We start from the raw sequence: 144,179 nt of genomic DNA, 5'->3' as shown, positions 1-144,179 counted from the left end.
GTGATCTCACAAAATTATTACTACCATCCGCCAGCTTCTTACTCCACCTCTCCTTGTTCTTTTCTAGATCATCTGCTTCTTCTACCATTAAAGTAGGGTACATTGACCTAATAGTTATGCTGGGCTTAGCCAGAATATCATTCAACAGTTGATTACTTTTAAATCCCTGGACCCCCCCTGTTTTTTTCGCTAAAAAGTTCCTTATCTGTAGATATTTGAAAAAGTCCCTTTTCTGTAAACCATATTGCTCCTGAAGATCTCGAAACGTCTTGACCCCCGAGTTGTCGAAAAGGTTTCCTAGCCTGGTAATACCTGATGTACACCACTTTGCCATATATCTATCATGAAATATTTCAGGAAGTAATGGATTCTTCTCGATCATGGTATTATAGTTGTATCTACCAAATCCTTTCTTTTTATACCATAATCGCCAACACTTGTGAGCCGCTCCTAGGACTTTATATCTAGTTTTCTTATAATATCCCGGCTCATGGAATGTTACCAAACACCCATTGGCTGCAGCTCCTATCTGCAGCTCATATATATTGGGGCTATCTGCCTTTAAAGCGCCTTCTGTGTCAGATCCCAGTAGCGGACGCATATGCTGAAAGGCTGCTGCCATTTGATATAGTTTTACATTCGGCAGGGACCACCCACCCCTTTCACGGGGAAGAGACATAAATTTGCTCGATCTCCTACACTTGCCATACGCCCATATAAATCTCATAATTATTCTATCAATCTCTTTGAATTTTACGTTAGCAAAGTTCAATGGTATAGCACGAAATAGATACAACAACTTTGGAAGGAAGATCATCTTTATCATATTACATCGCCCTACAATGGTTAAATGTAGATTATTCCATCTGCATTTATCTTCTCTAAATTTGGCGAGTATAGGATCTATATTTAGATTTACCACTTCGTCTACATTTGGTGTAATATTAATGCCTAAATATACTGCATGGTCCACCCTCCGTGGATCTTTAATATTTGTATATTGATTAGCCAACAGCTGTGTCTTAGCTCCATTTAACTGATACCCGGAAAACCTTCCGAATTTTTTCGTCACCACTTCAATCTCTCTCAGTGCTGAATCAGGAGAGGGTGTTAGTATGGCTATATCATCTGCATATGCTAAGACTTTGGTGTCCCATCCCTGCCTATGGATTGGTGGAATCTTACTATTTTCTTCCAGTTGTCTCAGCAGAGGATCTATATACAAAGCAAACAGAAGAGGAGGGCAAGGGCACCCCTGCCTGGTGCCTCTCCTAATTAGTATAGTCTCAGATTGTCCTCCCATTAGTTGTATTTGCGCAATCGGGGATCTATATAAAGCCCTTACTGCTGTAATAAATTTCTTCCCTAGCCCATAATATTCCATAACATGCCATAAATACTTCCAATTCACCCGATCAAATGCCTTCTCTGCATCCAAGAAAACAGCCGCCATAGGCTCTTTTGCTACTTCCGTAGAATCAAAGAGTGCTAGTACTCTCTGTATATGATTGGTTGTATCTCTTCCTGGGATAAACCCATGTTGCCGTGAAGAGACCAGCTTTTTAATCACCAATGCCAATCGAACTGCCAAGATCTTTGAATATATCTTGGCATCACTATTTATTAATGTGATCGGGCGATATGAGGCTGGATTTAACGGGGGTTTTCCCTTCTTATGAAATATAACTATATTAGCTAGATCCCAAGATGGGGGAATTTTCCCTCCATTTTGTACCTGAATATACAATTCCAACATAACCGGAAGCAGAGGTAGTTTGAAAACTTTATAAAATTCTAGAGGGATCAAATCAGGACCAGTAGCCTTCGCTGTGGGCAGATTGCTTATTGCCGTTTCTATTACTGAGACATCTATCTGTTCTCCCAGGCGTGCCTTATCTTCCTTATCTAGCTTTCCCAACTTAATGGGATATAAGAATTCTAAAACATCTTCATCCGAATATACTGATGTTTCATCATAAAGTTCCTGATAATATCCATGGAACACCTTTCTGATCCCGCCCACTTCTGACGTTACCCGTCCTTGCCGATCTATGATCTCCCTAATTACTCCTTCCGCTGTTTTCTGGGTTGCCCGGATCGCTAGCAGCCGTCCAACTTTTTCTCCAAACTCAAACCCTTGCGCGCGCTGCGTTAAATATTTCTCTGCTATTTTTTGGGCTATTACCTCATTTGCTGTTGCTTTTATTATGGCAACCTCTTCCTGTGCTTTCATTATATCTACTCCGGTTTCTATAGCTATAGCCAGCTGTCTTTCTGCAGACCGCAACTTCGCTTGAGACTCTATTATTTTCCCTTGAGCCTCCTTCTGTCTTTTAATACTAAAGCTTAATGTTTCACCACGAATACCAGCTTTCAGAGTATCCCAGACAATCTCTACTGGGGCTGAACCCTGATTAAACCCCAAAAATTCCGTTATCCACTTACTCATATGCTCACAATATTCTGGATTTTTTAAAAGTCCCCTTTCAAATGTCCATCTGCTGACTTTTGGTTCTAACCCATCCAATTCCACTTCAAGTACTAAAGGATTATGATCTGACACCATCCGTGAGTATAACTCGATCCTGGCTTGTTTTAAGAATACAGGGGAGATTAGAAAATAATCAAACCGTGCTAATTTCACGTGTGGAGCCGAGTAATAAGTATATCCGGGATTGGGTTTGCGCAGCTTAACCCAAGCATCCACTAGCCCTAATTCTTGCTGAATAGCACCCATTGCCTTGTACACCCGAGGTTTACGCCCTTGATACTTCTCAGTTGTGGGTGCTAATAAATCCTGTAGTCCCTCCCACGAGCCATTAAAGTTAAAATCACCACAAATGATATAGGGAGGGGCCCATCCTGTAAGCTCAATAGCGAGGGTGTCAATTACAATCGGGTCATCCGTAACTACCCCATATATGGAACATAATGTAAAGCGATTATGGCCATATCTACATTCTACTATTACCCATCTTCCACCGGTATCGGCCTTTTGCAGAGTAAATTCTAGTTTACCTGTCTGGTCTAAAATCGCCACTCCTTTAGTTCTAGCTTCTTGTTTAGACCAGGCAATTGCCTTCAAACCAAGTGAGCCGAAGATCCCGGAATTTTTATATTCCACGTGAGTTTCCTGCAGGCAGAAAATATCTGCCTTAAAAGTTTTAAGTTCTTCGGCCACTCTCCTTCTTTTATGAGGATCGTTCAGACCACATATATTGATTGACACAATTCTGAGTCTAGCCATACCCCTTCCTTTTTGTAAATTCAAATCTTTTCTCTTTGCGAACCCTCAAGTTACCTTTTCTAACTACACCATCGCTTGTGTTCCCTTTCCTTCCTTTTCTACTTCTTTGCCCCCTATCTCTCACCTCCATTGATCGTTTCCTTTCCATTTTCTCCCCCTGATTTATCCCTATCGCTCCTCCCCCAACCCCTCCTACTTTCCCCTTCCCATTCACACCCCCCCTTCCCTCCCCCAGGGCCAGTCGCCCCTTACCCGCTCCCTGGTCCCCTCCCTCCCCCCCTAATACTGGCCCCCCATTTTGTTGAGCAATCAGACCCCAAATGGCCTGAATGTTGGTGTTGTGCATGCATCGACCTACCCCACCCCCGGTGCCCCGAGTGCCTATATCTTCACGAGTTCTTCTATACTCTATATATTCACCCCCATTAAGTATTCTTTTGCCTTAATTTCTGATGTAAAGATTCTTACTTTTCCACTCATTACTGTTTTTAGCCTAGCGGGGGCCAACAAATAAGCCTCTCCTCCTTTCTCAAAGAACGGTTTAATAAGCTGCCGAAGCCGCCATCTCCGCTCAACTGTAGCATGACAGAAGTCGGGGCGGGTAAAGAAGGTAACCCCATTGCAGGAGCGTGGGGTATTGGGAGGAGTCTTATTGGCTACCTCTTGACGTACCAGATAGCTCCCGAAATATACCAAAATCGCTCTTGGGTATTTAGAGTCTGCCCGATGTCCCCCCTCCCGCCGGTTTATCGGGAACCTGTGAGCCCTCTGCACCTCATTGTCCCAATCCCGATTCCCCAGTTCTGGAAAGGCCCCACGCAAAAGAACAACCATATATGCCTGTATATTGTCCCCTTCTAGTCCTTCTGGTATAACCAGAAATCGTAGATTATTCCTTCTTTGTCTGTTTTCCAAATCTTCTATCTTCCACATCACGTCCGTCAGTTGTCCTTCTCGGCAGTGTTCTGCTCTTTAAGAGTATCAATATCATCCTCGACTGCCACTATCCGATCTTCCATAGAGCATAGTTTGGCTTCAATTTCCATTCATGATTTCACTACCTTACGAACAGATCCTTGCAGCCGCTTTGTGGCGACCCTAGCCCGACGGCTTTCGATCCTAGTCTCCGTTTGTAGCTCTTTGATTGAACTATAAATTGACTGTAGGATCCCCGCCTCGGTGCCCATCGCGTGAGCATCACCAGTGTTACCAATACTCCCGGCTGCGGCTCCTGGATCGGTATTCTCTTTGATGGGGCTTTGGTTGCCACCGGTAAAGGTATCTGCCAGGCTTATCCCCGAATAGTCTCATCTTAAAGTCCTACCACTCATGGGTGCCGTAGTTTCTGAGCCCTCTTGTAAACCAGAACGTGATTTAACAGATTTCCGCTGACGAGCCTTACGTACTGTGTGTTCCCCACTTGGGGATTTGTTGCCCGTTTCAGAGGTCTCACTCTCATCAGTTTCACTGAAACTGCAGTCGGCGCTGCCAGGATCAGACTCCTCTGTCAGAGAGTAAAACTTGTCACTGCTTTCTCTGCCCCAGTCAGTTAATTGGGGATTTTTCCCCCCCATAGTATTATCCCGTTTTTTAGGGCTGCCTAAGGGGTTAGTATAGTTGTTCTCCTCCAGTGTATATCCTGATGGACTTCCAATTCTCCCCTCATTCTGAAGATCCAGCTGTTCGCCTTGCACCATTTGTTGGGTTTGCAGCTGTTCATTTCCGGGGGGACTGACCACTTTTCCGATTGCTTCCCGGCTGTTGTCTTGATTGCCTGATGGGCTTATTATGGGTTTATCACATTGATCTTGGTTTCCCATACTTGAGTCTAGAGGAGCTGATCCTATTCCCGGCCGGTTATGTTTCAGGGGGGGGGTTGCATTTGCAGCAGAGGCATCTTGTACTCCACTGGCCAGAAAAGCCATTATAGTTGATTGATTTTTATCTTTCAATTTGTTTTCCAACAGGGAGATAGTGCTGTCGCTTATCTTAGCACTCATATTGGAGTCTTTCATCGATCCTGGGGCAGAAGTATTTCCCCCCCCCACTTTACCGGTTGTAGACATTAAGCGCTTATTTACTCCTGCTGACTCTCCTTTTCCCCTGCCAGAGCGTGCGCACTTAGCGCCTTCGCTTTTATTCCCCAGATACCTATTGACTTTGGGTGCCATATTTATTGTTATAGTCTGAGATAATAATCGAATAAGTCTTGTTATGCCCACCGCTGCCGACAATACCTCTGCTATTGTTTGTTTAATCACGCTCCTTAATGGCCGTGCAGGGGTAGACATATACCATAATATATTATTATGCGTGATCGGAAGCATTAACACTTCCTAGGGTTCTTCCTCTTCCTTCCCCTAAAAATAGAATCTTTCAACACTTTGCCAAATCATTTCTCGTCTATTTTCCTTCCACGTCCTTAATCGCTGTCATGTTATGACAAAAAAAAAAAAAAATGGCAGCTAAAACGGGTGCAGGTAAGCGCAGAGCCCTTAACAGTGGCTATTGCGGCGTGAGAAAGCGTGACTACTTAGTGAATAACAGACAATTGTCACTGAAACGCTGGTGTCCGGAGGGGATACAGTCAGCGCTGCTTGTAGCCATCTTAATGTATACTGCAGCTATAACAGCAGTCAGACACGGCGCGAGGCTCCAACAAACACAAGCTGTAGTCCTTGCATTTTGCGCCTTCACCTTATTGCAAAAAAACTAACCCCCTCGTGTTGTGTCTTCATTGTTGGGCCCGGCCGTTAGTTAGTAAAGTTTCAGCCCACGATCAGGCTTGAGCCGCCCTGCTCCGTAACGGCTCGTTAATTCGCGCTGTTACCTGCGAATGCCGTTGTTGAAAAACCACCGCCTCTGCCTCTGCCGCATCTCTCTCCTCCGTCCACGACAAAATCCCTTGGGACGCCGGAGGTTTGCCGGCAATTCTTCTCCGCTCCCGATCCTACCCGGCCGCAAACGCGGCACCAACTGCTGCGGCTTCGGGATCCCAAGTGGGCGGGGCAGGAAGCCTCGCAGTTACACTTCCACCATGTTGCTCCAACTCCGGGAATGCTTTCATGCATTTGTTGTCCCATGGAATCAGATCAGTAATGTCCTTATGAGTCATCCTCAGTAAAGGTTTTGCCACCAGAGAAAAGTTGGGTATTCACTGTCTACAGTAGCCAATGATTCCAAGGAACATTCTGACTTCCTTCTGTGTTTTCAAAGTGCTCTTTTCTAAAACCTTTTCAAACCCGTTTGGACACTTTCCTTGTTCCTTTTTCAAGTATGTATCCCAAGAATTGTACTTCCTTCTGAAAATATTGCAGTTTCTGTGGTAACACTTTGTGCCGATTTCCAGCTAGATGGTTTGGCAGTGCTATTGAATCTTCCTGACATTATTCTTCAGTACTGGATGTGATCAGTAGATTGTCAATGTACTAGATCAAAATGGAATCTCATGGCAATTTCAAAGGTTTTAGACTTTGCTTTAAAATCTGATTGAAGAATTACAGGCTCTCAGTATACCCGTGTGGGACACGACACCAAATGATTACATTCTCTTGGAACACAAAGGAGAATAAGAGCTGACTGTCTTTGTGAAAAGGTATGCAGAAAAATGCACGGCAGAGGTCAATTATAGTGAACCATTCAGCTGTGCAGAGTATCTGATAAAATATGGTAGCTGGATTTGGTACCATGAGACAATTTGGGATTACGATTTCATTAATTGTTCTCAAATCCTGCACTATTCTGTATTTGCCATTTGGTTTACGTAATCCCATGACTGGCGAGCTGCATGGACTCCCAATCAGTCATTTTAATATTCCCTTTTCAGACATTTCGTTAATGAGGGTGTAATTCCTGCTGTTTTTTGTGGTGTAATTGGGTAAGGGGGTTGTTAGAAATGGGGTTTCTGGTTGGCTAGGGTAGGCACCTAAGCCAGGCATAACACACCCACTCTAGTCGGGGCAAGGTAGGTACACATCCAAGATAACACCTGCTCACCCCCTTGGTAGCTTGGCACAAGCAGACCGGCCTACCCCAGAAGCAATGTATAAAGTATTTGCACAACACACACAACAAATGTGATGTACTATCCCCACCACAAAAGAAACATAACACCAGGTTATATAAAAATAAACTGTATTGAACACAACATCACTAGACCACACACAACATGTCAGTAATACCCTGCTACCTAAGCAGTTGTTAGAACATTAGATAATACTGTTACCCTGCAGAAATCAGCATTAGTCACACATAACACACAGGTTACTCATTATTCTGCAACATAAGCAGTAGTCAGGATAAACATTGCTATAGAAATTCACTTGTGATAAAAGTATAATCAATGCCCATACCAGGAACATTAGAAAACACATGGCAAATCATGAAAACATATTAGCAAAGAATGCCCCTAAAAGAAACATTAGGCAATATATGGCATATCATAAAAGAAACAGGTTAACATACCAGATCCAGCATGCCCATAAAAAAAACATTAGCATGGCATATGTGCATTAAAAAGTACCTGTTAACAAGATGAAGGTACCTGTAGTGCCATGAAGAATGACAAGAGGGCCCCTGGCGCTCCTCTGTGCTCAAACGGGGACAGTTTGGGGATTGGGGGTGGGGGCTGGCATGCACCCCCTCTGTTTTCATACAGGAGCCCCTCCGAACTAGGGTGCCCACGACCTCTGCAAATCCCCCCAGGCCACGACCAGCCCTCCCAAGGGGGTGGGGGAGGCAGAGCAATAGAGGAAGGGACCAAGCGGCACAGGGGTCCTCCGATAAAGCTCCCTTCCCACCCCCAAACTCCTAAAATAAATAAGGGGCCCAGTGGGACGGGGAGCCTCTAATGAGGCCTCCTTCCCCACCCATCCGTAAGAAACAACAGAAGAGTCCGGTTGGGTGGGGAGCCTCTGATGAGGCATCCTCCCCACCCGTCTTGCCAACATCGACTTGCCTGCACATGAGCTGGTGTGCTAGTCTAGGGCCGTCCGCCTGGGATGCAGTGGTGATCTGTCAACAGTGGGAGCCGGTTGGTGCCCCGCTGGCATTCCTCAAAGCATGCTTTGCCCCAGGGACACCGCTAGGAGCACGCTCGCTCCAACTTTGATCCCTTTTAGTGCCCCAGGAGCATTGAGCCGAAAAGCACACCGCATGTTTCAGACACGCTCCACACAGGGCTGCACACAGGTCGTGACAGTGATCTTCCTCCCCCTGCATGCACAGGAGACCACTTTCCAAGCGCAAGTGGCCAATAACAGAAGTGCTTCCAGGGTGCTATCAGCCAGGGGCCAAAGTGCTCTTAAAGCACTAAACTCGGCCAGAAATGAAGCACTCTGGCAGCGCTTAGATTCAAAACATGAGGCTTCCTACACAGTGCTGTCCTTGTGGTGGGAAGCTCAGAGCTGCAGAGGGCAAGGGTCACAGCACCCAGTCTCTGGGGACACCAAGGTGGAGCACAGGGTGCCAGGGCCCAGCTACAGGCCAGCACAAAGGGGATGCAGACAGTGGCAGTTCCTCCAAGTGTCCCTGCAGGTTACAGACCAGCACAGCAGCAGCAGTCCAAGGCGGTTCCTAGTGAGTCCGTCCAGCAGCATTAGCATTCTGTGTCCAGTTCCAGGTATGTTTCAGTGCACACTGTGTGGGGAAAAGTTCCCCGTACTTATACTCAGATTCACAAAGGCTTAACAAAGAGGGGGAGAGGAGGTTCCAACCGGTTACAACTGTTTCTGGGAGTGCCCCCTCTCTCCTCCAGCACAGGCTCCAAACAGCAGTTGGGGGTAAACAAGCCCTTTGTGTGAGGCCAGGGCACAGACTTTACAGATGCAAGTGTGCCCCACCTCCCCTTCTCTCAGCCCAGGAAGACCATTCAATATGCAGTTGTACCTCTGTGACACCTCCACCCTCCCTGTGCACAGGCTGTTTGAAAATGATGCACAAATCCCAACTGTCACTCTTCCCAGACATTGCTTGGAATCAAGCTGTAAAACACCAGAGTCATAAGCTCAGAGAAAGGCTCACTTTCTAGAAGTGGCATTTCTGTAATGATAATAAAAAATCCACCTACACCAGTAACAGCATTTCTCACTACCATTGCAACCATACCAAACGTGCCTATACTACCACTCATAAATCAGACAATACCCCTTAGACATAAGACAGGGCATTTCCAATGCAATCCTATGAGAAGGCAGCACTCACAGCAGTGAGAAATGAAATAGGCTGTTTGTCACTACCAGGACAGGCCATGCAACCAGGTACATGTCCTGCCTTCTACATACATAGCACCCTGCCCATAGGGTTAGTTAGGGTCTACCTTAGGGTGACCTACATGTAGTAGAAGTGGAGACCTGGGCCTGGCAAGTAAATTTAGATGTCAGGTCCCTGTGGCTGAAAACTGTGCACGCAGGCCCTGTGCTAGCAGGCCTGAGACAGGTTTGAAAGGTTACTTCTGTGGGTGGTGCAAGCAGTGCTGCAAGCCCACTAGTAGCATTTAATTTAGAAGCACTGGTTATATGGATAGCACTGTACAAGCAACTTACATGTAAATTAAATATGCCAATTAGGTATAAGCCAAGGATACCAACTTTAAAAGGGAGAACACCTGCACTTTAGCACTGATCAGCAGTGGTAAAGTGCTCAGAGTCCTAGAGCCAACAGCAAGCGGTCAGCAAAAATAGGAGGAATGAGGAAAAAAGTCTGGTCCAACACAACCTCCCCCCCAGCCTAAAGCAAGGGGAGACCACAAAATCAATCGATGGGCTTCCCTGGTTGGGGCGATAGAACATGGACCCTGGCCCGCAAGTGCAGGTGCACGCTCCAGTTCTATGCCACTCTGTTCCCAGTTGGGTCCCTCTGTCAATGCTTCCCAGGCTAGCTAGGATAACTCACGGGAGCTCCCTAGCTGTCATAGGCCAGAATCAGGCCCCAGGCCATCCATGGGCCTCCGGTCTCTGAAACCACAATAAGTGGGGGGCAGTAGCCGTAGGTGCATAGCAGCCTGTCTCCACTCCACTTCCAATCTGTTCAGGGAGTCTACTCTGCCACTGATCCACCAAACTAGGGTCCGCACCCATAGGTTCCACAGGGGTTAGAGGTGAGGCTCTCCTCCTCCTACCCCTCCTTCTAGGGTCCTGCCTCCTTCTCCTAGGAGTTGTACCACCAGAATCCAGGACTGTCAGGGCACTGGGTACAGACGTCCTGCACAATTCTTCCACCAGCCCAGGATCACCACCCAGCAACTGGCCTCCCAACCCAGGGTCAGCACCCATGGATTACACAGGGGTCCGGGATGAGTGTCTCCCTCCCTGAACCCAACTCCCAGAGCTCCGTACCTCCCCACCTCGGGAAGTGCCTCTAGAAGTCACACATGGGGGGTGAGCACACCAACCGCCCCCCCAACCAGATCAGAGTTTACCCTCTGAACCTGACTACCCAGTCCAGAGTCATCACCTTCAGATTGGACCATTGCTCGGTGAACCAGGACTTTCTGGAGAGCACAAGTACCCCTTCAGGTCAGAGCTTAACCCCTGAACCTGACCATCTAATCCAGAGTCACCACCCTGTGGCTGAACCACAGCCTGGCGCACCAGGACTTCCTGGTGGCCACACCTACCTCCCACCAAGGGAAACACCTTCCCCAAGGGTTCACTACAGGAGATGGTACATTTATGACAACTTACCTTTGAGTCTCTGAGGTTGGCCATTGAACAGCTGCCTTACATTCAGCCCACAAATCACTCAGCACCACAATGTTGAAAAAGGTATCTAAATCAACCCAACCAACTTTTGACAATTTTACAAACCTTTCATCCTGGGCATACCATTGTATTGGAATACTTCTTAATTTGGGGCAATTGTTAATAAATGATAAAAGATCCCCTCTGCTCCATGGCACATGAATGTCTGTCCTGCTTAGTGTTTCTCTCAAGGGATACGTGGTAGTGGTTTCCTTCTTTGTTGACTGCTATTTCTTTTTCTTTTTCTCCTCGGCTTCCTCTGCTAGCGTCTTTTTGTTTCCATGTTTTGTGCCCACTTATTTCTGTACTTCTCCATCTCACTCCATTTGAGTACACATGTCATCACTTCAGTAAGATGTATTCACAACCTTGGGATACACATGTTTTCAATAGATTTGTTATCTAGCTGCACCCTAAAGCTTCTCTGAAGAGGTACGCTCTTTGAAATGTCTATATTGTATGTATTTGCTAATTTAGTTTGCTAATTTAGTTAACTGGTCATGCACCACTGCTGCGTTTCTGTTAAATTCTTTACATAAATACTGGTAATGTCTTTACATAAATAGACCAACTCTTTTTCTTGGTATTGTTCAATGTGCTCAATATTTAAACACTCTCTTCAGATTTCCTCAAATTCTCCTTTCAATTGTGGAATATTTATGAGTCTTTCATTTTGGGTTTCTGGACTGGTCTCAGCACTAACTACACTAGCGCTCGATTTCTCTGCATCTTTCATCTTTCCATGCTTATTAATGGCTTACTGTATCCATTCTGGTACCCATCCTTCTCTTGCTGATTTCTCTGTCTGTGCAGGTTTTGTCATAAAGACAAACCAAATTCCCTCTCCCAAAGTCATAACATTTTGCGGTGGTGTTGAAACCACAATTTGTGAATTCTGCGAAGTTGGGACGAACCTGTTCACTGGAGTGTCCACTGAAGCTTGCCGAGCCTTTGCAGCCAGTATAACCTGTGCAGATTCTGTCTGCTGTGTCATTAGTCCAGTAATTTGAGTAACTGTGACCTGTCCAGCTGGCAGTCCTGCTGGAGATATAAATTTGGAGGTTTGAGTAGGAGTAGCAACAATGGCTTGCTGTGTTAAGGGTTGCGTGACAACAGGCTGTGGATTAATAAATAGGGCTATTATTACTTGCAACAGCATTGGTTGTTTCATTACAGATGGTATATTTACAGGCATCAGTTTTTTGCATTTGGCTAGTAAGCTGTGAGACTGCAGGATCTATAGGAGCAGTGGCATTTGCCAAACTACTTCCATCATTATTAGTTGAGGATTCAACATCAGGTGGAGGATGCGTCAATAACATTTCCTCCAGTATTTCATCTCCTGAATCAGTGTCAGTGTCTGTCTTATATTCTTTCTGTACTTTGCTTTCCCCTTTAAACTTCTTCCTTGGTGGTCTTTCATCGTCTTTTGGTCTTTTATGTATTTCCTTTATAGTCATAGGGTATAGTCTCGTCCCTTCAGAAATGCTCTTCCCCCACACTTGTGACCTTTGATCCCAAAATGCATCTGCATAATTCCTAACTGCTCTTTTAGTTCGTCTCACATATCCCTCCCTTTCTTGCTTTAAAGTCATTCTCTCCCATTCACATAATGCTTCAAACTGGGTAGGTTTAGCGGGTAGCTTCAAATCACACAGCATGTCCCTTCATTGTCTGATTACTGCCAAATTAAATGTCGCCCATCTTGGAAAACTCAAATCACCCTCCTTTTCTGTAAACCCACCCCATTTTCAAAGCCATGTATGTAATCCTTGCTTCCCCATCATATGATAAACTGGGGCCCCTTCTGGAGGAGCATCTTCTCCCTATCTAACTGGAATCACCACATCCCCTCTTATCAACCTTCTTATTGCATTTAAAATCTTCGTTATTATCAAAACTCGGGTTAATTACAATTACCAGAAATGAAACGCCTTCCTTGCCGAACTTCCACCAATCACAGTGAGAACCTTCATCAACCAACCAATAACAGGGCAGCACCCTATTACATCACAACTTACTCTCTGCAGCAGATGCCCTTCTTTTACAATTCTCTTTCTTCTTAACAGAAAATGTCAAAAAATGCAAAGTTTACTAAATCTTTGTCTGCTTCGTCTAAAGAACTCCAAAAAAGTATCACAACCTGTCAGATTAAAATCCTTTCTAAAGGAGCTACTGAATTTTAAATACACAATGTATTTGAGTGACTTCTCAGCCTGTGGGAAATCACCCAATTAGCGCAGTCTCCTTTGTGCATCAGGTTCTCCCATCAGCAATTTCTGTTAGTACTGTCATACAAAGAGATTAATTCTCTAATTTTGTGTAATCAACGATGTCTCATGATTTACACTTCACCTTAGCAGACAAAACAATCTATTATCTATCCCGGGATCCTGGCCTACTTCTTAGTCCGGTAACCTTTATTCATTCTTTTCAAAGTTAGAAATACGAAAATATTCATTAATTTCCATGTAAGGCAACATAACAGCCCTATTAATACTCATATCTGTAAAAAGTATTTTTTGAGTCAGCAGCTGCCACTTGTGACCACCTATTAGACAGCTCTCTGTCCACAAACTGCAGATGAGCTCAAGTATTAGACATTTTTATTCTATCTTTCTCCTAGCTTCTAATGTATTTTTTTATCTTTTGCAGCTTGATTTCTACCTAGTGCTCAATCATCCTCTGCTACCAGATAAACTGCTGGGTGCACGGCTCCCTCACCAAACACACCATCACAGTTTTGATTAATCAATTATACTTTTTCCCTACTACCACTTACTCTTTTTCTGGGCCCTTGGTATGTATCTTTATCAGAGAGTGGCTGTATGAAATTTAGTACACTGCAAACAACAATTTCAAAATATAAACATATTTAATATGTTAGTTTTTTAGAGACAATAAAGAGAGTTTTAGTAGTTTTAAAGTATTTTCTTTAGATGAATTAATATAAAATGTATTAATCAAGCTTAAAGTTAGAGAAGCATTCTTGAAGTGTGTCCTGAATCTGTCCCAACTCCGTCTGTCTCTGTTAGAAAGTTAGAAAAGGACATTCAGGGCCTCATTCTGACCCTGGCGGATGGCGGAGGCACCGCGGCCATTCAGACATTTCCTCTGGGCCGGCGGGCACTCTCCAAAAGAGCGCCCGCCGGCCCAGAGGAAATGCCCCTGCAACGAGGACGCCGGCTCAGAATTGAGCCGGCGTAGTTGCAGGGGTGCGACGGGTGCAGTTGCACCCGTCGCGTATTTCAGTGTCTGCTTAGCCCCTACCGCCATCCTGTTCCTGGCGGGCGAACCGCCATGGGGGATTCTAAGGGCAGCGGTAAACCGGCGGGAGACCGCCGGTTTGCCTCTTCTGACCGCGGCCGAACCGCCGCGGTCAGAATGCCCTGCGGGGCACCGCCGGCCTGTCGGCGGTGCTCCCGCCGACCCTGGCCCCGGCGGTCTTAGACCGCCGGGGTCAGAATGACCCCCCCAGTCTGTTACATTAAATATGATTCTCACAGGTATCTGTCTTGTGTTCTTACGGTTATTACACTGTTCTGAAACAATTTATCCACTATCTCTTAGGCGCAATACAATATCTGCAGCAGAATGAATAACTCTTTTATCTTCTAGCTCTGTAGCCGGACAGTTCTCACAAGGTTCTCTACATTCAAAACTACTCTCCTTAGCTAATGCAGTCAACTCAGTGCAGTCACTCTAGAATACCATCTCAATCTTTTTATACCTCAGTTGCTGTATAATGCTCTTTGGTCATCTGTGGCACTCAGCTCTGACAGCAGCAGTGGCAGAAAAAGGGGTGATCCAAATCAAATGCCATTGCGGTCATCTATCGCTCTCTATACTCCCACACTCCTCTCTGTTCTTTCCCCGGGACACTTTTTATAATGATTTTGATTGTTACATTTATTAACAAAGATATGCATTTCTTGAGATGTTGCAGAATTGAACAATGCTTCTCTTGACAAGTAGCAGGGATTGGATACTCATACTTCCTTTCACATGCATTCCTTCACCTCTGCAAGAACAACCTTTACAGACATAAGCGTAACGCCAACTCAATTCCCATTATTCATGTAATGTTAATGTTTCTATGCCACAAGCAGCTGTTATTTTCTAAATACATGTCAGCGCATACCAAAGCAGTTTAGTAGGTAGGTCAAGATGTAACTCATACTGGTTTTATAGTTTTAAGATGTTGGAAAGTGGACAAAACAAGATAAAAATCAAACACTAATTCATGAAATTAGATTATATTTTTATCTTTAAAATGACTCCAACATGATTAAAACCGGACAAGGGGAATGAGAGATATGAATTTGTAAAGAATTAATGTTTTCTGGCACATAGAAGCAACTAGAGCTCAAAAGGACACATTGGAAAGGAACAAATCCAGCGTTCAGGCTACCCATGAGGTAATACTGTTACACTTGCTTTCAAAAGTGTTTCTTGATTCAGGAAAGTGGTCCACAGCACCAGCCAAAGGGTAAGAGGTTCTGGTTTGCCTCTTGGGGTCTGGGACTACAATTCCGACAGTCCACCGCGGCAAGTTATGGAGTTGCTCCAAACATCTCCAAACTTCTGGATCTTCTTCCAGAGGTCCTTTTTGGGTCCTTGAAGTGTCCACAACTTGGTCCAAGGTTCCAGAAGCTATGAGTTGATTCTTGGGAGTTGGGACTACAATTCCCAGAATGCACCTCTTCAGAATCCTCAAATGGGCACCAGGTACTGATCAGTTGGGCTCTAACTGCAGGACTTGTTCCAAGGGACTCTGGGCAGCTCCTTTGTACCTGTAGCAAAGAGGGAGTCTCTTCTCGAAGCAGTAGGAGACAGGAAAAGTCCTTTTAGTGGTGAAGCCCAAGTATGCTACTGGCGCAGTCCTTCAGAGTACAGTGTCCCGGTGCAGCTCAGGGGTCTAGCATGGCAGTCCTTTCTTCTTTGTCTTGGTCCATATAGGGATCTGAGGTGTGGGTGCAGCTCTGCCATATTATCCTTGGTCCTGGGTGTAAAGGAGGGGGGTCTTGGGTATTCTCCCTTTAATTACCACTTCCTGGGAAGTGTGGCAAAAAATAATCTCAGGCAGCAACATTCTTCAAAAATCCAACCTGGCTGAAAGTGATTTTTGGAGGTTAGATCTGGCTGAGCCCACCCACTGATGCGGCTAAAAATCCTAAACACACCCCTCTCCTAATCTAATCAAGAGGGCACCTTATTGTCTGGGGTTGCAGGATGTGTGGGAGGTCCTGAGCTGCTCCAAATGTCCTTCCCTGCCTTTGAAGACCTGTTTGGAAGCTCTCCCCCCATCCTGCTTCACTTTCTGCTGAGGCAGATCTCCGCCATCAGGCACCTCCTTTGTGTCCAGCCTAGGCCACTTCACACCTCTTCAAGGTAGCCTTGCCAGGCTGCCAGAGGCTGGCCAATCAGTGTAGGGTACAACAGAGCTGAAGTTGGCAACTTTCAGGTATAGCAATTTTATAAGGTCCCTGCTTATAGTTACATGACACCCAACCATAGGGGCATATAGGGCACGCCTTAAGGGTGACTTATATGTAACAGTAAGGTCGTTTGAGACTTTGGAAGTACTTCTAATTCCAAAAGTCGAATTTGCATATAACTTTAGTTTAGAAGCAGCCAGCAAGGCAGTTTCACCTTTAAAATGACACTGGGCATATCAGCAGTGCACTTATGAGTGTACTACCTATGCTGGAGTCCCTAAACCTATGTGCCATACCATTTGCTAGGGACTTATAGGTAGGTTGACATAGCCAATTATAATTAGCCTAATTTGCATACTCATTTACACAGAGCAAAGGCCCTGGGACTGGTTAGCAGTACCCAGGGCACCATCAGAGTCAGGGAAAAACCTGTAAAAAGTGAAAAATAGGGGCAAAACGTTAGGAGGCCTCTGCAATCAGCCCTGTTTTCTCTCATAAGACAAGTTTGTAGCATCCTCCAAGTCAAGAAGAGGGTATAGAAGAAATGTTTAATAAAAATATGTGCCAGACTAGCTAGGTCTGCAAATCATGCAGCATGGGTTATATAAAGTTCAGAGCATGCTTTTAAACGTTAAAGCAACAATAGTTTCTGGGCCTAGCATTCCAATCTTTTTAAAGTAATTAGTACTTAAATTGTAATTTTCTATTGGAATCCTTATCACTGCTAGGAAACACAAGACCCATTTACATTACTGGGTATAAATAATATTTTACTGTGGCCTTCCTGAGCTGGCCACATATCAATTGTTTGGATGGGGAATTTCATCATCAAACTGCGCTATTTTTCTAGCGGTATATCATGTGAGAGCTTGGATTAGTTGGGTGAACACAATTTGGGCACATCAATTATGGCAAAGTTTTAAAATTACTTTTAATTAAATATCACCTAGTATTTACTTCACGCTTTTCTCCAAATCCATCTGCATTAAGGCCAACCTTCACTGGCAGGGATTATTCTTACTCCATTGATTTCATGTTGTTCTCATCAGCGATTCAGGGTGCTTTTCAGTTTTCCAAATCCTTGACAACAGCTTCAGTCATCACAACCTACTATTGATTACCTTATGTGCATGTTTTCATTCAATGCACCCCACTTCCTTTGGTGGTTGATAAATATAGAGGAGTTTTGATGAGTTGGGAACAAACTTGCTGACTGATCTTTTGCCATCCCAAACATTTTTTAAGTTGTTTGGATGAGGATGCAGATGCAAAAGACATTGTTATCTGTTAGAGGACCTTTATGGGGATGTATTGGGGTTTCATATCTTACCTCCAGGATAGCAAAAGCCTACGGAAGTTAGGTGGTTTGATTTACATTGTTCTAAGATGCATAAATATTTGTTGAACACACTCAAAACATTGCCTAGACACATGGACATCTTACGCTCCAGTAGAATAGCCTATAAAAGGGTGTTAGAGAACAGGAAGAAGGCCACAGGAGAGGATGGTTGCGACTCATTATTAACAGCTAGTGCACTAAAAACAGTTGGGCATTCTGGTGGGTGGTAAATCTTCCTTATTATAGGGATGCTGCAGAACCTAGCGGTAATGCTAATATCCCCCTTGAAGTGTGGATGAGTCACTTTACTGTCATATATCACGATTCATTGGCTAACAATGAGCAGGGAACTGAGATTATGAGGCCAAAACATGAAGCACTTTGTAGCCATAGATGTAGAACATGCTGAAGTGGTAGCTGCCAGTAAAAGATGCCTTTAGGTAAGTCCCTGGGACTGATGGAATGCCAGTAGACCTATTTAAAGAGAATATCTCTCTATGGATGCCCCTAGTTACTACAGTGCTGTAGAGCGTAAATGTGGAACACCACAATCCTGGTCCCATGCCATCATTGTGCCAATTTTCGAGAAGGGTAGCAAAAGTGACCCCAAATGTTACCATCCGATATCACTATCAATTCTATAGTGAAAATAAGTGGTAGGATACTTTTAGATGGCCTGGAGGTGGGGGCCTAAGAAAACCGCATCCTCTCAGATCCCCAATTTGGATTCCAAGCCGGGCTTGAAGCAACTGCTTTATGTACCAGTCTCTACTTCCTAGTAAATAAGTACTTTGTGGCCGAACAGAACAGTCTCTACCTGGCATATATGGACCTAAGTTCTGCATTTGACCTCGTAAATTATTCTAAATTGTGGAGGATTATGTCCTATATGGGTGTGGAAGAAAATATTATTTGTCTTCATTGACAATTATGCAACGAGAAGACATCTAGTGTAAAATACGGCCCAAAAGGTGAAATGTCTGTCATTGAAAATTGCGAGGGGGGTGCAGCAGTGTTGTATGCTAACCCTATTCTTGTTCTCATTATATATTAACAGGCTTGAAAATCACCCGGTTAGCCTGAATTTAGATCTGCCCTGGTATCTGTGATATTTCATGCTGACCAACACTGCTTAGGCAAGAACCCCGTTTGGCCTTCAGCGATTGCAGGACCAGACTTCAAGGTGATTTAGATTTGTCCATATACTAGATGAGAATGCACATTATGGCACAAATGCCAAAAAAGGATGATATCTAGGACAGGTACTGTGACCAATTTTACAGTTGAACCAGTTCCTACTTTTCTTTACTAGAGGGTTTTACTGGACGCAGCACATTGGACCGCAAGCAAAGGTTACTGAATACACTCGGAATGTGTGGTGTCTAGTGATATGTTCTGGAACCTCCTCTGGGTTCTAGAGAAGAATGTGGGAGAGAGAACTGAGAGAGAACTTAGAGAGAAGGAAGGTGACGGTTGGGAGTGTTGGTGGATGGGGTCTTCTCTACAAAGTACTTGTGAAATAAACTCCAGTTAAAAGAAATGGATGCCTCTGTGTGAATCCACTACTTACTACACGTGGCGACGAAGGACTGACAAACTCCTTAACAAATCCGTTATTACAGGAGTCTGTTAGAGAATAGACCCTAACGCCAAGAAGCCTTACTTTGGAGCTTCCTTGCTGATGCAATTCAACTTCAAGGGCAGTAAGTGACTTTCTTAATTCTGTAAATTCCCTGGAAATCAAGATAAGGATAAGGGAAAACATTTTAAACTGCCTTGTTCTGCCTCACGCGTACCCTCGAGCCGTGTTTTTAAAGCCTGCTCGAGGGAAGCCTCATGCTCAAAACCTGCTCAAGGGAGGCCCGTGCTCAGCCCACACGTCACTTGATTGTTACAGCTATTGAAGACGGGCACTCATTTCCTGGTAACTACAGCGCATATGTCACCTGGTTACCGAAGCCTTCTGTGAAGCTGATCCCTGTGCGAGGATACATGTTGCTGTTCCTGAGTGCGCTCCTTATCCTGGTCTCACAGAGCACAATCTTGGGGATGCGGCGCGGAGTGTTGAAATCAACGAAGGAATGTACTAATGTACTATTAAGTAGTTAGTACATTGGCTCCAAGTGCTTTTCTCAATATTTGGTCGGCCATATTGGATGGACTCATTTACACTTGTGTTCCAATCTAGACAATTTCAGGAGGCAAAATTATAATAATAATAACACATATATATATTCCTATTTTATTGAATTATTTTTTTCTCGCTCAAGATGCAGAATGTACCAGCGCCAGCATTCTTTTTGTCTTCTACAGGAGAACCACTCATTCCCTGGGTGAAGTGGAAGAAGGTTTTTTCACATTATGCTAGGGTTTGTGCAACATCATTGAGTGCAGAAAGAAAAACCTCTCTTTTAATGCATTGTCTGGGATCAGAAGGACAGGAAATATTTGAACATCTTCCGGATCTTCCAAATCAAGAAGCCACAAACTTGAATGAGTTTGGATTTTGAATAAAGAAGTTGGACTCACACTATATTCCAAAAGTTAGTACAGTACTCTAAAGGTTTCATTTTGGTCGACGTATACAACGTTCAGGAGAATCAGTTGAACAGTATATTACGGAGTTGCGCAAATTGGCCTCCACATGTAATTTTGGATCACCCTTGGAGGAAAGATTAAGAGATCAGTTAATGCTGGGAAGTAGTACTGAGAAAGCCTGGGAGGACATGTGGCACAAGGATGATCCATCCTTGCAAGAGGTGTTAATTGCCGCAAAGAATTCTGAACATTCGAAAGCTTGTACTGAGGTTTTAAAAAAGGAAACGCCTATGGCCACTAATAGTCTTGAGAGTAAGAAAGGAGATTTTGTACAAATTGTACAAACGGCTAAATCTAGTAACAAAGGGGCTGATGCTAATAAAGCCAACTTGAGGTTCTTGCAAGGAAAATGTTTTAGATGTGGCAATGAAGGTCACTTTGCAAATAATAAAGGATGTCCTGGATGGAAAGCTATTTGTATATCCTGTGGAAGGAAAGGTCATTTTATGAAATGTTGCAGATCTGTGAAAGATTTGAAGAAGTTGCAAGAAATAGATCTGTGTGAAAATGAAGAGGACTCAGAGGAGAAGAATTATATTTTTCAAGTAAAAGAGTTTTCTTCAAATGGACCTTTGGAAAAAGTCAAAGTGAATGAATGTGTGGTCAAGATGCTTTTTGGCTCTGGAGCTAAGATAACTTTGATTCAAAAAGTATTTTATGAGCAGAAGTTGGCTGGATGTGTTCAACTATTTAAACCAGACATCAAACCAAGAGGTTATGGGGGTGTTCCAATATGACTTTTTGGATATTTTTGGGGCACCATTGAGTTCGGAGACATGATTATTCCAGGGAAAATATACGTATCCATGAAGGGTGATTTGTTGATAATCTGGTTAAACCAGCGTGATCTCAATGTATATTTAGACCCAAATGCTGATCCTCCGGTATGCAGTGGAAGGGATGCTGTTAGAAATGTGTGTGTTGGTTCTGTTACTATACAAAAAGAAGATGGGTCAGTTTCTGGTTTGGAAAGGAATGGGAGATGGACGAAAGAGTTTCCAGAAGTGTTTACTGAGAAAATTGGCTGTCTTAAGAATTACTTTCACCTCATAAAATTGAAATCTAATGCAAGTCCAAAAGTAACTAAAGTAAGAGGTGTTCCGTTGTCATTATGAGATAGCATGAAGATAGAGTTGGATAGGTTGGTTTGTGAGGGAATTATACAGGAGGTGGAGGCTACAGTGTGCTTGTCTCCGGTTGTTATGGCACGTAAGGCTAATAGAGTGGGGAGACTGTGTGTGGACTTTAGAGAGCTTAACAAAATGGTGATTGCGGATCCCTATCCATGTCCTAATATTTGTGAGTTGTTATGTTCTCTTGATGGTGCTAAACACTTCTCGTCCTTAGATTTGGCTTGAGCAGACTGTCAAGAATTAACTGCTTTTGTCACGCCGTTTGGCACATTTAAATATGTGAGAATGCCATTTGGTCTGATTTCTGCTGCTGCAGTCTTTCAAAGAGTTATGGAACACATTCTTGAAGGTTGGGAAGGTGTAAGAGTGTACCAGGATCATGTGTTGATTGTGGGTTCTAATGTGAGAGAACATGATGATCGTTTGTGCGCCAGGTCAAGGCTGAGAGATGTGGGTTTGACGTTGAAGGCAGAGAAATGTAAATTCAATGTAGAATAGATTGAGTATTAGGGTCATGTTGTAAATAGAACAGGTATACAACCTAAAGCTGAACTGGTCAATACAATTAATAGGCTGAAAGCTCCTCAGAGTAAGGGGGAGGTATTGAAATATTTGGGCATGGCAGAGTTTTATAGTAAATTCATACCTAATATGACTCAAAAAACTATGGCTATGAGGGAACTGTTACAGAAAGGGAAATAATCTTTTTGGTCAGAAAGATGTGAAGAAGAGTTTTGTTCTTTGAAACAATGTTTGAACGCTGCCCCCAATCTTGGCAGTTTTGATACAAGGGATGAAACCTGGGTGGTGACTGATGCGAGCGCCAACGGATAAGGAGCGGTGCTTATGCAAAGGAAAAATGTTGTTGAGTGGACGATATTGTTAGTGCCACATGCATTGAGGGGTGCGGAGTGTAATTATTCTGTGGTGGAAAAAGAAGCTCTTGCGGTGTATTGGTCAGTACGTAAGTTAAAAAGGTTTTTGTGGGGAAGGAAATTTCGGGTTAAAATGGACCACAAACTGCTTAAAGAGGTTTTCTGCAAGAAAGGTATTGATTTGCTATCACACAGGATACGAAAATGGGTTGTGGCACTGCAAGAATTTAATTTTGAGGTAATTTATATTCCAGGTGTGGATAATGTATTGGCAGATTATCTTTCAAGAATGGTGAATGTGGAAAGTTATACCAGTGAGGGTGTTGAGGACTCTGAAGAAGAAGTTAAAGTTTCTGAGATTTCTGAAGGGATTGTGTCTGAAGAGAGATGGAGAGATGAATTGAAGAAGTATCAGGTTTTAATGTGAGTTATTTCTAGAGTACATAATGGTTGGTGCGAGAAGAGTGGATGTGAGGAAGTGATGAAAGGATTTTGACAAGTTACAAATGAATTATCGGTAATGGATGGGTTACTCATGAGGGGTACGAAATTGATTCCACCTGTTTTTATAAGGGAAGTGTTGATGAGGCATGCTCATGTTAGCCATATGGGTATAGCCAAAACAAAGGAAAGAGTGAGAGAAGGATATTGGTGGCCTGTCATGGATGTAGAGATTGAAAGGTTGGTTATGAATTGTATTGAATGTTCTGAGTGTGACAGAGGTTTGAAGTGCAGGACGCAACCTATGGTTTTGAGGGAGCAAGCAAGTGGTCTGTGGTCAGACATAGCGATTAACATCTTGGGGCCTATAAGAGTTAATTCTTTTCATTGGTATATTTAGTTTGTCTTGACTTGTATTCACGTTGGCCAGAGGTGAAAAGTTTGAGTTCTGTAGAGTCTAGGGTAGTCATTGAATTTTTGGAAGGTTTATTTGAAAGGGAAGGTTTTCCTGCGTCTGTTCTTTCAGACAATGGTGTACAATTTGTTTTAAAAGAGGTGGAGAAGTTTTTGCAGGAAAGAGGTGTGAAACATAAAAGGGCTGCTCTGTACCATCCGGAAAGCAATGGTGTTGTGGAAAGATTTAATAAAGTTTTGAAAGAAAGTGTGCGGTTGGCTTTAACTTCAAGTAGTAATTGGGAGGTTGCTGTTAAAAGGAAGGTGAGAGAGTATCGTTTAACTCCGCATTGCTCTACTGGGATCTCTCTGTTTCAATTATTCAGAGGAAGGGGACCTAATACTCAAATTCTGCCGTTGTGGGTATCAGAAAAAAGATTAATGGTGGACAGCCAGGTTAATGAAAGTAGTGATTGGAAAGAGAGAAAGAGAGAAAAAATGGTATGCAGAAAGATGTTGTATGATGAGAGAAAGGTGGTTAATGAGACAGTAGTGAAGGTTGGGGATTGGGTGAAGGTAAGGTCACCTAGGAAAATGGGCTTTTCTAAATTCAGTCAACCTTTTAAGGTGATTAAAGTATTTAGGAATGCGGTGAAGCTGGATGATCACAGAGTGTGGAATCTTAATAGAGTTGCAAAATTTGTTCCTGTGAGGGAGAATGGTTCGAATGTGAGGACGTCAAGGAGTGACTCTGTGCAAGGACGTAGACCTCAAAGTGTAAGAAAAAGTCCTGCTCATATGAAGGATTATGTGTTATAAAGGTATTAAGGCATATGGGTGATGATGTGTATACTTTTGTATACCTCTCTACAATATGTGTGTCTTATTACTATGTTAGGTTGGTTTTATCATTTTAAATGTTAAGTTAAGTTTGATGGAAAGTAGTGTTCTTATGGTGAAGTGAGGGAGGTGGGGTGGTGTCTAGTGATATGTTCTGGACCCTCCTCTGAGTTCTGGAGAAGAATGTGGGTGAGTGAACTGGGAGAGAACTTAGAGAGAAGGAAGGTGAGGGTTGGGAGTGTTGGTGGTTGGGGTCTTCTCTACGATGTACTCATGAAATAAACTCCAGATAAATGAACTAGATGCCTCCGTGTGATTCCACTACTTACTACAGAGTGCTAAGGCATTATTTAGTTTCCCCTCCAAACTGGGGATAAAACTACACAAGGTGCTGGTGGCAGTATAGAAATCAAAATGGCTTTCGATTGCCATTTACAAAGGAGGGCTGTGGGGGAGTGCAGGATTATCCACGGCTACAGAAAATCAAGAATGGGTAACTGAGGAGGTTGCTTGGAGTACCTCTTAGCACTTTGACTCATGTGTTATACAGAAGTGGGTTAGATTCCATCTCTTATTGCTTCACGTTGCGTCCCATATACTATGGATATATGTGTGGGTTAAGCATTGAACCAGTTTTAATCAAACCGTTCTGGTTGAATGTATTACACTAGACAGGGCCCCCTGCCTTCATTACATAGAAAAGGTCTGTTCCATTTTGGACATGCCAGAGGTGTACATTACTCCATCGGCTCTTACTTCCTCCTTCAAGGACACTGTAAAGACTTGCTTTTGTGCACTGTGTGGCAATACCAGGGCACTGAAGGAATTCTCGAAACACACAGCGCCTGACTATCTGGTGATTGAGACCACTCTGGGCATTGAATCTTATTTATTATGGGTTTTAAATACACATAGCAGATACATGCTCACGTGTTTCAGCCTCAAAGTGATGCATTATTTTAGTCACCTTCCTGGCCCATATTTGATATCTGTTTACCTGCATGCCCTTGCAACTCCTGCCTTCCTTAGACAACCCTGCATTTTTTTGTTTTTTATACATTTTATACTTGACTTAGGAAATATTACCTGAAATCTCACCTTTAGACAGGCTAATTTTAAAAAGTGTAGACTTACAATGTTTTTTGTTGACTATACTCAGTTCCTATCTGCCTGGTTATGTCCAAGATCATACGGTGTGCGATCAATTAGAGGAAACTGTTAGCGCTTGATGATAAATAATTTTGCCTGGTCTTTTATGAATTGTGCCGTTTGTAATAATATCTTATTCTTGTATCATTAGAGGTAATTTTTAGTATTGCTGCAATTGAGCTGATGTGGACGTTTTAGATCTTAATTTGTAATGATGAGATGTATTCTATTTGTATCATATATTTAGTGTATATTTCATGATACATTTTTTTAATGGAATAAAAATATGTGATGATGATTACTCAGGACATAAGAAACAGGTGGTAGGTCGGTTTCACTAGGACAGGAGGAATCCTCGTGTGACAAAACAAACACTTTGATAATTTTTTCCACATCCACCAACTACAACGAGTTTCTGGGAGGTGGTTTTAGGAAGAAGTTGGCGCGGGCCAGCAATTTTACCATGAACTAAGACAGCCTATTGGGGATGCCCACCCACTTGTGCAGCATGAACCCTAGCTCAAACGTACATCAGCTTTCATCCAAAATCAATAAACCACACATGCTAAGCTTTCATACATAATGAGGGCCAATCTCCCCCAGCAACATAGACGACACGTCTTGCACCCATACAATATTAATCTGCTGCTGCTAGGAGCTGCCATAATCTGCTGCTACTTGATCCTATCACCATATAGCTTGGGTTGATGGACCGGCGCTAATCTCAGTCTGAATGTGTATAATTTGAATATCCCTTTGCAGTCAACACACCACTGCCAAACAAAACAGCAAACCGATGGAGCACTAGCAGAGGACACCTACGATTGTTCAGTTCACCTGGTATAGCGTTTCCAAACAATGCAGAGGGTTTTATCCAATTAATTTAGTTACCATTTTCTGATATTGGGAGCGCAATAAAAAAAAACAGTGAAATAATCACACTCTTTTACTTCTTCCACCTCTGCCTCTCATGATGATTATTCTGAGAGCATTTCAAACGTTTCTGTAAATTTCCCTAACACACTCTTTGTTAATACGACAAGTACTACAACACCAGTGTAACAATATAAAATCTTTTCATTGTTGGTGTGTGGGACACAGAAATTGGCATGTTATACGACTGAACGCATTTTATTTATATGCGGAATATATAACAGGTGTTGAGACTCAACCCCAATGCACCTATGTGGCTACACTTGTTGACACTGAGTATACGTATTAGCTGTACATAATCAATGCTATGGTATTTGTTAAAACACTATAAAGTATTTAACAAGAGAATAATCGGTACCCATGCGTTTGGAACATTAATTGTGTCAACCGTCTACAAAAGGCAGTGCATAGAGGGCTTCCTTCAAGAATCACATATCTGGAAATAGGATTCTGCAGGTTGCATCCTTGAGCCACTGTTCCGTACACTTTTTTTTAAAGGAGCTAGGCTGAAGGACGATATCAGTTAGTCATATTTATTATTTAATTGCCAATTTTAGCTACGAACAACTCTGACAAAAACATTAACTGTTATTTGGCTAGCTGAAGGAAGTTGGCTCTGTATACACTATTTCAAAGTAAGAAATAGTGTGCACAGAGTCCAAGGGTTCCCCTTAGAGGTAAGATAGTGGCAAAAGTAGATAATTCTAATGCTTTATTTAGTGGTAGTGTGGTCGAGTCGTAGGCTTATCAGAGGGTAGTGTTAAGCAATTGTTGTACACACACAGGCAATAAATGAGGAACACACACTCAAGGACTTACTCCAGGCCAATAGGTTTTTATTTTGAAAAATATATTTTCTTAGTTTATTTTGAGAACCACAGGTTCAAGATTTACAATTAATACTTTAAATGTAAGGTACTTCACTTATATACTTTAGGAACTTTGAATGAAAGCAATATCACATATAGTCTTTGTAAAAATGGCAATAAGCTATTTTCAAAGTGGACACTGCAAAAATCAACAGTTCCTGGGGGAGGTAAGTAAAGGTTAGATTAGGAGGTAAGTAAAACACTTACAAGTCTCAGTCCTGGGGCATAGGCAGCCCACTGTTGGGGGTTCAAGGCAACCCCAAAGTTACCACACCAGCAGCTCAGGGCCGGTCAGGTGCAGAGGTCAAAGAGGTGCCCAAAACACATAGGTGCCTATGGAGAACAGGGGTGCTTCGGTTCCAGTCTGCCAGCAGGTAAGTACCTGTGTCCTCGGGGGGCAGACCGGGGGGGTTTTGTAGAGCACTGGGGGGACACAAGTAGGCACACAAAACACACCCTCAGCGGCAGAGGGGCGGCCGGGTGCAGTGTGTAAAGCAGGCATTGGGTTTTGTATAGGTTTCAAAGGAGGGACCCGGGTGTCACTCTAGCGGTGCAGGCGGGCACGGGGGGCTTCATGGGACAGCCACCACCTGGGCAAGGCAGAGGGTCGCCTGGGGGTCACTCCTGCATTGAAGTTTGGTTCCTTCAGGTCCTGGGGGCTGCGGGTGCAGTGTTGGTTCCAGGCGTCGGGTCCCTTGTTACAGGCAGTCGCAGTCAGGGAGAGCCTCTGGATTCTCTCTGCAGGTGTCGCTGTGGGGGCTCAGGGGGATTGCCTCTGGTTACTCACGGGCTCGCAGTCGCGGGGAGTCCTCCCTGAAGTGCTGGTTTTCTGCAGGTCAAGCCAGGGGCGTCGGGTGCAGAGTGTAGAGTCTCACGCTTCCGGCAGGAAATTAAAGTCCTTGGAAGTTGCTTCTTTGTTGCAAAGAAGTTGCAGGTTTTGAACAGGGCCGCTGTTCACGGGAGTTTCTTGGTCCTGTAGTCCAGGGCAGTCCTCTGAGGCTTCAGCGGTCACTGCTCCCTGTCAGATACGTCGCTGGAACAGGTTTTCAAAGTTAGAGACAGGCCGGTAGGGCTAGGGCCAAATCAGTTGTAGTTTTCCTCCTTCTCTGCAGGCTTGTAGGTCAGCAGTCCTTCTTTCTTCAGGTTGCAGGAATCTGCATTCCTGGGATCTGGGCAGCCCCTAAATACTGAATTTAGGGGTGTGTTTAGGTCTGGGAGGGCAGTAGCCAATGGCTACTATCCTTGAGGGTGGCTACACCCTCTTTGTGACTCCTCCCTGTGGGGAGGAGGGCACATCCCTAATCCTATTGGGGGAATTCTCCAAACTCAAGATGGAGGATTTTTCAAGGTAGGGGTCACCTCAGCTCAGGACACCTTAGGGGTTGTCCTGACTGGTGGGTGACTCTTCCTTGTTTTTCTCATTATCTCTTCCCACCTTGCCGGCAAAAGTGGGGGCAGTGGCCGGAGGGGCGGGCATCTCAACTAGCTGGGATGCCCTGGGGCGCTGTAACAAAAGGGGTGAGCCTTTAAGGCTCACCGCTTACAGTTCCTGCAGGGAGAGGTAAGAAGCACCTCCACCCAGTACAGGCTTTGTTTCTGGCCACAGAGTGACAAAGGCACTCTCCCCATGTGGCCAGCAACATGTCTGGTGTGTGGCAGGTTGGCAGGAACTAGTCAGCCTACACTAGAAGTCGGGTAGGTATTTAGGTGGCATCTCTAAGATGCCCTCTGGGTGTGTTTTACAATAAATTTCACACTGGCATCACTGTGCATTTATTGTGCTGAGAAGTTTGATACCAAAGTTCCCAGTTTTCAGTGTAGCCATTATGGAACTGGGGAGTTTGTGTTTGACAAACTCCCAGACCATATACTCTTATGGCTACCCTGCACTTACAATGTCTAAGGCTTTGCTTAGACACTGTAGGGGCATAGTGCTCATGCACATATGCCCTCACCCGTGGTATAGTGCACCCTGCCTTAGGGCTGCAAGGCCTGCTAAAGGGGTGACTTACCTATGTCACAGGCAGTGTGAGGTTGGCATGGTACTCTGAGGGGAGTGCCATGTTGACTTAGTCATTTTCTCCCCACTAACACACACAAGCTGTGAGGCAGTGTGCATGTGCTGAGTGAGGGGTCCCTAGGGTGGCATAATACATGTTGCAGCCCTTAGAGACCTTCCCTGGCATCAGGGCCCTTGGTACCAGGGGTACCAGTTACAAGGGACTTACCTGAGTGCCAGGGTTGTGCCAATTGTGGAGACAAAGGTACAGTTTAGGGAAAGAATAGTGGTGCTGGGGCCTGGTTACCAGGGTCCCAGCACACTTTCAAATCATAACTTAGCATCAGCAAAGGCAAAAAGTTAGGGGGTAACCATGCCAAGGAGGCATTTCCTTACACTAGCTATATATGATACTTTGTATACACAGCATTTTGTCATTCTGTCTTGAGATAATAATGAAGCCTCTCTATTATACTACATTTGTCATTTGCATAAGAAGCCCTAAGCAATTATGTTTATTTAGAATAGATCACCACAAATAGATGGTGCCATGTCAGTGGGATACATTTTTTCCCTCTCTTGCATTTCCTTTTAATTAATCATTTTTTTTTCAGAAGTTTAAGTCTGATTTGTTTAATTGAACAGAACCACAATTACTAATTCCACAATGCACTGATTTGTTGCATGAAAATGCAAAGCAAAACAAAGCTGTGTGCTAACATGATAAAATGGAGTCTTTGGTAATTCTAAATCTTGCCATGGTATATTCCTGTGACGTTGTGAGTACCAGCAAAAATATAGATGTAAAAGAGAGAACAGCGTCACTTAGTCTTGCATGGGACCTAATCGTTCTTATCATTAGCCACCTCTTTGGTAAGCTTAAAGAAGCAGGCGAACTTGTGGAGTAAGTGACAGCTCTATAATGGCCCTCCCAAGTCACTGTGTCTTAGCCCTAGGTATAATGGAGTGGCATTCTGTGTCATGTCTTCAAATTTAACCTGGAAATATTTAAACATTTTCGTTATGGCTATTTTTTTTTTTTTTAACACTGAGCTAGTGCTGTTAGGGAACAAATTGCATTTAATGCAGTTTAGTACTGACTTGCATAAGGAAATGGGTGCCAATTGTGTTCAATCATCATTGTTTGCATTTCTGGTGGTTCGCACTTGCCAGTTGATAGCTAGGCTAGGCATAATAATACATCATTTGAGTTGTTTAGACTGCAGCTGAATACATAGTAATGTTTCTCTGCTATTTGCACTGGTACTGTCCAAATCGCTCATACTGACTTCTATTTAGACAGCCATCGAATGAATAATGATGTTCCTTTGCTATTTGCATGGCGGCTGGCCAAACAGTACATAACATCTGCTACTTAGTAAGTGGGCAGGTAAATAATGAAGTTTATTTTCTGTGTGCAAGGCTGCCATCTGCATAACATATAATTTGTACTATTTGGCTAGTGGCCAGGTGAATATGGAAGTTGATTTGCAAGGCCACTGGACAAATTATACATACTGTCTGCTACTTTTACAGCAGGTGGGTAACAAGTGAAGTTTCTTGAAAACTTTCTCATATGCTGGACACATAGGGGCATATTTATGAGCCCCTTGCACAACATCAGCATCATTTTTTTACACTAATGTGGTGTTAGGTTGGCAAAAATGCTGTGCCATATTTACAAAGCGGCACAATGCACGCTTTGCCCCACTTTGTAAACCCTTGCGCCACATTATGTCTGTACGCGGCATAATGTATGCAAGGGGGCATTCTGGCATTAGGAAGCCAAGGAAAATGGCACAGTGGAATCTCCCAGATTCCACTGTGCCATTTTTAGCATCATTTTAAAGGCAGGTGTTCAGAAAATGACCCTCCCATTGTTTTCAATGGGCCTCCTTTCACTTTGCAGGATTAGCGTCAAAGATTATCACGCTAATCCTGCAAAGCGCTAAACTAGAGTAAAAAATGTTTATGCTAGTTCCCTAAGATGCCCCATGGTGTACCGTATTATAAATACAGGGCACACATGGTGGCGTTAGGGGGGCACAATAGGGCGTAAGGAAAGTGCACATTATTTCATGATGTGCCACTTTTCATAAATGTGGCTCATAGTGCGCAATGTTTGCTACTTAGCCATTGGCTGGGTGAATAGTGGCTGCAGCCCTACAGTACATGTCTGTTATTTAGCCACAGGCCAGGTAAATAGTAAAGATTCTTAGCTATTTACATGACTGCCCGTCAAACAGTTGAGAATATTTACTATTTAGCCAGTGACTCGGTAAATAGCGAAGTTTCTTTACTATTTGCACAACCACCAACTAAACAGTGTAGAACTTCTACTATTTAGCTAGTGGCTGGGTAAATAGTGAAATTTCTCTGCTATTTTAAAGGCCTCCAGCCAAAGAGTAAACACTCTTTGCTATTTTGCCTGCAGCCTGGTCGATAGCAGAAAAAATTCAATAACTCCCTTTTGGCCGACCAAATAGCTGCCACCATTTAAAAAATGGATTAGGGCTTGTGTATCATTTAGACAGGTTTAACTTTGCTTCAAGTCGGAGTCCCTCTGGCAGTGAAAATATGCATCTTAAAGAAAATGCCAATGCAACAAGTTTGTGGTAATACACAGGCACACATAGCAGGAATTAAGCAGTTTGGCCTCCTGCCCTGCAACATGATTATGAAGGACAGATCTGTAAGGAAAATACCAGAATTGGATGTCACAAGGAGACTTGAGTGTCCACTCGACTAAAGCAGCACTGATAGTGTTTTTGTATGCCTAAACCTTTCTGACTTTCTCTCAGCAGTAAGATGTTTCCTTCATAAGTATTGAGGCTTCATGAGGAGAAGAGAAAGGCAGATCCTGTTTTGTTCTTCATCTACAAGCTCTTCGCAAATTAGATCCATTACTCCACGACAGAGAAAGAATGGTTTCCAATTAAGCATCACCAATCACACTACCACTACCATCTGGGATACCATTAATATATTTTATTTAATATTTTTATTAGACAACTCAAAACAGCTATTGCTTTGTATAACCATTGACAGCAATTGATTCAACATATACATATCTTTCTTAAAACCAGGTTACAGTAAGTGTCAGACCAGCGAAGGTACAACCTCACTATTAAAATCACACTAGGAAGGTGCTATGATGGATCAAGCCCTAAATTTCCCATTCCACCCTTGTGCTCCCACCTGATGGATCAATCATCCTCCCTGTATGTAACCCGTCCTCCTCAAATTTAATCCCACTTTTTAGGGCATCCCCTACTTTAGTAGATTACTCTTTCCACCCCATGACACTAGTCCAGATTTGACTTCCTTTCTTGTAAACTGGGGGGGTCTCTACTCCCCAAGCGCATGCTATATTGCATTTGGCTACCATTACTGCCAGTGCCAGGCATAGTCTCTGATATTTCAGCCAGGTTTCCTCCCCCATTATATTCGGGAATAGCAGTGTAGGATCCAAGGGAACCTCTTTTTCAATCACTCGGGTTGTCACCCCTGAAACTTTCCGCCAAAAACCCTGCACTGCAGGGCAGACCCAAAACATATGGTAGAAGGTGCCCTCCTGTACACACTGCCTCAGGCAAAGCAAGGTGTTTGCCCTGCCCATCTTGCACAGGGCAATTACCAAATAGTATGCCCCATGTAGAATCTGCAGCTACGCCAGCCTGAACTGGGCCCTCATCGCAACCACCCTAGGGCTCTGCTTCGCCTCCACCCAGTCCTCTGGTACAGCCTTCCCACATCTGCCTCTCATGCAGTGCGAAGGGCTGTTACTGGGCCATTACCATCTTGTTACGGAACATGTCTTGCTTACCTGGCTCCATTGAAACTAGTACCATTGATCCTTAGATAGTTTCCAGGTCTACAGCCATTGATCTTTGAGATTGGCAGGCTATGTCCCATTCTTTCCAGATCCTAAGTAACTTGTAGTTGTCTATAAGGATAGTAAATAGAGAGATTTATTGAACATACATCTGCTTCCTTCACAGAGCAAGTCTACACCTGTCTGGTCCCACACAGATCCTACTTGTTGGGAAGACACATGGGGATGTCTTTCAATGTGAGGGACCTTGTGTTCAAGGTCTGCCATTCCATTCTCTACATAACCAGGAGCTGAGCAGTCTCTTCCAGTGAGATTTTAGGGTCTAGAAAGTTTTTATGATTGTGTTACCATTTCACACAAGAAGTGTCATGAGTCAAAACTGTATATTCTCATCTTTACCACAAAGTGGTAATTGTATTGAGCTGCACCTTGACTCATACTCCAAAACTACTTTGACCTAGGCCTTCACTCCTTGACCAAGTGATATGAAGAGCTAAGGTACCTTTGGAGGTCAACTTTCTCTGCATACCAATACATATTGTTATGCTTTGTGGAGAACTCCTGAAATCTCACCTTTGATATTGCAATATCATCCAGGTGGCCACAACAGTCCCTGAAAATAAATCCTAACTCAGTGACTGTAAAATTAAGTTGGACCCAGACAAATTCTACATTTCCAATCCATCACCCTCAAACAGGGACATCTGTTAGGCCAATGGCTCAGTCAGCCCGAAGAATCACCGAAAGGATGTATATCTGAACAGAGAAACAAAATGAGACATTGACGTCCTAGCTCTCCATCCAGTGAATCTATGCAGTGTACCAATTACCATGCAAGTGGCCACATGTTACTGGGCCATATTGTATAGAACACTGAGGGGGAGAAAATATGAGTCTGATCACCTCAGGTTTCTTTTATTGTACTTCCCCTCAATTCAATGAAAGCAAAAACATGGTGATATCTGCCATTGCTTGTCAGGTAGTCTCAATAGAGGGGATCGGTATTTCACCCTTAAGACCCTCCACCCCAAAAGTAAAAACTAAAGGCCAGATGTACAATGCCTTTTGCATTTCTTAATGGGCCACATCACTATTTGGGTCCATTAAGAAATGCAAAACAGCCTTTTCCCATGTACAAAGGCCTTTAGGGAATCGTCAAATGGGAGTTCTACTCTGCAGAAATCGCATTTTACGATTCCCTAAATATGATATTGCAAATAGGGATTTCTTGGCACATATACAAAGCATTTCCTAAATGCAAAATTAGCAATTCGGAAATGCAATTACCATAGACTTCAAGTCAATGGTAACCATGTGCAATTTAAAAAAAGCACCCCAATATGCTTTTTTTTTAAAGTGCAATAGAGCACACACTTGCCCCTTGGGCATAAGTGTGCTCTACAATTGCACCACTATTTTTAGAATGCACCAAGGGGGTCCTCTTGCCCATAGCCATCCTTGGTTTTGAGTTTCCCAAACAGGGATTTCCAATTAGGAAATCGCTATTTAGGACATGCAAAACGGGCCCATTGTCTCAAATGGTATGGGATTTCTTATTTGTGATTTCCTAATAGAGATTCCTACTTTGTAAGAACTACTATTAGGAAGTTAGTATCTTTGTACATAGTATTTTGCACTTCCTAAATAGCGATTTTTATGAAGTCGCTAATTAGGAAACGCAAAGTTGCATTTTAGTACATCTGGCCCTAAAAGAAGAATTTTTAAGACTAAGGGGGTCATTACAACCCTGGCGGACGGTGTTAAAGCGGCGGTAAGACCGCCAACAGGCCAGCGGTAAAAAAATTGAAAATACGACTGTGGCGGAAACCGCCAACAAAGACAGCCACTTTAACACTCCGACCGCCACGGCGGTACAAACAAACAGCTTGGCGGTCACCGCCAACAGACAGGCGGGAGACAATGTACCGCCCACACTATTATGACAGGCCAGTCCACCACCTTTTCCGGGGCGGATTCACAGCGGATAAAAACACGGCGGAAACAGGAATTCTGAAGGGAAAACGCTCACCTCTACACACCCCACGAGGAACGAGGACACCATGGAACCTCAACTCCAAATTCTACCTGTGATAGTCTTCCTGCTCCTCTACCACGAGCACGAACGCCGGCGCAGAAGACCACGGTGAGTACTGCACCTACGACACAAGGGAGGGGGGAGGCAAAAAACAGGGACAAACACACACAACACCCCCACCCTCACCCATCACAACACACGCACTAATACATGTTGATACATTACGGTTACATCCCTCAAGCCCCCTGGAAGAATGCAAAGACAAAAGGAAATGATTGTAACGATTGTAATCCATTAAAATCCAGTACTCCAAAATATATATACACTATAAACAAATATATACACCAATATTACAAGTCCAGGTATTGCATCATTTATAGTCCGTGGACCACTGGGCCCAAAATGCATGGGTGAGGCCCACACTCGATATCCGATCAAAACAGAGAGAACACTGCAGGGGCATCAGATAGAAATATAACAGGCACCTCAGGGGGAAGGGAAGTGGGGGGCACCTCAACCAGATGAGTGCGCAACACCAGATCCACGAGGGGGCTCAATGCCCACTGTTCAATCCTGGGGAGTGCAAAGCCACAGTCTCTCATGTCTCTACAGTGGGTGGTTTGCCCACTGCCATATCCTGGGGAGTGCAAAGCCACAGTCTCTCAAGTCTCTACAGTGGGTGGTTTGCCCACTGCCATATCCTGGGGAGTGCAAAGCCACAGTCTCTCAAGTCTCTCCAGTGGGTGGGTTACCCACTGTTCAATCCTGGGGAGTGCAAAGCCACAGTCTCTCAAGTCTCTACAGTGGGTGGTTTTCCCACTGCCATATCATGGGGAGTGCAAAGCCACAGTCTCTCAAGTCTCTCAGGTGGGTGGTTTGCCCACTGCCATATCCTGGGGAGTGCAAAGCTACAGTCTCTCAAGTGGATAACAGTCTCCAATGGTTCTGGAGGGGGAGTGGTGCCCAGAGTGCTTCATCCTGTGAAGGACAGAGGTAGTGGATGGATCTCTCCACTGGTTCTGGTGGGGGACTGGTGCCCAGAGTGCTTCATCCTGTGAAGGACAGAGGTAGTGGATGATAGTCTCCACTGGTTCTGGAGGGGGACTGGTGCCCAGATTGCATCACTCACCCCGTGACGGACCCAGTTGCGTCAGTGCCCCTGCTGCTCATGGGCTAGCGGTGCTTCAGATGGCGCTGCCCTGTTCAGCGGTGCTTGTGATGGCGGTGCCCTGTTCAGCGGTGCTTGTGATGGCTGTGCCCTGTTCAGCGGTGCTTGAGTTGACGGTGCCCTGTTCAGCGGTGCTTGTGATGGCGGTGCCCTGTTCAGCGGTGCTTGAGTTGGCGGTGCCCTGTCCAGCGGTGCTTGATTTGGCGGTGCCCTGTTCAGCGGTGCTTGATTTGGCGGTGCCCGGCCCAGCGGTGCCTGTGCTGGTGATCCTTCATGGCCCAGCGGTGCTTGTGCTGGCGGTCCTTCATGGCCCAGCAGTGCCTGTGCCGGTGGTCCTTCATGGCCCAGCGGTGCCTGTGCCGGCGGTCCTTCATGGCCCAGCGGTGCCTGTGCCGGCCGTCCTTCATGGCCCAGCGGGGCTTTTGCTGGCGGTCCTTCATGGCACAGCCGTGCTTGTACTGGTGGTTCTTCATGGCCCAGCAGGGCTTGTGCTGGCGGTGGCCTCCTGGGCAGCTGGGATGGGGCTGGCGGTAGCCTCCTGGGCAGCAGGGCTTGTGCTGGCGGTGGCCTCCTGGGCAGCTGGGCTGGGGCTGGCAGTGGCCTCCTGGGCAGCTGGGCTGGGGCTGGCGGTGGCCTCCTGGGCAGCTGGGCTGAGGCCGGCGGGGCCCTCCTGGGCAGCTGGGCTGGGGCTGGTGGGGCCCTCCTTGGCAGCTGGGATGATGGCGGTCTTCTCCACCGTGCAGCTCTTCCCAGACTTGCCGGGTTTCTTGTGGCCCTTCCCCACCTTGGGAGGTGTAACAGCTGACTCCACACTCCCACCGGGTCCCCTAGGAGCGGCTTTGGTGGCTGGAGTCTTCCCCCTCTCCCGCCGGGCACTGGCCAACTTCTGATGCTTCACAGGGGGGGAATGGCTGTGCTGTGGCTCCGTGCCACACTGGCTGTCCTGGTGGCCGGTGCACTCCACATACCTGTGACAACAGGCACCACTGGTCCCGTAGATGTTGTGGCTGAGGTGCTACTTCGGGACCTATGAGATGGACGGGGTGGGGGAGGTGTGGGAAAAAGGTCAAGGCTGGACAGGAAAATTCTTTTGGACACACTGGGACGGGTAGCTGGAGGGGGTTTGGGAGTGGAGGAAGAGGTGGTGGTAGTAGGAGGTGTACGTTTGCTGACTTTGGGTGCAGGTGCATGCGCTGGAGGCTGTCGTGAGGTGGATGGCTGTTGGGTGGGTGTGTGCCTGCATTTGTGTATCTTCGGGGGGCTTCACAGACACACTGGGAGAGGACACAGGGGACGTGTGAATGGTAATGGGGTGGTGACTGCACGTGAGCGGGGTGTGCTGTTGGGTGTGCTGGTGAGGGACGTAGTGGCTGTAGAGGTAGTGCATGCAGGTGTGAGTGTAGACGAGACTGGAAGGGAGGAGGGAGATAACGAGGAGGGGGACACAGTGGAGGCAGTGGATGTTGGTGTGTCTGCATGTGTGTGATGCTTGCGTGAGTGCCTGTGGGATGTGTGGTGCTTATGTTTGCCTGAGCTTCCCTTGTGTGGTGAGGTGTGATCAGGCTGGTCTGATGGTGTTCTTGGGATAGGCAGAGGTACAGGGGATTGGGTCTGGGTGGAGGAAGTTGGAGGGGGAGGCTAGAGACGGGGACAATGGCTGCCATCAGTGCTCAGGCCAGAGTTTGAAAAGCTCGGTGAAGGGCCGCCTGACCAGAATGAATGCCCTCCAGGAATGCATTAGTTTGTTGCAACTGCCTTTCTACACCCTGGATGGCATTCAAAATGGTAGACTGCCCAACAGTGAGTGACCTGAGGAGGTCAATGGCCTCCTCACTGAGAGCAGCAGGGGTGACTGGGGCAGGGCCTGAGGTGCCTGGGGCAAAGGTGATGTCCACCTTCCTGGGTGAGCGGGCACGGGGCGAAGGCTAAGGGGCTGCTGGGAGGGCAGTGCTGGTAGGGGGGGTGGCGGCTGTACCTGTAGATGCGGGGGCACACATGTTGCCACCACCACAAGGGATCTCCCATCAGAGGATGAATCCGTGTCGCTGGTGTCAGCTCCTGTCCCCGCCGTGGAGCTCCCCTCGCCCTCCGTCCCACTGGTGAATTCCAAGTCCGTAGTCTCGCCCTCCAGGGCCATGTGGGATGCAGCTCCCTCGTGCTCCGGTGCCACTGCTACTCTGCCTGATGATGCTAATGCACACAAGAACAGGAAGACCACAAAAAGGGGGAGGGGGAGACAGAAGAAAGACATGTTCAGTGCATGGATTACCGCTACCGTTGGCGGACAAGATAAACACAGAGGCCCGCTGCACTACGCCGGGCTCTTGGGCTCCACAGTGCAATTCGTGGGAAATGGCCTACAAGGCTATGGACGACATCTGCACACATAGATGACACAGGGGCATGAATAGCTGTACTTGTCACTCTACAGAGGTGGGGTGGGGGGCCACAGGGCCATGCCTTACGGAGGGGCCTAGCCTACGGAACTCGCCCTGGCCTAGGGAAACCCACATCCCTCCTCCCCCACCCAGACAACTCCACTGCGCGCAAAGTCAGCAGAATGAGAGTGTACTCACCCCCTTGTGTCTGCTGTGATGCCCTCAAGCGCCCATCCAACTCCGGGTAGGCCACCGCCAGGATCCTGAACATCAGCGGGGTCATGGTTCGACGGGCACCCCTCCCACGTTGGGAGACCATCCCCAGATGAGCCTCTGCCGTCTTCTAGCTCCAGCGGCGAATGTCCTCCCATCTTTTCCGGCAGTGGGTGCTCCGTCTGTGGTAGACCCTCAGGGTCCGGACGTCCTTGGCGATGGCACGCCAAATATCTTTCTTCTGGTGGGCACTGACCTACATGAAATGTACAGGGGAAGAAGAGAAGTCATTACCAACTGCACTGTCAAAGTGAGTGGCCCCCATTCCTACCCTTGCCATGTGGCACATGCACTCACCGTCTTACATGCATGCAGCACTCTGCCCCCTTCCTTCTTATATCCAGCCCTCTCCACACAGGCATAGCCCATACAACATGCTCCCTGTGTACTTACCTGTTTGTCTGGAGGACCGTAGAGTAGCGTGTACTGGGGGAGGACCCCATCAACGAGCTTCTCCAACTCCTCCGATGTGAAGGCAGCGGCCCTTTCCCCAGAAGCACGAGCCATTGTCTCTTCCAGACTGAGGTCACAGCAGCACTTGCAGTGTAGGTCCTCTCCTGTCGAAGATCAGGTATTGAGTGATTGAAGTGATAGAAAATGGCGGTCAAGTCCGCAGCGGTCATGTCCGCGGCGGTGCGTACCATCACCGCCGGCGTACATCGTCATTGGCTCCTGGGACCCATAGGGCCCAATGTTAACCAATGCAGCATTGCGCCGCGGTCTCCGACCGCCTACCGCAACGGTGTACAACGCCAGCGCAGTTACCTCACATCCCATTGTCCCACTTTAGGCCGCCATTTCAGGGGCCCACATGGCCTCATTTTCAACTGCGTCACACATACCTAGGCCTAGTCTTAACACACATACAGGCCACCTTTTGTGTATGATTGGTGTTCTGTGTAAACTGTGGGTACGTACCTCTGAGTTGTTTGACTCTGTGGTCGCTGTTGTCCTTCATAGGCACCGTCCACTGGGACATGTGAGGAGATGGCGTCATCCTCCGGTGTACCGACCGTTGGTGGACCTGTCGACAATGAAGGAGCGACATTTGATAATCACCTACAGGTTTGACCGTGCCACAATCCAGGAACTGTGTACCCAGTTGGAGCCAGACCTGATGTCAGCAATCCGCCATCCCACAGGAATCCCTCCTCCAGTGCAGGTGCTGTCAGTGCTCCATTTCCTTGCAAGTGGGTCTTTTCAAACAACTGTGGCCATGGCATCAGGGATGTCCCAGCCTATGTTTTCCAACGTATTGTCCAGAGTGTTGTCTGCCCTTCTGAAACACATGCGGAGCTACATCGTTTTCCCTCGGGTGGAGGTTTTGCCTACAGTGAAAGGTGATTTCTATGCCCTGGGACATATCCCCAACATCATAGGTGCCATTGATGGGACCCATGCGGCTTTGGTCCCCCCCCCACAGGAGTGAACAGGCGTACAGAAACCGGAAGAGTTATCATTCTATGAATGTACAGATGGTATGTTTGGCCGACCAGTACATCTCCCATGTGAATGCCATGTTCACTGGCTCAGTGCATGACGCCTACATCCTGCGTAATAGCAGCATCCCTTATGTGATGGGTCAACTCCAGAGGCACCGTGTGTGGCTCTTAGGTGAGCCCCTGGAAGCAAGACAGTGGGAATGGTTGTCTGGGGTTATCCCTACAGGTTAGTGTGTGTCTAACAGTTGTCCCTCGCCATTTGCAGGTGACTCTGGTTACCCCAACCTGTCATGGCTACTGACCCCAGTGAGGAATCCCAGGACAAGGGCAGAGGAATGCTACAATGAGGCCCATGGGCGAACTAGGAGGGTGATCGAGCGGACCTTCGGCCTCCTGAAGGCCAGCTTTAGGTGCCTCCACATGACAGGTGGATCCCTATTCTACTCACCAAAGAAGGTGTGCCAGATCATCGTGGCCTGCTGTATGCTTCACAACTTGGCTTTGTGATGATAGGTGCCTTTTCTGCAGGAGGCTGGTCCAGATGGTGGTGTTGTGGCAGCTGTGGAGCCTGTGGACAGTGATGAGGATGAAGCAGAGGAAGAAGACATGCAGAACAGGGACTCAGTGATCCAGCAATATTTCCAGTGAAACACAGGTGAGAATACAATCCTGCCTACTACATGTACTTTTACACTACTACCTCTATCCTGTCTGTCGTTTTCACCCAGTGTGTGGTCACTGAGTTGTCACTTTCCCTTACAGTTTCACAGATGTGGGTCCCACTGTGTGTCATCTGCTTAAATGCCTCATGGACTAGAGCTGTGTGACATAGGTATGTTGACATTACTATTTCAAAAACATTTTGTCACTGTAATTGCAAATACATTATTTCAAAATCACAGACAGGCTCCAGATCATTTTGTGCTTTAGGTGTGTTTATTTAAATGCAAAATATTGGAGGGGGAAGTTAAATGGTGAGGGGTGATGGTGGAGGAGTGTCCATGGCAGAGTCCAGTCTATTAGTCTCACAGGTGCATTGCCCATATGGGCATAGGAAGTGGAGCTGGGGCAGTTTAATTATGGACAGGGTGACAAAGTGGGACAGTAGAATGACAATCAGGGTGGTCTCATTTCTTGGCGGGGATCTTGGCATCATTCTCTGTCTTGTTCCTGGATCTCAGGGACCGTTTGTGAGGTGGTTCTCCATCTGCAGGGGGTGGGGTGCTGGTGTGGTGGTCCTGTGGCAGGGCATCCTGTCCACTAGTGCCGGCGGAGGTGGTGGGCAGTTCATCGTCCATGCTAGTGTCAGGGGCCCCTTGTATTGCCACAGTGTCCCTCCTGGTGTTGAGTACTTCCTTCAGCACCCCTACGATGGTACCCAGGGTGGAGCTGATCGTTCTGAGTTCCTCCCTGAAGCCCAAATACTGTTCCTCCTGCATGCGCTGGGTCTCCTGAAACTTGGCCAGTACCGTTGCCATCGTCTCCTGGGAGTGGTGGTATGCTCACATGATGGAGGAGAGGGCCTCGTGGAGAGTGGGTTCCCTTGGCCTGTCCGCCCCCTGTTGCATGACAGCCCTCCCAGTTCCCCTGTGTTCCTGGGCCTCCATCCCCTGGACCGTGTGCCCACTGCCCCCAGGTGCCTGTTGTTGTTGGGGTGGTGGGTTATCCTGGGTTCCCTGTAGTGGTGGACACACAGCTGATTGACGTGTCCTGGGGACGGAGGTATGGGCCCGCTGGGTGGGTGCTGTGCTGATGTTTCCAGAGGTGGAAAGGTCTGTGGTGGCCTGTGCCTGTGTGAGGGGAACCGACTGTCCAGAGGTCCCCGATGGTCCAGGCTGGTCATCTAGATCCAGTTGGACAGAGCTGCTGTCATCACAGTGGGCCTCTTCTGTGGGTGGAGTGGACATGTCTGGACCCTCCTGTCTGGTGACGTTGGGTAGGGGTCCTGCAGGGGTGGAAAGGCATGATTATTGCATCTGTGTGTGCCATGTTGTGCAATGGGTGGTTGACCGTGTACCCCAGTGCTGACATTCCTGTGTGGGAGCTTGTGTGATGATGGTTTAGGGGGGTGCATGGCTATGTGCAGTGTGCATGCTTTGGTGATGGGTGTCCATGCTTTGGTGTTGCATGCAGGGCTTGGTGTTGTGATGGGTTGGTTTGTGATTTTGGTACATTTGTGAGGAGTTTGTGTGATGGGGGTGAGGGCGAGGGTGGGGGTATGTGATAGGATGCAGGTAGGATGGGGGATGTAATAGTAAAGTTTTGACTTACCAGAGTCCATTCCTCCAGCTACTCCTGCAAGGCCCTCAAAATGCAGAATCGCCAAGACCTGCTCCTCCCATGTTGTTAGTTGTGGGGGAGGAGGTGTGGGTCCGCCGCCAGTCCGCTGAACCGCCAGGTGGTGTCTTGAGACCACGGAACGCAACTTCCCCCGTAGATCGTTCCACCTTTTCCTGATGTCCTCCCGATTTCTTGGGTGTTGTCCCACTGCGTTGACCCTGTCCACTATTCTTCGCCATAGCTCCATCTTCCTTGCAATTGAGGTGTGCTGCATCTGTGCTCCAAATAGCTGTGGCTCTACCCGGACGATTTCCTCCACCATGACCCTGAGCTCCTCCTCCAAGAACCTGGGGTGTCTTTGCCGTGCAATGGGGTGGTGTAGGTGATGTGTGGGGTGGAGTGTGTGGTGATAAGTGTGGTGATATGTAGTGGTGTGTTGTGTGAGGTGCGTGGAAGTTGTGTGGGTGATGGTGTTATGTGCCTGTGGATGCTGTTGTACTTGCTGGTGGTGTCTCTCTCTGGCCTTCTTTCTGTATTTTTTGTCGTGGGGTTTGTGGGTGATGTGGGTGTGTGTTTTATATTGTAATGGGTGTGTGGGAGTGGTGTGTGTATGTGTGTCAGGTGTGTGTATTTTGAATTGTCCAATGTGGGGATGTTTTGTAAGAGTGTGTGTATTTTGAGCGTGGCGGTGTGTACCGCCAATGCAATACCGCGGTTGAAAGACCGCCGCGTGGATTCGTGTGTCGTGATACTGTGGGCGTATTTCTGTTGGCATGACGGTGGAGGTTTTGTTTTTGCTAGTTTATCACTGACCTTTGGTGTGGCGGACTTGTGTCGGTGTCTGAATTTTGGCGGATTCCGAGATGTGGGTCATAATAGCTGTGGCGGAATTCCCCGGCCACGGCGGTGTGTTGGCGGTCTTCTGTACGGCGGTAAGCGGCTTTTACTGCCAATGTTGTAATGAGGGCCTAAGAGTCTACTAGAAACTCAAAGAGTGGGAGAAGGGGGAACATTGACTAATAACAAGCCCAGGAGGCACTTATCCTCCATTTTCTTTTCAATGATTTTGCACCTGGAAGGGATACTCTCCTAATATATACAAAAGAATTAGCTTCCAAGGCAGCCTAAGTCACGGTGAGCAAAGATCCAGTCTAGGAAATTAATTGTATATTACAAGCCTGGACAGTCACAAAAGAAGTGCCACTGAGCACAAATCAGTGTGTACTCCTGTGTTCATTGACTGAACTGACAAGCAAAATCTAGACATTTTCAACAACATTCACATGTCTGGGACTTAGTCATCATGAAGAAAATTGAAATAGAGAAAAAAAGAGACTTACTTGGATGATGGCATCCACATATTGGAAAGAAGTAGGAGGCTGTGTTACCATCATTGCGATTCATGGAGGTTTACTCCATTGGATTTCCTCTTGAGATTAATTTGTGTGACTACATCACACTTTGGTGTATTACCTGGTATTTTAAAAGCCTTGTATTTTAAAACCTAACTGGGGAGCAGAATATGATTTTACATATCAATAATGAGAACCAACTGTATGAGGACAATTTGAAATTATGGAGGAGGAAGGGGATTTATGTTTCAGAACCATTCATGATGGTTGTGACCAGGGCCCGCATGGTCATTCTGAAGCCAGCTTTAAGAAGTTAGGTATTTACCCTTGAACTTGTCTTGAAGAAGATATTTTGTAGCTCCACTTTTCAGAATCTTCAGAAGGCCCAGAAGACCCTTCCGGTTATGCAGACTCTCCCTGAGCCCTCTTTTTCTTTAAGAATTGTCTTCCAGTTTTATAGCTATGCAAGGCCAACAAAAGTGAATAGAGAGTTTCGTACCATATTCCAACAGTCCAGTACAGGGAATCTCCGAGAGAACTGCCACATAGCTTTCATATTGGCAATGCAGTAATGACAGACTTTTAAGACTTATAAAAATATGAATGTTGTTAGAACTAGAATACTTCACTGGAATGGGATTAATTGTATAACTATTTTAAATAGGTAAACAATTAAATTAGTAATCTTGAAACTACAGCATAGGGTGCTATGACGGTCAAAATCTTCAAAATAGAGTCACTTGAAGGGTATGTTTTTAGCTTTCTTCTGGCTTCTAGTCCGAATTTCTTATTGATAGGGCATCTTTCTTTCTTGGGGCTGTATTGCATAAGGTTCTGCAATAGTACAACAGGTGTGTGCACCCTTTGTTATTACAGAGGAGCTGTAAATAGTTGCACAGACCCTTCTGCAATACAGATCATACCTGCATATTTCTATCTCTGGCAGGGTTCTAAGAAGGCCTTCCATGACTGTTAAGGCACCATGCCCCCATGTTAATTAGGATAAACCTTTGCCTTTGCACCCGTGGTATATTGTGGACATAGATGCAGAGGAAAAGAGACTATGAGGCAACCCCCTGCAAGGGAGAAATGGGTCCCATGGACCCTCCCACAAATATCCCCCTACAAGTGGCTATAGTTACAGACTGTAAAGGACTGCAAGAGAATCTCTGTCTCCTTCCAAAGTGCAGGCTGAGTGCCCCCTGCACTGTGAAAAACTGAGAGGTTCCCTCCAACATCCTCTCTGTCTTTCAAAAATGGGCTGCTCCCAAGGCAGCTGAGAGTCTGCGGCTGCTTTGGGGGCAGCACATTGATTATTGTAATGAGATATTGTCCTAGTCTGTGCATGGTGTACCGTGTTAAAGTTGTACTGTGGCCCAACCAGGGCATTGTGTCCTTCCTGCACAGGCTTATGTCACTGTGCACATGGGAGTTTGAGGAGCACAGTAGGTGCGTGGTTTACTGAGCACCATGGAAGCCAGGCGTTTGGACGGGGTGGAATTGTAATAAAGAATCTCCTACACTAAGGAAAGATGATACACCAGCTTTTGTGGTGATTTTCGAAATGTAAATGTATCTTCATTATGAGCTTATTTAATAAAGCATATAGTTATAGAAAATACTTCATGGTGTGACACAGGCCCTCATTCTGACCTTGGCGGGCGGCGGAGGCCGCCCGCCAAAGTCCCGCCGTCAGGTTACCGTTCCGCGGTCGAAAGACCGCGGCGGTAATTCTGACTTTCCCGCTGGGCTGGCGGGCGGTCGCCTTCAGACCGCCAGCCAGCCCAGCGGGAAAGAGGCTTCCACGATGAAGCCGGCTCGGAATCGAGCCGGCGGAGTGGAAGCTGTGCGACGGGTGCAGTTGCACCCGTCGCGTATTTCACTGTCTGCACAGCAGACAGTGAAATACATGTAGGGGCCCTCTTACGGGGGCCCCTGCAATGCCCATGCCAGTGGCATGGGCACTGCAGGGGCCCCCAGGGGCCCCGCGACCCCCCCTACCGCCATCCGGATCTCGGCAGTCCGACCGCCGGGATCTGGATGGCGGTAGGGGGGGTCGGAATCCCCGCGGCGGTGCAGCAAGCTGCGCCGCCGCGGAGGATTCAATGGGGCCGCGGTACACTGGCGGGACCCCGCCAGTGGTGCCGGTCCGACCGCGGCTTTACCGCCGCGGTCGGAATCCCCATTGGAGCACCGCCGGCCTGTCGGCGGTGCTCCCGCGGTCCTCCGCCCTGGCGGTCAAAGACCGCCAGGGTCAGAATGACCACCACAATCTTTTTCTAGGCTGGCTGATTATAGTGCTACAGGATCCAACCAAACAGTCAAGAATGACCTTATTATCACAATATATAAGGCTGCTGAAATTAAGGACCTCATTTAGAGTTTGGCAGACTGGACGTACTGTCAAAATGTGATGGACATTCTGTTTGACATATTAGAAGTGTCATAAGCTATCATGCACTTGTTAAACAGCGGAAACGACATCTGCCACATCTGTGGGAGTGTCCCATCAGCTACATTCTAAATGAAGCCCTTACTGCCACAAAAATACAGCCATGGGGGCAAGCTAGAGAGAACAATACGCATTATAGTCAATAATAGTTTTTAACTTATCAATAAATGTTCTCAGGTTTCAATGTTCTTGACCCACTACTTAAGTAGAGGTAGCCAATGTGCTGAACCTTGATAGGCTACCAGACTGTAGTGCCTTGTGAGTTAGAGATGATGGGACTTTTTTAGTTCCTGGCGGACTCCGTAAAACTGCTGCGTAAGTGTTTTGGGTGTGGTTAATAGAATTCATGACTTATAATGTTGAGTTAGAGGTTACATGCTGAGAAATAAAGATGTTTAATACCAAGCTATGTATGTGGGGTAATCCTTTACATGTACCGAGGATGGGGAGGATGCTACAGTTGGTGACGAGGTGAGGGATATGTAACCCGAAGAACCAACAGTGCTTGCCTAAAGAGTTTGCTGTTGTCAAGCAAACTGCTCCTGCTTGCCTTAGGTGAAGTGAAGATAAACATTTGGTGCATGAGGAGTAAAAGGGACACTCCAGCTAGTGCCAAGCTTTTGAAGCAGACGAAGGCCTTAGAGAGTTTGTATATTATTGGCCGTGAACTTGCTGGTGAAGCAATGAAAGAGGAACTGTGCCACATCGCAACACAGATCTATAAGATATATAGAATAATAATGCTAAAGACAGTGACAATCAGGTACAGAAAAGCACTGAAGGCAGTGATAGCCGAGTACAGGGAGCAAAATCAATAAAGAAGGCGATGACCAAGTACAAAGAAACACTAACAGAAAGAATGTTCAAAACATAAAATATATAATTGTACTTACTGAATCATGAGAAGCAACCCAAGTGAAAGCATGGGGGTTGTGCTTATAGAGCTGTCAATCTTTGAAGCAGCACACCACCGAAGCTGCTCGGTGGAGCTCAGAGCAACTCACAAAGACTTCAAGAAGTTTAAGAGTTTCAGTGACCTATAAGAAAGAGGCCACACAACTTCAAATTGTCCGGAATGACTCTGATGCCAACACGCTGCTGGGCCTCAGAGATGTCATAAATGAAGCCAGAATCAGTGGACAGCAGACGGTGTGGAGAGAATCGCACTTTCAAAGTCAGAAAGTTCCACAAATAGACATAATTTTGCTTCCTTCTTGAAACCACCACTTCCATTTGATACCGCCAAGAAGCAGAATATTGTCTTCAGATGGACTGCCTGGATAGAAACTTTTGATGACTTCATCAATGCACTGGAAGGAGCAGATAACAAAAGGATTGTCAAGTATCTTAAGGATCTTGCAGGTGAAGGAGTAAAGGAAATAAGAAAGAAAATACCACATGCTGATGAAGTTTCATTCCGTCAAATCAAGTTCTAAATATCAAGTTTAATCCAATGCCGAATATTGATTATGAAAGATTGATTTTAACAAGGAAAGGTAGAGAGCTGATAAAACGATCGCCAAATTTGTTGAAAGACTTGATATGCTCATCAAACATTGTAAGTTCAATGAATTCAATAATAAAGAAGCCATACATCCTAGAGTTATAGATGGTTGTTTGTCAGATTCATTCAGACAACAAATGTTGAAAGTAATACGTATGCCCTCATCATGACATTTAAGGTAAATCCTGCTTACTGCCACGGTGATGGCTGCCACCATACAGCCGTGGTGGTGACTATCTGTTCTCAATATAAAGATACACACACCCTAGTTCGACAGAATACTGCCACATGCACAAATCTGCTAGCCCAAAGGTCAGAGTTAAAGAGTCAGTACCAACACCCATACCGTTACGCCAACAGAACAATGCCCACCACATCACGACCCATGAATCACCACGGTGGACATTCAATGGCAGTAAACCATTGACGGTACACACCAGCGCGCTCAGAATGGACACCCAAATACTAAACTACACAACATTGGCCAATACCAAAAACACACGTCTGACACTGATACACACCTGACACACCCACCCACGCTCCGCGCTATAAAGCACACACTCACATTACCCACAACCCTTTATGAATACAAATTATTGCTGACTGACACCAAGACCACTGCGATAACTAGACACCCACACCACATACACCCATACATCCCTCACACACCCCACTTCACACATCCAACTACAGTACACACCACCCACACACTTACACACACCATACAACACCCATGTCCCCACAAAGGCACCTCCATTTCACAGATGAGGAGTTGTGGGTCATGGTGGAGGAAATAGTCAGGGTAGAACCACAGCTGTTTGGAGCACAGGTACAGCAAATATCCATTGCCAGGAAGATGGAGCTATGGCGGAGAATCTTGTACAGGGTGAATGCCATGGGACAGCATCCAAGAACAAGGGACAACATCAGGAAGAGGTAGAATGACCTAAGGAGGAAGGTTCGTTCCATGGCAGCAAGGCACCAGCTCGCCATCCAGAAGACTGGTTGTGGACCCCCACCTCCTCCCCCTCAGCACACAGCATGGGAGGAGCAAGTCTTGGCAATACTGCATCCTGAGGGACTCACTGGAGTTGCCGGAGGTCTGGACACTAGCAGGGGTGCTGGCAGACATGGCCAACATCATGAGGGAATGGACAGCACACCAGCGGGCCCCTACCATTGCTAGTCTATTGACCAGCCCTCCACCTTTGCTGCAGCTAGTGGGCAGGAGGCCCCGCCACAGGACCCACAGGCCACCAGCACCCCTCCCCCAGCAGAAGGTGAACCATCCTGCAAACGTTCTCTGCGACCCAGACAGAAGCTAGAGACACTTGCGAAGACCAAGACCACCGTCAGGAAATGAGACTCTCCTGATTGTCCCCTTGTGTCCCACCCTGTTACCTTGTCCAATTTGAACTGCTTTTACTCCCCTTGGACAATGTACCTGTGCTACAAACAGACTGGAACAATACCCTAGACTTTCCTCTACCATCACCCCATTCCATTGCACTTTTCAATCAATTATTTGCACTACAATAAACACCCTTGAACACAATTTGAGTGATACCGTTTTATGTGTTGAAAATGTGCATTTATGGGAACAGTCACATCTAATGCAAATGATCTGAACACTGTGATAGCATACAAATAATGACCTGTAGCTATCTGCAGTAAACATATCAGGAAACTGTTGTAATATCACCAATATCTGTAAAAGGACAAGCCATAGGTGACAGTTCGTTGAGATGCAAAGGACATGAATGCCTTCATGCTACAGCCACACAGAAAACATTGATAGAGTAATGGTCATTTGCACTGTCTCCCCTGTGTGTCATTGGAAGTATTGACGTATAACTGATGTTCTGTTGTCCTCAACCTCATCCTCTGCCTCCTCATCCTCACTGTCTGAGGGCCAGGTTGTGCAACATGCAGCATGACACTACTACCTGGCAGACCTACTAGAGTGAGTAGCACAGGGATCCACCTGTCAGATGCAGGCATCTGAACCTGGCCTTCAGGAGGTTGAAGGTTCTCTTGATTATTCTCCTGGTTCCTTGATGTGCATCATTATAACGGTTCTTAGCCCCTGTCCTGGCATTCCTCACAGGGGTCAGGAGCCACAATAGGTTTGGGTAGCCAGAGTCACCTACAAATATTGAGGGACAAAATGTAACCTCACACAATCCTATGGGGATAACACTTGAAGGCATACACTGACATACAGTGGTTGAGGACTCTGGCTTTCCTATTAGCCACACCCTGTGGCTCTGCCTTTGCAGTTGGGCCATCAAATTTGGGATGCTGCAATTCCTCAGAACTAAGGTATCATGCACCAACCCAGGATACTTGGGAGTGATGTGGGAGATGTACTGGTCTGCCAGGCACACCATTTGCACATTCAGTGAGTGGAAACTCTTTCGATTCCGGAACACCTGTTTGTTCTGGCAGGGGGGAAAAAACGCAGTATGGCCTCAATAATATTGGGTATATGTCCCATTGCATAGTATTCGGCCCTCACAGTGGCAAAATCTTCCACCTGGGGGAAAGAAATGTAGCTGCACATGTGTTTCACCAAGGCAGACAATACCCTTGCCAGCACAATTGAGAACATTGACTGTGACATTCCTGCTGCCAAGGCCACTGTCACTTGGAAAGAACCAGTTGCCAGGAAATGGAGCACTGATAGAACCTTCACAAGAGAGGGGATCCCAGTGGGATGACGGATAGCTGATATCAGGTCAGGCACCAATTGTGCACACTACTCTGTGATTGTGGCCCTGTCCAGTCTACAGGGAGTATAATATGCCTGTCCTCCAGTGTAGCCAAGTCCACAAGAGGTCTGTACACAGGGGTGTGTCCTCCTCCTATGCATCCACAGTGGTAGGTATCTAAGGGACAAAAGAGTGAGTAGGCCGTCACAATTTGAACAATGGAACTACACCTCAATGTGTATACAGCATTAATGTGATGGGACAGTGGAAATGGCAATGTATGTGCAAAATTTTGCAATGACCCAGTTATGGAAGATCTTTATGTAGTCCACCACCATGAAATGGCGCCCGCTGTCCTGTCTCTAGGGACAGGTGGAAGTGAGGTAACTCCACTGGCATTGGGTGTCGTGGCAGAAGGCAGTCTTGCACTGCCGTGCAATTCCTCATTGGCTAATATGGGGCTCTATGGAGTACAGTGGCCAATGGGGATCAGCGGCGGTGGTGACGGTGTACACCGCTGATGGCTTGATTGCCATTTTCTGTCTATAACCTCACTTGATTCCTGACTTTCCACAAGCCAACACCTATACTGCATGTGCTGCTGTGACCTGTGTCTGGAACCTACCATGGCCCATGTGACCGGGGAAGGGGCCCCTGACTTCACTTCAGAGGAGTTGGAGCATTTGGCGGATGGGGTCCTACCCCAGTATGGACAGCTGTATGGGCATCCAGACCAACATATGAGTACACCTTGGGCATGATGCATGTGGGAAGGTTATATGGAGATGTGTGTTAAGGCATCGTGTCATTTGGGGGGATGTCTGTTGGTAGTGTACATGGTGGGCGCTGGGCGATGTGTGTGCCAATGGAGTTGGAAACGGGATTTGTGGGCCATATGTGTGACAGGCTGGATTGTATGTGTAATGTATCCTCCTGTCTGTATTACCTCTGCAGGTCAGTGCCCATCAAAAGAAGGAATTGTGGTGTGCCATCGCTAAGGACGTGTGGGCCCTGGGGGTCTACAGCAGGTGGAGCACCCACTGCAGGAAACGGTGGGAGGACCTGAGACGCTGGGCACTGAAGACCTCAGAGGCCCATCTAGGGATGGCCTCCCAACGAGGAAGGTGTGCCCATCAGAACCTGACCCCTCTGATGGCCTGCATGCTGGCGGTGGACTACCCAGAGCTGGATGGGCAGTTGAGGGCATCCCAGCAGCCACAAGGGGGTGAGTACAGTGGGCATTACTACAATAATTGGTACGTGGCATGGGACCCGGGTGGTGGGTGTGAGTTAGTGGGTGCCCCCTAATGCCAGGTCAGAGTTTGCAGTGTGATCCAGCTCAAGGGTAATGGGTGTCTAGTAAATTCAGGTAACCTAGCTCAGTTGCATTCCATGCCAGTCAGGGCTTTGTGGGTCCCAGGAGGGTTGCAGTTGGCAGTGGTTGGCCCTGATCTTGCTGTGGCATCTAGCCAATTGAATGCCAGTGCAATGCATAGTGCTTATTTCCTGATCCCTGTGTGTGACAGTACTGTGTATGCCAACTGTGGTGTTGGTGCTGTAATTGACTCAGTGCTCCCTTTCTCTCCCTCCTCCCCATTTCTCCTTCTGTCATCCTGTTTATGTGTGCATTAGCATCATCTGGCGGAGGAGCAGGGGCACCAGTGAGAGAAGGAGCTGCGTCCCACAGGAACCAGGAGGCAGAGTCCACTGATGCCGAGAAAACCAGTGGGACGGATGGCGAGGGGAGCACCACAGCAGAGACAGGAGGTGACACACAGACTCTGATTCCTCCTCCTCTGATGGAAGCTCCCTGGTTGTGGTGGACACCACTGTGACCACCCCAGCTGCAGGTACAGCTGCCACCCCATACCAGTTCCCGCCCTCCCTGTAGCCCTGCACGGAGTTGCCCTTGCCCGCTCATCCAGGAGGGTGGGCACCTCCTTCACCCCAGGCACCTCAAGCCCTACCCCAGTGAGCACTGCTGCCCTGAGTGAGGAGGCTAATGACCTCCTGAGATTTATCTCTGTAGGGCAGTCAATCATTGTGAATGCCATCCAGGGGCTGGCATCCCAGATGCAGCAATGCAGTGCATTCCTTGAGGGCATCCACGGTGGATTGACGGCTCAACTGAGATCGATTCAGGCTCTGGCCTCCTCTCTGATGGCAGCCATTGTCCCTGTTTCTACTGTCCCCCCTCCAACTACCACTTCCCAGTCCCAGTATCCTCAACCACAGCCCATTGCATGCACACATACAGACGAGTATGCACACAAAACATCACACAAGAATGGCACAGTCAAACACAGGCACCACACTTCAGTCCATAAGTACTCACACAAACACCAGACAGTTGCACACACATCCACATCCACTGCCTCCACTGTCCCCCACTCCTCCTCCTTCTCCTCCACCCTCACAGTCACGTCCACACTCACACCTGCATGCACTGCTTCAACAGCCACCACCAGGGTTCACCACACCAAGCAGCACACACACCTCACTAGCAGACACCTCCACAACATTCATCCAAGACTCCCCTGTGTCCTCTCCCACCCTGTCTGCCCCCCCCTCCTAAAGGACACAAATGCAGGCACTCAGGCACCCAATAGCCATCCACCTCACATCGGAAGGACTCCACTTCCCACTCCACCAGCCAGGAAAGGGAAGGATCTCAATCCACCAGCCAGGAGGGGTAAGGTTCCTGCTCAACCACCAATGACAGGCAGGAAGCCCTCACCCCCAGCAGAGCCAATGCAGCCCTTACCTCCAGCAGAGGCTTCCCAGGAGACACCTCCCCCAGCAGAGACAATGCAGCCCTTACCTCCAGCAGAGGCTTCCCAGGAGACACCTCCCCCAGCAAAGAATGCAGCCCTCACCTCCAGCAGAGGCTGCCCAGGAGGCACCTTCCCCAGCTGAGACACAGCAGCCCTCACCTCCAGCAGAGGCTGGCAGGGTACCACCACCAGTGGTCATGGAGCTTTCACCTCCAGCTGAGACACAGCAGCCCTCACCTCCAGAAGAGGGCATGTAGGCCACCCTCCAGGGACTGTTGCACACGGAGCCCCTTCCAGGATCAGTGGGCAAGTTCCCCTCCTCAGAGGCTGTGACCTTGCACTCCCCAGCATTGGGAAATGGGCATGGAGCCCCTTCCAGGATCAGTGGGCAAGTTCCCCACCTCAGAGACTGTGACCATGCACTCCCCAGCATTGGGAAATGGGCATGGAGCCAGTTCCCCACCTCAGTGACTGTGACCTTGCACTCACCAGCATTGGGAAATGGGCATGGAGCCCCCTCCAGAACCAGTGGGCAAGTCCCCGACTTCAGCTGAGGTGTCCGCCACCATCCTTCCCTCTCAGGTGCCTGTCCACTTCTGTGATGTTGCCCCTCCAGAGTTTTGTGTGTAGTTAGTCAGGATCACTTTGGGGCTTGGACTGTGCCCTGTGGCCATGTGGGCCTTATGGACTTTCGACTGGGCATGGGCCCTTTCTGGACAATTGTTTATGTATCTCTGTCATAAATTGTTTCATATGGTGGCTTTTGCCTTGCAATTACAATTTCAGTACTACCGACCTCTAGTCCATGTATTATTATGCCCTGTGTCCTGTGCCATTGGTTTATGTCTGCAGCTGGTTGAGTGTGTGGTGTGTGTGTGTGTGTGAATGATGTGTGTTGTACTTGTGTGTGTCACTCCCCTTTTCCTCCCTCCCTCCCTTGTGGGCTAGGCGGCTGTACTCACTCACCACAGTCATCTTCATCGGTGTTGGTGTTCCAGGTGGAGCATGGCATAGAAAGGCATCAGCAAGACTTGAAGTTCCAGTTCTATGGCTGTGTTGATCTTCTCTGTGTCTCTGTGGATGAGTCTTTGGTCTTCTGTGATGTGTTTCTGCCAGGGTTCTGATGGAGTTGGTTACGCCCCGGAAATCGTGGCGGTTTGCAGTGACATGATATGGTGGGCAGTACCTTGTCTTCCGCGTGGCTGGGGTCTTTAGTTGGTTACCCCCTGTCCAAGCAAGGACCCTCACTCTAGTCAGGGTAAGTCACATGCAATCCAAATTATCCTGTGCTCACCCTCTGGTAGCTTGGCACTGAAAAGTCAGGCTTAACTTAGAAGGCAATATGTAAAGTATTTGTGCAATAAATCATACAATACCACAATATAACACCACAAAAATACACCACACAGTGTTTAGAAAAATATATAATATTTATCTGGATAAATGCAGGTCAAAACAATTGAAGATGAAATAAGCAAAAGTAGGGATATCACTGAAAGTGATATCAAGTGTCTTTAGAGTTAAAATATTACTGTAAAAGCAATACAAAGTGTCTTAAGTTCGCCTAGAAACAACAAGTGTCTCTTGCAGGGCAAAGCACCTGGTTTGCATTGAAAAATCCTCGCAAGGGACTTCAGAAGAGGAGATGCGTGGAAAACGGGGAGTGTGCATCGGTTTCGCCCATTCGCACAGGGACTTGCGTCGCTATTTTCCACGCGGGTAAGACTTTGAGTCAATTTCCAGCGCACGGACTTCCTCTCTTTGGGTTGCGGGGTTTTCAGACACCCCGGGGACGATGCATGGAATCCTGGGCTTACGGAGCGAAGTCACAGGGGCTGCATCGATTCCTCTCAGGAGGTCAGGTGGCGCCATTCTGAATCGGCTTGCGTCGATCCAGTAGGGCCATTAGTTGAAGTTCCAGTCGCGTCGCTGATGATGCGTCGATCTTCTGTCGCAAAGTCGGCTGCGTCGTTCTGGACTCAGCGTGCGGTGAATTTTTCAACGCAAACAGGCTGTGCGTCTTTCTTGGCAGGCGGTGCGTCCAATTTTCGCCACACGGGGATTCCAGCTGCAGGAGAGAAGTCTTTTTGGTCCTTAGACTTCAGGGAACAGGAGGCAAGCTCTATCCAAGCCCTTGGAGAGCACTTCTGCAGCAAAGCAAGAGAGCAGCAAGACAGCAGGGCAACAGCAAGGCAGCAGTCCTTTTCAGAAAACTGTCAGGTGAGGCAGTTCTTCTTGTCAGGGTGCAGGTTCTGGTTCAGATTTCTTCTCCAGGAAGTGTCTGAGGTGGTAGGGCAGAGGCACTGTTTTTATACCCAAATGTGCCTTTGAAGTGGGGGAGACTTCAAAGAGTAGCTTAAAGTGCACCAGGTCCCCTGTCAGTTCAATCCTGTCTGCCAGGGTCCCAGTAGGGGGTGTGGCAGTACTTTGTGTGAGAGCAGGCCCTCCACCCTCCCAGCCCAGGAAGACCCATTCAAAATGCAGATGTATTCAAGTGAGGCTGAGTATCCTGTGTTTGGGGTGTGTCTGAGTGAATGCACAAGGAGCTGTCAACTAAACTCAGCCAGACGTGGATTGTAAGGCACAGAAAGATTTAAGTGCAGAGAAATGCTCACTTTCTAAAAGTGGCATTTCTAAAATAATAATATTAAATCCAACTTCACCAGTCAGCAGGATTTTGTATTACCATTCTGGCCATAATAAATATGACCTTCCTATTCCTTTCAGCAGCTACCACTCAAACAATGTATGAGGGCAGACCCAATGTTAGCCTATGAAGGGAGCAGGCCGCACAGTAGTGTGAAAACAAATTTAGGAGTTTTACACTACCAGGATATATAAACTACACATGTAGATGTCCTGCCTTTTACCTACACAGCACCCAGCCCTAGGGGTTACCTAGGGCACACCTTACGGGTCACTTATATGCAGAAAAAGGAAGTTCTAGGCTTGGAAAGCACTTGTAAATGCCAAGTCGAATTGGAAGTGAAACTGCACACACAGGCCTTGCAATGGCAGGCCTGAGACAAGGTTAAGGGGCTACTGAAGTCAGTGGCACAATCAGTGCTGCAGGCCCATTAGTAGCTTTGAATCTACAGGCCCTGGGCACATATAGTGCACTCTACTAGGGACTTATAAGTAAATTAAATAGCACAATTGGGTGTGATCTAATGTTACCATGTTGAAAGGGAGACAGGATATGCACTTTAGCACTGGTTAGCAGTGGTAAAGTGCGCAGAGTCTAAAAACCAGCAAAAACAGGATCACAAAAGTGGAGGGAGGCAGGCAGGAATGCAAAAAGTTAGGGGTGACCACCGTAAGGCTGTCAGGTCTAACAGTGTGGTACATTGGTTGTCTATGGGAGTTATCACTGCCATAGTCTTAAATTGGCAGTAATTACCGCCAGACTGTTGACGGTATTACTGCCACTTTAACAGTCACCGCCAATGTCATAATGACCATCTTAGTCTGGAACTAGTACTCATGGCTGCCAGAGCTGAGAAATGTGCAGATTGACAAGCTGCCTACATGGAGGCCAGAGGTGCCCAAAGTGAGTCAGTCATGAACATGAAAAGTAAGCAGAAGCACAAGGCTGAAGGACACAAAGTGATGTCTTCAAAGAAAAAGAAACTGTGCTTCAGAGGCGGGCTTTCATTTACACAAGGTAAATTTCCCACCAGTGGATGAGTATGCAAGGGCTGTGGGAAATAGAACCTTTTTGTAACAGTTTGCAAGGTGAAGGAAAAAACAAAGTGCATGATGCAGAGAAAACCAAATGGAAGCCCAACATTCCACAAGCTGCATTCTACTGACACCCACATGGCTAAACGGCAACATCAGCTGAGGCAAATTGACACTAAATGAAGCTGACTGTCATCTAAGTCTTCATCCAAGAGTTCTTCAGTGTCATTGTCAAGCAACAGTGAAGAAGATGGATGCGCCATGTTGATGTTCACCTCAGAGAAATGTGCACATGATGGACTGGCTGTATGCAAGAAAGTACACAAGTCAAAGAAAAGTCGACAAGTCAAATCACAAAATTCATTCACTCATTGTCCTAAAATTACACTAAAGGTGAACGGTTGCTCCATACCTTTTATTATAGACAGTGGTACATCAATAAACATTATGCCTGAGAAGATGTACCACAAACTGTTTCCAATGCCCCGTCTCACACCATTAAAAACTAATGTATATACATGGGCTGCATCAACACCAATAAAAAAATCAAGGTTCATTTGTAACAATCATGAAACACAAAATGACAAAAGTACAAGCGCCCGTTCATGTGCTTCAAGGTACTGCTTCAAGTGCCTGTTTATTCAGTTTCAGCACTCCTGCTAAAATGGGTCTGATATCTGTAACCTAAACATAGATGCTCATCATGAAACAATGAGTCAGTTCCCATCTTTATTTCATGGATTATGAAAACTTAGGACCATGAAAGTGCAACTGCATATTAATGAGGATATTAATGACCTGTTGCTTAAAGACACTGTCAAACTGCATTTCATTCACAGGAAGCTGTTGGAAAAAAAGTTGAGACCTTACTATAGCATGGAATCATTGAGTGATTTACTGGTCCGATACCATGGGTTTCACCCATAGTGGTAGTGCCCAAAAAGGACTCTGAAGGAGCTGTCTGCATTGTCATTGAAAGAGAACGACATCCAGGTTCACACATTGTCAACATGGTCACACAGTTAAACGGTGCCAAAGTCTTCAATCCCCTTGATCTGAACAAAGAATTTCATCCATTGAAACTCAAGAAAATTGCAGGCACATTACTACCTTTTCTAACTATATAGATTTGTTCAGATATCAAACATTGTATATTACATATAATGACCCCATTGATACACAGATAGATCAAGCTCTTCCTCCCATGAGCCTTAGAACAGTCATTTCTTTTGATTCCTGGCCTCTAAAAGCCTCTAGATGAAAGAGTCAGGATCCAAGTTGCAAATAATCCAAAATCCTCTGCAGCAGCCTTTGCCTAATCAACGGGTGCAACAACCAATGCCTGATTTGGGTATAACAAAATCTTCCAGATTTGCCCAAGATATAATCTTGCAGAATCTCTTCAAATTGCTTAATGAGCCCCCTTCTCCAAAAAGTATCCCTTATGCTAACACTCCAATCTTCTGAACACTTCTCTGTCAGTCTGCCTCTTTCAGCTAGAGATGGTGTATTCTGGTGAGAAATCTAAGCTCCCAGACAATGGGGTAAAAGTAGATGGAAAGCTAATACAACTGCCTTTAAATTTAGGGAGTTCTAGTATGTCACAGTAGATCTAGTAACTCAAAGGTGTTTAGTGATGAAGCCTGTATCTTCTTTTAGCCCATGCAATGACCCGCCAGTGCACTGTTTAAAAAACACTATTGCCACTCACACCTGCACCATTCTAACAAAAATGGCAATTGAGCCACTCATAATTATCTGACAAGTTAGTCATTCCTTGGCACCCCTCCTCACAGTGTCTGACAATGTGCTTCAGTGAACTCTTCAGCTCTTATGAAAGTGTTGCAGGTGCAATGGACATGGTCTAATGTGGCCTGAAAGATAGAAATGAGGAAGGTTTGGAAAAGGAATGACAGCTTGTTCTAAAGTAACTATGTAAATAGGCTGGGAGTGGAGAGAACATTCTATATTCTGTTGGTTCTATGTGTTGAGCTAGCATTCTAAAGTCAGCAGATGGTGACTGATGGGTTTAGGGATGGCTACGCTGGAGTTGTGTCATGAATAAAGCTAATTAACTCACATCCAACTGTCCTGGTTTGAATGATCCTCACAAGAATTGCCGACTATGAGTCAGTTGTACACCCACAACTCCACGAGTTAGCCCCTGACCCCGCTTCACAGTTGCAGTAAACAGTTTCTTGACAGACGTGGTAACAGTTGCAAAAAAGAAAGCATCCAACATACCATTTGGGAGTCCACTTCCATACCTCAACATTGGATTATGTCTAGATATGTGTGCTGGAAACAAAACATTATCTTGTGGCTTATTTGCTTTTGACCTGTTATCTGCAAGTGTAAACCCTGTACGCAAACACTGGTTGATGAGGTAAGACGTGGTAAGTAACACATTGCTTAGGAAGGCAAGCATCACTTGTGTGACTCCCTATTGCTCTGTGCGCATTATTGATGCATTGAGTATTTCACGCATATAAATCATTTGACTTTGTGCACTGTTCATGCATACACTATGTTGTTGTTCCATTGAATCGGTGATAGGCACACCAAAATTAGTGCTTCTGCTGATTCAAGGCAATAGAAAATGGTGATAAGTATAGCCATCTTGCTGTGTACAAAAACTTAGAGCTTGATTATGACCTTGGCAGGGGGGCAGGGAAATGTCTAAGTCATGTTATGAGTGTGGAAGCAACTTCCACACTGTGGATTCTAAAAAATGTTTTGCTGTAAATAAAGACTGATGGAAGTGTGGAAGTAGTGGCCATTTTACTGTTGTATGTAAGCAGGGAAACAAACCTAGGGTGGCAACTGTGGATGAAGATCATCTGGTGGATAAATCGTGTGATAGAAGTTTAAGTGTGTGGGATACAGACCAAAAGAAAGGCAAAAAAATGCAGGCCTAAAGTGAAATTTGAAATCAATGATGAAGTGGTGGAACTCATGGCTGATTCTGGTGCCATGTAAACCATTATTATGCTGAAGTCTCTGTTTTACCCAAAGACATCAATCCTGGACAGTATTATGGGGAAACCATTAATTATTTGGTTGAGTATATGTAGTCCACTATAAAATTTGAGACAAGGAAAATCGATGGAAAGGTGTATGTGTCTGAAGATGGTCTGCTGATTTTATACTAGATGCATCAATTTGACCTCTTTATAGTCATTAATCCTGGGTCACCCAACCAAGTGAGGCCTGTGGAACACTGGTCTTTGACTGAAAAAAGAGATGCAGGAAGTATTCTAGGATGAGTTGGGCCACTTAAAGGGTTATGCTCATAAAATTGTGTTGAAACCTGATGCTTTGCCCAAACCACATAAAGGAAAGAGGATTCATCTGGTTGCTCTGTCAGCTGTAAAGGAAAGGTTGGAAGAATTGTTGAAAAGTGGGGTGATTGAACCGGTTGAGATGTCAAGATGGATCTCTACGGTGGTGTTATCGAAAAATCAGATGGTCAATATAGGTTCTGTGTGGACCTTAGATCTCTTAATCAGAATGTGATTGTAGATACCTATCGTTTACCGAATATTAATAAACTCATATTAATTTTGGTTGAAGGAAAGTATTTCTCAAAGTTAGACTTGAAAAATGGTTATCAACAGATTAAGCTGCATGAGGAGTCCAAAGCACTCACTACTTTCATCACTATTCAATGCTCTTTTCAATTCACACGTATGCCCTTTGACTTATGTTCAGCTGTGAGTGTGTTTCAAAGAATGACAGATTACATTTTTAAGTGAATAAGCAATATCCTGTATTTCCAAGATGATACCCTGTTTTTTGATGAGATGGTTTAACAACACAAGTTGGTAATTAGGCAGCCCTACATAGGCTGAAAGATGCAGGTCTTACCCTGAGGCAAAACAGAAGTATATTCTTGGTGGACAAGGTAGAGTATTTAGGGTACAATATATATGTGCAAGGGGTGAAGCTTAAAGAGAATCTCTTAAGTGCAATCAGGTTGGCTCCCTCACTGAATGTTAAGGCTAAGCTAAGAGCTTTCTTGGGCTTTATAGAATACTATGTCAAGTTTGTTGACAACTTTCGGATAAAATTGAGCGCTTGAGGAAATTATTGAAGATGGGGTGGAGTGATTTACAAAAAGAGTGTTTTGGAGTGAATCAAGGATGAAATGAGTAATGCTGGAATCTTGACACCTTTTAATACCAAATTGAAGTTGGTACTCACTGTTTATGCCAATGCCTCAGTTCTGAGAGGGGTTACTCTGTCATAGAGCGAAAGGCTTTAGCATCGGCATGGAGGATGGAGTCTTTAGAACTGACTTATGGAGAACAAATTTGTGTTACATGTTGATCACTAACCACTGGTGAGAATTTAACTCCCTGGTGGAGCAGGTAAATGTTCTGCAAGGTTGGCTATGATTGCTGCTAGAATCCAGGAGTACTGCTACATATTGGAACAAATTCAGAGGTGGAAGAAATGTCAAGCAGATTGTTTGTCAAGGTAGTCAAGGGATTGCTGTGAAGTAGATGGTTCAGCAGATCTGGCAGAGGTGAGTGAAGGGGCGGTTGCCACAATGGATGATGTGGTGGAAGCTTGGGGTGGCCATGCCATCTTTGTGGATAAAAGGATAGAAGGGATGGAACCTGCCAATACAATTAAAGAAGTAAAACGCTTGATTCAGTTGGGTGGCAGGAGAGAAAGTACTGTTTCACCTTCTCTTGGGCCATTTCTTAAAGTTTCGGATGAATTGTTGGTGTGCTGAGAGATAGTAGTGATGAGGGGAGACAACTTTGTTCCACCTCAAGCAGTGGAGATCTAAGTTGATAAAGGTTGCACATGAAGGGCACCTAGTAAAAACCAAGAGAAAGAAAAGGTTGAGAAGTGACTGGTGGTGGCCTGGATTGGGTGATCAAGTTGACAAGTGGGTTGAAGAGTGTGGCATGTGTAGGGAGGGGGAGAAACAGTTGAGGATAGGTGTGAAATTAGATTTGGGACAGATATGGATCTGGGTAAGCCATAGCAGACGTTAAGTATGGACTTTATTAGGCCATGGGTGAGTTAAGGGGTGATTTGAGGCTTGCCTTGATGATAATGGATGTCCACATGAAGTGGTTGGTGGTAAAGTTCATGAAGGGCACTACTGCCAAAGCAACCATCACTCTGTTACAAAAGGTCTTTAATGAAGAAGGAATTCTTTCTGTGATCATAACAGACAATGACACTCAATTAACTTCTAACAAGATGCCTTTTTTTAAATCATGGGATGTTCAACATAACTGTACCTCCTTGTATATTCCACAAGCCAATGGTATTGTGGAGAGAGCAAGGGTACAATTCAGATGGCAGCAACAAATGGACAGGATGTGGGGAAAATGGTTATGGAAATGGTCTGGGCATATAGCACTAGTGCACATGAGGTTACCCGAAAGACTGCATTTGAAATGATGCAGGGCAGACTTTCAGGAACAAAGTTAGTGCCATCATGTATAAGAGGATCAGTAAGATATGAGGGTCAAGAAGATAAAAGAAGAAATATAGTTAAAAGGTGTTGAGGTGGTGACCCCAGTCCATATCAAGGAGGTGATTGGGTAAAATTAAAAAGAGGGCAACTCAGAGTTGGGCTGTCAAAGTTCAGAGGGCCTTACAAAGTAAAGCAAGTTCATCAGTACTCAGTGGTTTTGGAGAATAGGGAGAATTGGAACAACAAAATGGTAACTTTATGCCAGAAAGGTGGTGATTGTGAGGTGAATGAAAGGAAACAAGGTTACCAAGGATGCAGTGGCTTTATCCTGATGTCCGATGAGGGTTTGAATCACCGGACATGTGTGGCTTACAACACCATCATGCTGCCAGGTGAGAGAGGTGGTGGTTGCTATGAGATTCCAAGGGTACCAAGACCAAGGGAGGCATTACTAAGAAGCACTTGACATCACAGACCACCTGTGTTCTTAAATTATAATTGTTCAGCTTGTTTAAAAAATAATACTTACCACTACTTTATTCATAATGAGTTTTATTATTATAGGTGTTGTTTTAGTTTTGTTTTTATTAGCATGTTCTTATTTTCATTTTGCTTTTGTACTAGGTTAAGCCTTGTTTGGTTTGTAAGGGAAGAGGATATATAATGAGGTAACCATGTAAATAGGCTGGGACTGCTGAGTACATTCTATGTTCTGTGGATTCTATGTTGAGCTAACATTCTAAAGGTGACAATTGGTGACTGCTAGGCTGAGGAATGGCTACACTGGAGTTGTGTCAGGAATACAGCTAATTAACTCACCTCTAAGTGTCCTAGTTTGAATGATCCTCACAAGACAGCTTTGGAAGGACTATTATTTGTGATAGTGGTGGTCTGCCCCTTCCAAGAAATAGAAGAGGTATGCCATCTTTTAAGGGGCTTGCTATTGCTGACCTTGCATCCTAAAATGTCATGTAAAAGCTAGAGCTCCTATAGTTACAGTGACAAATAGGATGATGTCATCTATGGAGAGGGCCAATGTAAAGGTGTCACCTACTAATTTGACACCCAGTATGGTATTGCTATCTTTGATTGTGTAAGTGACTCATGGTAGAGGGCAAATAGCAGTAGGGAAAATGGACATCCCTGATTTTTGGCTGTTTCTATTTGTATCTTGTAGTTATACTTTCTATTGACTCTGATAATGTCTGAGGTACTGCTGTAACCAGTAATAGTGATAATAATCATGAATCTTGACCAAAAACCTTGGTCCTGTAATGTGGCTTTCAGATGGGTCCAATCCAATTTGCCATACACTTCTTTACCATCCAAAGACAGAATAATTATTTCCTTCACATCTCACCAAGCAGTATAATTTTTGGTCACAGCCTTTTGCTATCAAATACTTGTCCTACAGTAATAATGCCTATTTAATCAGGGTGGAAAAGTAGCAGCAGAAGATAGTTTTGTATTTTGTACACAGTTGTACATCAAGGTTGAGAAGGGAGTACAGACTACATACAGTTGAGCACAATTGTGTTCCCAAGTCTGTTTCCTGTCTTACCTTTCCCTCATCTAACCCTAAGATACAATAAGTATCTGTATAATACATTAGAGTAAAGGCTCCTATCTCTTTTTAGAGGGAATATAATAACTTCAAAATTGCCTCATACCTCCCCTGTCTATCTCTACCTACAACAAGGAGAAGCCTACTTGACCATCTGTAAAGGCACCCACATAACCCTCTTCATCTTCTCTGGTGAGAATTAGTGTCCTGGGAAATACCTGAAATGTTGACTCCTATGCATCGTTTCCAAGAGATGTGTCTCCTGTGGAAAACAGACATCAAATTTTCGGTAGCCCAAAGCTTGAAGCACACTCAACGTTTTTATGTTCAAACTCATCTCATTTGAGGTCCCTTCATACTGGTCCAGTCAAGTGTAGAGTTTGTAGAAGCTAAGGCAGGCATTGTCATTGTGAGTCCCCAGTTGTGATATGCTATATTTGTTATTTGTTTGTATGGCTAGGTTCCCTGGCTTCCCTTGTAAGATAGCCACAGCCGATATCCTGGTGTTGAAAAGAGGAGAGGGAATGCAAGCCGGGAGGAGGCTGAGCACAGTAGCTCAAAACAGCCAGGCTTTCAGATGCTTTCTGAGAAGGGCTTCCAAGGGCATTTCTTTAAAGTAAAGTGGAAGTTTGTTCCAACTTTTTGCTGTTAAAAAAACAAAGGAGCACCCTCCACACCTTGTTGAAAGGTATTGTGGGGTTTGAAGCAGGGGTTCATCAAACCAGCTACATCAGAAAGACATGCTTTCAAAGACTCTAGCGAGGCTATAAAATGTTCAGAAATAGAAACTACCAGCTGTGCATCATTGGCATTAAAGATGACCTGCAGATCAACTTTCTGAACTAAGTGCAGATTTAATGGAAAATTATGGTGCACGGTGCTGCGCCAAATTTAGCAGCATCGTGCACCGTCATTTTCACAACGCAGGGATGTGCCTTATTTAATTGATTACAGCGCACCCCTGTGTTTCCCCCTACGCCGGCGGTAAGTTTGCTGCTGTACGCCAGCGCAGCCACGCTTGCACTGTAGTGCAAGGGTGGCTGCGTTGAGGGGGAGATTGTTTTTGTGCAGGAAGGAACACCTTCCTGCACTAAAATAATCTTAAATGGCGATATGCTTTTTCAATGTCTGCTGCAAAATGCAGCACTCATAGAAAGAGCAAAAAACAAGGAGAAATTAAAGCATTTCTCCTTGTACCACTCGTCACTAGATTTTGGTGCTGCCTCAGTTTTACGAATTCTCGTAAATCTGGGGCAGCATCAAAATGCAATGGGTGTTACTGTGGCACACCCACAGCAACACCCATTGCAAGCCCCTTCCATGCAAAGTGCTGCGTGTGAAGGGGCCATATTTTCAAGGAGGCGTTAAGCTACAAAAAGTGGCTTAACACCACCTTGTAAATACAGCGCAGGGCATAGGGCCACCGGAGCGTCATGACAAGTGACGCCACTGTGGCGCTAGGGGCTCTTAAATATGCCACTAAATCTGCAAGTGTGGCCATGTAGACATTAAAAAGGGTCAGGCTCAAGGTGGAGCTTTGAGCAACAACATATTCTCTATATATTCTAGTAGAAGTGATTGGAGGAAGAAATACTGCAAGTGATTGCTTAGGGATGAAAGGCCACAGCCATTTCAAAGGGTTTGATATTAAATATTCAGCTTCACAATAAAGAAGGAGAGGCTGTGTCAAATGCTGCAGAAAGTCGAGCAGCATCAGAATGCCAAACTGTCGTGATCATAAAGTGCATTTGATGCTCTCAGACACCACAAGAACTGCTGTCTCTGTACTATGTTATGGTCGAAGCGCAGATTAAGAGCCATGTAAAAGAGAATTAGCTACAAAGTAGTGTGATAGTTGGAGGTTTATCTTTTCTTTTTTTCAATCAGGTATTACTTGTGTATGTTTCCAGAACTGTGGTACCCATGCAGGTAACATGATAAAGAGTTCATAAAGTCTAGAGCCAATCAAGTCTATAGTTGTGGAAAAGAGTCTATAAGGACCTGGATATGATTGAGTACCTGATTTGCAATCCAAAGTGGCTGATACCATATTCTGATGAGGGATATTAGAACATTTAGACAAAGTGTTTCCAAAGGAGGACATCAAAGCAGAGTCCAAAAAGGATATATCGGTTTGGAGTAGCGAAACAGGCACACATTTTAGCAATTATTTTGTAACAACAAGATGCTAACTTGTCACATAAAGTTTGAGAAGGTGTAATGGAAGAACAATACCATCATGGGTAAAGGAGTGACAGTAACAAAAACAATATTTTTAACATGGCCTCGTAGTTTTCTTTTATGGCCAGTCTAATATATGTCTATAATGTCTATATTTTGCGCTCTCTCTCTCTACATATACATATATATATATATATATATATATATTTATATATATATATATATATATATATTCCCTGCTGGCAGCAGACAGGGCTGTCTATATTTTTGGCACTGTTTGATGAATCTTCACAACGTTTTCCCAAAAAAGTATGCCCAAGTGTCTTGTTCATGGAAACTTGAAGGTTGATCCATCAAGTGAGGGCTGAGAAAAAGGGGGGTCAAAAAAAGTATGTATCCCATTTTAATTCCCATAGGGATTTTCAACATGACAACAGCCCGAAACGCTGGACGGAATTACACCAAATTTGACAGAAAGGTAGCTTTTGGTCCGTAGATCACGTTTTGTGTAATTTGGTGTAAATCCGTTCAGTAGTTTGAGTAGTTCAGTAGCTTGAGATATTAACGGAAACCCAAATTTGATTATCCAGGGCTGCGATTACTTCACAAATACTCTCAATCTCGTGCAGAGATCTGATTGGCTGCCAACACTTCAGCCAGGAAGTTTTGGCAGCCATTTGTCAAGTCCCAAAACAAAAGATAAAAAAAAGAAAGGGGGCAGGGTAGGAATAACCTGAGCCCCTAGCATTGGTTCCTCTGGGACCCCGTCAGTGCAAAAAAGTATGTTTTAAAATCCACTGCAAAATTCATGAATAGTCAGAAGTACGGTTTCCTGCACTTGCTTTTAATTTTGCCCCCTGGTTGGCCAGCTTGAGAGGCCATATGTTTTAGTATTAGTAAGGAGGTGGTGCAGGGGACCTCCCCTCCAAGGGCTTTCAAAAGCCCCGGGGACCAACACTTCCCCAGGGCTACATGTAATAGAAATTGGGGGGGCTGCGTGGACCTCCCAGGCCCTGGGGACTGCCACCTTCCCAGGACAACAACAAAGGAAGAGATGAGGGGGTTTGCAGAGACCCCCCCGGGCCCTGGGGACAGCCATCTCCCTGGGACTACAATAAAAATTATGCAGGGGGCTACACAGACCCCTGGGCCTGGGGGACTGGGGGACTGCCACCTCCCCTGTGCTACAATAATAAAATGATGTGTTGGGCCAAGCAGAGCCCCAGGGACCAGCACCCCCATGGGTCTATAATACAAAATGATGTGGGACAACCCCGGGCCACTGGGAACACCATTTAACTGGGGCCAATTTTTTTAGAAAAAAGAAGGAGGGGGGTCACACCTCCCTCCCCCACCCCAGTGCCAGATCCTGCTATCTCCTGAGGTTCCCACCCTCTGGAGTTAGCTGTTTGCTTGGCAGGAGCTGTGACATCTCCCACCAAGCAAAAGCAACTACTTTGCTTCCAACACGTGAGAGCTGTAAAAATGGTCCCACTTGCTGGAAGCAGGGATTTCATCTCTTTCCCTGCCCACAGACATGCGGGAAGGGAAAGTGATGAATGTATTACTTCTGCACACAGGGAGCTGTGTTTACATCAGCCCACTGCATGTGGGTGCAATGCTGGGTCTTGAATCTGTCCCCTGTTGTTCCCAATGCACTTTACTGGGTGTAGTGGGTAGGACCAGGGGACGTGGGAGGACATGGCCAGGGCCTGGGGGATGGGGTTCCCGGGGCCAAAATCAGCCTAGGGAGCTGGACCACGTGGCCCCCAACCCATTTTAAAATAAGTATTTGGCCCCAGGGAGTTGGTGGTCCTCAGGGCCTAGACGGGTTCACCCAGCACCTCCTTATATTTATTTAATGTAGCCCTGGGGAGATGATAGTCCACAGGGCCTGGGTGGTCCATGTGGGCCCCCCAGGCAATTGTTATTGTGTATCCCTGGGGAGGTAGTGGTCCCCATGGGAGTACGTGCCCCTTCAATATATTTATTTAATGTTGCTCTGAGAGATGATGGTTCCTAGGGCCCAGGGATATGATGGTCCCCAGGGCCTGGGGGGTCTGCGAAGCCGCCATAACTTTTTTTATGTAGTCTCCATATTTATTATATTTGCCATACCCTACGGATCTGGCCCACCTAGGGGCAGAACTAATAAGAAGTGCAGGAGACCACCCTTTAAAAACAAATCCGCAAAATCCACTGATTTTGTCAAAAACTTTTTTTTTTTTTAACTTTGTGGCCCTAGCGGGTCCCAGGGGACTCCAGGACCAATGCAAGGATGTTAGGTATATGTACCCACTCTCTTTTCTTTTTGTTGTGTTTGGCAAAGGGCATGCTTGGCGCAGCATTTATTGCTTTTAGGGGGTTGGCTGCAAAGCCTAGCTGCAGGTCCTGTGGGAAACCTCTGCCATGCATGGCCTCTGCCCGTACGTGGTGTGGGGTTGGTTGCTTTTAAGGGGTAGGCTGCTGCAGCCAACCCACACAACGCATGGCTGAAGACTATGGGGGTCATTCTGACCCCGGCGGGCGGCGGGAGCCGCCCGCCTGGAGGGAACCGCCAGAATATTGCTGCGCGGTCAAAAGACCGCTGCGGGTATTCTGGGTTTCCCACTGGGCTGGCGGGCGACCGCCAACAGGCCGCCCGCCAGCCCAGTGGGAAACACCCCTCCATGAGGATGGCGGCTCCGAATGGAGCCGGCGGAGTGGAGGATGTGCGATGGGTGCAGTAGCACCCGTCGCGAATTTCAGTGTCTGCTAAGCAGACACTGAAATTCAGGGTGGGGCCCACTTACGGGGGCCCCTGCAGTGCCCATGCCATTGGCATGGGCACTGCAGGGGCCCCCAGGGGCCCCACGACACCCCATACCGCCATCCTGTTCCTGGCGGCAGAAGCCGCCAGGAACAGGATGGCGGTATGGGGGTCAGAATCCCCATGGCGGTGCAGCAAGCTGCGCCGCCATGGAGGATTCTACAGGGCAGCGGAAAACCGGCGGTAGACCGCCGGTTTTCCCTTTCTGGCCGCGGCTGAACCGCCGCGGTCAGAATACCCTGTGGAGCACCGCCAGCCTGTTGGCAGTGCTCCCGCCGACCCCGGCCCCGGCGGTCCTTGACCGCCGGGGTCGGAATCAGGCCCTATGTGTGGTGCAGGATTTGGTGATTATAGGGAGTTGGAAGCAGAGCCCGGCCACAGGCCAGGCCCTGCAGGCAACGTCTGCCATGCACGAAGTTGGTTGACTATAGTCAGTAGGCTACAGGGCCTAGCTGCAGGTCAAGGCCTGTGGACAACCCTGCCGTGCATAGCCAAAGGCTGTGCATGGCATGAGTTTTGTAGGTTTTAAAGGGGTTGACCGCATGCCCTGTGGCACAGGGTTTGGCCTGGCCCTGCAGCCAACCCCCACCACGCATGGCTGAAGGCCATGCATGGCATGGGTTCTGGTGCTTGTAGGGGGTTGGAAGCAGGGCCTGATTACAGTTGAGGCCCTCCAGCCCACCTCTGCCATGCATGGGGTTAGTTGATTATAGGGGGTAGACTGCAGGGCCTGACCATAGGCACAGGCCTGTGAACAACTCCACCATGCACAGCCGAAGGCCATGCACAGTGCAGGAATTGGTGCTTGTAGGGGGTTGGCCAGTAGGGCCTCACCTGAGGCGCTACGGACGGGTCCTGCAACACTGTGCACAGTGGTGGTGGGTTTAACGGAAAATAATTAACATTACTTTATGTTAAAAAAAACATAAAAATGCACTGAAAAAACAAAGCTTCAGGGACATTATAGTTAGGGAATAGAATTTAAAAAAACATAGAAATTGGCTTAAAAAAATAAAGGTTACAGGGGCATTACAGCTGGGTTCGGAATTTACTCACACAAAACCATAGAAATTCAGCAGTTATAGTTATAGTATTAGTTATAGTTATAGTTATCTCAAGTAGCTATAACTTGCACCCTAAGGTAGCTATAACTTGCACCTTCATGCGAGTTATAGTTACCTACAGCTCAGCGTGGATGCTAATCCTATGCAAATGGCAAAAAACATTGTCACTTTCTAGTTCAGTGTAGATAGCACTGTCCGAATGCTATGCCTAAAAACTTTGCTAGAAAAACAGGTGAGTAGATTCAGATTGTCGCTGATGTTGTTTGGTATTCTATAGAGGATCTGCTCTCCACCTAACCTTAGGAGCTACCCAGAGTTCTCTGCTTCTTCTTTTGCATATACAAATATGTAACCAACTGGTGATTGCCAATAGGTAGCTATAGTTAGGACCTACCTACCTAGCAATTTTGTTTTGCCTGTAAATTTGGCTCACTGTTTGACAAATCATAACACACTTCTTAAAATTAGTTTCCACTCACTTCAGCTGCTTTCTTGAAAGTTTCAAGGTGATTCGTCAAGCCGGGACTGAGCAAAAGGGGGGTGGAGACCCAAAATGCATTTTCCCCTTGAAATTTTCATTTGGGATTTTGAACTCGGCTACAGGCCAAACCACTGAACCGAATTATACCAAATTTGGCAGAGAGCTACATCTTGGTCCAGAAAGAGTGCCTTCTGTAACTACCAAACACAAGTTTTGCAGGTTTTAAAGAACAAAAATGTACATATATATATGAGCATGAAGTGGTCCACCAATCCGAGATATCTCATAGTGAAATCTAATTGGCTGCAGCACGTGCTGGCAGGCATGTTGGAACTCGGGCCTCAGCCTGACTCTAAAAAAAAAAACACACAAAAAAAGGAATACCCTGACCGACTAGACCTGGTGGTGAGGTCCCACTCTGATGCTGAAAGGGGAAAAAAACACTTTAAAAAAAATAAATGTTTGTGTGAAAACCCAGATGATTCATGGCCCATTGGAAACGTTCAAAAGAGCAAGCCCGCTTCCCATGCTTGTTTTAATTAGACCCCCCATGTGGGCCAGGTCCAGGGGAGTGAAATGTATTGCAAATAATGGGGAGTGGCATGTACACAGCCCTCCTCCCCAGGCTGCTTTTGGCAGCAGGGACTGTCACCGCCAGGCCTGGCCATAGTAATGAAGGGGAGGAGGCATGTAGGCTTACTCCAGGGGCAATTCTGGCCATGGGTACCCCATCCCCTCTGGCCTGGACATGCACACAAAAGGGAGGGGGCTGAACAGCCCCATCCTGAGCCATTAATGGCCCCTGGGCTGACTACAGCTGTGTCTCAGGGTGCCAACCCTTCGGACATAGCGGTTTACCTGCTTCCACTGGTGCGGGCAAGGAAACCAGTGTTTTCTCTCACTTGGCAGAAGCAAATTTAAAGCTTCTGCCAAGCAAGAGCAAACAGTAAGGACATGATTTAGATCTTGGTGGTAACAGTTCTGTTGTCGATTTTTTGATCAAAAAGTTTGCACAGTCTTTTAATCAAAAATGTTTTTACAAATATTACATTGATATTATCAATAATGTTATCAAAGAATTCATGAGTGCCGTCATTTGTGGGGTAATTAGCAGTGCATGGCAAGGGTGCAAGTTATAGTTGCCTGAGGCCAACACTCTATGAGCACCCAACCTTGGACCACGTGTGGCCTTCACCCATGCACAGCAGAGGTTGCCCGCAAGACCTGGTTCTCAACCAGACCCTGCGGCCAACCCCCCTAGCCACCCAACCCCATGCTGTGCACAGCCCTTTGGCAATGCGCAGTGGGAGTTGGCCGCAGCCTCTCAGGGTGTGAGAATAGGTCTGAGAGGATGTATCTGGGGGTGAGAATGGTTGTGAGAGTGGATGTCTGGGTGTGAGAGTGCATAATCAGTGTTTTAGTAGATGTGTCAGTGTGTGTGCGAGCTGTGAGTGCATGCATAAAGTTGTCAATAGGTCTGTGAGTAGGTGTGTGAGTGGGTGGATCACTATCGTTGTGGGTCTGTGAGTGTCTGACTGGGCCTGTGAGGTGGGTGGAAGAGGGTCTCAGTGGGTCTGTGTGTGGGTGCGTGAGTGGGTGTGTGTTAGAAATGTGGTTTATGGTTTGCTAGGGTATGTACCTATGTCAGGCAGAACCCACCCACTCTAGCCATGGCGAGGGAGTTACACACCCAAGGTAACCCCTGCTCACCACCTTGGTAGCTTGGCAAGCGCAGGCGGGCTTACCCCAGAGGTAATGCGTAAAGCATTTGCCCAACACACACGACACAGGTGACACAATAAATACACCACAAAGGAAATACAACACCCAGTTATATAAAAATAAACTGTATTGCATAAACATCATTAACGAAACAGGACATGCATCAGTAACACCCTGCTACACAAGCAGTTGTCAGAACATCACACAGGTTACTAGTACTCTGCAAAAGTCAGCAGTAGTCAGATAAACATAGAAATTACTAGTATTCTGTAAAACAAACAGTAGTCAGGTTGTCATTACCACCAAAAATGCATGTCAGGATAACTATCATATCACAGATGCCAAGATATCATTATGAATGCACACAAAATTAAACACTCCCCACTGGCAAGTCATAAATCCACCCTACACTGCTCTCATACTGCAGACCCTGAGAATGTAGATATGTCCCCCAAAAATGATAAAGTATGACATATTACATAAATCAGGAAAAGAGAAGAACAATGAGAGCAAACCAGGACCCACTTGTCCCATTTCAGGAGCTCCTGCGCTCTGAGAATAATCACTGCGTTAGGCTGGGCAGGCACAGGACATCCACTGAGGCGTTTCTCCCCATCCTGCCAGTAGTAGTAGGCTTCTGCCTCACAGAAAACAGAGGGGCTTAACCCCAGCAGGGAATGGAGGCGGGGGAACCTTCCTGGGCTCATCTGTACATGTTCCAGAAGGGGGCGGGCTGCCCATGAGCATGCAGGACCACTGGTCTTCACCACAGGCCGCTCTATGACTCCCTTCAAAAATCACCACCTTGCTACCAGCAGCAGGTCCGGAGGCCTTCGGGACCTCAGTTTAGACTTTGGGGAGGCGGCCCAGCAACACGCCCTGAGCATGGCCACCCTCTGGGCTCGAGCCCGCCTTTGTCTATAGAGATTGCGCATCTCCTCACAGGACGGCCTTCGGGTTGGCAGGGATCTTTTCCCTCCTGCCCTACCGCTAGGCTTACTTCTCCTCTGTAGTTCCCGGCCGCATGGTAGCTTCTCTGGATTTGCCCAGGTCACAGCTGTGATTTCCCACAGAGCAGTTCCTGCTTGGTATATCCTGCATGAATTGCTCCAACCCGACCTTCAAATTGAAGGACATGAGGGCGCCAACAACAGAAACCACTTGTCTACCGCTGGCAGAAAAGAACAGTCAACAAGGCAGGTGAATAAACCGCTGCAACATAATTGCGGCCGTCTGAGGGAGCAAGACCACGTCATGTGACTGGAGGCCCCGCGTCCGGGCCTACTGATAAGGGTCCGGGAACGGGAGCATCAAGCTGGACCCAGCGGTTTGGGGCACCTCCCATCCAGGGGGGTGCGATCAGTGATCATGGGGGGCTGTGGAACAGCACCGCACAGAGGCAGCGGGCCCCTGGGGTGCCTTTCTGAACATGTAGGGAGTGTCGAAGGGCTGCAGCCGGGGAAGGGAGTGTCACAGGGGGACGGCAGCTGTCCCGGGTGGACGCGCGGTGGAAGAGGAATTCCCGACCTGGTGGCATTGCACCAGGGACCGGACGGATGACTCTCCCAGCAGGGTGGACCCCCTCAGCACCTGTCAGAGACCAGCGGCGACTCATTAAGGACACTGCGCAAAACCAAGGAAGGAGCACCATGGGAAGAGCTGACTGACTGCGACCCTCTCTCCTCCGCCTCCGGTCAATGGTCCGCGCTCTGAGTGGTGACCCGAAAGAATATCACCGCTCCTAGGAGGAAGTAAGGAGGATACCCGGGAGAGGGGGGCCAGTATCATAATGCGGATAAGCGGGGTCATGGCCTCCTACAGCACAGAATTGGGAAGGACATTTTGGCACCACTTATTACACAGGAACCACACACACAGGCGCAAGCTTTTGGCTACTTGTTGAGAAATAATTATTTGGGTGCTTCACTGCATGCTAGCTACATTAAATTAGTAATATGGCGGCAACAAAAAGCTAAACACAGACACAAAGGAAGGAACGAGAATGGGCTGCAATAAGACAGACATACCTGTGGTGAGTGTCTCCGGGACACAGGCAGGCCATGGGCTTTAAGAACACAGCAGTCCCCCACCTGACTACCTGGCGGCGACACTAGCGGAACAGGGGTCAGGTTCAACAAAATACTAAGCGCCGTACTTGACATCAAGACCACACTGGAACCCAAGATTGACTCATTGTGCATTGATATGGGCTATCTGCAGGAAGATCATAGAAATCTGGAGGAATGAGTCGAAGCCACAGAAGCTACAGTATCCACCTTAAGACCAATGGTTGTGGATGCTATTTCCCATATTAGGGCATTGCAGAAGGAGGTAACTCAGTTGTGTTAATGAGTCAAGGGCCAGGAGGGAAGATCCCGCCATAGCAACATACACATGGTGATACAGGGGCATATAGATGATAACACCTTTGAGATGGATGGCGAACGCACTGCTGGGTGGTGGTGGCCCACCCCTAACTCCACAAACCTCAGATGACCTAATATAAGACCCAATACTACTATGGTTATGCACTGGGGTTCAGGGGGGCCCCATGTATATGTTGCCTTCTATACAATCCGAGAGGTGGGGTTGATGTTCTTATCCCAAGGGCTCAATACTAATGTTTCACAAGACTTTAAGGCGTGCTTATTCGATTTGTAGGCCTCGCGTCCCCCACATACACCAAAGGTGTATTCAGAGTTGTTGTACACAGATGGTAATATTGTTACTTGTAAGCACCATAGTGCTTTTGACTGATCGCCTGTTCGCGCCACAGCCCGGGATGGGGAGTTCACTGCCATACCTGTGTTATGACAGACAGGTTATTTTCTATGTTTCCAACAGTTATAGTTGGTTGTGCATATCAGAGTGTGTGATGGGAGGGGAATGGTGCATTAGCAGGCGAGGGTCAGATGCAAAGGGGTCAGAACCTTCATATGGCATCAACAATGCCTCACAGGGCACATGTGGACTCCACCACTCTACTAAGTAAATGTCACAATACTCTTTTTTGACATGGAATGTAAGAGGGCTTGCGGGGTCTGTTAAAAGGTACAGGGTGTATCATTTTATATGACAATGTAAAATACATGTGGGACTGCTGCGAGAGACATTTTATTGCATTAGACTTGCAGAGGGTATGCAAACACTGGTGGGGCACATTGGAGGGGACCACATACTCTAGGTACACTACGGGGTCTCTAATCTGGGTGGTGCCAGAAGTGCTGTTAGAGGTGTTACACACCAGAACAGTCCCAGAGGGAAGGTATGAAATACTGGAAGGGAACTTAGACGGAGCCCCAATCTCTATAGTTTCACTCTATGCCCCAACTCTAACCAAGCTATGTTCTTACAATCACTCACCACACCCCTACTACATAACCCGACAGTGCCGTTCTGATGGGTGGGGTCTACAACAGCATCCCAGATATAGAATTAGACCAGTCGCACCTGCCAGTGTCTGGCACCCAATCTATGACCATTACACAACATTCGTGCCAGTGTGCAACCCACAACCAACTCCACGACGCATGGAGGGGTCTATATCCCAAAGTGCACGGATATTGATATTGTTCAGGATTGCATGATTTATACACCAAGATAGATCTTTTCTATTGTAACTCAGAAGCACTGTTGAAGATTACTAATGCCGAATATCACACTGTCACACTGTCAGACCACTCTTCCCTGCAAATTTGGCTAAGGTGGAATCGAAACCCCCCTGAGCATACCCACGTGGAGGCCGCCTGTGTCAGCATTACAGGATGCAGCATACAGGGATTCCATTAGAGAGCACAGTAAAATTTATTTCGAGACAAACACAGGTTGAATGGGACACCTTCAAGGTAGTTCTCAGGGGACACGCAATAAAAACTAACTTCGGTGCCAGACTAATCTTACGCAAGGAACTAGAGTCCAGAATACGACCCTATGAACTACTTTTTCCAACAGATGAGACTGAAGCCTCCTCCCTAGAGAACACATGCCTTGCATACAAAGGGGCCCTAGATAGACTTGGTCATTCGGACTACAAGGAATACCAAATGCAGAAGCATGCGGAGGGGAATAAAGCAGGCAAACTCCTGGCCTGGCTTTTGAGCTTCGGAGCCACTGGTGCCCCAATTTCCACTATTCAGGATGGGGTTGGACAGTTGATAAACATGCAGGCAGCTATTAACTCTGCCTTTCACATTTACTACTCCAAATTATACACTGCCCCAGCGTCGAACACTGAGGGCGACCAGATAGGAACATTTCTAAATGGCTTATGCAAACCACGCATAGCACCAGAGAAGCGCGAAACCCTAGAGACTCCTCTGCAAATTTCGAAAATAGAAGAGGCAATCAAACACAAGGCGTGAGGTAAAACTTTGAGCACTGATGGGTGGCCAATTGAATTTTAGGCCACATACCAGACATTATTAGCCCCCAGGGTATTAACAACTTGCCAAACTGCATACATGAAGGGGATCCTACTTGCTTCCATGCATGAGGCGACACTGGTAGTGTTACCCAAACCGGGTAGGTAGAGACCCACTAGTGATGGGGTCTTCCCACCCACTGTCACTACTTAACTCGGACTACAAAATACTTGGTTGTGTACTGGCAAACAGACTGACATCCATAATTAAAGGGCTGATCCACCCTGACCAGAATGGATTCATTCCGGGCAGAAAAACATTACTGAACCTCCGGCGTTTGTTCTCACTCAAACGCTGGCCACAAAGTGAAGGGGCTGGGGCCTGGGTGGCGTCACTTGACATAGAAAAAGCATTCAACACACTGGGTTAGGACTACTTGACGAAGGTGTTAAAAATAATGGGCAATGGCCCGAGTTTCCTTAGGTGGATCACCCTTCTCCATAACACACTACTAGCACAAGTGAAGATGGGCAACCTGATCTCTGACCCCTCTGTTATTGAGGGTGGGACTCACCAGGGAGGCCTGCTGTCACCACTGCTCTTTTCATTTGCAATGGAGCTCCTGGCACATGCCCCTTGGATGCGTGCACCCGAGTGGGGATTACTGGTGGATGATAGTTGGCACCTCATATCACTAGGGTACTGCCCCAACTGATGACTCTATTACATCATTTTGGCAGGGCATCGAGGCCTTAAAGTAAACTGGGAGAAATCCTGTCTGTTCCTCCTCACACCCTTGACAGTAGAACAACAGGAACAATAGCCCTGCAACCACCTGACGTGGGCTTGTAATACCATCAAATACCTGAGGTTCAGAATATAGCATGGTCCTCCTTGCAGTTTTAGATGCCCATCCCCCTCTCCCCAATTGGCAGACCTGCCATCTCCAAGATGTTAGTGCTCCCTACATTATTATATTACTTCTCAGCCTTCCCGGTCTTACTTCTACGTAAATTGTTTACCGAAATGCAATCCCTCCTTATAACAGTGATATGGGGTAAGGGAAGACGGTGGGTGTCCATAGACAAGTTATATGCTCCCATATCGAGAGGGGGTCTCGGTGCACCAAATTATGAACATTATTATGCAGCCGATCAGCTTCAATGGCCCATGCATTGGCTGGTAGCACACAATTTACATGAGCTAGGTGACAGCTACAGACATGGTCCCCCACCAAGATACTGAGCAGGATTATGAAATCTGGCCCAGATGTTACTGATATTCTGATGAAAACCACCAAGGAATGCTGGAACACTTACATGCACATGAAACATCAACGATACCCATATGCCCCTAGTTTGCTGCTGTGGTTTCTGCCGGCATGCACGGACAAGCATTATGAAATTACGGCGGCCACTTGGGAGAGAGCAGGCATAACGGAGTGGGGAGACCTATGCGAGGACCAGCGTTTGGTCTCGTTTGACAGTTTAGTCACCAGCTATGGCATAACACCAGGCAATCTCTTCGCTAACACGATACATTGCGTAATACTGAAACAGTACACATGGGGAACCACCCAAGTCTGCATTGCTTCAGGTTCTCTTATCCTGGGTGGGGGGGGGGCAAAAAGTGCAGTTACAAATATATACAGTGCATTAAGTATGGATAGGGAATAGCCCCTCCTGGTGCTCTGGACACTAGGAAACTGCTCTCCAAACATTGTTCACAGATAAACAATGGACGCAGTCCCTCCTAGTACTGAAGATCATCTCCACAATCGCCTGTTACAAATTCACACAATTTAACTACCTGCACCACACTTACCTCACCCCTAAAAGACTGGCGAGCATGTACCCGGGAGTGGAGAGCACATGCCCGAGATGTCAGTCTCACAATGCTGATTTCCTACATGTGGTATGGACAGGGACCACTGTGACTAATTTCTGGGAATCCATAAACGAGAGGCTAAATAAAATCATGGGAGGGAACATACGTCTGGAAGGGATACATTAGATATTGGGTTCACAAACCAAATCCCACATCTAAAGTATAACAACAAGGTTTTAGACCTGGCACTGATTCTTGCAAAATGCTGCCTAGCAATGTTTCCCTTTAATCTAGCGCAACACCACCAGTTGCAGGATGGTTATCAGACCTACGAGCAGGGATACCTTTGGAGCAGCAACTACTGTATATAGCTAACACACGTTGTAAACTCCCGGCCAGGTTCCCAGACTGGGTAAAATTACTAGAAGAAAACAAGAGACTATCAAAAAAACAAGGGACCCAAATGGACATAGCACACAGGAGACCCAACATAATATGAGGCAGCTGTCCTACCATCTGCAAGGTAGCGCACCACCCCATGCGTAATGTCGATTACTCGCGCACCCTCACACACACACTCAACAAGTTCTTAAGTTAGATGTATTGTTTACGTAGGATGTTAAAGTGAAGAGCATAACCACAGAATACTTGGCAATACTTGGCACTATAGCACGCACCAATAGGTGTGTAGTGAAGATATATGCATAACCAATGGGATGTACAACTTTGACAGCTTAATTGCCGGAAATATTATGATGTTAAGAAATATCTGCCATGTATGCACATGCGGAAATGATAATTGAATGTCACCTTTCATAATATGCACCCCTATTTTGTTACTCACTTTATTAAAACAAATAAAGAATTATAGAAAAAAAGCAGTTCCTGCTTCTGCTTCGGGGCACCACAGGGAGTGCAATTGTCCATGGTAGGTCCTCCGTTCCTCATGACCTCTCCCTCATTGGAGAGGTGGGAGTGCAACCTAAGGAGTTCATGGGGCACACCATGCACCCAGGAAGATAAAAATAAGGAACTGAAAGAAAGGTAACTCACTCCTAAATAGTACCTCCAGCACTTCCCTCGCGCTGGGAAAATAAATGGCATAGCGCAGGATGGGAAATGCACGGGAGTAGGGGGAACACCACCCAGCCCCTGGAGACAGCAAAGGGGGCACAGGGCTTCAGGGCCCCAGCAAGAAGACCAGCACAAGGGCTCACAGGCAGCAGTAGTTCCTCTCACTGACCTAATAGGTCACAGGTCAGCACAACAGCAGAGCAGTCCCAAGACGGTTCCTGGTGAGACCTTCCAGCAGAATCCAGTGTCAAGTTCAGTAGTCAATTAGTATCTAAAGATGTGGGGGAAAACCCCCTGTACTTATACTAATTTTGCACAGCATCCACAAAAGGTGGAGTAGGGGTTCCAACCAGTACTAACCAGTACCAGGAATGTCCCATTTCTCCTCCAGCACTGGCTCCAGACATCAGTGGGGGGTAAATGAGCCATATGTGTGAGGCCAGCGCATGCCCTGCCTCTTCCTCGCCCAACCCAGGAAGACCATTCAATATGCAAATGCACTTTTGTGACACCACCACCCTTCCTGCGTACAGGCTGTCTAAAAAGTATGCACAAAGCCGAGCTGTCACTCTGCCCCAGACGTGGATTGAATTCTACCTGCAAAACACCATAAGTCATAAGCACAGAGAAATGCCCGCTTTCTAAAAGGGGCATTTATATAATGGTAATAAAAACTCCACCGACAGTAGTAAGCAGTATTTCTCACTACCATTACAACCATACAAAACATGCCTACGCCACCTCTCATAGATTAGACAATACCATTAAGACATACGTTAGGGCATTTCCAATACAATCCTATGATGGAGGCAGCACCCACAGTAGTGAGAAACCAAATAGGCTGTTGTCACTACCAGGACATATAGTACATAAAGACTTATGTTCTACCTTTTACATACACAGCACCCTGTCCATAGTGCTAGCTAGGGCCTACATTAGGGGTGACTTATATGTAGTAAAAGGGGAGTACCAGGCCTGGTAAGTAAATTTAGATGCCAGGTCCCTGTGGCAGTAAACTGTGCACTCAGGCCCTGCAGTAGCAGGCCTGAGACAGGTTTGAAAGGCTACTTCTGTGGATGGCACAAGCTGTGCTGCAGGTCCACTAGTAGCATTTAATTAAAAGGCCCGGGTATAGGGATACCACTTTACAAGTGACTTAAAGGTAAATTAAATGTGTCAATAAGGTGTAAGCCAATCTTATCAAATTTAGAGAGCTCATGCACTTTAGCACTGGTCAGCAGTGATAAAGTGCTCAGAGTCCTAGAGCCAACAAAAAGATGTCCTAAAAAATAGGAGGAGGAATCCAAAAAGTTTGAGGATGAACCCTGTAAAAAGAGCCAGGTCCAACAGTGTCTCAGTGGGTGTAGGAGCGGCCGAAAGAGAATGAAAGAGATAGAGAGTGAGAGGGAGAGAGACAAAGACTGTTTAAGGCTTTAATGGATGATATAGTTATAATGACATTTTGTTTAATTTTAAAAATGAAAATGTATTTTTATTTTTAAAAAAAGAAAAAAAATATTTTATATTTCAAACATTTGTAATTCCATTTTTTTTTTTAAACACAGGCGAACGAGCCCAGCTGGACTCAAGCCCTTAGTGCTTAGTGTAAAAGTCCTTGACCTTTACACTGAGCAATCTTTGCTTTATTTTCCAGCTCTTTTTATTTCACTCTTTAGGGCTATCTGGGACCATGGGGGAACCCTCAAGGACCCTGCCCACATGGTCCCTATATGCATTTTCCTTTTTTTTAATGTAATTCAAAACAAGCCCTTACGGGCTATCTGGGACCACAGGAGAAGCCTCAAGGCCTCCTCCATGGTCCTGTTGCACCAGCAACAAAGGAGCTGCTTCAAGCAGCAGTTCCATGGTTACTGAAGCATTTCATCTCTGTCCCCTGCACAAGTGCAGGGTACAGGGATAAAAGCTTCAGATTTTGACAGCGGGACCTGCTTTAAAGATCCCTCTGTCAAAACCCTAAGTGTTTGCTAATTGTTGGCTGCAGCCAAGCCACAGAAAACAGCTATGTCCTGGGGGTTGGCACCCCAGGACATATTAGGAGCTGGTCCTGGGGGGTGGGAGTCACCAGGGCCATCTTTGGCTCCACAAGGCATGGTCTCCCTCCAACGCTAGGATAGCCCCAGGGAGGTGGTGGTCCATGGGGTTTATGGGGGTCAGAAATGGACCCCCATTACATTATTGAGTATGTGACCTGGGGGCTGGTGGTCCCCACGGGCAGGGGTCCCAAATGGACCCCCTTTTCTTTTTTTAATATTTGAGGGGGGTCACACAGTCCTTCTGTAAAGAAATTAAATTATGATAGTGGCCACAGGCCGCCCCACATATTATTTCTAAAATGCCCCAGAGAGCTGGTGGTCCCTGTGGCAGCGGGTGGGGGGTCGGGTGCCCCCCCCCACATATTAGAACACAGCCTGGGGAGGTGGAAGTGCCCAGGGCAGGAGGGGGGCATGTGGCCCCCCACATCTACATTGTAAGCCCTGGGGAGGTGGTGGTCCCCAGGGTAGTGGGAAGGTGCCAGGAGACTCTAAATAAATACCCCCAGGATTAGGCTCACTAGGGGGCTTTATGACAACCAAGTGCGGAAGCCCGCTATTAGTCTTTTTTTTAAAAATTTACGTCGGACCCGCAGATCCGCTGTGGATCCAACTGTAAAATTAAAAAAATGCTTTTTAGCCATGGGGGGGGGGCCCTTTGGGACCTCACCACCAGAGCTAAGGGGTCAGGGTGTTCGTACCCCAGCCCCTTTAGTATTTTTTATTATTTGTTTCTGAGACCCGTCTTCAGTCGAGTCCCAAGATGGCTAACAGCACTTCCGATGTTGAAGTGTTATAAGCCAATCAGATCTCAGCATGAGATCGGGAGGAGTTGCGAATCCTTAGCGTCCCTAAATATACATATTTGGATTGCTTTTAATAGAAGCTCCCTGCTTGCGGTAGCAATGTTTTCATCTGTCTTGCCTGCACGCATATTTGTGTGCAGGGAAGGCAGATGACAACTCCTCTTTCTCCTGCAGAAAGCGGACTTTGTTTGCTTTTGCTTGGTGGGAGATGTCAAAGCTCACACCAAGCAAAAGCAAACAGCTATGTCCTGGGGGTGTGCATCACTGGACATAGTAGGACCAGATCCGGTCCCAGGGCCATCTGAGGCTCCTTGAGGGGGACCGTGCAGCCCCCCTCCAACAATCATAGTCCCAGGGAGGTGGTGGTCCCTCGGGCCCTGAAACGGACCCCCATCATTCTTTTTATTATAGCCTCAGTGAGGTGGTTGTCCCTGGGGCTGTGTGGGTGCACAACCCTCCCACACTCTATTTAAATATAGCCCTGGGGAGGTGGTGGTCCTTGGTGCTGTGCGGGGGTGCATCCCCCACGCAAGTTTGTAATGAAGCACCAGGAGGTGCCAGTCCCCAGGGCTGCAGAGGGGGCCCCCACATTGATTTTGATGAAAGCCCTGAGGGGGTGGAAATCCCCGGGGAAGTGTGGGGCCGGGTGGCCCCTCACACACATAACAGTTTAGGCCCTAGGGAGGTGGTGGTTCGTGGGGCTGCAGGGGCGCATTTTGGAAAATAAGAGAGCTATACGTAACAACAATTTGCAATATCCAGTAGCTAGGCACTTTTCTGAAATACATTTCCAGAATTATAGACTTTTACATTTCCTGGTTCTTGATGCAATTGCTCCAGATATTCAGTGAGGCAATAGAGAGCAGAGCCTGAGAATCCTGGAATCCCGGTATATTTTGGATTTTAACATGTTGTACCCAGAGAGCCTGAACTTGAGTGAAGAATTAAGTGTTCATATTGTATGAAGAGTACAATAGGGAATTGTTTCTTTAGCTTTTTGTATGGGGAATATAAGATTCATGATTTTAATATGTTTATTTTATTTTTTAGGTTGTCACTTGGTGATTGTCACTCGCTATATAAATGATCACCGTAGTCTTTATGCGATTTCATGAGACTGCACAATACCACCTATTTACAGCACCCTTTGTTGTAACTGCACAATACTATATAATACTACCTTTATGTTGTATTTGTGCATGGATCACTTGGAAGTTAAAACATATATATATATATATATATTTGTAAACCCACTTCAACTGCACAACAAATTGGAATTACCAGGCTTATAATTGGAATCTTAGCCCACATGGGCTTGAGTGAACATTATCTATGAAAGTATTTTGTGGTATAGTTGTAATGTTTAGTTATGATAATGGGAAGTTAAAATCATGCATCCTAGATTTCTATTGGAATAATATCTTGCATATTGGGTCTTGCATTTATTTAAATTAATGGACTTCCAGTATAGCAATGTACATACATGGCTTTCTCATATAATGTATGGACTGCTCAGAAATGTGCCATTGTGATGTAAATATTGATATTTGAATAAGAATATGAAATTTGGCAATGATATTTAACAGTGATTAGTAATGAATATAATTACAAAAAAGTGATTATAAGATTATTTTTTTTATTTAATTGTTGTTACAGCGGTATCTAAATTGGAAGGTATATGGCTGGTATGCACTTTATAAGTACTTGTAAACATTGCAAGATGGCGACCGCTTTGAGACCAGTGTAAGAGTCTGTAAACTTGTGTGCCCATTTTCTGTTTTCCTTTTTTATTTTCAACTGCGTGGAAAATTAAAATGGAAGAAAATGTTTGGTGCCCCATACCATGATCAAGGCTACGGCTGAAACGCTTTGGATGTAAACCATCTGCAATATTAAATCTGCAATTGGTAAACGTATCTACGAGTGTCCGAGACTTCTTCCGAATGAAAAGAGTTGATTTGGGACATATATACATATATATATATTCAAAACAAAGGCCACCTAACAGTCGAACACTTCATGCGGGTATCTCCGTAGTGCTTGTGGCGAGCACAAACCATTGTCAAACAAATTCCCAAAGGAAACGGAGCACTCACGGTAATGCAGCAGTTTAATTTATTCCCTATCTCCAGACGCGTTTCGGCAGGAACTGCCTTTCTCAATGGTAATGGTGTGTATATGAGTTTGTTTTCAAACATTTCTTATATAAGGAGTCTTGCTCTCCCATTGGTCCTTGCGTGACTCGTAGCAGAACATTTAAACAAATAGTTCTCAATAAGTCCATACATTAACTTTCTTTTTAGTAGATGTTCAGCCCCCAATAGCAATTTGGACATTTTAACATAACTGGGCCAACTCGAGAGTCCTTGCTTCTCAGTACCCCATCTGGGTTATAAATTAAACAGTTGCATACCTCGCTGCCAGTCCTTCCCTTTTAAACCTGGAAGCATGAACTTTGTAGTGAGTGCCTCTCCATTCAGTAATGTCCCACATAGGCAAGTTTCTCGGGTGCTGGTGGTTCCTACCGTTTATAATTAGATTTAAAACAAAGGCCACTTAACAGTCAACACTTCATACGGGTGCCTCCGTAGTGTTTGTGGCAAGCACAAACTATTGTCAAACAAATTCCCACAGGAAACTGAGCACTCACGGTAATGCAGCAGTTTAATGTATTCCCTATCTCCAGACGCGTTTCAACAGGAACTGCCTTTCTCAATGGTAATGGCGTGCATATGAGTTTGTTTTCACACATTTCTTATATAAGGAGTCTTGCTCTCCCACTGGTCCTTGCGTGACTCGTAGCAGAAAATTTAAATGAATAGTTCCCAATAAGTCCGTACATTTCTTATATAAGGAGTCTTGCTCTCCCATGTGTATATATATATATATATATATATATATATTTGACTTCTGCGGCATAGGATGCCCTCCAACTTTTTTCAGCTTTTTAGTTTTAGGTATGTTTATGTCCTCAGTGTACTACGAAATCATCAACTTTTTACACATATTTCTCCAGTTTTCAAATGGCTGACGTTAGGTGGTGGTTAAACTCAATAGCATCTTTGTCTATGTTATAAGGCAGCAAAAGTAAGATAGAATTAAGAGGCATTGTCAAGATTTCGCTTAGACAGTTTGGACTAAGCCAAAGAGGGTTAAGAAATGGAATTTGTGGATGGGGAAGAAGAAATGGAGAGGGAGAGACAGGAATAAAGAAGTGATCAGACCAGGCTTATGGTATCAGTTTGTCAATCTGACAATTGGCTAGTTTAGAGAAGATTAGACCTAGTGTGTGTCCTGCAACATTGTTAGCCGTTAATGAATTACTAAAGACTTGCTGGATTGGAGAGTGATAAACTAGAGCCCCTGAGAAAGAGAATGTTTGCTTGGTATGAAGATGGAACAAAGAAACTCAGGACAGTATACTATTGCTAACCCAACACCCACTTTGATAAGGGTCTGAGCATGGAGTTGATTTGTTGACATTTACTTGAGGGCCTAAGGACTTGAAGTTCTACACTGGAGTACGAATAACATGATTCTGAGGAGCCACAACCAGGGGACCAGGCTCCTTTGTCGATCTTGGCACAGTCGGGTGCAGCTAGGCTTCTCTTTGGCACACCTTTGGCATTAGCTTGAGTCTTATGGACCTCCATATTTCAAGAGGATGTGAACTACAAGAGGCTAAAATGCATGGGGCTCAAAGTGTGGTTTAAAAGCTAAAAATGCCAGGGCAACACAAAAAAACTAACAGGGGCCTAGCCACTCCTGTGTCTGTGTACAAGTTCCCTTGTCTACAGTCAATACTGGGAAAGTAATACAAGCTAAAAGAAAATTGAGAATTTTAAAAGCATAAACATAAAAGAAATAGACTCTCCCAGACATGGAGCAGTTGTGGTTTGGAGACAGGCAACTCCAAAATCATACGAGGAATTGAAATTGCTATTGTGCAATAACATAACATAACATAACATAGCAACCCACTGTTGGAAAATAACAAGAACAACCACCCATACAAACTAGCAAGCAATCCCAATCTAAACATCGTGATTTTAGACCCCTCCATCATGCTTTCCATTCAAACTTGTTAATAGCTATACATAACCTACAATCTGAACTACCAAGTGCCTTCAGAGGCTTATGACCTCATTATGACTTTAGCGGTGTTTTTGCAAGACAACCAAAGCCACGGGTGCCAGAAGACCGCCAGTGCTGCTGGTCTTCCGCCCGCCATATTACGAGTACTGCTGGATTTCCGGCACATTTTTGGTGGAAATCCAGCAGTATTCATGCTGGTGGGCAGAGGCATAAGGGTGGTTGCACCACCAGCCGGGCCCAGCAAGAAGGACTCCGTCCGCCGTATGATGAGCAGTATGTATGCTGATGGAGGGACGCTGCCAGCGGTGGAAGCGCCCGCTCCCTGCTGGATGACCTCCTCCCCAGACCACATAAGTCAATTGTCCGACAGGGGAGGGGGTGGGAGGGCAGGGGGTGTTGTGTGAGTGGGTGCTGTCTACGTGTGTGCATGTATGTGTGTATGCGTGGTTGAATGCATGTATGAATGTAGAAGTGAGTGAGTATATGAATGTAAGTGTGTATGAATGTTGGAGTGAATGCGAGTATGAGTGTTGTGGAGAATGCGAGTATGAGTGTTGTGGTGAATGTGAGTATGACTGTTGTGGTGAATGCAAGTATGAGTTGAAGTGAATGTGAGTATGAGTGTTGTGGTGAATGCGAGTATGAGTGCTGAAGTGAATGCGTGTATGGATGCACGTGAGTGAATGTGTGTGTGTATCAGTGTTGGTGAATAAGTGTATGCGGGAAGTGTATGGGTGTCTGTGTGCATGTGCATGTATGAAGAGTTGGGGGGCAGGGGGGTGCTGTATCTGGAGAAGGGGTGGGGGGCAGAGGGGTGCTGTACCTGGAGGAGGGGTGAGAGGTGAGAGGAGGGGGGTTGGGGTTACTGCAGGGGGGTGGAGGAGCCATCTGCTGGACACAGGGAACAAATTATCTGTCACCAGTAGCCTTTCTGCCAGGGTTTTCATGGCAGTGCTACTGCTGCACAAACCCTGATGGAAAGGCGGCTCCTAATACTGCTGGCAGACTTCTGTGGACCACTGCGTCGGAGATGCTCATCTCCGGCCCAGCGGGTTTGACCGCCCACTCATAATATGGTGGTCTTCACTGCCAGCCTGTTGGCGGTTATACCGCCACTGTGGTCCTGGCAGTCAGTAGACCGCCAGGGTCATAATGAGGGACTTAGCCACTATCATCTTAGGGGTGTCAGAATACTAAGCAGGACACTTTGCTGCGGGATGGATGGCGTTTTGCATATAGGCTTGATTTTCTTCTTTCCTCTCATCATTGTACTTCATCCATTTGATTTTGCTTGTGGGATTTTGGTCCACTGGGAGACCATGAACCTCACCCTCTTCTGAACCGGGATCATCAAGGGCCAGGATAATTTTCATATCTAATAGGGATTTCTAGCTGCAATTTCTAGTGAAATATATGTAAGAATGTGTGGCCTCATTGTACATGATGTTGTGACTGCCGACAGTTCCTCATAAAAATTGAGTTTGTGAGCTTTCTTTCAGCCCCGCCATTATTTTTCATTATTCCTTGCGTTGGAAATGGTGCACTCAGGTGATAATGTTAGGGGCTGGGACTTTCATGAATTCAGACTTGCTATTCTTTGACGTAGTACAATAGATGCAGTGATGTCCGATTTAAGGAGGATGTGAGAGGCCTTGCATGCAACCCCGGAATTTGGAACAGTCAGAGCCCCACAGGATTCTTATGGTCCTGACATTATTTTTTCTCAAGTAATTCTCTAAGGGCTACATGTATCAAACTTTTTTGCATTCGCAAACAGTGCAAATCACAAAATTCGGCCGTTTGCAAATGCAAAAATGCCTTTCGCAATGTATGAAAGGCATTCGGAGTGCAAATTGCGATTCTGTAAATAGGAAATCGCAAATAGGGAATTCCTATTTGCGATTACCAAAGCAAATGTATCAATCATTTCCTAAATGCAAATTGGGCATTTAGGAAATGCAAATACCACAAACTCAAGTTTGGTGGTAAGCATGTGCAATTTTTAAAAATGCATAATAAATGCATTTTTTAAAATGGCATGTAGCTCACACATGCCCATAGGACATGTGTGCGCCTCACATGTCCGCAAATATTTTTGGGAGTTCATCAGAGGGACCCTTAGGCCCCCAGCACCCTCGGGTTTGCATTACCTAATTTGCGAATTCCTAACTGGAATTTGCACATTGGAAAATGCAAAACCATTCGCACCTATAGGCCTACAGGCCCATAGGAATTAATGGAGTCACATTCTCTAATTACGATTCGGTAATAGCGATTGCGAATGTTAAGAAATCGCTATTACCGAATCGCAATTTTTATTCATCACATTTTGCATTTCTTAAATAGCGATTTCCTAAAATTCGCTAGTTAAGAAATGCAAACCGGGAGCTTGATACATCTGGCCCTTAAATCCCTGAACTTGTCTTGTAGGATGATAATTTGTTCCTAGATCATTACATGCCCCTTTTGCTAGTATTCCTATTGTAGTATATCAGGGACGCTGGACTCTGACCAAGTAGTGCATTTATTGTGTCCCTACTAAACAGAGACAAAATCATTCTTAAAATAGTGGTGTGTCTTTAGTGAAAGAACAGAGAGTATTCTGTGATGTGCCATTAGTTAAGTCATTTTTCACTCATATTCTGGCTGGATGTAGTTGCCAAAGTGGGGGGACTAAAGGGCTTTAGGAAGATAACTCTCAAAGGTCTTCCCCCGTTTCTGACAACAGTGACAGCCTGGATTCCTTAAAATTGTAGCAGGAGTAGAGTGATCAGTGCGGATACTGTTACACTTTTAGGGAGTCCAGTCTGCCTCTAACATGTATGTTTGATATCTGCATTTTTAAAAGGTAAACTGAACATAAATACAAAGTGTGGATTGCAAATGTGATTTCAGCTCCAATGTGATAAGAATAAGTATGAAAAAGCTTTCCCTTTTTTTGGGGGTGAGGCCGATAATTTTATTTACACGATGGAGGGTATGGGATTAATATATTTAAAACCCATTGTGTTATGCGACGGAGGCTTATTGATCAGGGTGCTGACTATCACTTTAATCAGGGGCAGTACACCTATGTGTCATGGCACCAGAAAGATAATGAAAAACCAATTGTACAAGCAGACAGACGCTTCGACAGTACCAGCCATTTATTTTGTTGCTACAAAGGCTACTGTAGAAGGAATATTTTTCATGCGGAAGTGTGTGATGTCCCTGCAAAGCGTTTCAGCTTATTATTAAAGTAAGTCTTTTTCGGTGTCTATCAGAAATGTAAATGAGCAGTCAGCTGCGTCCTCTGCTCTCTGGCTTGCTCTGGTGACCATGTTGTCATGGCGATAGCCGAGCGCGCAGGTTCATGTGACCGAACTAGTAATGCAGCAACTTGAAACTTAATCAGTCCACGGCTACTTCTCCTCCATATTTCAATATCACTTCAGCAAATTGAATTCGAGTCAGTTGCCAGCCCAATGTATTCCCTGTGGTGTCGGCCTGCACAAAATTGCTTTCTTTTTTTCTACATGCTGATGATCACACTCTAATTGAAATTTGCAGATGTTTGTCATACTACTTACACGACTAAGCTAGAAACAAACACAGGCGTCACTTATACCTAAAAAACATGACTTCAGACGAAACCAGACTAAGCAACACAATCAAGGCCGTGTAACAGGGCGTGGTGTTTACATGACCCTTCTTGATATCATTTACTAAACTACCTCTGAGGCTGCAGCATAACTTGCAACCCCGGCTCACACCAGGAGAAAAGAACACGTTTCTGTTTTATGGACGTATGGTAAGTAGTGGCGGCTCCAAGAGAATGCACACTGGCTTCTCGCCCATAATAGAGAACTAGGAAAGTGCTTCTCTTGGCCTGAAAAAACATGGTCTTTCTCTAGTAGTACCCAAAAGTTTCTACAACTCTCGAGCCTGACTAAAATTAAGCAGACTACAGTTTCATATAATGAGTGATAGTAGTATCTGTTATTTATAGTGCTTAGAAGCTGCAGATATACAATGTAAAATACGATATAACAACATTATTTTTTTAATCTGTGGTTCTTAAAGTAGTAGTAGTACTAGTGCTATTAGTAATCTTAATAATATGAATCACGCTCATGGTCGTCATCATCATCATAGTGTCTAGGAAGAGAAAACAGTTATTAACTGGGGTAGTGCCCTTCTGCTAAAGATTGCTACTGACACACTATATTATATTGCTTTGTTTGGTGTAAATCGCTTCTAGTGTCGAATCAAATATGTGCTCAGGGAAGTAGATCTTTCACGGGTGTGCCTGTCAACAGTGCGGCAGGTGTAGTGGTTCTGAGGCCCATGGTAGTGGGTGCCCTTTGAACTGAAATTACAAACATGTTTTACTAATCAAGCAGTGGATAGAGGACCCATGTTCCTTGCTCGCACCTCTACCTATGGAACCCTTTGCTACTCTTGATCTTGTAAGTATTCTACATCACTGGTGCTTACATTTCTATGAATTGCTTTTATCCACACTGATTTGAAAATAATCTGTCCTTGATTGTATCGGAAATATGCCTAGGTATAATACGTGGGAATGACATATTCAGAAACTAATATAATCTCTATGAGACTGAGAGCTTGCTTGTTTTTAAAGTTTGACATGGTATTCTACCTCCATACTTTCCCCAAAATATCAGCTGACCACAATATCATGGTCAAAATATTGAGACCAACAACGTGTGTTTGTACTTTTTTACATAAATATTGAAGGAAAAAATGTTGTTAATTATGATATTGCTTTATTTTGTTGTTTTATTGTTGGCATGGAAAATTTCCTAGCACGGAGATGGATGTGCACCCCTACCCTGAGGGCCCCAGCTGCATGGATATCTGGACCCATGGTGATGATCTTTGGTGATGCGCAGACACAGATCATGAGTGTGCAACATGACTAAGGTCTGTCTCATGGTGATGTGGTCTTGTTAGTCTGGGAAAGGCATACCAGGAGCTACCTTCAAAGTGGGAGATGGCTACAAGCAGAGTGATGGCACATAGTGTAGGAAAGTACCATCTTGCCTGGCATATTACCCCCATTTTTACTTGTGTGTCAGTTTGTTTTTGCCTGTCTCACTGGGATCCTGCTAGCCAGGACCCCAGTGCTCATAGTTTGTGGCCTGAATGTGTTCCCTGTGTGGTGCCTAACTGTGTCACCGAGGCTCTGCTAACCAGAACCTCAGTGCTTATGCTCTTTCTGCTTTTAAAATTGTCACTGCATGCTAGTGACCATTTTTACCAATTCTGATTGGCACACTGAAACACCCTTATAATTCCCTAGTATATGGTACCTAGGTACCCAGGGTATTGGGGTTCCAGGAGATCCCTATGGGCTGCAGCATTTCTTTTGCCACCCATAGGGAGCTCAGACAATTCTTACACAGGACTGCCACTGCAGCCTGAGTGAAATAACGTCCACGTTATTTCACAGCCATTTTACACTGAACTTAAGTAACTTATAAGTCACCTATATGTCTAACCCTCACTTAGTGAAGGTTGGGTGCAAAGTTACTAAGTGTGAGGGCACCCTAGCACTAGCCAAGGTGCCCCCACATTGTTCAGGGCAATTTTCCCAGACTTTGTGAGTGCGGGGACACCATTACACGCGTGCACTACATATAGGTCAATACCTATATGTAGCTTCACAATGGTAACTCTGAATATGGCCATGTAACATGTCTAAGATCACTGCTGCCAACCCACAGACAGGCTTCTGCCCTCCTGGTGTCTGGGCAGCCCAGTCCCAGGAAGGTAGAACAAAGGATTTCCCCTGAGAGAGGGTGTTACACCCTCTCCCTTTGGAAATAGGTGTTAAGGACCTGAGAGGAGTAGCCTCTCCTGGCCTCTGGGAATGCTTTGAATGGCACAGATGGTGCCCTCCTTGCATAAACCAGTCTACACCGGTTCAGGGATCCCCCAGCCCCAGCCCCTGCTCTGGCATGAAACTGGACAAAGGAAAGGGGAGTGACCACTCCTCTGTCCATCACCACCCCAGGGGTGGTGCCCAGAGATCCTCCAGTGTGTCCCAGACCTCTGCCATCTTAAATGCAGAGGTGTGAGGGTACAATGGAGGCCTCTGAGTGGCCAGTGCCAGCAGGAGACGTCAGAAATCCCTCCTGATAGGTGCTTACCTGGTTAGGTGGCCAATGCTCCTCTGAGGGCTATATAGGGTCTCTCATGTGGGTTTCTCGTCAGAATGCAAGAGCTCACCAGGGTTCCTCTGCATCTCCCTCTTCGACTTCTGCTAAGGATTGACCGCTGACTGCTCCAGGATGCCTGCAAAACTGCAACGCAGTATCAAGATGACTACCAGCAACAATGTAGCGCCCAATCCTGCCGGCTTTCTCAACTGTTTCCTGGTGGTGCATGCTCTGAGGGCTGTCTGCCTTCACCCTGCACTGGAAGCCAAGAAGAAATCTCCTGTTGGTCGATGGAATCTTCCCCCTGCTAACGCAGGCACCAAACTTCTGCATCACCGGTCCTCTGGGTCTCCTCTCATCTTGATGAGCGTGGTCCCTGGAACACAGGAGCTGGATCCAAGTGACCCCGACAGTCCAGTGGTCTACCTGTCCAAATTTGGGGGAGGTAAGTCCTTGCCTTCCCACGCCAGACAGTAATCCTGTGTACTGCATGAACTGCAGCTGCTAGGGCTTCTGTGCACTTTTGCAAGGAAACCTTCATGCACAGCATAGCCCAGGTCCCCAGCTCTCCGTCCTGTATTGCTCAACTCGCTGTGTTGACCACCGGCTTCATGGGACCTTCCTTTGTAGTGTTGAGAAGACCACCATGCTCAGATTTCTTGAACCCCTTTTCAAGTGCTTCTGTGGGTGCTGGCTGCTTCTGCATGGGCTCTCTGTTTTGCTGCACACCCCCTCTGTCTCTTCCTCCACTGAGCGTCCTCCTGGTCCTTCCTGGGCCCGGACAGCACCTATTTTCTTCAACCACGACCTTTGCAGCTAGCGAGGCTTGTTTGTGGTCTTTCTGCATGAAAACAACTCTGCGTCCTCCAGCACGCTGTGGGACATCTTCTGTGCAAAGGAGAAGTTCCTGGCATCTTCCGCTGTTGCAGAATCTTCAGCTTCTTCTACCTGGAGGCAGCCATTTTGCACCTTCATCCGGGGTTTAGTGTGCTCCTGCCCCCCTGGACACTTTTGTGACTCTTGGACTTGGTCCCCTTCCTTTACAGGTCCTCAGGTCCAGGAATACGTCTTCAGTGCTTTGCAGTCAGTTGTTGCCTTTGCAGAATCTCCTATCACGACTTTAGTGTGTTTCTGGGGAAGTAGGGTAACTTTACTCCTACTTTACAGGGTTTTGGGGTGGGGTATCTTGGACACCCTTTGTGTTTTCTTACACTCCCAGCCACCCTCTACACACTACACTAGGCCTGGGGTCCTAAGTGGTTCGCATTACACTTTCTTAGTATATGGTTTGTGTTGCCCCTAGGCCTATTGCATCCTATTGTATTCTACAGTGTTTGCACTACTTTTGTAACTGTTTACTTACCTGATTTTGGTTTGTGTGTATATATTTGTGTATTTTACTTACTTCCTAAGGGAGTATATCCTCTGAGATATTTTTGGCAGATTGTCACTAAAATAAAGTACCTTTATTTTTAGTAACTCTGAGTATTGTGATTCTTATGATATAGTGCTATATGATGTAAGTGGTATAGTGGGAGCTTTGCATGTCTCCTAGTTCAGCCTAAGATGCTCAGCTATAGCTACCTCTATGAGCCTAAGCTGCTAGCACACTACTAATCTACTAATAAAGGATAACTGGACCTGGCACAAGGTGTAAGTACCATCAGGTACCCACTATAAGCCAGGCCAGCCTCCTACACATACCTGGTTTGTATTTCATAGTGATCAGTAGTGTTAACAGGCCTTTTTACCTGTATCAGGGGAATAGTGCATATTAGCTCACTCCTGTAAAGTTCCATGGCTTCGTACTTACTCACCTTTGGCTTGAATGGATTGTTTGTGTGTTGGGACTTGCATGTGCCTGTGTATGTTACATTACACATAGGTCTGTGGGTTCCATTTCAGAAACATGCATCAAAATGTATGTAATTCTTTGTTTAGAGTAATTATAGGAAATTAATTTTCAGTAATCTTTAGCATAAAAAAGTGTAATATTTATTTTCAAGTTAAATACACTTTTTAAATGTTTGTCTATACTTTACCATGTGGAGATCTGTGCGCCAAATGCAGAGTCTCTCTACACTCCAAAACTTTATGAAGTGTGTTTGATGTATACCAAATATGGAGAATAACGAATGTCATATTGTAATAGGCTTTACACACTTGCAAAATGTGATAAGCAGACAAAGAATGCCCGTGCCTTTCCTTAAAGTCAGGCACATGTCCAGGATTACCAATTTTTGGTTCCTCCATATGATTGTTTCGAAAGTGTTGGTGGTTTGATCATAATTACCCAAATAAAAGTATAGTGTTTACTCGAATACAGCAAATCAGAAATCCCTCACAAATTATATGCAAATCAATTGTGCTTCAAAAATCCCAAAACTTTACCAGTGGGTTCCTTACATACTCATTGGTTCCTCCTGTAGTTAGGTGGAACCCATGAGTGCAAATCAATGTAGTTCCTGCTTCAAACAAGTAAAATTGTATCATTTCAAAGCACACAGTTTTCATAAGTCACTGGAGGACATTATACATACTATTGTGGAAGTTCACAACCATCCTCAGTGAAGGTGGGCTTAGAAAAAAGCAATAAAATTAGCAACACCATTCACAGACAGATATTAAATATGATCAACCTATACTATATCACACCACTACTGAGCATTCAAAATTCAAAATTAATTTATTCAAAATTATATAGCATACATGGCATTTGTATGTATTTTGTACTCTATGATGTTTAATGATTGTGTCCTAGCCTATAATATGTATTTAGTGAGGATCTATATTGATAATCCTGTTCTCTAGCAAGAAGGAATCTCCTTATCTTTTTCCACTTCCCCTTTAAATGGACTATCAGTTCCTTGGTTACATTCATGTCATACCGTTCAGAGAATTCCAGTTCAGCAATTATAAATCAGATCAAGCAATACCCTGTTATAAGACACTTTTCGCAATCACACGTAACAGATAGGACTAAAACAAGCTTCTTTGTAATTTATAGAATGCCAATGAATACTGGAGAAGTAAGCAGACAGGAGTAATCTCAGAAAGTTTTAATCGAGGCTGATAGTTGCTACCTGAAAGGTGCTCCTCCCTTGCCATAGATCATGCACTCTTGTGCCTCCCTCTGGTGTCCAGGCTGTCATCAGTTATTCGAGCTGTTGTTGAAACGCCACACCACAGCTTCATCAAGTTCTGGGGCCCAGTGTGTTTAAACCATTGGGTCCTGGGCTGTCGGATGGCCTTGCTGAACCAGGGCATTTAGCCTTTAGCAAGCACGTGTGTCAGTTTTGTTCAACTAAATTGTTAAGAAGTAGAAAAAGCGGCGTGACTACTTGGGATCCGGCAAGTGATTCAGTGTATTGAGCATGGTAAGCACGCTCATGTTCTAGACCCCAGCCTAATCTGCTCTCCGTCAAGCCACCACTTTGAGCGACTGAGTGAGTTACCAGTAGCATCACCCCCGAAAATGTCAGGAGCTAGTTGCGTTGGTGATTTTGTGGCTCGGGCAGCTGTGGGGGATTTTGCCCCAAATTCCTTGCTGAGAATGTGGATTCAGAGGATGTGGATTACTGTGTGTGCCTTGTTATATATAATCTACAGAAAGAGAATTGACAAGTGTTTAATAGGACTGATGCTGTTCAAAAAAGGTAGAATAGGGGCAACCTTAATTTCACACAGAATGAGCCAGAGGAAGAACCAGAGGGGAAAGGTGGAGGTGATTTTAAGAACCCATATCCTGGGGAGTTGAGTGTTTCTTCTCTCATATTGCTTTTCTGGCAGTATCTTCATCTATCTAATTGATTTTTTTATCTTTAGATTTAACACTTCCTTAATAAGCCCATTACTAAGAGGTGTTTATTGAGAAATTCACAGACAAAAAAATAAGAATGTTAATATTAAAAAGAAGACTTTAAGTGTAATTGAAGTTCCAGTTGAAGCAAATCCCAAACATATTTTTAATTTTACAAAGGACAACACATTTTGCGAGGCAAGCCAAGTAGATTCCACAGATCAACTTCTGCCTCTCTAATTTCTTCTATAAAAAATGTAGAGAAGCATTTCAAGCCTAAAAGAGTGGAAGATAATCTTTCTACCCCTTTAAATAAAAATTGGATATAGAAATACAGACTGAAGCTTCCTTGCTGTGGGAATTAATTCAATTTAAGTCCCTTTTAGGTGCACTCACTGAGTTTTTAAAGCCTTGTTTACCCTCGTTGCTGCTATTGGTTTAAAATTCTTTGTGCAACATAACCATTATCAAGTGGCCCCCAACAAGAAGATAGTGCTCGGCTAAATAATAATAATAATGTCAGGATTCAAACCAAGGCAAATAAGAAACAAGAGCAGGAAAAGATATGAAACAAAAGTCACATTTTGTCTTCCTCCCTAGAAACATCAGCCTCAACATCATCTTCAATGTCAAACTTTTTATTATTTATGCAAAAAACGTCGCATGGTACTTTTGAAAACACTCATGTTAAACAGGGTTGCATGAAATCTCAGACAGGTTTATCAAAAAAAGCATTGGTGTACAGATGAAAGAAAGACATTTGTGTAAGCTTTCACTGGTTGATTAGTCGGTCAAGGAAAACCTTCCTAGTGAGTGATACAAGGAAAGCTTGAAATAAGTAATGTTCTGTTTCTTAGAAGCCTACCTTGATAAAAAAATGTGGTGCTGTATTTTCTACATGCAAGGTTATAACCAAAGTTTCTCAAAGAGTAGATGGTAGAATATCACAGGGCAGTAAAGTGGAACTCCAGACGGTCTGACCGCCACATTACTACTTTCGTGGTGAAACCACAAGGGAACTGCCGTCAGGAACATGGTTCCTGATGGGCTGATGGCAGTCTGAGTTGTACTCAGCCACAACTGCGTGGAACTTAGCACCTCCTGGCTGATTACAACTTAGCTTTCCCCCAGCCTTTCCATGACAGGGACACCACCATCGAAAGACTGATGGGAAGAAAGTGCCAGGGGTCCAGGGCATTGGCAGTGCATGGGCCCCCCTGCCCAGCACCACTGGAATGCACACTATCTTCTTTTCAGATAGTGCGCATTCCGATGGTGCTGGTGTGCACTGATATTGGCCTCAGCTCCCTTAAATGAGCCAAGACAAATATCGTAGCACTGTTCTCACTGGTCAGCCCAGCAGGAAGGTGTAATACAATGTTCCTGCCGGTCAGCCCGGCAAGAACATTGTAATACTTTTGGGGGGCACACCACCGTTATGATGGTGGCATCCTCCCCGTGAGTTTGACGTTCGGCTCGTCCGACTGCCAAACTCATAATCAGGCCCTAAGTTATTTGCACAGAACCACAGGATATTGAGTCTCTGTCTGACACACAAACCCAGTTCTCCGGCTTCTGGGTGAGCCGCACTAGCCCTTATGCCTCATCCTCTACCCTCTGAGATCAGCATTTAAGATGGCTGGCACAATAAAATGCATTTCGATTATGCGTTCTAAAGCTGCGCCGGCGATCTTGTTGAGTTAATATATGTTAAATGATCAAAATAGCTGGATAATGTTGCCATTTATATTCAAGTGTTGTCAAAGTTTAACCCATCTGACGAGACCCATCTTTAATAAAAGTATAGCTCCTTGGAGTGAGCCCCTTTTCAGAGATCCATGAGTAATATTTGGGTGAGCTTATCGGATCCTGGCAGGGCTGAGTTGGCAGTTCATACTTGAGATGTCTATTTAAAAGAGGCCCGGTGAGTTAAAACTTCAGCTTCAGTTTCTTGGTAATCTGGGACCATCACTCTCTAAAACCTACACTGCTTAGCCCTCGGGTTGGAGTAAAATGCGACCTGGCACCAAGTGGGCTTGGCTAACACAGACTGTGGTTGAGGTTTGATTGTAGGTGGTTGAGTGGGCAGATCTGTGACTGACTAAACATCTGCATTCCCTGGTACATTTGCTCCTGATTTGGTCTTTATAGGGTGTATATACATACTTTTCAAGGGCTTAATTAAAAGGTATTGTTAGCTTACATAAAATGCATAGAGCCAAAGCAGTAAAGAGATCTTCAGGGTCAGCACGCCCCTGATGATCCATAAACATCATTCGAGACCCTGGCTATCCCTGAGGAGTCGGACAGGACTTCTGTCATCTAGTCTACCATTGCTCAAAGCCGGGACTGGCTGAAGGGGTGGTTTATGACACTGCGCCCTTTGACGTTGTTGTGCATGCTAACTTTAGCCATGCCAGCCCCAGACTCAGGCTTCAGATTAGAACCTCTCATGATCATGGGCAGGAGACTGGCACCGAGAGCTGTTCTGAGGGCTGAATTACTTGCACTTCCTCGAGTGAGCAGCACCAACCTGAATATCTTGTCCAGCCGGCTGCCCCACCCTCCATTTCAAGCCAGATCCTTGCCAGAGTTGACTGACTAGACCGGTGCACCTGCAATGCACCAGTGCATTTAGGCATTAAACTGAGAGGGTCTCATTTCCCCGGTGCACTGCACTTGCATTACTGCATCTTCACTGTCCCCAAACACAGTGTCCTCCTCCACTCAACCAAACCGCTGTTGCCCCTTCTTCATGAACATGTATGGATAATGGAACCCCTCCCTCACCAACTCCCTCTCAGGCTCCTAGCAGTTGTTCTTGTCCCCACAGACACCCACCATGGACTTCCTCTGAGTCACCATGGCTCACCCGATCATCCCATCAAAGTTTGTCTGAACCGTCATTATCTCCCAACCCCCAGAATTCCACTTAGAGGCTTAATGTTCTTTTGTGGGCTCCCTCTCCAGTGAATCAGCATAATCACAGCTATTTACTCAACATAGCTTTTATTGTGAGGATATCCTTGATTATCATTTGGGATGCTCCATAGTTTAGCCCACCAGGGCACTTCAGGCAGAATATATCACCCATACCCAACACAGCTGCGCTGGGTTGTGAATGGTTGTCAGTGGGACATAAGAGTATCAACGTGCTTGCATCAGCGTTTCTACTTAATAACTCACACAAACTAATTTCGCAGTGTATTTCAGAGAACACTCTTCACACAGCTAACATGGCACAGAGATGCCATTATGCCCGCAAACCATATGCAAAAAATATACAAATAAATGATGGATGGAATGCTTGATTTAATCTCAGCCACTGGTAATTACGCAGGCCACATCCCAGTCCATCATTACTTTGCCCACCATGCTTCCTCGATATGGACCCAGCCATATGAAAATCAGTCTTGACCCAGCTCCAACGGGAACAGCCCTGTCCAAACTGCCAGGCCAGATCCCCTCTGTACCAGAACACACGCAACCTAGTTCTGCGTTTGCCCTTATTAGGGCTCATCAGTCAGGTATCGCTTTGTTTCAGTGACACACTGTGCACAGGGCCAGTGTCCCACTTAGGGCAACACACTAAAGTATATAAAAAATGGATGAAATGCCTCAATTAATCCCAGAGACTGGTAATTACTCAGTTTACATCCCAGTCCATCATCATTTTGCAAATGTCACCTCAGTTTGGAGTCAACCATATTCAAATCTGTGTTGAGCAGGCTCTTGAGTTGCTTGTGTTCTAGTTCAGAGAAGACCTGACTTGGCAGCTCGGGCAGGACTGTTCCTATTAGAATGCGATATTTATCAGCTTTGCCAATGTTTTTTTACATGTTGCACATCAGTTGAGCTGCTGTGGAAAATGGCTTAAATAAAAACACTATGATGTGGTCAGAGCTGAACACTTCTTAGCAATTTCTCTACTTTAAGCAGAGTTACATAGAAGCTCAACTGTCATGCAACATGTAAAAAAAACATTGACAAACCTAATACATTTTGCATAAGTGAAACCTATTGGCTTTGCCAATGCTTGTTAGATGTATTAACTACAGAAGTTCAGTTTGTGAACAGCAATGGGCTTACTATTTTGTAGATTGGTGCATGTCTCTACCTAAATGCCTCATTTAACCTTCCTAAACCCCTCATTACTTCTCCATAAACACCAGCCTTTTTGTGATAAGCATGCCCCATTTTCCAGCTACTCTCCTTGGTCCCTCCTACATTTACTTTTAAATAATAAATGTACTTTTGTGAGACTGTCCCAGTAGAAAAGATAGAAGAGGTGCAAGTGGAGATTTACACTCATAGGTTGTGAGTAACATTTTGTAGTACCGTTAGTAGTGCTATTGTAGTACTGCTAAAAGTACTACAAAATGCAGTTTGTAAAAAGGCCCCCATACACTTAATTTTGACTTGTCTGACCAGCAAGAGAGTTGAATTAAGTGAGAAGAAAAGGGTTTGGAGATGCACAACCATACCACTTAGACATGCAATACGGACATGTACTGACTGAAGGGTAGTAACAATTAAGTCCTGACAAAAGCCCCAGACCCCTAGTGGTCATGGAAGGTGGGGTAAAACAGGTGATGCAAATCAAGGTGTGAGGATAATATATCCTACATAGACACCCATATCACATAGTTTTTAAATATACCAGAGGGACCTAACATTTAACGGAAAGACAAAAGCCCAGGACCCCGAGTGGCCATTGAGAGTGGGGCGAAACATGTTCATGCAACTCAGGTTGTGAGCTCATTATATCCTACATGGAAACCCATGACACCTAGCTTTATCCATGCCAGAGGGACCCAACATTAAAGGGAAACTGGGGTCCCCTCTAGGTACTTTTATCATATTAAAATTAAACCCCATTGGTGAAAACATCAACAGTGCTCCCTGGAATATGGTCGAGTTCATCCTGGTTTATAGGGCCCAGGATAAGACCTGATGATGAAGCATAACCCAAATATGGTATTCCATTCACATTTTAATTGCAGATCTGGGAATGTGTTTCAGTTCTCCTACAAATCTGCAGCAATTGCTGAATTCCATGAGCATCCCACAAATTCTTAATGAACTAAAAAGTCAGAAATGTAATTCAATTTAGATATGATCTAATAGACATATTTTTCTAACTTTCATCCAGAGACTCTTGTGTGCTTTGTTCATGCCTGGACCATGCTGTGTCCTCTGATGTGATCTAATGACATGATCTAATTGCTTAGTAAGGACTGCAACAGATGCAAGACGTTCAAGCAAAAAACCAGATATGGCGCTAGGACAATGAAAAATTAGGCAGGCCGTAAAGGTTCAACTAGATTTAGAGCATCATTTTGACACAAAATGTTAATTTTGGCAGTGACATAGAGAATGTACAATTTCTAGATGTAACATCTCCTTTCGCAGAGAGTAGCAAACCCTTGCTGCTTCATTTCACTGCGCACTGTCTCTGCCCCAGTTCTTAGCTATCTCAGGCAAAGGTCACGCTCTCTTCATTTCACCCAGGAGACAAAAAGAAACAACAGGAAATTCGGACTTACTACTTGAAGTTAATACCGGACCTGAGGCAGAACCCGTCCAGAACAAGCATTTTCAATGCAACTGGTCTCGCATTGGAGGAGCCCGCGGAGAGAGAGACTCGTTCTAGTCTCTCCGCGGGCACGATCGGGAGGACAGGAAGTGGCGCGGGGAGCCGGATTGGTGGAAGGTAAATGGGGGTGGGATTTGTAATAGGGGCTTATAAGGGGGTGGAAGGGTGGGGTCGGCCTCTCTTTCCATGCCGACCTATTCGGGAGGGGTGGTTTTTGAAGTGCGTGCGTCTACAGAGTAGTGGGGTAAGGCCGGGAGAGGGCCCGTTTGCAGCCGCGTGTGAGCTGGTGTGCGGGGGCTGGGCTTGCAGGGTTAGGCAGCCTCAGCGTGCCATCGGTAACTGACACAGGGGTGTCGACAGGTGTGAGAGGCCATGCAGGCCCCGCCACCTGTCCACACGGAGATTTTTCTTGAAGCGCGAGGCTCGGCGGCATACACGCTTACGGGGCAGGGGGCACATGGGGCTCGGTTATAAAGTAGGCCCAGCGGGCCTGGGCACAAGATAACATTCAATTTAAAATAGTTAACGCGCAGGAGGCGCGGTCGCAATTAGGGCACATGGAGACAGGTGCCTGTAGGACTCCGGCGGCGCGCGGAGTCAGGGGGGCCCTCAATTTTTTTGTATCTAGGACAAGCAAGGCAGCAGATAGAAGAGAGACGGCCTCAGTTTTGATCGGCAGGGCCACAGGGGGCATCTGCAAACACGGGGCCAAGTGGGGGCATTGCTTGGTTGGGGAAGTTAAACAAGTGATACACGGGGATCTGCGCCCCTGGGGATTTTAAAGTCAGATACACAAAGGCATCTGCGGGAACACAAGTTAGGGTGGGCCCCGCAATAGTTTATAGGCACACAGCTTTCAAATTGTTCGACGGAGCAGCGCCATGGCAGCCAGCCATGACGCTGAGGCTGTCAGGGCCGCGCTTCGCGTTTTGGGCGAAGCCGGCCGGGCAGATTTACTCAGGCCTGGGGTTTTAGACCAGGCCTGGGTCGGTATGACATGGCTGACGCGGGCCGCGCCAAGCTGGGTTGCGGCGGCAATTGCCGGGTGCGAGTCCCAGGACTCGGAGGGGGACAGGAAGGAAGGGTTAGGGGCCCAAGAACAGGTATCAGAGGCGAGGACGGGGACACCTAACGCGCTTATCCCTTTAATTTTCAGCGGGAAAACGCAGGGCACACAGGTGTCAGGTCCAGGGGACTCAAGCGAAGGCAGCGCAGGTATAGCATTGGGTGGGCCCCCAAGGGCAGAAGGGGACATGGCGAAGGGGGAGGGCCCCGTGTTGCAGGGGGAAGATAGTGAGCAGCCCTTGCCGGGCCTAATGGCGTTTCGGCACCATTAGACTTGTCATGCCCTAAGGGGGGGCCAAAAGTCCCGGGGCCCCAGCCAAAAAACAAGGGAAATACGCAGGAAAACCCGGGGGGGGGGGCGGGTAGACCCAAGGCAGCCCTGCGACAGGCCAGAGCAGCAAAACACAAGGCAATTGGGGAGGTTAGGGCCATGGGGGCCCTGGGCTCTTCCGTGCAAGGAACATGGGACCTGGCAGAAACATGGGACCTAGAAGCTAGGATTCGGGAGCAGCGCAGGGCTGTGGCAGAAACTGAGGCCAGGTGGGCCCAGTTGTGCAAGGATAGGGAAGAAGCAGGTACCCAGAGTGAGGCAATCAAAAGGGCTAGGGAGGTCACAGATGTCAGGGGGCCACATCCGGCCGGGGTAGGCGCAGGGAGCTGGGTTTGGGTACCATAGACGGAAGCAGGACGGGGACAAGAGGCTTGTGCGGCCGAAGGGCAGGTCGGCGCTGGAAGCTCCAGTGGCGCATACGGCCACGTGGGAAGAAGTAAATCAATGTCAGCAGCTGAGGTTGGCAGGAAAAGGGTGATGCCAACGTGGTGGAATACGGCCCTAACAAGTTGGTCTGAAGCACTAGAGGGGTCTGCGGCGGCCTTCCCTACTCCGTGGGAGCGTGGGTACCACGACGATGGTGTGCGCCATAGGGGTCAAGAATCAACAGAGGCAATGCCAATAAAGTCACGGGGATATGTGGAAAACAAATGTGAGTGGGTAGGCGAGGAAGAGTTAGAACTGGACTATGAGGAAGATGGGGATGATTGGGAAGACAGAGAGATACGGGATGAGGAGGTGAACGATGTCAAGAAGGGGGGGGCAGGGGCGCAAGTGGGGCGCAACCTCTTCCTCTGCTTTTGTTTTACAGGACACCTTTGTGGCTGAAGGGCCAGCAGGAGTATGGCAAACAATGCCGCGTGGTAGAGCAATGAGGAGAACGCCGCGTAATTTGGGGGAGACTGTCGGAGGTAAGGGGAAATGGTGGTCTGTTTGGGGCGACGGGGGGGTCACAAGGGCGACATGCACAAGTAAATCCATTGGTGTGGGGGATGGGTCAGTGTTGGAGACACCAGGTTTGGTTTCGGTACAGAAGGGAGACATGAACAAGGACAAAGAGGCCTCCTCCACAACAGTTACAGCAGCAGGTAGTCAGACGGCAGGGGAAGACACGAACACAGAGGACAAGGAGGGGGGAAGTCACAAGAAACAACTTCCTTATATGGGACTGGCCATGCCCCTGGGGTCCCATGTAGCAGACAAAACAAAGGCGAGGATTTGGAAACACGAATATGTCGATGTTTTTAAGCTGTTGCATAGGGATATACAGGCCAAGGAAGGTTCTAAGGAGGAAGAATGGGAACTAGTGCGCAGGCCCAGTGTTCCTATTACAATGGACAATTGGACGTCCGCGTTTCTGATATTTGCCAGTATATATTGTGAAAAGTACCCGGACAGGGCCATTGCGCTTTTCAAATACATGGACATTATTAGGGAGGCACAGATGCACTTTGGGGGTTTCGCATGGCTGAGTTATGATGAGGAGTTTAGGTCCCGGGTGAGCGTAAATCCCGAAAAGCCGTGGGGAGATGTAGATCCAGAGTTATGGATGCAATGGATGGCATCGACGCAGTCATCGGCGTCCACGCATATGGGGAGCGGACTGCCAGTAGTGTATAAGCCTTTTCAGCCAGGCCCGGCCTGGGAGGGGCGGGCGCTGCTACAAAAACACCGGTGTCCACCACGGGGGCTTGTTGGAACTTCAACAAGGGTTTTTGCTCATGAGCACAGTGTAGGTTTAAACATGATTGCTCCAAGTGCGGGGGCCGTCATCCAGTCATTCAGTGCTTTTCTCTTTCCAGCCCTGCGGAGCAGTGGAGGGCGTCGAGAGGAAGGGGCTCACAAGGCGCTACTGCACCAAAGGGGTCCTACACCAGTTAGATTGGAAGTTTTGTTGCCTTGGTTGCGCCTCTATCCTGCGACGGATAAGGCTCGGCAATTGGAGTGGGGTTTTCGAGAAGGTTTCAGGGTAGGTTATCAAGGTCCATGGGAGAAGAGGTGGGCAGACAATTTGCGATCAGCTAAGGAGCAGCCTCAGGTAGTGCGTGACAAATTGGCAAAAGAAGTGGCAATGGGGAGAATAGCTGGGCCGTTTTATGACTGGCCAAGCGATCAATTGATGATATCTCCTTTGGGAGTGGTACCCAAAAAAGCGCTGGGCGAGTTCCGTTTGATTCATCATTTGTCACGGCCTGAAGGTGCGTCGGTCAATGACTTTATTGCGCAAGAGGACACTAAGATAATTTACGCCTCAGTGGATGATGTGGTGAAGTTAGTTTTGAGGTGCGGGCGAAAAGCGGATTGACTAAATGTGACATACAATCGGCCTTTAGGCTGTTACCCATTCATCCAGCAGATTTTGACCTTTAAGGCATGCAGCTGGACGGAGCCATTTACGTGGACAGGGTTTTACCCATGGGTTGTGCAATATCATGTGCACTATTCAAAACTTTCATCACTTTTTTGCAGTGGGTTTTTGTCGGAATTAGTGGCCGCCGGACGGTGACTCACTATCTAGATGATTTCTTGTTTGTAGGGACAGCCGCATCCGGGGCATGTGGACAGGCTTTGGCAGTCTTTAAGAGGCTAGCTCAGCAGACAGGAGTGCCGATGGCCCCGGAGAAGACAGAAGGACCACTATCGATTTTGACCTTTTTGGGCATTGAGCTAGATGCGGAAGCACTAGTGGCCAGACTGCTGGCGTCAAAAGTGACAGAAATACTGGAATTTCTGGCAGTAGTGGGAATACTTCGCAAAATGGATTTACGAAGGGCCCAAAAATTGCTAGGATACCTTAATTTTGCATGTAGGGTAGTGAGGGGACGTCGGACGTTTTGTAGACGATTGGGGCTGTCCATGTCAGGAGCAGTGCTACCACATCACAGGATAAGAGTTTCCTTGGCCTTGAGAGAAGACATCAAAGTATGGGAGATCTTTTTGAAGAAATTCAATGCGGTACCCATGTCTTTTGGTGACTCGGACACGGTGTGGCAGGTCCAAATTTTTTCGGATGCGGCAGGAGTGTTGGGTTTCGGCATCTACTGGGACGGGAGATGGTGCGCCGAAACATGGCCACCACAATGGCTGCAACAAGGGAGGAGCATTGCTTTCCTTTAGTTTTTTCCACTATTAGTGGCACTGGCAGTTTGGGGTCAAGATTTAGCCAACAGGACGGTGGTTTTTCAAGTGGACAACATGACAGTAGTGGAGTTGGTCAACAGACAAAGGGCTAGGGACCTCAGGGTGTTGCGTTTATTACGCCAGTTTATGCTTCAATGTTTATCTCTCAATGTTATCTTTAAAGCTGCACACATACCCGAGGTTTGCAACGAGATTGCAGACTCCCTATCTCGTTCACAGTGGCGGCGTTTTCACGAGTTGGCGCCAGGAGCGGAACGGAACAAGACTGCAGTCCTGGCAGACATTTGGGAGTGGGGGGCGTGATGAACACGGGGCTGGTGGAGATGTCTTTAGCGGTATCCAAGCGGCGGAGTTACAGGCTCGCATGGTTGGAGTTTCAATCTTTTGAGTCGTTTGTGGGCAATTTCTGGGCGCAAGGTCAACGGACCCTTGAGGCACGGGCTTTACGCTTTGTGCTTTTTACGATTGAGGAGGGCTTATCCCCAGCTACAATAGGAGGGAAACTTTCAGGGGTTTTATTCTATGGGAAACTTTTCTTTGGTGCTGATCCAGCGCGTAATGATTTATTAGGAAGGATGCTGAAAGGTTGGGGTACGGTCAGGGCCAGTGCGGTGAAAATGGCAAGAGAACCTATTACTTTTGAAATACTGCTGGAACTTTTGCATGTGTTGCCAGTTTGTTGTGCGGATGAGTACGAGGTGGGTTTATTTAGTTTATGCATGGTTTGGATGTTTTTCGTGCGTTTAGAGTATCAGAACTTTTGGGCGTAGGGAAGGAGATTGGGGTAAAAGTCAAGGAAGTTTGCATGCACAGGGAAAAGTTGGGTATATGGCTTAGGCGTTCAAAGACAGATCAGCTGGGGAGAGGTAAATGGGTATGGCTGGAAAAGGGGGGAGATGAGTTAGCGTGCCCAGTGAAAGAATGGATGGCTTTCAAGCAAAAGCTGAGTAGGGCGGGAGAAACAGGGGTGTTTGTGCATATGTCAGGGAAGAAGCTTACTAGCTATCAGTTGTTACAGGTTTTGAGGATGGCGCTTGGGTGGACGGGGCAGCGTTCAGTGGATTTTGGCAGGCATTCGTTCAGGATTGGTGCAGCACAGCGGCAGCTCACTTAGGTTGGGACTGGGCTAAGATTAAGGCCATAGGTAGATGGAAAACTAGATGCTGCAAACGATATGTCAGGCCTTGATGAAGACGTATTAAGGGAGGGGGGGTGGGTTTAGGTTTTCATGACGTCCTTTACAGTGTTTTTTCTTTGCAGGATGTGTGGCCGGGCCGCAGAAAGACAAGATGGTGACATGGCTGGTCGGCCATTCATTCGTTCAATGGGTGGCGAAATTTGCAGAGAAACAAATTTACGGCAGGTCAATGGGACTGCCCAGCAGACACCACGAAGTTTGTTGGTGGGGAAAGAGTGGCATGAGGTGGGGGAGCCTACTTCCATTCATTACGGGTAACTTGCCGCAATGGGGATGTCCTGACCTATTACTGATTCATCTGGGGGAAAATGATTTGGTGAAGCTATCAGGGCTCACATTGATGCAGTTCATGCAGAGAGATTTGGAACTTTTGAAGCAGAAACTATGCAGGACATGTTTGGTATGGACAGAATTTGTACCCAGACAGGCGTGGAGAGGGGCAATCAATCACGGAGCCATTGAGTGGGCTCGGAAAAAGCTGAACAGAGCAATGAGGGTATTCTGCTGGGTCCAGGGGATCAAGGTGCTGAGGCATGAGGACATTAAAGAACAAGACAAGACATTGTTCAGAGCAGATGGGGTGCATTTGTCACAGTTAGGAAATGCGTACTATTTGACAGAGTTAAGGCTGATGTTAGAGATCCTATGGGGAGAGAATCTGTGGATCAGGGACTAAAAAAAAAAAAAAAAAAGAGGGGGGGAAGCAACACCGGAAGAAGGTTGTTTTTCCCGGGGTGGGGCAGCAAAACCCCAGGTGGCTTTTGCTGGTTGGCAGGAGATGGGGGAGGGTGGAGAGCCAGATGCGGGCTTGTCCACCCTTCCAAGGGGAAAAACAAGGAGGTGAAGGATCAGAGTCGGGGGGTATGTTACAAGCAAGGAGGGCATGAGAGGAATCTGGGAGTGTCTAGGGGAGGAGAATTGAAGGGGAGCTATTGGAAGAGAGAATGAAGGGCAAGGGAATCTTTAAAAGTTAAGGTTTGCTAAAAGGGAGGTATACAGTTTAAAGTTTATGATGTTCATGTTTAAATCCTGTCCTAAATAAATGACCTTTTACACCAACAATGGGTGTCACTGTATGTGTGTCCCGATGGAGGGGCCCGCGGAGAGAGAGGCTCGTTCTAGTCTCTCCGCGGGCACGTTCGGGAGGACAGGAAGTGGCGCGGGGGCGCCGGACTGGTGGAAGGTAAGTGGGATTTGTAATAGGGGTTTAAAAGGTGTCGGAAGGATGGGGTCGGCCTCTCTTTCCGCGCCGACCTACTCGGGAGGGGTGGTTTTTGACTACCCACCTACCCGGCATTTAGGAAGGGAGAAAGGTAAGGTGACAGTAGGGGGCGTTTTATTAATGAAGGTGGGAAAAAGTGTTTTCGATGTCATTTAGGGCAGGTGATTTTGTAGGGTTTTGGCAGGAGATGTGGGAGGGCATGAGAGGAATAGGGGAGTGTCTAGGGGAGGAGAATTGAAGGGGAGCTATTGGAGGAGAGAATGAAGGGCAAGGGAATCTTTAAACATTAAGGTTTGCTAAAAGGGAGGTATACAGTTTGAAGTTTATGATGTTCATGTTTAAATCCTGTCCTAAATAAATGACCTTTTACACCAACAATGGGTGTCACTGTATGTGTGTCCCGATTGCTTGAGTTAGAGCTATTAGCGTTGTAAACTCCTAATCGGACTTTTCTTGCCACACAACTGAAAAAAAAAAAACACGAAGTGCGATCGCGCTATGTAAAATGCAGCGCGATCGTGCTGAAATAGAAAACGGAAAAACCGAGCACAATCGCATTTTACATAGCATTTTTTTTCTTTTCATTTGTGTGGTTAGGTGTTTACAATGCAAAATTGCTCTAACTCGAGCAATTGCGAGACCAGTTACATTGAAAATGCTTGTTGTTTTTTTAATGCTGGTATGGGCTCCTAAAGTGCACGGTTATTTAAAGGCTATAAACAGGTACCTGGACATATAAAAGATGCTATGAGGGCACTTGACAAGTAAAAGGTAGCATATCCTGATGGCCACCTAATATCTAGTTTCCCTACATATAATTTCATATATCACATAAGTGTACTCTGGGAGATGTAGTTTTTTTCTTCAACCGAACCTGCTGGAAAACAAGTTGAACTGGTTAACACAGACCAAAAATGTGTGAGGCTGAGGTGTGGGAGTCATTGCATGGTAAGATGAATAAAAAAGAGGAATGCATTTTATACATACTGCGGCTAATTCAGTCCTTAAGAAAAGACGAGGGAGTCAACATCACCCTACCTACACTGAAACTATCAGCACGTCCTCCTAGCACTCATAAGCAAAATTGCAGGTTGTATTTACGTTCAGATGCACATTATTTTACATGGAAAACCCAAATGTCATTATACATCACTTGCCATACATTTCGCACTTGTTTGGACACAGAGATTTGAGTGCCAAGGCTTTGTGTGATGATGGAGCATGTATGGACCTATGCTTGTTGGCATGGTTATAATGGAAACACAGCAAGTGTTTACATATAAATGAAGTAAAGTAAGCTAAAATATTTAAATAGGTAATCTTTACGTAGGTACTGTATTCATTTTGTTGGTTTATGGAGTGCTGCGTGCCATCTTGGCCGCAGTCTACTGTCACGCCAATGTTGTGGTCATGACCGGCACCCATATGCAGGTGAACCACTGCCTCTGGCCCCCTGGCTAGAGGCTTATAAATAAACAGGGCAAAGGGAACACATGGTCTCTTCCCACTTTAAACAGCATGATATTGTGACCGGAGCATTTATTGCTAAGATCGTGCCGGCCTAGTTAGGCACCCTGCACTGCTCTGTTAAACTGGCTAACTAAAGGAAAAAAAAGACTGGAAATCATCTTCTGCTAGTGACGATCGGGCAACCGCATGTCGTTGCCCCACCGACCAGGGAACTGCTCCTGCCGGCAGCTGCACCAAAAGCTCTCCCCAAGGCCTGCTGCGGTGCACGCGAGATGTCGATTGGAGGCCCCACCCACCGGCCTCACGAAGACAGCCCACTGCGGCCTACCTAGCCGTATGCTTGAATGGAAGGAAAACAAGCACTTGGAATGCAATAGTCTTATGTTTGCTCGAGTCAGAGCTCATAGCGTGGTAAATTACTGACTGGACTTTTATTGCCACACAGACTGAAAATAACAAAAGGAAGAGAGCGAGGGTGAGCTGGCCGTGGAAAAGCCCTCCTCTGCTGTTGGTTTATGTTTACAGAGGGAGCTGGTGGGGAAGAGTGACTGAACAGGCACCCACACTGTTGAGGTGAAACAGGCAAATACAAAAAAAAAGTCCCTTACAGAAGAGATAAACAGGACATAGCGTAATTACACAATACTTTGTGCTTCTCCCAAAGTGAAAAAAGGCAGGACAAAGAGGCAGAACTGACCACTAGCAAGCAAGGGCTTTTGAAGGACACTGCAACTAACAAATCAAATAGCTTTTCTTCACAGTTTAAGTATACTTAAGTATACAAAACATCGAACGCTAACGCTTGACTTAAAAACAATAAGTAATGTTTTGCTCTGATTTTGACCTAGTTAGCGGTACCTAGGTTATTTGCTAGGCAATCAGATATTTGTAATTTTATTCGTATCAATTTACCATGGTAATTTGGTGTCAGATTAAAAAAAAGGCGAGTGAAAAATAATACATTCTTTAGTTAGATTTGGAAGACGAGTGAGAAGGATTATAATGGCAGATGTGTGTGGTGAGGATAAGACATGAAATACTGTCTCCTTTCCTTGTCAGATATAGGTATTATAGAGACAGTTATTTTTCACTGCATGCCTTCACTTGCTCTCTGACATTTTGTTTGTCAGCATAGGGATCCTGAGCAGCCAATAACTACTCACATCTGATAATGCAGCAAAGAGCACCCCTGAAGGTTCTTTCTTCCATGCCGGTTCAGTATAATATGTTCATCTGTTAACTGGACTAAACGAGATAGTAGAATGATTTTCATACGGTAAACTCAGACTCCAGGGCTTTCATGTCAGCATCTCTGCTACTGGTGCTAAGGTCACAGGACTGACACTTTAATGAATTCAGCCACTGAAGAGGAATGAGTCAAATAGATCACGACAAAGGCTTTGGGCCCGATTAATAAAAACATGGGAAAGTAGGGGCAAAGAACGCTACTTCTACTAGAATGTGCTTTTTCTTTTTATCATTTACCAATATTCCCAGGGGTATGCATGGAATGCTGCATCAGATGCAGGTTCCTGGGTCTACTTCTGGAAAAGTCAGGTGACTTTTCCTGCTGAATCCTATTCTGGCTGTGCAGTGCTTCATAGTCGAGAAAGTCAGCAGAAGGGGAGATGGATTCTCTGTGCAAAAGCAAATTTTTTCTCCATGGAGAAAAATATTTTCCCTGTGAAGAAAGTCCTTTCCCAACACCCACAGGAAACAAGGAACACTGCGCATTAGTACACCTACTCCTCCCCACCCCATGAGTGGCATTTATGGATGCTGAGAACTATGTACATGCAAATGCGTTTACCCCTAGCAGAACTCCATTTATATATTTCTAGCGGGTGTAAAAAAGGGAGATTCAATCATAAACGCGCTTTTAAGATTGAATTTACCGTTGTGAATAGGGCTCTATGGACCAAATGCACAAACCCACTTTGCATTTCTTAGCAGTTTGAATCGCTGCTTTGGGCTATTAAGAAATGCAAAATGGGCTTTTCGGATCCGTTTAGGCTTTTAGGGAATTGCAAATTGCGATTTCTATCCAGTAGAAATCACAATTTACTATCCTCTGAATGGGAAATCGCAAATAGGGATTACCTATTTGCGATTCCTATTCAGATGTACAAATATTTACTAAATGCATATTGGGCATTTCGGAAATGCAATTACCATTGATTTCAGGTCGATAGTAGCCATGTGCAATTTTAAAAAAAGCACTCCAAAATGCTTTTTTTTAAATTGCAATAGAGTGCACATATGCCTTTTGGGCATATGTGTGCTCTACATGTGCACCACTTTTATTGAGGTACATTTCAAGGGGCGTTTTTTCCCATGGCCATCCTTGATTTTGCATTTCCCAAATAGCATTTTCCTATTAGGAAATCACTATTTGGGAAATGAAAAACTGGCTCATTGTCACAAATGACATGGTATTTCTTATTTGCAATTTCCTAATAACGATTAGGAAATCGGTATCTTGGTACATAGCATTTTGTATTCCCTAAATAGCGATTGTTGTGAAGTCACTATTTAGGAAATGCAAAATTGCATTTTAGTACATCTGGCCCATACTGTGGTAAGAGACATACTAGAAGAAACACACACTTGAATATCTGTAGAATGAGTTCCACTTTGAAGGCTGCCTACGTGTGCAGTACACCATGTAGTAAATCTACTTTTTGGTCTTTTTGCCTGGACCTGTATTGATGAGGACCTAGATTGCTGAGAATTTGGACCTCGTGACAGTGAGAAGCCGTTATCCACCTCTGACTACACGTACCTAATATCTAGGACATTGCAAAAGCAAAAACTCTTTCGATTGAGAAGTACCTTACTCCAGGTTTGTGCAAGAAAATTCGCCTGCAATTTATTTTCTACAAAGCTTTTACCACAAAAAGAACACTTGGAATACTTTGCAAACTGTGTGGAGTGCGATGTTTGGCAAATGTGCCCAAATTCGGTAGTGAAGTTTTAAACTCTGCACACCTTTTTTTTCAACCAAACCTTCATCACCCGAACTCTAACTCCAAAGCCTCCACATTCGCTAGCTAACCTTTCCCAGAACTACCACCCAAAACCTTCTCATCAAACCACCATCTGTTTCATTCACACTCAACACACCTCATCAAGCCAAACACAAACACCTTAAACGTAAAACACAATCATATCTTACTACAGCCACACCATACCAAACTTATCACCATAACATTTTGTATTTCAACCTATCACCCGCATCTTGTTCACCACATACCTTTCACCTCCACAAATCAACTGTGTTAGTTGCACCCAAAATTACCATCTCCATCTTCTCATTTTGTCCCATTTATTCCTAACACATACCAAGAATGAATCCTGTGTGCAACGTTTACCAACAAACCTTAAAGATGAACACACTTAGGACCAACGAAAGCTAGGTGCCCATTGTACAAAAAACACGAAACATAACTAGTTGATGATGTCACTTCATGTGACTGATAATGTCAGCCAGTCTAATTCCCAGAGACCTCGGCCTTTCAAAAATACATTAGTCCTCATTCCTGATACCAACCGACAACAATCTAATTGTTCGTACTATCCACCCAGACTGTTTGCATGTGGACATTGATTGATGATATTATTAGGTGGTGATGCTCGTCAAATAATTGTGGGTTCATGTGAAGGCAGCGTAGGTTCATTTGTTTGATGATGGAGGTTTATATGTCTACTGCTTGTCAGCACATTAATTTAACAATCTTTATATAGTATTACCAAGCTAGCCCACCTCTCCAGTGCCATACATCCTCCTTCTGCTGCAGTCCTATCCAAAATGTAGAAAAAGAAGCGTCAATGGTCTTGCATACTGCATACGAGTATATGGCAACTGAGTGCCTGGGGAAGTGCTTCCTATAAATAACCAGCATAATTAAAATGACTTCCCACAGGCACACATTGCATTAGTAGTATACCAAGATATAGGTCTCCTCTAAAACCGCCATAGGAGACGTTTTATTAATTATCGTTTGCAACTGAAGAAACATTCCAATAGTAAAGCAGGTCTCATTAGAGAATTTTGGGTTGCACCATGAGGGATGCACTTCTAGCTGTCTTTCTGGGCGGGGCGTGTCGAGAAGCTAAACATATCGTTTTCCCTCAGAGATAGCACTCCCATTGCTTTGGAAGTTTCTGTGGGAAATGCAATTAGTAACAAGATTTAATGAAAGCAAACAACTGAATGCGATGAGAAGCTACTACTATTCTTTAGTTCATCCCATATAGTTCCACATAATAGCAAGAAAACGATTACAAATAAATGAATTAAACAAAGCTCCAAAACATAAATTAGAATTTAACTATGCCATTAAAAACTAATTTAATTTGCAAGCTATCATTACTAGATAATAAAACCTACTGCAAAATGCACAGCAATCTCTCGTGAACCCAGAGAAAAAAACAAGTAATAAATCTCATTGAGCAGATGAGTTGCTGTTACATTAGCAGTGGAAAAATGCTGAATAGATGTCTCAGGACATAATGAAAACCAAGAAGTAATGGAACAATTTTGTTCCTTAATTTGAGCAGTAAAGGGTTGATAGTCAAAGGAATGACTCAAGAAGTGGTGGATAGAAACACAAGACGTATTGACTCGACTCCATGTTCTCTATTTCCCATAAAGCTGTTTCCTCTGGGACGAAAATACGAGGCAAATAGTCTGATAAAATTACTTTAGAAGCCGAAAAGGCACGGTCTTTGTATGCAGTGGGTTAGGTGTTTTATAGGTACATTAAGGCAACAGTGTGATGTGGCTGAATTCCCAGGCCCCTTTAGGCAGTTGGAGTAAAGCAAAAGATCAAATGCTGTCACGAAGACTAGCACATTTCCAAGCAGCCATGCTACTGAACAGTGCAAGCCACTTTCTTAGCATATTTCGTTGTTCATTTTGTTCCAGTGGCCCGGATTCTGATATCATTTGGCTGGAGCTAGCTTCTCATCTGTTAGCTGAATGCAACAGCTTTTCATTGTTAAAATTGTAATTGTTTGTGAATAAAAGCTGTGCAATTTGGAGCCTATTTACAAACTCCATTTTGTAGCATGTTTAGTAGTATTATAATAATACCACTAGAATAATGCTATTCACACACCTAAATGTGGAGGTCTCCACCTCTACCTTTCCTATCTTTTATCTGCAAGATTGTCAACCCAACTGTGGGGATGGCCACATACATGGGTATACGTTTGAGGAGGGGTTTGGTAGGAATAAGGAGAGGTTAAGGGACAGCTAGGGAGGAGTTTATGGAGGAACATACACACACCCACAAAAAGCATGCAGATTGCTGTTCATAAACTGTACCTTTATAGTTACTACAACAAAAAGTTCCATAACAGTCATAAATACACTCCAGCTCAGAGACGAAGTAAGCCTAGAACTACACAGGGGCAACCTCTGGTACTGCAACACCCTTCCATAGAAAATAATGGAGACAATGACATAAAATAAAAGCCTATAGGCACTAATGTTAAATTTAATTGACATATTTTAACTAAAAAAAATAAATAATAATTCAGTGTTAAAATATTTCTGTATAATTTAGCCATAAATATTAGTTTACTTTAAAACACATTTGAATTGTGAACATTAATGTAACTTTAAAGTTTATACATAAATTAATTTAGTTAAATTTAAATTAACTTTAATATTCAGTAAATCATGTACATGCCATGCTAAGTCAATAAAACATTACATTAAAACAGTGGCAGCATTGTTTGAAATGAATAAAGCAACTTTTGCAAATAAACATTAAAAAGGACTATTTCATGTGGTAAAACAGTGATAACTTCCTTTTACAAAGAGTTGGTTGTTTCCCATGTTTCTTAGTCCTCTACAGTACTTTCAGAATTAACTGTGAGAGATACTATGGACATTTTACGTTTGTGTGTTATGTCAATTGAGGTTGGTATACTTGATGCATAAGCAATACAATTCCCGATACTACATCCATGAAATGAAGAACACGCTCAAGAATACCTTTTTTTGATGTGCACCCAGCTTGTGCTTTTTATTCGTATAGAATGTTGCCCAACCTTCTTAACGAAACAACTGTAAATTATTTCCTATGTTGCACTGGGTTCTTCCATAGCAGTACGCCGGAATTTTATGCTATTTTGATCACCTGGTTTTTGTTTGGACTTTTTACTGTGGGTGAACCTCATTACTGATGTCTCACCCATGATAATCACACAGTAAACAGAATACACCTGTTTACCACAGATGCCGCATTTTAAGCTAAGGCTGCTGTAATGCAGCTAGGGTAAGGGGCACTTGGGTGGGTAATTGAGAACACATGTGCACACGTGCACACGTGTGCAGGCTACACATGGTCAGCCAGGTAACATCGCACAGGTAGCTTGGTGTGAAGCGGACTCTGCAGGTTTAAGTATTCACCTAAGTAAGGCCTCATGAGGGAAGTGTACACTACTGGGGAAAAGTCAGTGGGCTTTACTGTTTTAACTATAGTGACACAACATTATACAAGTAGGGAGGGAACTGCCTTAGAGTGTAGTTTCCCTTTTCCTTGGCCTAAAGAGATCATTTACGTCTTGAAATACAGTATAATCTGTGCAGGAAAATCAAATTTGTGACTTCCAAAATGATCCCTGTACATCTTGTGGGTCATTCAGAGTTTTCATATTCCCCTGCTTCAGCTTAGGATCAGAGCCCTGGTCTGTTTTCACCCAGTTGTGTCAAGTTATTGCATTCTCTCCAGCAGCAGAACCAAAGGCCGCACCCACACAAAAGGAGCAATTTAGCGCTACATCTCCTTGCTCCTGTGGAGGAAAGGGGTGGGGCACAATGCTCTGTATCAATCACCCAGTTGTCACACTACACCAGGGATGGGCCTGTCCAAGCCCCCTGAACAAAGGAGAGTGCCCAGACAACTGGAGCCAAACCACAAGGACCACCTTTGAAATTCTACCATGCATGTTCTTGAAACTGATGCCAGCAAGGGGTGGAACAGAGACCCCAGGAGTTGGTGTATCCAGTAGCTCCTTGATGATGCATTTTAGATTGTCCCAACATGCTGTGCAGAAGGGTTGGAACAGGGGTGGAGAGGTGATCTGGATTGGTTAGGTGTGCCTGTCTTCTGGAAACGTCCTCTCCCCTTTATAAACTCATGCACAAGGGGAAGATATTTTCTCTTGCCTGCAAACTTTCTACCTGCTTTGCTACTGGATCCTGGAACTGCCATGGAGAACTAGAAGGAAGAACCCTCTGACCCCCACTCAGGACCAGGACTCTGTCCAGTTGAACGCAGAACCAGTGGGTCTCCCAAAGGGCTTGTGAAACTGGCCACCTTGCTTCCCCTGAGAACCAGTTGGAGGAAGCCCTGGGCTTTTATGTGCCCACCAATAAAGCCAATAAGGGGAACTGGCACACGGAGCCAGGAGGACCAGCTTTTGGAGCACTGCACTGCTTTCGAGGTGAGGAAGATTGTTGCCACTGCTCATCACCAGGAGTTAAATGAGCCCACGATCTTTTAAATCAGGCCAACTGGCCCGAGTTATGGTAAGTTTGGCGCCCTTTTACATAATTTCCCTCCAAAGCGCCTGGGGCTCCGCTGGTGTTTCATCAAATTTACCCTAAGGTGGACCAGGGCCCGGGGGATGGTGCAAGGAAGCTGTCTCACCAAATTTGTGCAAAGGGTGTGCATGGTACCCCTCCCCATTTTCCAAATTTCATCCGGAGACTCCATCCCCTGGGAGAATCTATGCTATGGTTTAGGGGCCAAAACCACATCCCTGACCTGAGTACTCTCTGTTACAGGGAAACACTGTTGCGCTTCCCAAGATGGGGGGATTGCTGTCACACTCCCCTGGCTAGAGGCAGAAGGGGCCCAAGAGTCCATTTCTGCTCCCCGTAGTGTTCACTGAGGACTGGGGGAGTGAGCCTGCACTCCCTGCTCCCCGTGCCCATTACTGGGGGCAGCAGGAGGCAGCCACTTTCAAACACTTCTCCCTATGGAGCAGGCAGACGCAACAAAAGGACTGCTGGTTCCCACGGCAGCACACGTTCGAGCTGCCAGTATGAGAAGCCAGCGAGGTAGGCCAAGTGTGGACTCTCCGTGCTGCCCTCTAATACAGGAAATCTCTTTGGTGCCCGGATGGGACCGAGCAACCCCACCTAATACCTGGAAAATGCTGCAAAAGGCTGCATTTGCAAGAAAAACAAATGAGAACCCCAGCACGGCTCTCCCCGGCAAAGCAGGAAAGCCGCTGTTATAATAGTCACTGCAGTCATGAAACTCACCCATACTGGTCCCATAATGCATTGTGGGGCCTTTCAGGTGCTTCATCCCAAGTTGGGTGATGCAAAATCATCACCTTTTCCACTTTAAAAGGCTTTTTTTAGCTCTCTCATGGCTGGAGCTTTTCCTTTACAGCTGAGGGTAGTGTGTCTTCTAGAAGCCCAAAGTATGTTAACATTTTAAGAGGCCTGGAAGGCCTGAAAATGTGTGCACTCTGCTGTCTAGGGCTTGAACATATGGTTACACTGTAATGCTTTTAATGTAATTAGATTGTAATGATATTGCATGGGGCTATGCCTTCTAGGAGCTGAATGTATAATTACACTGCAATGTTTTTCTCCATATTGCTTTCATGTGGTTATGCTCTCTAGGGGCTCATTTTATTGGTACATTACAATGCTGTTCTGACTATTACAGTCTAATGTCAAGTGTATGAATGAATGCGCAAACACAAAGTTTATTTCTGATAAATGTTTTTATTGGGTATATGATTGCATATGTTTTATTGATCCACCATTATGGCAATTACAACAATGATTCATGCCAAAGTAATATCCTTATTAGACCATGACTGCTTGAACACACTTGATATGTTTGTGTGACCCTCCTAGGAGGTCACCAGTAGCTGTACAATGTCAGCTATAGTATGTTCCATCTGCCAATGTATATTTGTAAATTGTTGCTAGTATTTAGTACTGCGAGCGTAGTAAATGTACTTCTCCTGTTTTAAAAGTAAAAGTATGGACTGGACAATCATATAATGACTGTTATTATTGTGTGCCAGTGATTGGTCATTTCTTGGACACAAAACCTCCCTTGAGTAGCCCTTAGACTGCTCCGCCTCGCTACCCTGTGAGAGTCAACTGCTACAATGGGGTGTTTGGTTCCTGTAGGAAAGTACCATCTTCCTTGGCATGTTACCTCGTTTTTACCTATATGTCAGTATGTTTTTGCCTGTCTCACTGGGATCCTGCTGGTGAGGACCCCAGTGCTCATAGTTTATGGCCTAATGTGTGTGTCTGTGTAGTGCTTATCAGAACCTCAGTGCTTATGCTCTCTCTGCTTTTAAATGTCACTGTAGGCTAGTAACTTCATTTACCAGTTTCAATTGGCACACTGGACCCCCCCTTATAAGTCCCTGGTATATGGTACCTAGGTACCCAGGGCATTGGGGTTCCAGGAGATCCGTATGGGCTGCAGCATTTCTTTTGCCACCCATAGGGAGCTCAGACAAACCCTTGCACAAAACTGACATTGCAGCCTACGTGAAATAACGCACACGTTATTTCACAGTAATTTTCACTGCACTTAAGTAATTTCTAAGTCAACTATATGTCTAAGCTTCTCTTGCTGAAGGTTAGGTGCAAAGTCACAAAGTGTGAGGGCACCCTTGCACTAGCAAAGGTGCCCCCACATAGTTCAGGGCCATTTCCCCGGACTTTGTGAGTGCAGGGACACCATTACATGGGTGCACTACATATAGGCCAATACCTATATGTAGCTTCACAATGGTAACTCCGAATATGGCCATGTAACATGTCTAAGATCATGGAATTGTCCCCCCATTGCAAATCTGGTAATGGGGAGCCAATAACATGCATCCTGGGGGTTCCACCCTGGACCCCCAGTACTGCCAAACCAGCTCTCCGAGGCTTGCACTGCAGCTACAGCTGCTGCCACCTCACAGACAGGGTTCTGCCCTCCTGGGGTCTGGGCAGTCCAGTCCCAGGAAGGCAGAAAAAAGAATTTCCTCTGAAAGCAAGGTGTTACACCCTCTCCCATTGGAAATAGGTGTACAGGCTGGGGAGGGGTGGCCTCCCACAGCCTCTGGAAATGCTTTGAATGACACAGATTGTGCCCTCCTTTCATAAGCCAGTCTACACCGGTTCAGGGATCTCTTGCCCCCTGCTCTGGCACAAAACTGGAAAAAGGAAAGGGGAGTGACCACTCCCCTGTCCATCACCACCCTAGGGGTGGTGGCCAGAGCTCCTCCAGTGTGTTCCAGACTTCAACAATCTTGCTTTGCATGGTGTGGGGGCACTCTGGAGGGCTCTGAGTGGCCAGTGCCAACAGGTGACATCAGAGATCCTTCCTGATGGGTCCATACCTGATAAGGAAGCCAATCCCCCTCTCAGGGCTATTTAGGGTCTCTCCTGTGGGTTCTCTTCAGATTCTGCTTGCAAGTTTCCTTCAGGAATCCTCTGCAACAACTTCAGCATCCTCTGATCTCAGATCGCTGTAACTGCAACAAAGTCTCTACAAGAGATACTTTTCTTCAGCAACCTCAGCTCCAAGTCAGCAACTGCAACAGTTTCCATGGTGTGCACGCTCTGAGGACTCCCTGTCTTCATCCTGCACCAGAAGGACCGAAGAAATCTCCCGTGGGGTGACGGAGTCACTCCTTTGCTCCAGCAGGTACCTTCCAAGACGATGACTCCTCTCACCACGACGAGCATGCTGCTAAGGACACAGAGGGTGGGCATCATCAACATAAACTGTCCTTAGGTCTTGCAGTCGCAATTTGAAAGAGGTAAGACCTTGCCATCCCAGAGAACGACGGTACCCCTGTGTATTGCTTCTTCTTCACCTCCTGAGGCCTCTGTGCACTATTTGCAAAATTCTTTCATGCACAGCCTGGCCCACGTCCACAGCACTCCATCCTGTGATGCTCAACTCACTGAGTTGTTCTCCGGTGGTGTGGGACCTACCTTTGTTGTGCTGCATCAACAACATTTTGCACCTCTTTTGTCCCTTTGTCCTGGGACCTCCGGGGGTGCTGGCTGGCATCCTGAGGGCTCTCTAAAGTGCTGAGAGCCTCCTCTTCCTTCTCGCACAGAGTTGAGGCTCTCAGGTCCCTCCTGGGTCCATCCAGTGCCATTTTGATGCAAAACACACTCTTGTCGTAGCCAAGGCTTGTTGGCGACTTCCAACACAAAATCATGTCTGCAGCAATCTTCACACTGTAGGACATCCTTTGCATCATGCAGAAACCCGCTGGCATCTTCCTATGGTGCATTTCTTCAGTCTTCAACTAACCATGGACTCTTCTTTTGCACCCTCTTCTGGGTTGGCAGGGGCTTCTGTCCTTCCTGGAACTTATTTCGACTTCAGGACTTGGTCCTTTTCCTTTGCAGGTCTTCAGGTCCAGGAATCCAGTGGTTGTTCTTTGCAGACTTGGTTGGCTGCTGCAAAACCCCAATCACAAGGTGTAGTATGTCCTAAGAAAACTTGCAGTACTTTACTCCTGCTTTTCTGGGCTCTGGGGTGGGGTAAGTATATTACCTATACCGTATTCTTACTCTCCCAGCGATTCTGCACACATTACACTTGTCTAAGGGGAATTCGTGATTCGCATTCCACTTTCTTAGTATATAGTTTTTGTTGCCCCTAGACCTATTTTCTCCCATTGTAATCCATAGCATTTCCTATTTCTTGCATTGTTCTATGACTATTTACTTGCCTAAGTTTGGTGTCTAGTGTACAGGGAGTGCAGAATTATTAGGCAAGTTGTATTTTTGAGGATTAATTTTATTATTGAACAACAACCATGTTCTCAATGAACCCAAAACACTCATTAATATCAAAGCTGAATATTTTTGGAAGTAGTTTTTAGTTTGTTTTTAGTTTTAGCTATGTTAGGGGGATATCTGTGTGTGAAGGTGACTATTACTGTGCATAATTATTAGGCAACTTAACAAAAAACAAATATATACCAATTTCAATTATTTATTATTACCAGTGAAACCAATATAACATCTCAACATTCACAAATATACATTTCTGACATTCAAAAACAAAACAAAAACAAATCAGTGACCAATATAGCCACCTTTCTTTGCAAGGACACTCAAAAGCCTGCCATCCATGGATTCTGTCATTGTTTTGATCTGTTCACCATCAACATTGCGTGCAGCAGCAACCACAGCCTCCCAGACACTGTTCAGAGAGGTGTACTGTTTTCCCTCCTTGTAAATCTCACATTTGATGATGGACCACAGGTTCTCAATGGGGTTCAGATCAGGTGAACAAGGAGGCCATGTCATTAGATTTCCTTCTTTTATACCCTTTCTTGCCAGCCACGCTGTGGAGTACTTGGACGCGTGTGATGGAGCATTGTCCTGCATGAAAATCATGTTTTTCTTGAAGGATGCAGACTTCTTCCTGTACCACTGCTTGAAGAAGGTGTCTTCCAGGAACTGGCAGTAGGACTGGGAGTTGAGCTTGACTCCATCCTCAACCCGAAAAGGCCCCACAAGCTCATCTTTGATGATACCAGCCCAAACCAGTACTCCACCTCCACCTTGCTGGCGTCTGAGTCGGACTGGAGCTCTCTGCCCTTTACCAATCCAGCCACGGGCCCATCCATCTGGCCCATCAAGACTCACTCTCAATTCAGCAGTCCATAAAACCTTAGAAAATTCAGTCTTGAGATACTTCTTGGCCCAGTCTTGACGTTTCAGCTTGTGTGTCTTGTTCAGTGGTGGTCGTCTTTCAGCCTTTCTTACCTTGGCCATGTCTCTGAGTATTGCACACCTTGTGCTTTTGGGCACTCCAGTGATGTTGCAGCTCTGAAATATGGCCAAACTGGTGGCAAGTGGCATCGTGGCAGCTGCACGCTTGACTTTTCTCAGTACATGGGCAGTTATTTTGCGCCTTGGTTTTTCCACACGCTTCTTGCGACCCTGTTGACTATTTTGAATGAAACGCTTGATTGTTCAATGATCACGCTTCAGAAGCTTTGCAATTTTAAGAGTGCTGCATCCCTCTGCAAGATATCTCACTATTTTTGACTTTTCTGAGCCTGTCAAGTCCTTCTTTTGACCCATTTTGCCAAAGGAAAGGAAGTTGCCTAATAATTATGCACACCTGATATAGGGTGTTGATGTCATTAGACCACACCCCTTCTCATTACAGAGATGCACATCACCTAATATGCTTAATTGGTAGTAGGCTTTCGAGCCTATACAGCTTGGAGTAAGACAACATGCATAAAGAGGATGATGTGGTCAAAATACTCATTTGCCTAATTATTCTGCACTCCCTGTATATATTGTGTATAATAATTACTTCCCGAAGGAGTATTGTCTCTAAGATATTTTTGGTACTGTGTCACCCAAATAAATACCTTTATTTTTGGTAACACTGAGTATTGTCTTTACTTGTGTACAAGTACTGTGTAACTATAAGTGGTATTGCAGGAGCTTTGCCTTTTCTCCTAGTTCAGCCTAAGCTGCTCTGATATAGCTACCTCTATCAGCCTAAGCTGCTAGAACGCTACTACTTTTCACTAATAAGGGATAACTGGACATGGTATAACGTGTAAGGACCCAAGGTACCCACTACAAACCAGGCCAGCCTCCTACAATTTCCACTGCAGAAAATTGAAGAACTATTATTTGTGGTGGCAACATGTCTAATAGCCCAATTTCCAACCCTATAGCACTGTCCAATTCATCAGCCATTTTGGACTATGAATTGGCTCACCCTGGTTAATCACAGACTGACCATATGTTCTTCAGCGCACTTGGCCTTCCTCCATGACATGGCAGACTGTGTGACCCTGTCCAAACACACACAATGCTGGCTAATCACATCCCATGCATCAGCCAAGGCGTGCATCCTTTGACAATAGAGGTAGTCCTCTCTCCCTACTCCTCCGGAATGGATCGCAGAGCTGGCAAGAATAGAAGACTGCAAACTTTTGATCTACACACTTTATAGTCAAGTGGGATCACTTGAGGGAATCTGGGAACTCTTCCTAGAGCCCCTCCCCCTTGCCCACAGGTGGGAGAACTTAATATTTTATATGGAAATAATGACCTTATTTACTAAGTTTTGGCGCAGGGCAGTAGCACAAGCCTTTTTGCTGTGCTGCCCTGCATAAAAACAAAAGGGTAAGAACATTCCTGCCATTGTCCCCTGGGCTGGCGCACAAATTGCTGCCTAATGCCAATGCAGGCACCATTGCGCCATGGGGCAAGGGTGCCTGCATTGCAGGGATGATTGTTTATGTGCAGAAAGGAACACCTTCCTGCAAATAAACAATTGTTAATGGTGTTTTCCTCCTTCTATGTGTTCTGCATTCAAGCACACACAGAAAGAGGAAAAAACTGGGAGAATTAATGTTATTTCTCTCTATTGCACCATTGTAACCCCACCCCTCCGGTGGCATAGGAATCTGATGCATTCCCAGAGTTGTTAACCTGGGAATGCATCAGAGTCCGTTGGATTCTATGGGTGTTGTGTGGGAACACCCACAGTAACACACATGGAACACCCTTTTAACGCAGTGTTATGAGTGAAAGGGGTCCATATTTACAAGGCCATGAAAAGCCTCCTAAGGAAGGTAATGGCTGGATGTCCAGCCACAGCTCTGAGAGCTAAACTAATGTATACAGTGGTTACTGATTTAGCGCCTTGTTCTAATTTTAATAGGTCATCTCTCAAAAACCTCATCAATACTTACCCAAAAATGGAGAAACCACAACAAACCGATGAAGGGATAAAAGAAGGAAAAAATGAAAGTACACAAAGTGGTAATGATTTAATAATGGGTGACACTAAAGCAGTAATAGGATATCCTTCTCCTTCAATCCTGGCGATATCTTCTGAAGGAAATGCAACAGGAATCATCTTAAACTGCAACATGATATCAGGTTGGAAGGAAAGGAAAACCAAGAGGAAATAATGTAAGCAACCCCCAACTAAATTAAACAAGTAGCCCAGAAGCAGAGAAAAAAATATTCCCATGATTCAAATGTTCAGACACCCATTGTATCATTACCCTCGTCTGAGGGAAAAGGACAACCACAAATAAGGAGGGACCAAATCATTCTCATTGGTGGCCTTCATAAAGTCGATTTTAAAAACATATACGAAACACAGGCTGTATCAGCCAGAATCAAGCAGTCAGCATGCTTATGTTGACAGTCAACAATGCAACACTCTGCATCAAACAACAGAACATGTGCATGTCACTAGGAGGATTACAGCCAGTCCAAGCACTTTGAGTATTATAACAGCTCTGGCTATGGCAACTCAAAAGAAGGCTCACTCAGACACTGTAGATGGTCAAACTACTAAAGCTGTCATTGACACCAACATACTGAGAATGGCAGTCCCTCAACAAGGCCCTGCTGTGTTAAATGATGCCCTGAAAACCTGGTCAACTTATGGGCTAAACCAAGAACTTATAACACTTGAACAATCAAAATAGGACCCCTACTAAGTTCACCTCATCCAAGTTACTATTTGTTCGTGAATACCAGTCAAAGTGTTGACATCATTTTAAATCTTAATAATTTATTAAAATTTCTTACATCCTTTCAAATGACCTTATCTCTTTTGCATTCTTAAAACCCAGAGGTGCGCAGTTAACAGAAGCAACATTAGTTACATTTGAAACTGCAAAGATCAGAGACAAATAAAGGGAATATGGCATAACGTATACAATCTTCAATTAAAATGCTTATCCATCAATTTTAACAATATTACCATTATTTAACCAGGACATCAAGCACTCAAGGAACTCCCCCATATTAGTTCACAATGGTGACGTAAGGTAGGGGTTGAATAATGAGGAAGGATCACCTTGAAGCAACTGCATAACATACATCTGGGAAAAGCAACACAAGGCTAGGTGGAGGTCGAATAATGAGGCAGTATGAATTCAAAGTAGCCCCACTGCGACTACCAGAGAATATCAGCACAAGGGCCTCTACTCTATTTAAAAAAAAAATGCAATAGGAAAGGAAATGATCAGTATGAATGTCTGCAAACAACAAGTCATGATTGAAGCCCCGAAGCTATCAGTCATATCCAGAAGCGCGAACGCAAACAACACACATAATAACCCAGTTAACAACTGATCACCATGAAGCTAATTTGCTAATCACTGGAGACTTCAACCTAAATCTCCTTCTCCCAAAAAATCATGATTAAAATGTACTGGCATAAGAAATGTTGTGAACTATTCCCCAACAGGTACACCTGAAGGGAAAGCAGAGGAATACCTTGAATGCCCAGGACCTCATCTGCAGGGTTCCACAAGGATCCTCCCTGAGCCTGACCATCTTCAATGCATACATGATCCCTCTCAGAAACATCACCTGCTCTCACAATATTAACATCCTCTCCTACGCCAATGTCATGCAACTCATTCTCTCGCTCATGGAAAACACACCCTGTACATGGATCAAATTCAATGACTGCATGACTGAAATCACTCATTGAATGAAGACCAACTGTCTAAAGCTGATCACCAGCAAGACTGAAATTGTGATTTTTAGACCTGACAGCTTTAGGGTGGTCATACCCCAACTTTTTGCCTGCATTCCTCCACTTTTCTGACACTGTTTATGCTGGTTTAGGACTCTGTGCACTTTACCACTGCTAACCAGTGCTAAAGTGGATATGCTCTCTCCCTTAAACATGGTAACATTGATTCATCCCCAATTGGCATATTTGATTTACTTATAAATCCCTAGTAAAGTGCACTACATGTGCTAGGGCCTGTAAATTAAATGCTACTAGTGGGCCTGAAGCACAGATTGTGCCACCCACCCCAGTAGCCCTTTAACCATGTCTCAGGCCCACCATTGCAAGGCCTGTGTATGCAGTTTTGCTGCCAATTAGACTTGGCATTTAAAAATACTTTCCAAACCTCAAACTCCCCTTTTTCTACATATACGCCACCCCGAAGGTGGTCCCTAGGTAACCCATAAGGCAGGGTGCAATGTAAGTAAAAGGAAGGACATTTACCCATGTATTTTATATGTCCTGGTAGTGATAAACTCCTACATTTGTTTTCCACTACTGTGAGGCTTGCTCCTTTCATAGACTAGCATTAGTACTGATCTTATCTACTTTTTGAGGGGTAGATTCTGATTTGAAAGGGGTAACCAGGTCATATTTAGTATGGCCACAATGGTAATGGTAAATCCTGCTTATTGGTGAGGTTGGATTATATGTTACTATATTAGAAATGCCAGTTTTAGAAAGTAAGCATTTTTCTGCACTTAAAAACCATCTGTACCTTGTAGCCTGTCTCCAATCAATGTCTGGGCTAGGCTGGTTGACAGCTCGCCTGTGCATTTCACCCAGACAGCCACAAACACAGGACACCTGCACTCGTCTGCATATCGAATGGGTCTTCCTGGGCTGGAAGGGTGGAGGGTCTGACACTTACATTACAAAAGCCAGTGGCCTGTCCTCACACAATGGACTGCCAAACCCCCTACTGGGACCCTGGCAGACAGAAACTGCACTGAAAAGGGAACTTGTGCACTTCAAAACCACTCTTTAAATTCTCCCCCACTTCAAAGGCATTTTTGGGTATATAAACTGGGTCTCTGGCCCCACCAGCTGAGACACTTCTGGACCTGAACCTGCAACCTGTCAAGAGGAACTGTCTGGCTGCCCAAATAACTCATCTGGACTGCTTTGCGGAGAAGGACTGCTGCCCTGCTGTTGCCCTGCCACCCTGCTGCCCTCTGACTTTGCTGAGAAGTGCTCTCCAAGGGCTTGGATTGAGCTTGCCTTCTGTTTTCTGAAGTCTTAGGGTCAAAAAGACTTTGACTTTTCAAGAAACTCCTTGTGCGCCCAAAATCAAAGTATGGCCTGCCAGAAACAATGCACAGCCTGTCTTGCAACGAAGAAATCACCGCACAGCCATCCCGGAACAAAGCAGCTTGACTTCCCGAGTAGAAGGTCGATGCAGTGCCTACCTTGCGATGGAAACTTCGAAGCATCACCTCCTGGATCGATGCAACGCCAGTGCCTGCTTTCAGTGTGCATTACAGTGAAGAACCAAGACTGTGTGCTGAAAAATGATGCAAGCTCCTTGCAGTGTGGAAAGAAATGAAGCAATGTCTGTGCCGCGTTAGAGAATCCAATGCATACCTTATTTTTCCACGCATCTCTCCTCTGCGGTCTCCGTGCGTGATATTTGTGATGCAAACCAGGTACTTTGTGTAATCAAGAGACAACTGTTGATTTCTAAGATTTAGACTCTTTTTCAACTTGCAAAAGTGATATTTCAACTGGTGCTTATTGAATCTTTATCGTTTTGGCCTTATTTTATTCAGATAAGTATTATCTATTATTCTAATCCTGTGTGGTGTACTTTTGTGGTGTTTTCACTGTGTTACTGTATGACTTATTGCACAAATACTATATAGATTGCCTTCTAAGATAAGCCTGACTGCTCAGTGCCAAGCTACCAGAGGATGGCACCGGATAAATTGGATTTCAGTGTGACTTACAGTAACTAGGATTGTGGTCCCTACTTGGACAAGGGTGTATACCTCTGACATTAGAGACCCCATTTCTAACAGTAATCTTCAGGAAAAGCACATCACTGTGGGATTCCACCTGGTGGCCAGCAGAGCTAGGCCCAACACCCACTTCTGCCACCCATGCCAAAAATCTAAGGAGTATCATCAACAGAAAATTCAACATGACAGCCCAAGTCAATGAAATCACTGCCTCATGCTTCGACTCCCTGAAGATGATGAGGAAGATTTTTAAATGGCTTCCAGTCAGCACCTGAAAAACTGTCACCCACATCCTAGGTCACAAGGAAACTGGACTATGGGAACACCCTCTATGCCAGATCAACAAAATACTCACCAGAAGGCTTCAGACCATTCAAAACATACTGGCCAGAATCCCTTTCAAACTCTGATGCTGCACTGACATCACATCGTACTTGGGGCAGGTTCCCTGGCTCTCCATTAAAAAACTAGTACATTTCAAACTCCTCACAAACACTTTCAAGGCACCACAGAACTCAGGCCCAGGTCTCAACAGTCACATCTGCTTTCACAAACCTTCCAGACACCTAAGCTCGTCCACATTCCTAATAGTACAAATCCCAAACCATTCTGATTGGTGCCTTCATAAAGTCGATTTTAAAAACATATATTAAACACAGGCTGTACGGCCAGTAACAAGAAGTCAGCATCTAATATTCACAGTCAACAATACAGCACTCTGCATCAAACAATGGAAGATGTGCACGTCATTAGGAGGATTACAGCAAATCCAAGCACTTTGAAAATGATATTAACAGCTATGGCATGGCAACTCAAAAGAAGGCTCACTGAGACACTGTAGATGGTCAACCTACTAAAGCAGTAATTAACAACATCATACTGAGACTGGCAGTCCCTCAACAAGACCCTGCTGTGCTAAAGGATGCCCTGAAAACCTTGTCAACCTACAGGCTAAACCAAGAATTCATAATACTTGAACAATCAAAATAGTGCCCCTACTGAGTTAATCTCATCCAAGTTACTATTTGCTCCTGAATACCAGTCAAAGGGGAGACATGTCATTTTAAATCTTGACAATTTACTAAAATTACTTACATCCTTTCAAAGTCCTAAAACTTTAGCGACTAATGACCTCATCTCTATTGTACTCTGAAAACCAGAGGTGCACAGTTAACAGAACCAACATTAGTTACATTAATCTCCTTTGAAACTGCAAAAGCAGTCTTCAAGATCAGAGACAGATGAAGGGAATATGGCATAAAGTATACAGAAAACCAGATCTAGCAGTTAAGCCTTCTTCTAAATCACTACTTAAGAATGGAATGACCTGATGCTACACTAAAGTGCCTCCTCATCACTTCCTGAATTCTGCAAAAAGTTGAAGACCTGGCTTTTCAATTAGTCCCACTAGGTCCTATGTGTGCCTAGACTCACACCTTTTCGGCACCTGAATACTCTCCCGGGTGATAGTGCACTCTACAATTCTACATAATATAACATAACATAAATTTACACATGTAGTTTTGCTAACTGTAAGTTTACCTTTGTGAATAGCCCCCTTGTGTTCAGCACAGACCTCTCCTTACTGATGCAGTAGTCCATCCTCTGATCAGTTCAGATTCGCCCAGGTGGATGTAATGTAGTCACACATGAGATACATCAGGCTTGTAAGATTCTATTACATGTAGGAATTTGGTACACTGTGCAAACAGACTGTTTGACAATGTATAGGCAAATAGCACAGCAGCATATGGGGGCTGGATCAGAAACCATTGTCGACTGGTGTTAATAATGTCATTTGTGGTAAGTAAATCAATGATTGTTGCAAACTCCTGAGTTACAAAAAGCAGATTTATGGAGGTGGTAGTGTGTGAAAAGTCATTTTTGATGTTGTATTTTGTGCTGCATTATTACATTGTTGTGTTGTACTGTGGTTGTTTTTTCTGTTTTGCTAGATTATTCCTTTTATGTTTTAGTGGTGTTGTGTAGTAAATAAATATGAATCGCCCCACAGGATGTCTAACGAATTCCTTTAATCAGCCTGCCACAACAAGACCTTCCCCTGCCAGCCTGAATACAAAATGACTGAGGCATTCAAATAATGACACTCCAAAAGAACCTTGGTTCCAAGGTTCCACTACATACACAGGAATATGACACATCTTATCCCTTTCACGTAACAATACAAATTAAAGACAAAAAAAAATAATGTATCTAACTAAATTTCCCACTTAAATATTAAGAAAGTACCTAACACTAAATTAGGAAAAAAAGGGAAAAAATGCATATCAAGAAATGTTACAAAACAGACTTGGTGACCCAATACCCACTAATCATAGCATTGAGAGTTATAAACAGTGCTCAACATGATCCCATCACATAGTCCTGCAAATATGAGGGAGCTCTCCTTTCTCTCCTTACAAGAACATTCCTTATCAGACTTCCTAGTGCTCCTCCATCACATGTTCCTTCTTCACACACTTGCCCAGTAGAACTAGATACATCCTCTCAATCAAGCATAAACCCACTACATCCTTCACCACTTTCCACAGTGGATCACTCACAATTTCCTCCCTTCTGGTACAAAGCTACTCTTTGCCTATTCTACTAACTTCCATTTTCCAAAACAACATGCCACTCATAGACTTGCTTGACCTTGAACAGTCCTCTTAACATGAACAGACCCCTTCCAATATGTCCATCCTTGAACTTTACCCAATCGGCAATCTGAATCTTAGAATCTTTACTCCCTTTCCAAGGTACACACGGTTCTTCCCTATCTTTCAACCACCCAGGCATCAACTTAGTCCTCTCTTTGTGACCGCTCATCAAATCAAATGGAGATTTATGAAGCCTTTACTCATTGTGGTGCGATCTGTACTACTCTACATGGCCAACGGTATGGTCCACTTCACCATATAATTCATTATTACGCTATGCCATTTCCTTAACTGTTATAAAAGACTACGCAATTATGTTTGATCCCATGCGTATGTACAAAAACTCACTCTCCCTACAATACACACACCTTTCTACTTATTGGGCAGTTTGCATGTAAACCCCCGGCCAACAAAAGTTTTCTTTCACTCTCCTTTGTGTCATAGTCTGCCCAGGTGGCTTTGTGTGCCAACTGAATTACTTTCCTCCTCAAATTTTCGGGAGGTATAAACCTGTCTCCCTTCATTAAAACACCTTTTCACTTACAGATAATTCATCTAGTACCTTAACATACAGTCTCACAGATAAAGCAGTAGCAATCTCTCTCCTACCTCCAACCGCCACCATCTTACAAACATCTTGCAAAATGTTATCCCTAGCCATTTCTTGGACCCATTCTTCCCTAGCAAAAACACCTACTTCACAGTGCACAACATCTTCCAAGCAAGCCACTGCCCACTCTTTCTCCTTACTGCAGACTCCGTCACCTTCTACAAGCTTCCAATCCACAGACATTTGTGAAAAAGCATCACCTTAAGCATTGTGCCACCCAGGAATATACTCAGTAGAATACATGAACTCCTGTAAATGATCCACCAATCTTGCCAATCCTTGAAGATCCCTTCCCAGCCCCTCTAGGAATCAAGACTTTCATCAGCGGCTTATGATCTGTCCTCATTTTGAAATTTACATCCCACAGATTTGTTCTGAAGTACTCTGCTGACCAAGCCGCCACCAGTGCTTCATGCTCAATGACTGAGTCATTTTTTTAGTCTCAGTCAGTGAGAGGGATGCAAAGGCTACAGTTTTCACTGTTACTTTATGAAGTTTGGATAACACAGCACCCACCCCTGATGGACTGGCATCAACAGTTAGGACAATTCACAAGTATTGTTAGAAATGGGGTCTTTGGTTGGCAGTCAGGTTACACCCTGTCCAAGCAAAGACCCTCGCTCTAGTCAGGGTAAGTCACACACAATCCAAATTATCCTGTGCCCACCCTCTGGTAGCTTGGCACTGAGCAGTCAGGCTTAACTTAGAAGGCAATGTTTAAAGTATCTGTGCAATAAATGATACAATAACACCATATAGTACTACCAAAAACACACCACACAGTGTTTGGAAAAATATAGAATCTTTATCTGAATAATTGTAGGTCAAAAACGATTAGAATACAATAAGTATACATTGAAATATTACTGGAAAAGTAATATAAAATGTCTTTAGAATTGTAATTTTACTGCAAAAGCAATATAAAGGCCCTCATTACAACATTGATGGTAAATCCTGCTTACTGCCGTGCAGAAGACTGCCAACACACCACTGTGGCGGCGGAATTCTGCTACAGCTATTACGACCCACAGGCCGGAGTCCGCCAAAATCCAAACACCCACACAAGTCCGCCACACCAAAGGTCAGTGAGAAACTGACGATAACAAAACCGACACCGTCAAGCTAACAGGAATATGCCCACACTATCACAACCCACGAATCCACGCGGAGGTCTTTCAACCGCGTTATTCCATTGGCGGTACACACCGATGCGCTCAAAATACACACACATTTACAAAACACAACCACATTGGACACATTCCAAAAACACACCTGATACACATACACACACCACTCCCACACACTCAATACAATATAAAACGCACACCCACATCACCCACAAACCCTTACGACAAAAATTGAGAAAGAAGCCCAGAGAGAGAAACCACCATCAACAATACTATCATCCACAGGCACACAACACCATCACTCACACAACATCCACGCACCTCAGACAACACACACAAACACATCCCCTCACACATCACAACACACACCACCTCACACATCACCCACACCACATCATGGTACCGCAAAGACACCCCAGGTTCTCTAAGGAGGAGCTCAGGGTCATGGTGGAGGAAATCGTACGGGTAGAGCCGCAGCTATTCGGATCACAGGTGCAGCACACCTTCATAGCTAGGAAGATTGAGCTATGGCGCAGAATCGTAGACAGGGTCAACGCAGTGGGACAGCATCCAAGAACTAGGAATGACATCAGAAAGAGGTGGAACGACCTACGGGGGAAGGTGCGTTCCGAGGTCTCAAGACACCAGAGGACCGGCGGCGGACCCCCACCTCCTCCCCCGCAACTAACAACATGGGAGGAGCAAGTCTTGGCTATACTGCATCCTGAGGGCCGCGCAGGAGTAGCAGGAGGAATGGACTCTGGTAAGTCAACTCTTAACTATTACATCCCCCACCCTACCTGCATGCTATCACATACCCCACCCTCACCATCACCCCCAACTCTCCAACACCTCACAAATGTCCCACTATCACAACCCACACATCCCAATACCAAGCCCTGCATGCAACACCAAAGCATGGACGCCCATCACCAAAGCATGTCCACTACAGATACCCACACAGATCCCCAAACCAATTATCACACAAGGTCCTACACAAGAATGAAGCACTGGAATACAGGGTCACCCACCCATTGCACACAATGGCACACACAGATGCAATAATCATGCCATTAAACCCCTGCTGGACCCCCACCAACGTCACCGGACAGGAGGTTCCAGGCATGTCCACTCCCCCAACAGAAGAGGCCCACAGTGATGACAGCAGCTCTGTCCAACTGGATCAAGATGACCAGCCCGGTCCATCTGGGACCTCGGGACAGTTGGTTCCCCTGACACTGGCACAAGCCATCACAGAGCCTTCCCCCTCAGGAAACACCAGCACAGCACCCACCCAGCGGGCCTATCCCTCTGTCCCCAGGACACGTCAAGCAGCAGTGTGTCCACCACTACAGGGAACCCAGGCAAACCCACCAACCCAAGAAAATCAGGACCTGGGGGCAGTGGCAGTGGGCACATGGTTCAGGGGACAGAGGCACAGGATAACAGGGGAACTGGGAGGACTGCTGTGCGACAGGGGGAGGACAGGCCCAGGGAACCCACTCTCCACGAGGTCCTCTCCAACATCATGGGAGCGTACCATCATTCCCAGGAGACAATGGCAACGGTACTGGTCAAGTTTCAAGAGACCCAGTGGCTGCAGGAGGAACAGTATTTGGGGATCAGGGAGGAACTTAGGTCCATCAACACCAACCTGGTCACCATTGTAGGGGTGCTGAAGGACCTTGTGAACACCAGGAAGGACACTGTGGCACAACAAGGGGCCCCTGACACTAGCCTGGATGATGAACAGCCCACCACCTCTGCCAGCGCTAGTGGACAGGAGGCACGGCCACAGGACCACGACACCAGCACCCCACCCCCTGCAGAAAGAGAACCACCCCGCAAACAGTCCCTGAGATCCAGGACAAAGACAGAGAACAATGCCAAGACCCCCACCTGGAAATTAGACCCCCCTGAATGTCATCCCTCTGTCCCACTTCGTCACCCTGTCCACCCATTAACTGCCCTTGCTCCACTTCCTATGCCCCTTTGGACAATGCACCTGTGAAACAAATAGACTGGACTCTGCCATGGACATTCCTCCACCATCACCCCTGCCCATTTTACAACCCCCTCCACTATTTTGCACTGAAATAAACACCCTTGAATCACAAAACAAGCTGGAGTCAGTCTGTGCTTTCACAGATGTGTATTTGCAATAACTATGGAATATAGCAATGTTGATTGTATTGTCAACATACCAATGTTACACAGCTCTAGTCCATGAGGTAATATAGCAGAGGTCACACAGTGGGACCCACATCTGTGAAATGGAAAGGCAAAGTGACAATTCAAGGTCCATACACTGGGTGAAAGTGACTGACATATGATAGGTCTAACAATTGTATGAGAGGTGTGAGGCAGTGACATCTTCTTACCTGTGTCTCACTGGAACTATTGCTGGATAACGTTGTTTCTGTTGTCGATATCCTCTTCTTCTGCCTCCTCTTCTTCACTGTCCACAGGCTCCACAGCTGCTACAAGACCTCCTTATGGATCATCCTCCTGCGTAAAAGGCGCCTGTCGTCGCAATGCCAGGTTGTGCAGCATACAGCAGGCCACGATGATCTGGCACACCTTCTTTGGTGAGTAGTAGAGAGAACCACCTGTCATATGGAGGCACCGGAACCTGGCCTTCAGGAGGCCGAAGGTCCTTTCGATCACTCTCCTAATTCGCCAATGTGCTCATTGTAGCGTTCCTCTGCCCTTGTCCTGGGATTCCTCACTGGGGTCAGTAGCCATGACCAGAGTCACCTGCAAATGTCGAGGGACAACTGTTAGACACACACTAACCCTTAGGGACAACCCCAGACCCAGACAACTATTCACAGTGTATAGGGTCTTTGTCCTCACCTATTAGCCACACACGGTGCCTCTGGAGTTGCCCTATCACATAAGGGATGCTGCTATTCCTCAGAATGTAAGCGTCATGCACTGAGCCAGGAAACTTGGCATTCACATGGGAGATGTACTGGTCGGCCAAACACACCATCTGCACATTCATTAAATGGTAGCTCTTCCGGTTTCTGTACAGCTGTTCACTCCCGCGGGGGGTACCAAGGCCACATGTGTCCCATCAATGGCACCTATGATGTTGGGGATATGTCCCAGGGCATAGAAGTCACCTTTCACTGTTGGCAAATCCTCCACCTGAGGAAAAACGATGTAGCTGCGCATGTGTTTCAGCAGGGCAGACAACACTCTGGACAACACGTTTGAGAACATAGGCTGGGACATCCCTGATGCAATGGCCACTGTTGTTTGAAAAGACCCACTTGCCAGGAAATGGAGTACTGACAGGACCTGCGCTAGAGGGGGGATTCCTGTGGGATGGCGGATTGCTGACATCAGGTCCGGCTCCAACTGGGTACACAGTTCCTGGATTGTTGCACGATCAAGTCTGTAGGTGACTATTACGTGTCTCTCTTCCATTGTCGACAGGTCCATCAGCGGTCTGTACACCGGAGGGTGCCGCCATCTCACCACCTGCCCCAGTGGATGTGCCCTATGGAGGACAACAGCGAGCAGAGAGTCAGCCAACACTTAGGTATAACTAAATGTCAGTAGCAAACATTTGTAAACCCACAATGTGCCTTTTACTGTGTGTATGGAAGGCCTAGATAGGTGTGACACAGTTATTATTAATGCCATCTGGCCCCCTGAAATGGCGGCTGCCTGACCTGTAAGGTGGGACAAGGGGATATGAGGTAACTGCACTGGCGTTCTACACCGTCACGGTAGGCGGTCGAAGACCGCAGCTCAATCATGCTTTGGTTAACATTGGACCCTATGGGTCCCAGGAGCCAATGACGATGTACGCCGGCGGTGACGGTACGCACCTCCGCAGACGTGACCGCCATTTTCTATCTGTTCACTCACTTGATACCTGACCTTCAACAGGAGAGGACCTACACTGCAAGTGCTGCTGTGACCTCAGTCTGGAAGCGATGATGGCTCATGTGTCTGGGGAAGGGCCCCTGCCTTCACTTTGGAGGAGTTGCAGAAGTTAGTTGATGGGGTCCTCCCCCAGTACACACAACTGTACGGTCCTCCAGGTGAGTACACTGTGAACATGCTGCATGAGCAATGCCTGTTTGAAGTGGTGTGGATGGAAGATACATGGGGGGGACTGAGGCCTGCATGTGCGGACGGTGAGTGTATGTTCGTCAGGGCAAGGTTGGGAAAGTGGGCCAATGACTGTGACGGTGCGGACGGTTTACAGTTTTTCCTTTTCCCCTGTACTATTCCTCTACGTCAGCACCCACCAGAAGAAGGATATTTGGCATGCCATCGCCAAGGACGTCCGGACCCTAGGGGTCCAACACAGACGGAGCACCCACTGCCAGAAAAGATGGGAGGACCTTTGCCACTGGAGCAAGAAGACGGCGGAGGCCCAGCTGGGGATGGCCTCCCAATGTGGGAGGGGTGCCCGTTGCACCATGACCCCCCTGATGTTCCGGATCCTGGCGGTGACATATCAGGAGTTGGATGGGTGCTTGAGGGCATCACAGCAGCCACAAGGGGTGAGTACCATCACATCCATCTGACTCAGCGCGCATTAAGAGCTGTCTGGGTGGGGGAGGTGGGCAGTGGGTTACCCTAGGCCAGGGCGAGCTTTGTAGGCAAGGACCCTTTGTGGGACAGGCTATGTGGCACCCCAACCCCACCAGTGGTAAGAGCCATCTACACCTAGTCAGGCTTCTGTGACTTCCATGTGTGCAGCAATCGGGCATAGGCCTTGTACTCCATGGCCCTGTGATTACTCTAGGAACTGTAGGTGCATGGCGTAGTGCAGAGGGCTGCTGTGTTTGTAGTGTCCGCCAACGATAGTGGTATTGCATGCACTGAACATATCTTTCTTCTGTCTTTCTCCCACCCTTTTTGTGGTCTCCATGCTCTTGTGTGCAAGAGTATCATCAGGCGGAAGAGCAGTGGCACCGGAGCACGAGGGAGCTGCATCCCACTTGGCCCTGGAGGGCGAGACAACGGAGTCTGAAGCCACCAGTGGGACGGAGGGCGAGGGGAGCTCCACAGCGGGAACAGGAGGTGACTTCAGCGACAGCAACTCCTCCTCTGATGGGAGCTCCTTTGCGGTGGCGGGCCCCTCTTTGCCCTCTGTATCAACAAGTACAGCCGCCACCCCCCCTACCAGCACCGCCCTCCCAGCAGCCCCTCAGCGTGTGTCCCGTGGCCGCTCACCCAGGAGGGTGGGCATCTCCTTCGCCCCAGGCACCTCAGGCCCTGCCCCAGTCAGCCCTGCTGCCCTCAGTGAGGAGGCTATTGAACTCCTGAGATCCCTCACTGGTGGGCAATCTACCATTCTGAATGCCATCCAGGGTGTCGAGAGGCATTTGCAACAAACAAATGCATACCTGGAGGGCATTCATTCTGGCCAGGCAGCCCAACAGAGAGCATTTCAGGCTCTGGACTCAGCACTGATGGCAGCCATTGTCCCTGTGTCCAGCCTCCCCCCTCCAACTTCCTCCACCTAGACCCCATCCCCTGTACCTCAGCCTATCCCAATCACACCATCAGACCAGCATGCACACACCTCATCACACAAGGGTGGCTCAGGCAAACATAAGCACCACACATCCCACTGCCTCCACTGTGTCCCCCTTCTCCACGTCGTCCTTCTCCCTCCCAGTCTCGTCTCCACTCACACCTGCATGCACTACATCCTCAGCCACTACCTCCATCACCAGCACGCCCATCAGCACATACTGCTCACGTGCACTCACCACTCCCACTACCATTTACACATCCCCTATGTCCTCTACCAGTGTGTCTGTGAGCCCACCTCCCAAAGTACACAAACGCAGGCACACACCCACCCAACAGCCATCCACCTCACAACAGACTCCAGCCCATGCACCTTCACCCAAATACAGCATTTTTACACCTACAACCACTACCTCTTCCTCCACTCCTAAACCCCCTCCATCTACCAGTCCCAGTGTGTCTAAAAAACTTTTACGGTGTAACATTGACTTCTTCCCTACACCCCGTCCGTCCCCTTGGGCCGGGTTTTCCAGGTCCCAACCCAGCACCTCAGCCACCACATCACCGGGCACAGTGGTCCCAGCAACAGCGGGCTTTTGGAGTGCGCCATGCATTAGGGCAGCCAGAGTGCCATGTAGCGAGGGCAAGGACATTCTGCCACCTGCAAAATGTTGCCCACATCCCAGAGGGAGGAGGCGAAAACACCTGCCACCAAGGGCTCAGGCAAAACAAAAGGGGATGGTGGCAAGACAGTTGCGCCACCATGCAAGGTGGGGAAGAGCCAGAAAATAAAGGGCAGGTTAGGAGAGGGCATGGTGGCACCGACTATGGGACCAGTGTCACACCTTCTGTCCACGTCGACGCCAACCGGTACAGCGGAGAAGACCACCACATGCACGGTCACCAGCACCACAGTCACTGAGCCCGCCACCAGCACCGCCACCAGCACCGCTGCCACAGAGTCTGCCACCAGCACCGCTGCCACAGAGTCCGCCGTCAGCACCTATGCCACAGAGTACGCTGCCAGCACCAATGCCACAGAGTCCGGTGCCGGCACCGATGCCACAGAGTCTGCCGTCAGCACCAATGCCACAGAGTCCACCACCAGCACCGATGCCACAGAGCCCGCCGGCAGCACTGCCGCTACTGACAGCGCCGCAAGCACCGCCAGCGGCCCTGCAACATCCAGAGCCAGTGGCACCACCGCAGACATGGCTGCCATCCCCAGTGGTCAGTAGACCGAGTCTGGTGGTCAGTTGCAGGAGCCTGGGCAGCTTCCATGATGCACCACCTTCAGTTGCGAAACGCATCCACTACCTCTGTCCTTGGCAGGATGAAGCACTCTGGGCACAAAGCCCTCTCCAGAACCAGTGGAGAAAGGCATCCACTACCTCTGTCCTTGGCAGGATGAAGCACTCTGGGCACAAAGCCCCCTCCAGAGCCAGTGGAGAATCACATCCACTACCTCTGTCCTTGGCAGGATGAAGCACTCTGGGCACAAAGCCCCCTCCAGAACCAGTGGAGTATCAAATCCACTACCTCTGTCCTTGGCAGGATGAAGCACTCTGGGCATAAAGCCACCTCTAGAACCAGTGGAAAAAGGCATCCACTACGTCTCTCCTTGGCAGGATGAAGCACTCTGGGCACAAACCCCCTCCAGAACCAGTGGAGAAAGGCATCCACCTGAGAGACTGTGGCTTTGCACTCCCCAGGATACAGCAGTGGGCAAACCACCCACTGAGGAGACTTGAGAGACTGTGGCTTTGCACTCCCCAGGATAAAGCAGTGGGCAAACCACCCACTGGAGAGACTTGAGAGACTGTGGCTTTGCACTCCCCAGGATACAGCAGTGGGCAAACCACCCAATGAAAAAACTTGAGAGACTGTGGCTTTGCACTCCCCAGGATACAGCAGTGGGCAAACCACCCACTGGAGAGACTTGAGAGACTGTGGCTTTGCACTCCCCAGGATACATCAATGGGCATGGAGCCCCTCGTGGAGCAGTGGTGTCGTGCACTCATCTGGCTGAGGTGTCCCCCCTTCCCTTCCCCCTGAGGTGCCTGTTTGTTTTTGATCTGATGCCCCTGCAGTGTTCTCTCCGTTTGAAGTCTGGTATTGAGTGTGGGCTTCGCCATGCATCTTGGGTCCAGTAGTCCACGGACAATAATTGGTGCACTATTCGGACTTGTGTAGTTGGTGTACATAATTGTATATACTGTATTTCGAGTTTTGACTACTGTTTTTTTCATGATTACAATCGTTCAACTCATTTCCTTTTGTCCTTGTGTTCTTGAAGGGTGGTGGGGGCGTGTAAATGTAATGTTGCAGCATGTATTCGTGTGTATGTTGTAGTGGGTGAGGGTGGGGGTGGGGGTGTTGCATGTTGCGTGTGTGTGTGTCACTCTCTTTTCCCTCCCCCCTCCCCTGTGTAGTAGGTGCAGTACTCACCGTGGTCGTCGCCGCCGTCTTTGTTGTTCCTGATAGAGGAGCAGGAATACCATTGCAGGGAGTATTTGGAGTTCTGGCTCCATGGCGTCCTGGTTCCTCGTGGGGTGTAGAGAGGTGAGTGTTTTCCCTTCCAAGTCCTGTTTCCGCCGTGTTTTTGTTCACGTTGATTCTGCTCCGGAAAAGGTGGCGGATTGGCCTCTCACAATAGTGTGGGCGGTACATTGTCTTCCACCTGTCTGTTGGTGGGGACCGCCAAGCTCTTTGTTTCTACTGCCATGGCGGTCGGAGTGTTAAAGTGGCTGTCAATGTTGGCGGTTTCTGCCATGGTCATGATTCCATTTTCTTTTCGCCATGGTCATGATTCCATTTTTTTTTTTCGCCGGCCTGTTGGCGGTCTTACCGCCGCTTTAACACCGACTGCCAGGGTTTTAATGAGGGCTAAAGTGTCTTAAAGTCTTCGAGAAACAACAAGGGTCTCTTGCAGGGCAAAGTACCTGGCTTGCGTTGAAAAATCCTCGCAAGGGGCCGCAGAGGAGGAGATGCGTGGAAAACAGGTAGGTGTGCGTCAGTTTCACCCCTTCACACACGGACTTGCATCGATATTTTCCACGCCGGGAAGCCGTGCGTCGATTTTTGGTGCGCAGATTCAGAACCTCTTCGGGTTTCGGGGTTTTTGGACGCCCAGGGGTCGATGCGTGGACAATCCTGGGCTTGCGTCGAAGTCACAGGCGCTGCATCGATTCCAGTGGGCGATGCGTGGAAATTTCTCCAGCACGGCAGGCACAGCATTGATTCCTCTCTGGAAGTCAGGTTGCGTTGTTTCGGGTCGACTGTGCATCGATCCAGTGGGCCATGCATCGAAGTTCCGGTCACATCGCAGGCGCTGCGTCAATCTTCCTGTTGTGGAGTCGGGCAGCGGCATTCTGGATTCAGCGTGCGGTGATTTTTCACCACGGTGCAGGCTGTGCGTCATTTTTCGCAGGCTGTGTGTCGTTTTTCGGCACACAAAGAATTTCTTGCAGAGATGAAGTCTTTTCTGGTCCTGAGACTTCAGGGAACAGGAGGCAAGCTCAATCCAAGCCCTTGGAGAGCAGTTCTGCAGCACAGCAAGAGAGCAGCAAGACAGCAGGGCAACAGCAAGGCAGCAGTCCTTCACAGAAAGCAGTCAGGCGAGTCCTTTGGGGAGCCAGGGAGTTCTTCTTGGCAGGATGCAGGTTCTGGTTCAGGTTTCTCCTCCAGGGAGTGTCTGTCTTAGTAGGGCAGGGGCCCTGTTTTTATACCCAAAAGTGCCTTTGAAGTGGGGGAGACTACAAAGAGTGGATCAGAAGTGCACAAGTTCCCCTTTCAGTTCAATCCTGTCTGCCAGGGTCCCAGTAGGGGGGGTGGCAGTCCTTTGTGTGAAGGCAGGCTACTGTCCATTGTCATGTAAGTGTCAGGCCCTCCACCCTCCCAGCCCAGGAAGACCCATTCAAAATGCAGATGTATGCAAGTGAGGCTGAGTATCCTGTGTTTGGGGTGTGTATGAGTGAATGCACAAGGAACTGTAAACTAAACCCAGCCAGATGTGGATTGTAAGGCACAGAAAGATTTAAGTGCAGAGAAATGCTCACTTTCTAAAAGTGGCATTTCTAAAATAGTAATATTAAATCCAACTTCACCAGTCAGCAGGATTTTCTATTACCATTCTGGTCATACTAAATATGACCTTCCTACCCCTTTCAGATCAGCAGCTACCACTCAAACACTGTATGAGGGCAATCCCAATGTTAGACCATGAAGGGAGCATGCCTCACAGTAGTGTAAAAACGAATTTAGGAGTTTTACACTACCAGGACATGTAAACTACACAGGTAAATGTCCTGCCTTTTGCCTAAACAGCACACTGCTCTATGGGTTACCTAGGGCATACCTTAGGGGTGTCTTATATGTAGAAAAGGGGGAGTTTTAGGCTTGGCAAGTACTTTTAAATGCCAAGTCGAATTGGCAGTGAAACTGCACACACAGGCCTTGCAATGGCAGGCCGGAGACAAGGTTAAGGGGCTACTTAAGTGGGCAGCACAATCAGTGCTGCATCCCACTAGTATCATTTAATCTACAGGCCCTGGGCACCTATAGTGCACTTTACTAGGGACTTATAAGTAAATTAAATAGTCCAATTGGGTATGATCCCATGTGACCATGTTTAAAGGGAGAGAGCATATGCACTTCAGCACTGGTTAGCAGTGGTAAAGAGCGCAGAGTCTAAAAACCAGCAAAAACAGTGTCTAAAAAATGGAGGGAGGCAGGCGAAAAGTTAGGGGTGACCACCCTAAGGCTGTCAGGTCTAACAAGTATCAATTGGCACTATGATTTCCGCAACACAAACATTATTTTTAATTTTATCAAAACAAGTCTGTGGTGCCTCACTCCACCTGAAGGTACTTCATTATCTTTACAAGACCTTCAAATCTTCTGTCTTAGATGCAAAGTCTTCAAACAGATTTGGTGTAATATTCTATGAGCCCTATGAATGATCTTACCTGATCTTTGTCTTTGGGCTGTGGAGCTAACTTTATCGTTTCTAACAAGCCCTTTTTTGGTTTCACTCCTTTTCCAGAAAAGGTATGGCCTAAATACTCAATTTCTTCACACAGAAATACGCATTTCTCTTTGCATAAAGTATGGCCCACATCCATCACTTTCCTAAGGACCCTACTCAAAGTTTCATTAAGTTGCTTAACAGTTGTTCCACAAACCAAAATGTCATCTTGAAAGGAAATAATATTTGTAAAACCCTCAAATATTTGTGAAATCATCCTTTTGAAAAAATTGGCTACAGGAGACAGTTTAAGCGGCATCCTTGTGAAACGAAATGTCCCATCCATGGTGGTAAATGCTGTTAAATCCCTGGAGCTCTCATGCAATCTAATCTGATGGTAAACACTTTTCAAATCT

This window comes from Pleurodeles waltl, chromosome 1_2, assembly GCF_031143425.1.
Source record: "Pleurodeles waltl isolate 20211129_DDA chromosome 1_2, aPleWal1.hap1.20221129, whole genome shotgun sequence".
Classification (NCBI taxonomy): Eukaryota; Metazoa; Chordata; class Amphibia; order Caudata; family Salamandridae; genus Pleurodeles; species Pleurodeles waltl.
The sequence above is the reverse complement of the archived record's forward strand: the minus strand, read 5'-3'. Positions refer to the sequence as shown.